Source organism: Podarcis gaigeae (genome assembly GCF_964106915.1).
Source record: "Podarcis gaigeae genome assembly, chromosome: 6".
Lineage (NCBI taxonomy): Eukaryota > Metazoa > Chordata > Lepidosauria > Squamata > Lacertidae > Podarcis > Podarcis gaigeae.
This window is the reverse complement of record NC_139682.1, coordinates 75,024,893-75,169,071: the sequence shown is the minus strand read 5'-3', so window position 1 is coordinate 75,169,071 and position 144,179 is coordinate 75,024,893. Positions and strand designations below refer to the sequence as shown.

At 42.7% G+C, this 144,179-nt stretch overlaps 3 protein-coding genes and 1 long non-coding RNA gene across 12 annotated transcripts in view; 3 read left to right on the top strand and 1 right to left on the bottom strand.

The window, feature by feature from the left end:
* The window catches only part of LOC310846660, a 27,711-nt gene extending 25,496 nt beyond the window's left edge, over positions 1-2,215 (bottom strand). The window contains exons 1-4 of one of the 3 annotated variants that reach the window (XR_014565420.1): positions 1,954-2,215; positions 1,592-1,673; positions 1,059-1,131; positions 1-354 (exon numbers count right to left, since the gene is read on the bottom strand). The exon at positions 1-354 is cut by the window's left edge and continues 8,152 nt beyond it. This is a non-coding gene — a long non-coding RNA (uncharacterized lncRNA). The remainder of the gene's footprint in view (positions 355-1,058; positions 1,132-1,591; positions 1,674-1,953) is intronic. The other 2 variants (XR_014565421.1, XR_014565422.1) reach the window with 2 other exon arrangements.
* Positions 2,216-2,397: 182 nt separating this feature from the next.
* On the top strand, positions 2,398-12,706 carry HCCS (holocytochrome c synthase). 3 transcript variants are annotated; one of them, XM_083743575.1, is made up of 7 exons: positions 2,398-2,504; positions 4,862-5,004; positions 6,756-6,898; positions 8,263-8,411; positions 9,553-9,676; positions 10,381-10,463; positions 10,661-12,706. In XM_083743575.1, exons 2-7 carry the CDS (start codon positions 4,899-4,901, stop codon positions 10,857-10,859), a joined length of 804 nt encoding a protein of 267 aa, XP_083599701.1. In that variant the 5' UTR covers positions 2,398-2,504; positions 4,862-4,898; the 3' UTR covers positions 10,860-12,706. The 3 variants fall into 3 exon arrangements, with proteins under 3 accessions (XP_083599701.1, XP_083599700.1, XP_083599702.1); XM_083743574.1 differs by having other exon boundaries at positions 2,399-2,504; positions 9,553-9,672; positions 10,377-10,463; XM_083743576.1 differs by lacking the exon at positions 2,398-2,504 and adding an exon at positions 2,551-2,928 and having other exon boundaries at positions 9,553-9,672; positions 10,377-10,463.
* Positions 12,707-17,790: 5,084 nt separating this feature from the next.
* Positions 17,791-35,553, top strand: RWDD3 (RWD domain containing 3). 5 transcript variants are annotated; one of them, XM_083743568.1, is made up of 5 exons: positions 17,791-18,046; positions 23,240-23,287; positions 30,198-30,685; positions 32,728-32,825; positions 32,929-35,553. In XM_083743568.1, exons 1-5 carry the CDS (start codon positions 17,962-17,964, stop codon positions 33,041-33,043), a joined length of 834 nt encoding a protein of 277 aa, XP_083599694.1. In that variant the 5' UTR covers positions 17,791-17,961; the 3' UTR covers positions 33,044-35,553. The 5 variants fall into 5 exon arrangements, with proteins under 5 accessions (XP_083599694.1, XP_083599693.1, XP_083599696.1 ...); XM_083743567.1 differs by having other exon boundaries at positions 17,797-18,046; positions 32,710-32,825; positions 32,929-33,383; XM_083743570.1 differs by lacking the exon at positions 23,240-23,287 and having other exon boundaries at positions 17,799-18,046; positions 32,929-33,383.
* Positions 35,554-54,798: 19,245 nt separating this feature from the next.
* Positions 54,799-125,720, top strand: LOC310846654 (uncharacterized protein). Its single transcript, XM_083743626.1, has 6 exons — positions 54,799-54,867; positions 57,277-57,375; positions 61,319-61,385; positions 89,553-89,729; positions 113,074-113,157; positions 125,631-125,720. The coding sequence occupies exons 1-5, from the start codon at positions 54,853-54,855 to the stop codon at positions 113,085-113,087; spliced, it is 372 nt and encodes a 123-aa protein (XP_083599752.1). The 5' UTR covers positions 54,799-54,852; the 3' UTR covers positions 113,088-113,157; positions 125,631-125,720.
* The last annotated feature ends 18,459 nt before the right edge of the window (positions 125,721-144,179 follow it).

The window sequence follows — 144,179 nt, the reverse complement described above, 5'->3', positions numbered from 1 at the left end:
TTTTTATATCATTTCTGGTTGTTATGCCACTCCATTATTCTACATCTGTGGATTTCAAATGTTTGCAGAACCTTCTTCCACATTTACTTGTTTGTTGATGAATTGTTGTGTGACTTCCACACAACCCCTGTGCCTCTTGCAATCAGTTCCTGGGAATGCTTGAGCCACATACATTGTTCATGTGGGATGCTAGTCAAGCCTGTTGAGTATCATTAACATACCTTGCATGAACTGAGGATGTAATTCAGTAGGCAGAGCCATTGTTCCCTCTGCAGCTGCTTCTACTTGCAAATTTAGTAGTGGTAGGCAATCTTGTCATTTTGTCTACTCATTTGAACAGTCTTAATAGCAGCACTATAGTTCCATGTGGACATAATAAAGCAATACAATAAATATGACTGTGTAACTACTGGCGTTTGTTTTTCTATGAGCCACTTAGTTCATTCTTTTTCTGTTCTCATTTGCTATTCTAGAATTTAGATCTGTATTAGCAGCACTGAATAAACTGATAGTTCTTTTTCATAGTCTCCAATTGTTAGAAACATTAGGAGAAATGGATAAACGATTTCTACAGATGTTTAAAGCTACTGGACTATAAAGCTTAATTGTTTTGTGAATCTGAGAACTTAACGTGCCAAAGCAATAAGAGATGTGATACAATTAAATATTGCTTTACTGTAGAAAGCAACATTGTAAGTGCTTTTGTAAACAATATTATTGATTATACATATACAGACTAATTTCTGTGCGCTTAATGAAATTCACTGCAGTCTACACAAGCTAATGGCAGTTTTATTACCTGCCATAGTATTAAACTTGTTGCTGCTGCAAACTAACAGAGCACTATTTTACAATGAATAAAGGACACACACACAGAAATAAAATGCTAGTGATACTCTGAATTAAGTAGCTGAATTTTTCAGGGTTGTCAGATAGCTACATTTTTTAACAGTTGGAAAAATAATGTGTTGGGTACCCTATCTGTTCCCCAATTCATTCAGTGCCACTTGTAAAGCTAAGTTCAGATTAAAGGCCTGAGGTGGTGTTTTTTTCTTTACCTGCCAGAATGGTGGTTCTTCCAGAACGGATCATAGTTTTAATTGATATGTCTACAGCACCGGTGTTGAGCTGCTAGTGGAATATTTGACATAAATATGTATTTTTGTCTGTTCAATTTTGCTTTCTTTTTTTTATAAAAAAAGTTAATTACTTTGGTGCAAGGTTCTGCATACTTTACGAAAGGCTTCCTCAACCTCCTCTCTCCAGATGTTTTTGGCCTACAACTCCCATGATCCCTAGCTAGCAGGACCAGTGGTCAGGGATGATGGGAATTGTAGTCTCAAAAAACATCTAGAGGGCCGAGGTTGAAGAAGCCTGCTTTAGAATTTCACAGCCTTTCTATTACTGGTGGAAAAACTTCACAGGTGGGCAACCTGCGGGCACCTGCAAACGACCTGTTGTTGCAAGGAGGATCTGTTCTTCCTGCCTTCCACTGGGCAGGGAGGGAGAAAGAAAGAAAGAAATAAAGGGGGTGGCAACAGAAAGAGCAAAAGGAAGAAAGGAGGTTTTAGAGGGAGAAGGGTGACCTCACCTACTCTCTGTTCTGTCCTTCGCCATCACGGGGAACGCTGGGGTCGAAGGTCCTGGCCGCTTCAGCACCAACAGGTGTCACACTGGAACAAATAAAATAGCCACTCTTTTCGGTTTTGCATTTCTTAGGATTCAGCAGAGCTAAGGCGCAATTTGTTCCACCAGGGACGAGCTGCTGTTTAGATTTCAGCCACGTCTGGGGAAATCTGAAGAAAGGGGTGGGGGTTCGCATGTGTGGATCCAATAAATCCAAGACGTGTGTGCTTGTGATCCAGTATAAATAGGGGACGGCGTGGTTATCCACAGTCAGCATCGACTAGCAAATGAAGAGGACTCTATGGATTAAATGACACGATAAAGCACCTTTTGCCCCATTGGTCACCACCATGCCTTAATTTCCTCACGTAAAAAGGGACAATGATCGAGCTTACTCGCCTTGAACCCTCTTTGACATGGGAAGCTAGGCGCCATTGGCTAAGCTGTGAGGTTTATAGTTACTCCATGGAGAAGGAAAGGCACTCTTAGCATGCTCTGTGCTATTATTTACACTTTCCCCCCCTTTCGAAACGAAGACTGAAGGCGGGAAGAGAAACTGTTCTCCTCACGCCCGGAGCTCCAGACGGGAGAGAAGCGGCCTCTGCGGTTACCGTGGAAACGAGGAACCTAACGTCCCTCGCATTCCCCCCACCCTCGCGCCCTCGCCGTTTTGAATTCGCGGAGCGCTGCGTTCCAGGCCCCGCCCCCTTCCCCACTCCGCCCCACCTCCCGCACGCGCGAACAAACCATTCTCCCCATCCGCTTCTTAGTTCAGTCCCGTTGGCCCTTTGAGCTCCGCCCTGATCTCGCAGCGTCGGCTCTCGCGAGAAGTGGGCCGCATCTCGTGACTGGGGCTCCCGAGGAGGTCGAGGAAACGGGTAAGCGGCAGTTGTCCTCCCCCCCGCCACCGGTGAAATTCGGGTGGGTGTGTAGTGGCGTGTCACGCGCCTTGCGTGACAGGCGTCCGAGCTCCGCTGCGCGTTGTGGGCGGCGAGGCCTTCCCTCTGAGGGAGAAGCGCCCTTCAGGCTTTCCCCACTGAACGCATGAGCTGGTTTTGGTGACCAAGGAGACACCCCCCTACCTTACACAAGTCCAGCTCCCCATCTCATGGCCTCGGCCTTCTCAGGCCGCCCTGATCTGCCCGTGTTATTGTGTGAAGGCTCGGATGTGGCTGGTGATGTGTGTGCTGCCCCATGTCCCTGCGTATACAGCACCCCCTAATGCATTCCATTGGTCTTATAACCGTCAAGGACCCCTGCAAGGTGACCCTGGGCAGATCCTCCTAAAAGCCGGAAATCCAGGTTATCATTCTGCGCTTTCCCTCCTTTCCTAATAAAATACAGAGGTACCTCGGCTTACATACGCTTCAGGTTACAGACTCCGCTAAGCCAGAAATAGTACCTTGGGTTAAGAACTTTGCTTCAGGATGAGAACAGAAATCGTGCAGCGGTGGCGCAGCAGCAGCCGGAGGCCCCATTAGCTAAAGTGGTGCTTCAGGTTAAGAACAGTTTCAGGTTAAGAACAGAACGAATTAAGTACTTAACCTGAGGTACCACTGTACTAAAATTAGCTAAATCATTGATCCTTTGCCTGCCTTCACATGGCATCTCCAAATGCTGTCGGGTTGCCTCATCTTGGGAGCAGCAGGATAGAAAAAAGTCACAGAATCACACAATTGTAGAGTCGGAAGGGACCACGAGGGCCATCTAGTCCAACCCCCTGCAGTTCAGGAATCTTTTGCCCAACGTGGGGCTCAAACCCATGGCCCTGAGATTCAGAGTCTCATGCTCCACTGACTCAGGTATCCCAGGTATGCAGTAGTTGTATTCTGGTTTTGACCTTTTAAACTGCCAGGTGCTGGACTGGATAAAGAACCTTGTTACTTTTTCACCTCCCGTTCTCTATTTAGAGTGAGAAAAAGAAATCCCCTAAGAGGTATCCTGTTTCTCCCCTCCTTTTTGAGGCCTTCAGGTCTGTGGGGTGGCTAGCGCCCACAGGAGATGGAAGCTTGAATGGCAGGGAGAACAACGGTAAGTGGAGCTAGAGCCAATGACAAGTGGAACCAACCAGTTCTAGATTTTTTCCCATCCTCCTTGATAAGTTCAAGGGCAACACAGACTAAGGCGGAGGAAGCTGACAGCCACTGGTTGTAAGAAGGCAGGCAGGTGGGGACAGACTGAGGCTCAGTCAGTGACTACCTGAAAGCGCTTGGACATGGACAGGTGCGCATGTTACCAAATTCCTGTCTGATGTGGAAAATCCAGTCTATGCAGTCACTGCATGAAATGCTCTGAGAGTGTCTTGCCATTGAATCCTTTGGTGAAGCCCCCCTCTGAGTAGGAATATTAGTAAGACTCGAAGTACCTGAGACATTTCACCCCCTGTAAATTTCAAAAAAGGATGTGGGAAGTAGGTGGAAGTGCAGCTGATGGTTCCTAGTTTATATTTACAAGCATCCCTGCACTTAAAGGTACCCCTGCCCATCAGGGCCAGTCGTGGCCGACTCTAGGGTTGCGCGCTCATCTCGCTCAAGAGGCCGGGAGCAGGCGCTGTCCAAAGACACTTCCGGGTCACGTGGCCAGCGTGACTAAGCTGCATCTGGCGAGCCAGCACCGCACACGGAAACGCCGTTTACCTTCCTGCTAGAAAGCGGTCCCTATTTATCTACTTGCACTTTGACGTGCTTTCGAGCTGCTAGGTAGGCAGGAGCTGGGACCGAACGACGGGAGCTCACCCCGCCGCGGGGATTCGAACCACCCACCTTTCGATCGGCAGGTCCTAGGCTCTGTGGTTTAACCCACAGCGCCACCTGTGTCCCGCTGTCCCCGCACTTACACAGGGGTTATGTTCCAGCCCCCCATGTGCATAACTGAAATCACTTAAAATGGGGAGCACCCCACTTTAATAGGGGGGCATGTGGTGAGGAGGAGAGAGAGAGAGACTTATGTGTGCTGCCAAGGCTGCTGCCCAATGCACCTTCCCTTGTTCAGAGCTGCTGCCTGGAAGTCACTCAGGGTCTCTGTCCTATTCTGAGCCTTCTCTCACTTGGGGCCACTGTCCTGAGTCTTCCCTCCAGTATTTAATAACTGTTATGGCCATTCTTCATACCTGACCATAACTATGCACTTTCAGTCTCTGAAATTATTGTTCTTAGAAAGTCACCTTTCTGGTTTTATTTCTTCATTTTTCTAGTAAATAATACACTGTGTTAATATGCTTGACTTTGCATTTCAGATGCCCTGTCAAATCTGGTTTTAAGGACGAGGTTGTCATGGGTTCATCTGCATCTTCTCCATCAATTGCACTCCAAGCAAATGTATCAGAACAGCCTCAGGCTGTGCCTTCACAATGTCCAATGCACCAGAAGAACATGGAAGGTAATTGCTCACTCAACTAAACAAGCTAAGCATGCGAAAAATGATTCTATAATTGCTTCAAAGAGGCTTATTTAACAATAAGAATAGGTTTCCACATTTTTGTTGGCCTGGTAAATATGAGAACTCCCAGCAGCCTTGCTGCTACAGAGGTGGGTGAAGTTTGCAAAGTTTCTATGTAGTTCTCCCCTTCTCCTACACAAAGGTTAGTAGAGTGAAGGGTGGTGATTGTTTAGCCTCTGAGGTGGCTGAAATGCCTCAGCTATACCAGGCCAAATCAGCAAGGCTCTGCCAGTCTTTTCAGCTTGAGTAAGAAAAGGTGGGGTAGACAAGGGTAGTGTCTTTGGAGTCAAGATGTCTGGACCATGCTAGAAGTGTAGGACCAAACCAACAAGCTTGGAGCTGAAAAGGGAAGCAGTGGGGTATCTCTTCCCTTGTATGAGGTTTGCGACAAAGGGAAACGGGGTCGCCGCAATCATCCGTTTGGCTTGGCTTCCAAGGCCAGCCAGTATTTGTGGACCCAGAGCTAATATGGCTGGTTCTTTAAGCCCTAAATGTGTGGATGTTAAAGCAAGAGAGTTTTTTTCCGTTGGGATTTTTGTTTTCTCATTAAGAAGCATCTGAATTCAGGCTAGACACTCTTATTAGCCAACCTTAGAATTCATATTCGATCTTCTCATGATGATAACTTATTTATTTATAAGGTTGCCTACCCACCTCTTCATCTTAAGTTTACAGCATTACAATATGCAATTATAAAACATGCAATACTGTTTCAGATGAAAGCTTCATAATGAAGATGCTAGACACACTTTGTGGGGAGGGAGTTCCACAATTTAGGGGAGAAAGCTCTCTCTTGGACTGCCATTCCTCACAATTCTGAGGGTGAGGCAATTACCAAGAGAGCCCACTCCCAAGACCGAAGAATAGTGATGGAGATGATCCTTCAGATATTTTGGGCCCGATCATTAGGACATTAAACATGTCACCTGGCAACTAGTGCAGCTGTTGTAAAACAGAAGTTATACGAATTCTAAATGGAACCCTAGCTAGTAATCTAATGAGAAAAAACAATCTTCATGAATGACTTTTCCATTGCAGCTACAGAAGAGAAATACAGGACATTTATTTTCATAAATCAAAATGTGAACCAAGGTCCCAATCCTAACTCTGGCTGGGCTTCAGCAGGGCTTAACAGAATAGTGAAACAACCAACACAATCCTACCACTTGTGCTTGATAGGAAAAGGAGCTTGTTTTGGTATATCAGTGGTAGGGGATGTACAGAAACGAGGGCTGGATCTTATGGCTTGTTGAACTGGCTTAGGATCTATTTTGATCCTTCTTCTTTGGCGATCACTCATAGCCGAGTAAGATTGTTTTCCATGGGCTCCCTAGCTCTGGAACACCCTGTTACAGGACTTTACGTTGGCTGCTGCCAGTGGCAACTTCCACCTATTCATGCTTTCAGTAGGTTGGGACCTCTAGCAGAACAGCCTTCCTGCCAGTGAAGCCTGGCATAGCCAGGCAAAGCTGTGCAGAGAGACATGCTTGCTTCATTCACCTGTCCCCGTGCCTCAGGGTATATTGTGCTGCAGTATAAATACTGACTTACAAAATACATTTCCAGTCACACTACATCAAACTGTATAAATTGAAGCATGAATAAAGTTCAAATTAAGGGCACAGTGAACTAGATCATTTGCCATTAAATTCATATTCTGCTGCACAAAATTATGGTTTGTTTTGTTTCAGGTTGTCCAATGAATATGCAGTCAGCTGGCAGTCTTAGTGAGAACCAGAGCTATCCTGTTCCTGCGCATCAAGAAAGAGCATACGAATATGTGGAGTGCCCTGTGAAATCTCAAATGCATGAGAAGATTGATCCTAGCAATATGGTAGCCTCAAAGTCCCCCCCCCCCCCAGTATGCTGCTATCAAATATAAAAGTGATATTTTAACATTATTACGAGGCCAACAAGAATTCTGATATGTTTCTGCTGCAACTTTTAAGAGTGGTGCCTAAAAACTTGGTATTTCATGTTGCAGACATCCATTAATGTAACTGAACTGAGATTACTTTGAGCTGTTTATCCTGTAGTGCAGAGTATCACCCTGTCTTCAGATTGAAAAGGCAGTCACCCTGAATATTGCTTTTTAATATTGCAGTATTGCATTTGGCTGCTCTCAACAGTAGCCATCAAAATATAATTTTCTCTATATCTGCTGTTTATGAAATTGTCAGGCTGATAGCGTTACTTCTGTTCAGTTTATCATTTTTGCAAGCAAGTTAGAACATTTGTGACAGGCGTAGTATTGTCTCTGTATTAATTTAAGGCCGTTCTGACTGTAAATATAGTAATCTTGACTAACACCTGTAGAAAATGAAAGCTTCAGCCTTTCAGATCCTGCCTTCCTTTGTTCTTCCAGTAATATTTATTAAAACTAATATCATCTCTTCTGTTATCGTTCCCCTTTGGACACCCTTTCCTTTCCTACCAGGGACATGTCTGTCAATATCCTTGGAGATTTGATGAGTTGTTTTTAAAATGCTAATCATCTGCTCAGTTTACTTACTTGCATTAACTTAGTATATTTTTAACTTGAAACATACGAATTTTATGCAGGGTGGTATAGAAATGTTTAAAAGAATTTTTTTTAATTAGTAAAGGGCATCCATCCTCCTGGTTTCAGAGCCTTTGAATCTCTGCATCCTAAGGCTTAAAAAAGAAGGTAGTGTGAAAAGCCAACCTCAGACGTATAAAGCATGAATAAAACAATTTATAAATAAATGTATAGGGTGGAATTGAACAATCTTCTCTACCAATTGCTCTGTCTGGGCAACTGTTCCAGACAGAACAACTTGCCCCTTCCCCTTCTCTCCTTTTTGGATAGCAGGTCAGGAAGAGGAAGGAAGCCTGTTGTGCAAGTGGAAGTCGTTGCACAGGGCTTCTGCAGTCAGGGCTGCTTTACTGAATCTTTCCCATAAAGTCTGTTTTTTAACAGTGCAGAATTCTTGCTTTCAAATGTTAAGTAACTCCTGAGTTGAACAGCAAGTAACCAATGTGTTGGGTCATTCAGAGTACTCTGGATAAAACACTCTTCTTTGAAATGTTTGACTAAATGAAACTTGCTCTTGTTAAAGGATGTCTTAAGTAGAGTAGGTGAGAAGCATACCTGGAGTGAGGGAAGTTATCACTGAAGATATGGTTCTTTACCCACAGAATATCCACTGTTCTTATTTCCTGCTCCTTCTTATTTAGATGCCAGCACCTAATCAGCTACCAGCCCCCGATCAACCATTTCCATTGTCTACAGTGAGAGAAGAGTCTACTATTCCTAGAGCGTCTTCTGAACAAAAATGGGTTTATCCCTCAGAGCAGATGTTTTGGAATGCAATGCTTAGAAAAGGGTAAGTGAATTATAAATTAAGTACAGCATCAGTTTGCTGACTAGCCTGAGGATGCAGGTACAACAAAAAGTGCACTGAAATCACCCTGCTCATGCGTCTCATCCTCTCAGATTAACTGTAACCTGTCTCAGCACACCTGGGATTTAAGGTGGATTTATAAACATCCAGGTGTTCATCCATTGCCTCTCCCATTGCTCTTTCATTTTATTCACCACCCACCCCCTGAAATATATTTGAGGCTGTGCTGGCTCATTTATTTATTTGAGTAACCACTTGATGTTGCTATCATTAAATATTAACATACAGGTGTGAACAGGGCCTAGTTAAGTTTACAAAGTCCTATGTACACTTATCTGTGAGTAACCCTGTTGAACACAGGGACATAAGTCTGAGTAAATATACATAGGATTATGCTGTCAATCAGTCTGCCTGGAAGCTATGCTTAAGCTCTAAACTTTCCTTTTTTTAACCATAGTGTATGAGCATTTGATTCTAGACATGACTATAATGCAGACTTTCTAAAATACTGGCAGTTGCGTGATTGAGCAAAAATGTCTTCAAGCTTTTTAGAAGTTAGGCAACTATGGTAAAAGACTAAAATGTGCAAGTGGTATAGCATGCATCTTTCAGCCCCCTGAAAATCTGCTTTGGAGGGTTTTGGGTACCCTTGGGAGCAGTGTGAGTTGGGGCTGTAGGGGAAATCACAACTTCTGCCTGTGGGGATGATGTCCATTTAGCAGAGCAGGAGGTTCCTCTGGATTAGAGGCTGCAAACAGAAGGAGTTGATGGAACCAACCCATTAAACTTATGCTTTTTGACTGTGCTTTGAAGAAAAGGCCCATAATCTGTTATGCAAACACCCAGTTTAGCTGAAAAATGAAGAAGCCTGCAAAGATTTACCATCACAGCAAAAAACAGGCAAGTAGTATATTACTGAAACTTAGTGCTGTTGGCATATTTGAGTTTTGTTCCAGCTTGGTAAATAACATTTCTACTTAGTTATTTCTTTGTTCAGTGGAGGAAGGGCAGAGAGATGGGGAACTTGATTTCAGTCAAGTAGTTCCCCCTGGCACAATAAAATAAAGACTTGGAACTCCACAGTTCCCCTCTGATACCTCATTTTTCAATATTCTTTCTGTAGATGGAGATGGAAAGATGATGACATAAAACCTGAAGATATGAATAATATAATCAAGATTCATAATCAGAATAATGAACAGGCGTGGAAGGAAATTTTAAAATGGGAAGCACTTCATGCAAGGCAAGTACACCAACAATTTATATTCACAGTTTGATACGGTATCTTGTAATAAAAGATATACAGGTGAGTTTTTGTTTTCTCATAGTAATTCTAGGTTTTGTGCATTTTCATGTTGAAAGGAAATACATATGGAAATGAGAAGTTGGTGCAGGTCTTTCACTAACATGATTAGGCTTTTTTTTACTTTCAGAACTAATTTTATCCTTTTTAACTTTCTGAACCATAGAGGTCAAATAACTCACAGAGACTGTTGAAAGGTGCTTTGGGGTTCTGCATTTAGCATCTAAAGGTCACACTAGATGAGGTAGTTTTGTGAGTTCAATTAACGTGACAATTTTTTTGTTACATAAATAGTAGCCATGCAAAGCCTGCCACAGCCCTGACAAAAATTGCTTCTCTGAAGCTGTATACAATTAAAGGGAGAGGGGTGTGTGTGTGTGTGTGTGTGTGTGTGTGTGTGTGTGTATGAGAAGTAAAAAAAAAGGGGGGGGGGGAATCTGCTGCCTTTGACACAGGAAGGTGTGATCTCCACAGAATAAATGTCATTTTATAATTTCATTTTGCTGTTGTGAAATTGAAGTTAAGAAATGTATCTATAGTTGTATGGTGGACAAATTTAAGTCACAAACAAATACTTCTTAGTCCTTTTGACTGCAATTATTTAGCCTTGATTGCTGATTATGTGTTTCTAAAATTGCCTTTAGGGAGTGTCCATGTGGACCAGCACTTATTCGGTTTGGTGGTAAAGCGAAGGAGTACTCGCCAAGAGCCAGAATAAGGTCTTGGATGGGGTAAGCCGTATAGAGCAGATTGCTTTCTATTTTAAAAACAAAAAGTCTTAAAATTTGGAATCTTTGTGTTTAACAGAATGGGACTTGAACGAGGCAGGTCTTTGTTAGGTACCTTAACTTTAATGTTTGCTACATTTGATATACAGTTGGACTACTTTTTAAAATTCAACAACATTAAAACTTTTATTTCTTTCTAGCTATGAACTACCTTTTGATAGACACGATTGGATTGTTGATCGCTGTGGAAAGGAAGTTCGATATGTAATTGACTATTATGATGGAGGAGAAGTAGATAAGAACTATCAGTTCACCATTTTGGATGTCCGTCCGGCTTTTGATTCCCTAACTGCAGTATGGGACAGGATGAAAGTGGCTTGGTGGCGCTGGACTTCATAACTAAATTTGCACGGTATGAACAGTTACACTATTTGGGCAAAGTGGTGCTGCCCTAACTTTGGACTTTAATAAAAGTTTATGGTGACTTAAGTCAACAGCATTCTACTTTCCATTGGAGGACAAATTACATTTATTTAAACAAGCCTCTCATTAAATAATACAGTGTGTGAGTTGTCCAACAGTGTTGACCTTTCAGAAAAACTCTATGGAAACATGCTCAATAAGGAATATGGAAGGTACTCAACTAGTGAATGTATTATATTAGTGCTCTGAAATGGGAGTAGCTGTAATCTTAGTGGACGAGCAATTACAACCTTTTAACAGCGATAACATAAAACCTGAAAGATGAGTGCATAAACTGTTTTGAAATTATACCTTCTGCTGTAAAAAATAAAATGACATTTAGTCTTTTAAAATCCACAAAATCCTTTTTGAGTGACTTACATACTAAAATGTCCATAGAATTTATATTATACTGAGTGTATACACTCTCAAGGTAACCATGATTCATGCACAACCATATGTGTAACTGACTTAGTTTAAAAGCAATCAGAAGTCATCTGAATCAACAGCATTCATATCCTGCTTTTTATATTAAGCTGAAATTAAGGTGGCGCTTGGCTAATTAAGTTGCTCTTCTGAAAAAAAAATGCACTTACGTCGGAGTGTGGTTCTGTATTTACCCTTTTAAGAAGAAAGGTGTCTTAAAACATATCAATGCCAAAGTTAGTTATGCAGTGCAAAAATGTAATGCTATTGGAACCGCCTTTAAAACATTTCATTTAGTTTGATGAATGTAGGCAAAAATATTGCTTTCCAGAGATGACAGCATTTGCCACTAAATCCAAACTTACACATAAATAAGTCTTTCAGCTTGTGTTGGAAATGTAACAACTGCTCCCAGGTTAAAACCTGAGTGTACCATTTCCCTGTTCAGATGGCTGCAGACAAGTCACTTGGCCAATCGTAGGTGCAGTTGAGTTGATAACCATTCTATACCAGTGCTGCTGGTTGTATCTAGGAAAACACAATAAATTTATGAGGATTGCACACTTGGTTTGTCCTTCTCACCTCCACTCCTTTTGGCTTTAAAAGGACAGAGCACAAGGACAAGCAAGGTGAGTGAAGACAGAGTTGGGTGATTCACTCTTGTATAATTGTTTGCAAGGCTGTTGTACCCATCCCTTGCAAGAATATTCTTCAAGAGCCTTTGAATAAAGAAGGAATTATTCGCACAAAAAATAAAGATATAACAATAAGAACATTTGCAAAGAGGAATTGGGGGGGGGATGCTGCTAGGGAGAAAACCATTGATAGAATATTATAATTATTATTGTTATTAATTGAATTTATATACCGCCCTATACATGGGGGGTCTCAGGGTGGTTCACAGAATAAAATCAAGATATAAAACCACAACACACACACACACACACACACACACACACACACACACACACACACTGATTATTAGGATATCAAATAATGTTTTTGTTGAAGGATCTATATACTCAACATTATTCAGAATTGATTTGCTAAATTAAATCATCTTGGAATTGTGTTTGAAAAAGCATACAGGGTAGGTATAAAACAGCAAGGAGTATCTATATAGATATGTAGATGCAATAATTCTACCTCTTGACATGGTGAATGCTGCATCTTAATTGATGATGTTCAAGGAATATTTACATGTCTATTCACTTGCTGTCCAATATTCACTTGCTGTCCAATTATCCATAGTTCTGGTGTGTGTACATTTATCTTCATTGTATATATAGATGAATTCAGTTACATGTCAACTACTTCATAGGTGTGTCTTTGGTTTTAATAAACTATTTTTTACTTTATTGCTTGTCTGATTTTATTTTCTTGGGGTAAACACTTCAGTGATTTGGTGATACCTTAGCAATGCACAAAGCATTCAAAGCCTTGGAGTTCCTTAAATGTTTCCATGCCTGTGGGCTTTTTGACTAAGTCAGTAAGGCTGGAACAAAGCATGATACATCTGTGCAGAAGCCTGCTTTAATTGCACATTGCTCTTGCTGGGTTGGGGAGATTTTGTGCAACCTGAAAAGTCCCCTCCAGGATTGCCAGGGTACAAAACCAAACTGCTCTCAAGGTTATGTGGCTTCCCCCATCATCTGTATGGCAGGCATGGATGTCTTCGAGGACAAAAACCTATATATGGGTTCCAGTATGAAATATATTGGGCCAAATGCACAGACACTTTGAAACTGAAAATACATGCATCTGAATTCATCAGTATGGGCCATTTATGCACAGAAATGTAACATCAAAATTTCCAGGAATGCTTGCTCTATACAGAATATGTATTTACTAAGTACCCATTTGGCAGAGTTCATAAAAAATGCATTAAGCCAAACTTTCAGATTTGCCTCCTTTGCATTTTGTGAGGAGAAGCTGTTTCATGACATGAATATTACCAGGAAAGACATTCTTTCAAATGAAAATAAGTTTCTTAAATTGCATTTTGTTTTGTTTTTAATTCATCATTTTACCCAGAATTTTCTGTGTCTTTTCTGTTCCTTTAAAAGGAGACACATGGATCATACTTTGCTTGCTTGTATTGGAACAAAAAAATGCAGTGTTCTTGTTTTGGGCCTCTAGTCAGGTTTTTTTTTAAACACTTTTAAGTTCATTCAGGAATATGTTAGCACCTGTGAGCCATTTGCTCAGATCTAAATGATTAACTCTACCTTGCAAAAATAAGGGACTTGATTTCCCCCCTCTGAAAATGACAGCTATGTTTCTTTTTGTGATGAAATAAAACCTGTAGTTAAGAATTTATGAAGATGCAGATGGTCTCCACTTAATCTGACCTTTCTCAAATTGTAGGTATGAATTAATTGCACAGGATGATGCTATTGTGACTGCATTAACACCACAAATGTCATGGTAGGCCATCAGATACTTGCAAAGTTGAGGAGTCATAAGAAAAAGATTAAAACTCTGTTTACAATATTTAAATCTGCTCTGACCTTTATAAAGTACAGTTTACTTTCCAAAGAAATATGCTGCCTGACTGTATAATAGCAATTAAGCATTCAAATAAAACTTTTTCTTTAACTGTTTATCTAACATACTTTTGCATAGTTTTTAAATTCCTCAGACAAAACCCTCACAGTTTCAAGTTTCTGTGAAATTCAGAATTTTGTGGTTTTAAAAATGCCTGACTCATTTATTGTACAGCATGCAGGTTAGGGTATACATATTTCAAAAACACCATGTAGGTCATGACTTCTGGGCATACAATATTGAGCTCTTATTACTATCATCTCAGCACTACTGCTCATCTGTTCTTGTTGCAAATAAACCTACCCCTCTGATCCTTTTGATTTCACAAGCAGTTTGGATTGTTTGAGCAGTTAGATAAAGGTCATTTAAAAAGAAAAAAAGTCACTCAAAATGTTCGAAAGGAACTGAAATTCTGGAGGTGTGAAAATTTCTGCGTGTGGAAAGTCTGAGTGATACATTCCCTAGGTGGGAAGGATTAAGTAACAAGTGTGTTATCCTTGCAGCTAAAGTTACGAACACATTATATCTTTACCATATGGTCCCTGACATTGGCCCTGCAGACCCACATTAACATTTTAGATTACATGGTGGTAAAAAGTGAATGTATTAAGTACCCTTCTGCTAAAATTGCTGCCTATGACACAACTATAAACAGTATTATAAAACAGTGGTTCCCCAATTCCACCCAACTGCAAGACAACTTGAGGGTCTTGCAGACTACTTAATTTTTTCCCCTGCCTGCTGTAGCAAATGTGATGCACTGGTGCTAGATGCACTCTCTGCTTTTTAATTGTGCTGTTATTGCTTCTTCTTACTGAATTTATTGTATAGAACTCAAATTATATTGTATTTTATGGCAAGAATTCAAATAATCCATAGAATTCAAATGGCAAGACAACAAAATACAATATAAGAAATAAAAGAAGCAATTCAAATGCAATTCAAAATTAAGAACATTTAATGTGATGGATGGGCCGTCGCCCGTCTTCAACCAGAAATCCATACACACACCACAGACCACCTGAACGAAGCTTGGTTCGCAGAACAGTTTAGGAAGCCCTGTTCTAAAACACAGCCATGTTTGGCAGAAAGTGTTATTCTCTCAGTCTGCAGATGAACTTAATGTCTGCATTTTTATACGCAATGAGTGCAGTGTATTAAATGACTTTGTTCAGTCCTCTCAGAAGTATGGCATCTACAGCTGAGTTGGATACCAGTTAAATACTTGGAAAAGGATGGATTTTTCTCCATCACATATATATATAATGATTGAACAACCAAAGCAGACAATATACATAAAGAGAACAATTACCTATAATAATATAGGTTCAACACAATGAGCTTTATAATAAAGTATAAAAAATCAGGAGTGAATGAAATGGTTACAATTACTGTATTGTAAATGAGGTGTAAAAACACAAGTTGCATACTTCAGTAGGGAATACCTTTTCCTTTCCCCCCTATTGCTGTAATATTAATTTCTGAACCTTGTATTATTCACTAATACGTCTTTAATCAGTCATTCTGACTACTGGGGATTAATATTGTTTCTGTTTGGGTCCTGAGACCTTGCCAACATTGGTGAGTTTTAAAGTGATAAAATTTCTGTAGAAGAAAGCAGAAAAGATAATATAATATATAAATCTATGCTTGAATAGTGCAACTGTGGATATGCAAATATACTCTCCTCCCTAGCTGTGGGACATGTGTGTTTACTGCACCCTTTCAATTAAGCATCAGTACATCCCAACAGTATGACTACAACAAGCCATATTCTGATGGCAGTTCCATTTATCCACACATATCTTTTATATGTGAATTAAATCTGCAAAGGGCTAAGTTACAAGTGTTCGCATACCAGGAATTGGTAGGCCACACTAATTAGCTGGTATGCTAATAATAATAAGAACAGCTATTAATATTAGTTTTTTGTGAGCCATAGAACTGGATTTTTAAAAAAAAATAGACAAGAGTTCCTACACAGTAAAAATGCAACAGAAGGCCAAGAATAGACATTCATCTTGAATTTAAATATTTAGCATTTTCACAAGCCTGTGACTACAAGAGAATGTATTACGTTTAGGTGGGATTTAGATCTTTGACATGAAGCGGATATTTGCATAGTGTGACAAATATCAAACTGACATTATGCTGTCTCATTTGATGGCTTCCAAATGTCAGAGTGCAAGAACTTGTGTGTGGGGACCTCAGTGACTTTAGATAGTGTCAGTTTAAAAGACATTTACATTGACTTATTATTTTTTAAAAAATATTTAAATGTATTAAATGTATTAAACAAAGCATTGTTAAGAAAGGAAGATGGTTGCTGGGGGAGTGGGAAGGGAGGAAAAGATTGTCATAAAAGAAGAAGGTGGTAAGTTTCAGCTAATTTTCACAGACGCCTTTCTGACAGGAGCAAGCAATACTTTGCTGCACTTTTGACAGCCTCTCTTCAACTGTTTCTGGCACCTGCCGCTCATTCCCCTATTAGTTTGTAAATATTTCATACTTACAGGTATGAAATATGTAGACTGCTGAAACATGGCCACACTGCTGTTTTTAATTGTTTTTTTGCCTTAGTGAAGTGAATTTTTTGTGGGCCTGCTGCTTTACGTGCAATTATCTTTGCACAGCAGCAGCAAGGAAACTGGTTTTGTTAAGCACCCTTTCACTTGGGCAGCTGCAGCCATGGTACCTTGGAAAATGCTTGTTTGGATATATTCCCCACCTGACCCTAAGACCTCATGGCCCGCCACAGCGACTATGAAGGCGACGTGGGCCTGTGTATTTTTAAGCACCCACAATAAATTACAAATATGTTTTGAGGGAGCCTCGGGAGAAGGTGCCTCTGGTAGTTCCCTCCTTTGCTGGCGGACCCTGGCTGTGAGCTTATCCTGGCAGGTGGCTGTGTATAACCACCCATTTATTTTCCCACAATGCTCCAGGATGACACTAGCTGAAAGCAGCGGTGGTTGTGAGGATTTTGCGCTGCCTTCAACCGGACTGCCATACAAACAGAAAGTGTGTCCCCCTGCCCACACTCTTGCCAATAAGGCACAATCCTGGGCCCTGCCCTGCCCACATATAAATCATGGGTGCAGCATATCTTGGAGCACCTAATTCCCCATGAACTCTCCTAGCTATGAATAACTTAACAGGAAGCCTTGTCTCTATTTAGCTGACAGAGGCTTTTGGTGGAGACTTTCGAGATACATTCCATATAAGGCTTTTTCTTTTGTAGGTAATTGTTTTGAGCCACCTCACATGATGTTACTACATGGGTTGGGTTGCCCTGTCTATTTTTGCCATGGATTGCTTTTTACATTTTTTTTTAGTTGCCACCTTTTATTTCTCTTTTTATCCAGCCTTTTGTCAAAGGAGCTCAAACAGCTCTTTTCACAACAACCTTGTGAGGTAGCTTAGGCTGATACAAGATGACCGGGCCCAAACACTACACCATTTGAACTCTGTAATGGAGGTGGGGGCAGGATTCGGACTCAGGTCTCACCCTGCTTTACGTGCAGTGCTCTAACCACTATGCCATGCATAGGACTGAACTACTTTTAGCATTTATTGGAATTGTACAAGATTACTTATCTGTGAATTAAAGATTGCCTATTCAACGGCATGCAGTGCTGACAGCGGGCCAGGAAGGTTTCAGATACCTGAGAAGAGTTACAAAGTACTATATAACCATAATTTTCCAATTTGCGCACTTTCAGTTTATGTTGTTTCCCATGCACAGGTTTTGTTTAAAGGTCCTTTGTCTAAAAAAACAATTCTGAAAGCAATCAAACTTCACACTTTAGGAATGCAGAGCCTCTGGCTGTTCTTATTGTTAGATTTACAGTGCTTTTTCCCGAAGAAACGGGCTTCTTTTCATCACAATGTACACAACGTTGGTTATTGAGGTAACCAGGAATCAGCTGTCAGCGCCAGAAGCCGCATCCTTTGCCTTCGCCTTAAGGAGCGAAGGAGGCGGAGCGCCCCCTTGTGGACACGGGACTCCTTTTCAAGCCCGTCCCCGTTTTCAATCCGGGCGGAAGGGGCGGCGCGTCTCTCTGCCATGTCGGACTTGGCTTTAGAGGAGCTCTCTGCGATTGCCGCGATTTACTGCGGGGAAGATGAATGCGAAGTGCTGGAGGTGTCAGGTGACTGTTTCTCAATCCTAGCACCGCTGGCTTAGTGACCCATAACCGGGAGGTTTTGCTGAGAACCTCCTAATCACGACAGATGGGAGCAGCTTTTAGCACACCTGCTTTCAACAACAACAACAACACGGGGAGGGAAAAAGACCCGTTTGAAAAGCAGGGGTTCCCATAAAAATGAGGAGGGGGAAATTCTGTGCGGCTCCTGGAGGGCAGAGAAGAAGCTATGAAGGCCACAAAAGCAGCAAGCGGTAGATGAATTTCAGCTTTATCAGCCCATCAAAATCAGAATTACTTTTGATTCTCATTAGCGAAGATGAACTTCCCCCTTTCAGCAACCCCCTAGTTTCCCCTCCCCTTTGAAATTGTTGCGCAGTTTTTAAGATAACAATAACAATAATAATAATAATAATAATAATGCTTAATCTGTTGTCCAGGTGCCTGCTTCATCAGTTTTTATCCCTACTCTTTCCCTTAAAGAATATCCTTAAGCATCTGCAAAGCGCCATTGTGTGGTTGCTGATTTTTCCTGCTGTTTTGTACTCAGCCATGGATCAAGGGGGAACGGGTTGCATTTGAGAAGGGGGTGAGCATAATTGAGAGAAAACCCTGGCGAGCAGCTTCCTATGTTCCAACAAGCGGGAGATGCAGGCTAGCTTGAGACTTTCTGGCCCATGGTCATCCTGTGAGTTTCATGGCTGAGTTGGGGTTTGAGCCCTGGTCTCCCAGGTCCAAATTCGATAAGTCAAGCTACTGCATTACGGGGCCTAAGTTCTTGAGTGCATGGTGGTTTTTACTGGCATAAATAAGCACCAATGCAAAAAAATAAATAAATCCAGGAGTAGATACACTAGGTAACTCTTGTTCCTGCTTGCTTACGGTTCTTCTTTTTTTAAAGAAAGAATAAAATCAGTGGTTTGATTTCAGCTAGGGCACCTGAAACATTCACGGCCTAGGACCCTCGTACCTACGGGACCGCCTCTCCTGGTATGCCCCACGGAGGACCTAAGGCCCATAAATAACAACACCCTAGTGGTCCCAGGCCCTAAGGAAGTTAGATTGGCTTCAACCAGAGCCAGGGCCTTTTCAACACTGGCTCCGGTCTGGTGGAACGCTCTGTCTCATGAGACCAGGACCCTGCAGGATCTGATTTCTTTCTGCAGGGCCTGTAAGACAGAGTTGTTCCGCCTGGCCTTTGGCTTGGAGCCAATTTGATTCCCTCCCCTTCTTTCTTTTTCCTTTCTCCTCCTGTGATAAGGCTGCATTTTAATATTTTAATGCTTCAACATTTTAATGTTGTATTTTAATCTTGTTTTTAAGTTGTATTCATTCAACTTGTTTTTATTATTGCTTGTTAGCCGCCCTGAGCCCGGCCTTGGCTGGGAAGGGCGGGGTATAAATAAAAATTATTATTATTATTACAAGAACTTTTTTTTCCTGATTCACTGCCACTTTCCTGAATAGGCCCACAAACAAGATGTAGTGCGAAACAGAGGTTCAAAAACAGGCAAAACTAAGTTTGTTGTTTGTTGTGTGTGTTATGTGTGTGCAGGCGCTGCCCTTTGCCTTCAAGTTATGCAGTGTTTCTAAAAACATTTTAAGCAACGTGCTGAGACATTCCCTTGCCTTTCTCTCCCTCCATATAAGTTCCTATTCCTTCTGAGAAACACCCCTTTAAATAACAGACAGCAGCTGCAGAGAAGCAGCAAGTGGACTGACTGCTCATGTAGGCAACATACATGATCCCAGAACTCCAGTTTTCAGAGCCAAGCGGATGTTGCCTTCCTGTGTGTTTTATTGACTGTGAGTGGCTTGATGGTGATATATTTTCGCTTAGATGTGTGCAGTGAGATGTAAGCTGATGCCCACATCCAAAATAAAATACCCGTGAGACTTCTCTTGCATTCCTTTATCTGTACTTTCTTGTACAAAAGGGTGATTGTCCGGGATCAATCGGGTGTTCAGGAAAGATCATTCGCTTTCTGAGTGAGCCCATTAAAAAATGGCGCTGAGCAGCTAACTAACTTGAGCTGTGTACGCACCATACATTTAAAACGCCTTCCCCCAAAATCCTGAGAGCTGTAGTCCCCAGCATCTTTAAACTACAACTTCCAGGATTGTTGTGGGGTTTTTTGCCAGGAAGCGGTGAATGTGCTTTACATGTACGGTGGATACACAGCCCTGTGGATGATATTTGAGAGTCCCTTCCCTCTCTGTCATCCTTTTTCCCCCTCTCCATCAACTGATACCTCCTTCCTTTTATGTCAAGTGGGGGCGGGGGAAGGAAATCCCAATTTCCTACTGGATATGTTTTCTCTCAGGCGTTTTTTGAATCTTAGCATGGGGGGAAAAATTAAAATGATGTAAGTTTTATTTATTTTATTTTTCTCCTCCCAGCTCAAATGTCTGTAAACATGCAAAGGGTTCCCATTCTGTTCCCATCTCTCTTGTAAGCATTGCCCTTGTACCTTGCTTTTCTGTCAACACCTGCTGGCAAGCTGAACCAAACGTTCTCCGCTGCTGCCAGTCGCCTCCGAAGACCCCAAGGCTGCTTTGCACGAGGTTACTGTCGGACTGCTAAACATCACCAATGCACATTAAATATGCATCTGAGTATGTTCCAAAAACAGTTCAGCTGTTTCCCCCACTGCGGTGTGTTACAAATGTGTGGCAATTTCTCTGTTAAAACTCAGCGTCCCCTGCCCGCTCCCCGCAGCACTGTAGCTTTTCAAACAGCGTTCCAGGGGACGTTGAGTTCTGCGAGGCATTTTTGAATGAGATCAGTAATTTTAGGCAGACTTTTCCTTTAAAAAAGAGCTGGCCCATCTTTGCCATCTCTGTCTCCAATGGGCAGCCATAGGAAAGTGTGTTTGGTGGGTGCATTCTGTGCTGGTCTGTGCTTTGCATGAACTGAGCTTAGAAACCTCTGCAACAGACAGAGGGTTCCTTGGGAGAAAAGCGCATATGAAGGAAGGGATCCCTGGAGATCAAAAATTTGAAAACCTCTGCTCTCAGATAACTGAGCCAGATTGGATGCTCATACCTCAAATGGTCATTGGATCAATCCACACAGAACACTTTCACCCATCCCTTCATTCAAACTGTGGTTAAGCCAGGAATCTCCTGATTAACCATAGTTTCCCATTACATCCAGTTTGAGAAACTATGGTTAACTAGAGACTTCCTGGTTTGTTTACTTACACCAAGAAGTGGCTGCACATGCCCTCTAAAGAACTTGTTCATATTTTGACTTAATAAGCCACTATATCACCATCTGAATGTGGCCCATTGTGACAGTTTATTTTTCCTTGCTTCTCCATTACATGCATACCTAAAAGTTACCCTAAATAATTAATCCTAGACTCTCTTATAATTAATGATAGCAAATCCAGCTTGGCTTCTTTTTTCTCCTTGTCAGATTTTTGTTATAAAAAAGTTACACATCTTTACTGTTTCTAACTTTTGACATAGCAGAGAGTCTAATGGGTGTCAATTTTCTGTCACATTTTTTTAAATATATTGTATATATATATATATATATAACACAAATTGTGATGAGTAAATGAATGACACTAGCCAGAATTTGCTTGACTTGCTAAAGGGAATAGAAGAAACTGGAGATTTTTGTTCTGTTTTCCAAGAGTAAGTTCTCCAGGTTTAAAGAGGGGATGGGGAGCTGCCTTTGTCTGGCGGGTTAGATTCTTATCTCTCCTTATCTCCTTATCTCTCCTTGTCAGCCATTTTGACAGGTGATCTGGGCCACAGTGTAGCCATCTCTGCTCAAAGAACAGGAGAAGCTTGCTGTCTTTCTCAAAACGATTGTCATAGGCTGCAAACAAATGCACATTTGATTTATTAACACATTAATCAGTGAAGGTTTTGTTAATCAGGTGTCAAACCCTATCTTTGGTCTGGTAAGAATATATATTTTTAAAACTCTATAAATAACTGTCAAAAGAGGATTCTAAAAATTAGAAGATAATATGTTTTGGGAATGCAGGCAAGACATTTTATTTCCAGAATCAAGCTGGAGATCTTTTGTGCCTCCCAGTTCTGCAAAATGTTCCACTATGAGATATGTATCAGTTTTGCAAAACAAAACTAGTTTTGCTGCTGTGGATCCCAGGAGTGTCTTTGTAGCATCCAAATTAGATTGAATAATTTATGAAAATGCTTGCTGTTAAAATACAAATCGGCTTTAATCTTGCTTACCCATGTTTAGGGTTGGAAAAAAATCCCATATGCCTGATCACTGAGGCACTAGGCCTGGGCGATATATCAATATATCTCCCAGGACTGGTATGAGGAGCGGACCGCGATGTCGGCTTCGCTCAGCGGTATATCACTGGTGAAACCGCCACCGCTCCTGAGTCCCTCTGCTAGTGACTTTCTAAAGTGAGTGCTGCACGAGCATCTAATAATTGTTTGCTAACAGGCATATCTTTCTATCTAGGTTTTCTCTGACTCTTAAGATTGGACCCTGCTATTGCTCGATTGTTTGCTTTTATCTCCATTTTGTATTTTGCACACTGCCTAGATGTTTCAAATATATTCAGCAGTTTGGAAATGCTAATCAACTGAAAACAAATTATGCCCGTTATTAGAGATGGTTGCGTTAAAATCAAGGGACATGAATGGGTCAGAGTAGAGATTTCTTGAGTTTTGGTGGGTATGGGGTGTTCTCCCTCCACTCGGTCTGAGTTTTCTGAAGCTTAGGAGTGACCCGCTCAACATGCAGCAGGCGTTTTATTGAAAATGATGTGTGAATGAATTTAAATCAGCTAATTAACAAAGGTCTGCTTTACTTTTTCTTGTCTGGCCTCAAAGATTAGTGTTGCCGATAGACCGACATAATTTACTTGTTAATCCACTCTCTCGTCCTCCTCTACGGTTTGCTCAGCTATCTTGCCATAAAACATATATTTGTTCATCAAAACTTGGATTTCTGCAGGTAACGCTCAGAAATGCACAATGAGTGGGTGACACAGAAAGCCGGCAAAAAGGGAAAAAAGGAGGGGTAGAGAGGGAGTCCTTTCTAGCTGACACCAAACACAGAAAACAATTTGAAGTATGCCAGCACTAAATTTACTGATGATAAGCATGCAGCTGGGGGAAATGAGTGAGAATGTGCTGGGTTTCGAACTTATTAGCACAATAAATGTCAACAGAATGGTAATTTACTGCTCTCTATTTCAGATAGCACCTCTTGTGAAAGAGTCAGGCAAATAGAAGGTGCTATTACAGGTAGGTAGGGAGACTTATTGTAATCCACCAACTTCAGCTGCCAGCGGCCCTTCTGAGTCAGGGCTGTTATCATGTTCAGCCTGATATGTCAGTATTATTTTGAAATGTGCAAGAAAAATAACCCCAAAGCAAACTCGAGGCACAAAGGGGGCCGGCTGGTTTTGCATTGCAGGCCGGGGCGCATGAGGCAGGACAAGGAAGATAATAAGATAAAGGACATTGGTTTTGGGTTAAAATAGGCCTCCACTTTATTGATTGCAGGTGTAAGTAGGCTTTGGCGAAGGCATTGGGTATGTATCTCCTTTCTTTTTTTTTAATTTGCATTTTATTTATTTGTTAACATTCTTATATTACATCAGTAAATGTTGTCATATTACATTACAGGACTTACCATAATTTCTAACATGTATACAAAAATTATATGCAAATTTTATATACCTAGAAAGAAAATGAAGAAGAAAAAGAACAAAGAGAAAAAACAAAAACAAAGTCATCTCCTCCTAATGGATTAATTGGCCGGGTTGACCCTGGATTTTGGCGTACATTGAATCAATCCTACCAGGAGTGTCATATTGGAAGGTTGCTGTAGCCTAACAGCCCCTGTGTGGGTTCCTGGACATATACACCCCCTCGCGGACCCCTTTAGCGGGGTACCCAAAAGGCTAAGAATCCAGCCCAATGCCTTATCCGCCATCAAGTTATGATTGCTGGCAAAAACCTCCCAACTGGCCCAATTTGCAGGAAAAAATATCCTTCCCTGGCTTCCAATACAGCAACTCTACAATTCTGTGCTTCAGTGAGTATTCCATGTGGACTGCCCTGAAATCTGGACAGGACCAAATCTGATGCTCAGGGCGAAGGATCCAGTGCCAAACCTAAATGGATGGCTCGGGTGGCCTCTTTATATAAGAAATAGGTGGACCTTACCTGGAACCTGGGTCAGTCAGGTCCGCCGCTGCTGCCATGCCTTCCCCCAGCCAACTTGAAACTGGTCTGTTCAAATGGGGGATGCCCTGTCAGTTTGCATTTCTTAGTACAGAAAGTATTGATCTGATGTGTGGAGATCTTTCCTATTCTACTTAGTTCAAGAGTGTTCTGAAGGTTTCTTCCTGCGTGAAAGAAACAGGCAGAAGGTTTCGGAAGTTTGGGTTATTCCTTCTGGGAAGCTGAGTACAGCTGGTTTAAACTGGTTCTGTTATCCTTTCTGTCAAGGTCATGCTGACTATAATAGTCAGGCCAGGAGGATCCTGGGTTTCACACTTTCTCTTTCTGTCACTTTGTTCTCGTGTGGTGTTCTGTTCTGTATGCTATAGTGTTAAGGTTCAGTCTTATTATAAGTTATAAGTAAGTTTAAGTTAAGTCTGCTGCAGCTAGATTGCTTATGGACTGTGCCTATCCTGAATGTATTGGATTTGTGACCATTATGCTCATTTGCCTTCAGTAGCGGTAAAGGTCTGCTGGGTGAAGTACAATTGCCTCTGGTCTATTTTTTGGGAACTCTGCAATGTGTTTAAGTTTCTTCCTCCGCACATGATGTGCCCAGCACTCTGTGCGGCCGTGGGGGGAGGCGCTGACATCTCCCAGTGGCTGCATGGGGTGGGAAAATGGCATCAGCAAGTGAAATGGGAGACTAGGGTTGCAGTTTGATATGCTGTAGGCCAGGGTTGGGAAATCTCTTGACAGCAGTCCAGATCATGAGACCTTGAGGCCTCATGATTTAGACAATGGTAGTCTCTCCAAGATCAAACCGATCCATTCTTAAGGAAATCAGCCCTGAGTGCTCACTCAAAAGGCAGATCCTGAAGCTGAGGCTCCAATACTTTGGTCACCTCATGAGAAGAGAAGACTCCCTGGAAAAGACCCTGGTGCTGGGAAAGATGGAGGGCACAAGGAGAAAGGGACGACAGAGGACGAGATGGTTGGACAGTGTTCTCAAAGCTACCAGCATGAGTTTGACCGGTGGAAGACAGGAGTGCCTTGCGTGCTCTGGTCCATGGGCTTACGATGAATTGGACACGACTAAAGAACAACAACAAAAGTCTCTCCAAGCTGTTTCCCCTTCCTGATGCTGCTCTGTGGTTGGCTTTTCTGTATTTGTCTTTCAGTCAGTGCCTCTGTGTCCCTCTTGTTTCCTTGAGAGTGCCCATGGAAGACAGGAGCAATGTCTTCCTCTTAGGGCAACAGTCTACTGAGAAGGAGACTCCATTTCTCGGCATGCTGTTCATAGTGCTCAGTGTTGTCGGAACCATTTCAGCTCATGTCACTCACTAAACTGTCTTCGTCTGTTGTTTGGCAGAGGGCACTGAAGCTTGCGAAGCCGTGTCAGCCGTGAGGAAGGGGCGGGAGGCAGGAATCAGACATAGCTCCATTGCCCATCCCATGAAGCCAAGGTAGATCTTGGGAGGTAGGGAAGAGACAAGCCACTTCAAAAGAACTCATCTGAAACTTGGGACTGCTTCGCTGCGTCTTTCAGATCTGTCTCTCCCAACCCCTTCAGAATGAATCAAGTTGACATTTTAGCAACATTTTGAAGGAATGGGGTGAAGTGGTTGGAACACATCAAAGAAACGATGTAGTGAAGATCTGAAAAAAGAGCACCTTTCATCTTACACCCTAACTTTTTTCTGTTTTAGTAGAAACAGATGAGATCCTTGTCCCCTCTTAATTTAGCAAAAGGGCCGCTATTGTTTCACGCTGGCTGCATTGCTGTTGGAAAACAGCACAGTACAAAAAAACCACGTGCCGTTCTACTCCTTTTTCCCATTGCCTTTGATTCAGGCGATTAGTCTGATGACAATAATGAAACTCAGCATTTTTATAGCACGTTCCGAGTGTTCAAAGCCTTTCGTGTTGCAGTAATTCTTTCAGCAGCTCTCTAGAAAATAGGGCTGTAATGGCAGCGTTGCCAGTTTAGTGGCTATGGCTGAGGGAAGATTTCAACCGGGAGCTTCCTGGCTCACAGTTTTAGTCATACAGTACCATATACACTTAAAATAGAAGAAAAAATTATGGTACTTTGAGGAACCGCTTGCAGGTCGGTCGTTTCTGTTGGCTTGGAAGTAACGTATTTTCAAGCAAGTTTTGTGCATAACTAGGGTTTCAGTGGATAGTCTGGGATCTTGTGGCCTGGGATCTCTCCGACTTTATTCTGTACTGCCAAAATGCCTGTTGTTATGACAAATGTGGAAGGTGTAAAGCAAAGGTTCATAAATTGCAGGGGTCTCCTATAAAGGGTACTGTGAACTCTAAAGACATAACTTAGCTGGGATAGCTCAGTTAGTAGAGCATGAGACTCTGAATCTCAGAGTCATGGGGTTCGAGCCCCCCATTGGGCAAAAGATTCCTGCATTGCAGGGGGTTGGACTAGACCCTCACAGTCCCCTCCAACTCTTATGATTCTATGATTCTCTAAGAAGAACTGTGCTAGACCATATCCAGAGTTCATCTAGGCCAGTTAGATGGTTCAGAAAGGTCCACAAATAAGTCATGAAGTCAACGGTGCTTCCTTGTAGTATATTTGTACCCATAGCAACTGGTAATCAATTAGGGGTATCCTTTCTCGCAACAGTATTATTCATTTATTTTATTTTATTTTTTTTTAAATATGCTGGTCTACTTCCCAGTTGGGAAACCAGAGTGATACACAATATAATGAAAACCACCAATGCAAAATAGTTTACACCATCATTATCATTACCATCTTTTTTTTTTTTAAAAAAAACACACCCTCACAATCTTCTAATAGCCATTGAAAGACAAATTTGTGGGGCTAGGCTTAAAACCATTCACATTTGGTAGCAGTCAGTTCCATAAGCTGATTATGGGTGTTTGTGTTCTGGCTTGAATCTCTTGCCAGTTAGTTTCATTTGATGACCCCCAAGTGGTCTCTGTCTCTGTCACTCTCGCTCTCTCTCTGGATATTAGAAACTTCATCTTCGTTTATTTTCGCCAGCATCCAGGCCGGTTGGCAGGTGTTGGCTCTGCTTTTGCAAAGGCAAAAATTCAATTCCAAACACCCACACCAAATACCTGGCTTCTGAGGGAGAAAATTGGGGACACTCCCAAAGGGGGAAAACACCTCACCCTCTTGAAGCAGGCGACTAGTTAGGGGATACGTTTTATTTCACTCCTGTCCCAAATCCACAACTCATAAACAGTCAGCCGGTATCTGCCATTTGCCTACCCTTGGTTGTGTTTCATGGCTGGAAACTGGCTCTTATATAAATATAATATCAGATAATTCTCCATCAAACCAAACCTTACAATCTTCTAAGTGAGAGTCATTTTAATTGATTTTTCGTTGTCTCCTGAAAATCTGTCTTCCTGTAATGTCTGAACACTAGGTGTAAGTTTTTCTTCTTCTGTGGGACTGGGTTTTATCTTGCCAAAGACTTGTGAACTTTCCCCCTTTCTGAAGCATTAACAAGAATTGTGCAGCATTTGACAACGTTTAAAGCAAAAATTAAACGTTATTGTAAAGCCACCATTTTTGCTCAAACTGCAAGTTAATGTTAAGCATGCACTTGAAATTGCCCTCTTACCATTCTTTTTTTGTTTTGCAGAAAGCAACTTCAGGCAACAGTAATCTAGATATAGGGAGATTAATACCCCCAACATAGGAAGTTGGGGGTATTAATCCTTCTTTCTCTGCACTGTTTTCTCTTGAAAAATCGTCCTGCCCTATCTGTGCCATGAGGGTCTATTTGCTGTAAATATTGTAGTTTGACACTTAAGCAACATGACTTTACTTGCATGAGAAAAAAAAATCAAAGTCTTGCTAATTCACCCTCAAAGAGTCCTGGTTTATCTTAACTAATAGTTCTTGATTAGATGGAATCCATATTTGTATTCCCAAGACTTATATTGAATTTCACCAACACTTCAACAGACCCTTCCACATTGCTTTCCATTCAAGATCTATTGCTATGAATTCAGGTCTTGGATTAAATTCTTACAGGTGTGTTAAAGCATTAATCTCTTCTTTAATTCCTAAACTAAAATGCTTAGGGTAACAATTGGCTGTACGACTTCCCTGTTAAGCACAAAGGACAGAGAAGTATCAAAGGCAGAATTCAGGAACCTTAGTAAGCGTAATATCATTTAGACACTCTTTTCCCCCTTTCCTTTCTTAAAGCTGTTTTGAGCACTCTCCAGTGTGACTTGAAAATGATAGGCTTGGCCTGATTACTGATTTTCCTTCGCCTATTTTGGGAAGTAGCCTAGCCAATTCATAATTCACATAACAACATGCCACAATACTTTACCATTTATATATTGGTTTTTGAATGTCCAAAATGCTTCACTTAATGTTTTATTTACATAACTTATAACTTGTATCTTCAGCATATTTCAGGTTGGGAAACCATGCTAAGAAATATTTGTTTTATTTGTTCCATTTATATATCATCTTTTCCTGCAAGGAGCTGAAGGCAATACAGTGGTACCTCGGGTTACATACGCTTTAGGTTACATACGCTTCAGGTTACAGATTCCGCTAACCCAGAAATAGGACCTCGGATAAAGAACTTTGCTTCAGGATGAGAACAGAAATCGTGCTCCGGCGGCACTGTGGTAGCGGGAGGCCCCATTAGCTAAAGTGGTGCTTCAGGTTAAGATCAGTTTCAGGTTAAGAACGGACCTCCAGAATGAATTAAGTACTTAACCCGAGGTACCACTGTACTCATGGTTCTCCCTTCCCCATTTTAGAGACAGTGATTGGCCCAAGGGCACTCAGTGAACTTCATAGCCAAGTGGGGGTTTGAACCCTGCTCTCCCAGGTTACACCACCCAACAAATTCATGGTGGATGCAATATCTTAGTTTCTCAAAAACAGCTCAGTGTGCAATCTCATACTTGTTTTGTTGTTTTTGTTTTAACTATCTATTTGTGCCTTTGCCTTGTATTTTTATCCTGTGAACCTTAAGATCTTATGATGAAGGGCGGTATTGTCAGTCTAATAAATAAAATAAGTAATGGAAACGAAGAAGTAAATCCTATTGATTTAATATGGATTACTCCCAGGTAAGTAGATGCTGGATTACAATCTTAGTATTTTAGCCACTGCATCAAGGGTGGTAAACCTCAGGCCCAGGATCTAAATGTGGCCCTCCAGGCCATTTTACCTGGCCCTCAGGCTTCTACCCAAATCCTTCCCTCTCAGGTTGCACTGCTAACTGGCCCTGATATTTCCGCTGGTGATATTTCCTGGTTGGACTATGTTCATGAACCGGGATTATATATTCATGAACTGGGATTATTCGAGTGGTATCTGACCACATCTACTTTAGCTGTACAAGGTTGTCCACAAATGAATGTGACCCTCAGGCGGAAGCAGGTTATCCACCTTTGTGCTGCATGGTACACTTCACATTTGATGTGTGGATTTTGTACTTGGTGGCGCTGTGGGTTAAACCGCAGTGCCTAGGACTTGCAGATCAGAAGGTCAGCGGTTTGAATCACCGCTACGGGGTGAGCTCCTGTTGCTCGGTCCCTGCTCCTACCAACCTAGCAGTTCGAAAGCACGTCAAAGTGTAAGTAGATAAATAGGTACCGCTCTGGCGGGAAGGTAAACGGCGTTTCTGTGCGCTGCTCTGGTTTGCCAGAAGTGGCTTAGACATGCTGGCCACATGACCCGGAAGCTGTACGCTGGCTCCCTTGGCCGCAACCCCAGAGTCACCCACGATTGGACCTAATGGTCAGGGGTCCCTTTACCTTTATCCCTCTGCAGTACAGAAATAATCTCACACCAGACATTTTATAGTTATATGAAATATTAATAGATCATTCAGGTTCCCCCCGCCCCCGAGAGTGAGTAAAGCTTTTTTCTGAGGGTAAAAACAAACCAACAAACAACTGTTGCAAATATGTTAATTGACTCTCAGTTGATCATTGCTTTTGGCTGCTTTTTCAGAGACGGAAGGAATCTCGTTTAGGATTCAGACCAGCGCAAAAGGACCTTTGGGCACAGATATATTATTGAAGCTGTTGTTTCATTTGCCGATTGGTTACCCATCAAGCCTGCCGAATATCTCTGTTAGCTCTGAGCAGCTTACAAGGACGCAGTGTGCGTCCGTGAAAGGGAGATTACTCGAGGAAGCAAAGAGGCATTTTTCACAGCCCATGGTACATGAGTTGATTCTCTGGATACAGCAGAATCTTAAGCATGCTGTCGAGCAAGCTGAAACCTCAGTCTGCGGCGGGGAAAGTACTCTATCAACAGACGGACCTGAGGAGGATGGTGTCTGGATTGCCCTTCTGCGTTTAGATCATATGAGAGCGAAGGGAAAATATGTCAAAACAGTGGAAAAATGGTGTGCAGATCTAAAGCTGACTGGAAGACTGATGTTCATGGGCAAGATGATTCTGATTCTTCTTCAAGGAGACAGAGCGAGCATTAAGGTGCAGACATTGCTCTGATTTGCCGGTTCGGTTGCTGATAGCTCAGAGAACTATGTCAGTTCAAATACATTCAGGTTTTTTTTGTATGTTTGTTAGACGTTTTGTGAAACTGGTTGTTTTATTAACAGCAATGTCTTTTTAAAGTTTAAGCTCTGTGTCCCGCCCCACGCCACCCCGCGTGCACTTTGTATTTAGAGCAGGGTTTCCCGAACTTGTGTCTCCCGCTGTTTTTGGACTACAACTCCCATCATCCGTAGCTAGCAGGACCAGTCGTCAGGGATAATGGGAATCGTAGTCCACAACTATCTGGAAACCCAGGTTTGGGGAATCCTGATTTATAACTAGATTTAGCATTGGGTTAAGAGGGTCTGGTCAGCTGCTAACCTCAACAGGGGGCTTATTTCTGAATTGAAGAAGAGCCAGCAATATTAGCTCTACCCATTGACCCCCCCCCCCGGGCAAAGGGATCTTTTAATCCTCATTTCTCCAGAGGAAACAGCAACACTGGGTTAGCCAAGAGCTGTATCTCGGCTGGCATTTGCTTGCATTTTCCTAACACATGGAAGAAATCGGCTGAAGTCCATGTTGGGAAAACTTTGTGCCAAACTTCTGTGGCAATTTACACAGGATCTTTGCTTGGGAGGAAAAAAGCTGGTTTTCAGACAGGAAGCTGGTGGGAGTCTGAGGCCTACTGTGGCCTATTCATATTCTGGGAACAGATGGAACCAAATGCTAACCAAACAGACTTCTGGTAAATAGTGACCGTTGTACTGCCACATCCCTCAAAGACTAATGCATGTGATTATGGCTGTACTATGGAGAATATGGTGTTCTGTCTTCTTGCAACAAGATTCTTCATAGTCAGTGTAGCAGAATTGTAGTGGAAGCCTGGTTTCTAAGATAGATTACATAATTTGGATTAGGACCAGCCAACTGCAAACCTAGACATAACTAGGATTTTTTTTTTTTAAAGGGATAAGTACATGTAACATAACCATAGAGGTAGGAAGGTTGAATGACCCTGTAGACTACTCATAAATGTTTGCTCTTTCAAAATGTAACTTCCTATATGTCTTATTCATTTAGGGATTTCTATACCACCATTTAGGGACATGGGTGGCGCTGTGGGTTAAACCACAGAGCCTAGGACTTGCCGATCTGAAGGTCGGTGGTTCAAATCCCCGCGACGGGGTGAGCTCCCGTTGTTCGGTCCCTGCTCCTGCCAACCTAGCAGTTCGAAAGCATGTCAAAGTGCAAGTAGATGAATAGGTACCGCTCCGGCGGGAAGGTAAAACGGCGGGAAGGCGTTTCCGTGCGCTGCTCTGGTTCGCCAGAAGCGGCTTAGTCATGCTGGCCACATGACCCAGAAGCTGTACACCGGCTCCCTCGTCCAGTAAAGCGAGATGAGCGCTGCAACCCCAGAGTTGGTCACGACTGGACCTAATGGTCAGGGGTCCCTTTACCTTTACCTTTACCTTTATACCACCATTTACCAAATGGTCACAGGTTGGTTTGTAAGTTATGAAGATTGTAAGTGCAGAATGTGAAACACTAAAACAGCAAACTAAAATAATAGCAACAATGGGTTGTTATCCAAAGTAGCGCTAATTACATCCCTGATGGTTTTAAGAAGTTTGTGGGTAGGTCCAGTTAAGAACACTGGAAGACTTGGTGCATCAAATAATAATAATAATAATAATAATAATAATAATAATAATAATAATAGGCCAGCACAACTGAAGCATGTCACCAGCGTTCCCTCATGTATCCCATCATGGGTGTATATTTTCCATGCTTTACATGGAAACACAAGTGTAATGCTGGTCTTGCAACTTCAAACTTCACCTGGTCTTTCACCTTTAGTCTTAAGAACCTTGAGATTTTGACCAGGGCAATGCTAAGGACGGGCCTCCTTCCCCTTTTTATTTTTATTTTTCAGCAATAAAGTTTAATCAACAGGCTCTTACAGTTGACGTTTCATGTTCTGATGTTGTGTGGGTTTTTTGTGTGTGTGTGTGATTTAGGAATATCTTCTTCTTCAGAAAACCAGCAAGGTGGATGTGGATTCGAGCGGAAAGAAGTGTAAAGAGAAAATGATTAGCGTTCTTTCAGAAACAAAAGCCCAGGCAGCACACAGAAGGTATAATTTAGCACTGTTTCGGCTAGAAAAGCAGCTTTGAATTGATAATTACATTCTGACACGGAAGCAGGCATATTCATGAAGTCTTTCTTGTACAACATAGGTTTCAGGCATTTGAAGTCAAAGAGTACTCAACGCTGGGTGAGCTGCAAAATGAATTCAAGGCTGCGGGCCTGGCAGAACTGTTCAGTGAGTTTGTGCTGGCTCGCTTGAAGTAATTCTGAAGCAGACACATGTGGCTGAGACTAAAACTGTCATTGAACGTATCAAATGGATGCCGAGAGAAGGTAAAATGAAAGGTTTTGGTGGAGGACAGCTCTGAAGTCTCTCTTGCAAAATGTCAGGAAAAAGCTGTCTCCTTGGGAAGTTCTCCTCACACTCAGAACGGGTGATGTTTTTGATTGTGACAACTCTTTGCTAGAACACTTTGCGTATTAATGATATTTAAGAACTGTAGGTCAGATGGGAAGCATGGGCGGCACAGAAATCACCCTATTCTTTGGGATCAGGGTAGATTGTTCCTCCTTTCTCCTATAATTAAATGATCTTTTAGAATAATTTGTTTCCAGTGTGACAGTTTTTGGGTATGTTTATGTTACTTGGAAAGCTGTACAAGAACCACCCCCCTTTCTTTCCACCATATTTTAAATGAACTTTGTTGGGAATAAAGAAAAATGGCAATTGTTTATACCTCATCTCTAGCCTGCTTTTCTGCTCTAGGAGTTCCCAAAGCAGGTTAGGCTGCAGCCCTGTGCACAAACTCCTGGAAATAAGTCGGACTGAACTCAACAGGACGTTTTTTCTGAATAGACATGTGTAGGATAGCACTGTTAATTTGTGAATAAGATGTTACGTATCTAAGACAGCAGCCGTTTTAAGTTTTATTTGCTCTTGTTTAGATTTGGAGAAATGAGGGAAAATAACTTCGCAGAGATGACTTCTTGGACGAAGCCTTTCACGCTCATGTTTTCATCTACCACCATTTTAATTTTGATTTTTTTTTTTAATAAGCCTGTATTTCCCCAACAACTTATTAGCTCAGAGGTGGGGAACCTGTAGCCCTCTGAATGTTGTTGGACTCCAACTCCCATGAGTCCTCTGATCAGCAGACAGGGATGCTAGGAGTTGTAGTCTTGCATTCTCTGGAGGGCCATTTTATAGCTAGTCAGAGCCTTATAGATGACTGTGGCATTCCTATGTCAGATGTATCACCACCTCCCACAACATCTGGAAGGCTACACATTGACTTCCTTTCTCTAGAAACATGCATCTGGCTGTGGGTAGCCCTTAACAAATTGGGGTGCATCTCTCCCCCACCCTCTGCTTTCGTGATACAGAACGGTGCTCAAACACATACAGAAGGTGGTTGACCTTCTTTGGAGTTCATCAAGCTGTAATGAGCTTTGTGATTTTTTTTCTTCATTTCAAAGCATATGGTTGATGTCATTTCAATCCACACTTGCTTATTTACTGCGACAATAGTAAAAAAGAGAGGGGGGAAAAGAATGGGAGGGGGGAACCTCTTTCAGTTTTCTGTGGCAGATACTTAAGCATTTCATCTACAGATGAAATGGGTTTGAAATGGCTCTTCAACATCAGATTTATAGCTCGTGTGTTTCAGATGGCAGCATCTGCCTTTGTGACATTTAGGAAAGAACCATAAAACATGGATGTTTAAAAGAAAGAGGGGTTGAACATAGCACAACCTTGGCTGGTTCAGACCAAGGCAGTGTTTCTAAAACCTTTGATACAAGGGGCCCATTACACCTCTGACTATGTGGTATGCTTCGCCTTCACACTTTAGCTGCTATCCTAATACTTTCATCCCTCCATCTCTCTGGTCTCATCTAAAACCCATTATCAGCCAGTACAAGTTAAATGTATCTAAGGCTTTTAAAAGATGTCCTTTCAAGAGATACCATGAAGGTGCCACTGTAATTGCAGGTGAGATGTCTGGTACATGACACCAGTTGAAGATGTGCGAGGGAATCTTTGACCCTCCGGGTATTGTTGAATGACAACTTCCATCATCCTTGGCCAGGCATGATGGCGCTGATAGGAGTTGAAGTTCGGCAACATTGGAGGGCTGCGGGTTCCCCGTACCTGGTCCAAGGAACTACTTTTCATCCCCAATGTTTCCAGATGAAGAACTGTGAGGGGAGAGAGACTTTCTTCTGGCCATCAGGCAATGGCTTTTTCCACTCACTTTGCCCCACCCTCTAGCCCTAGGAACCCTTCTTCCCAGACCATGACTTTGAGAGCAGCAGAAGCTGCTGGGAAGAGAGGAGAGGAGTTCAGGAATATTCCATTTTAAAAAATATATAAATTGTGCACCCTTGTTTCTTAACTTGGCCCTTTTACATGGGTTTGTATGGTTTTTTTGGTATTTTATTCATTGTGACTTGCTGTTATTTTTATTGATTACAGTTTAGGAATTCTTTATTGTAAATGGTTAAATGTAAACTGTTTAATTATTATTTGCTGATATTTTATTATACTGTTTACTATTCTAATGGATTATTGACTATTGCTTTATTTTATATAAGTTGATTATTCTAAAGATGTTTTCGTTATGACTTTTTTTTGTATGGGATTAGATTGTTATTAGGTGTGCGATCTTTGCTGTCAATTTGGTTGTTCCTTCACCTTGTCACCTGCCTTTCGTATAGTAATATAGAAAGGCGGTATGCAAATTCAAAGTGAAATGAAATTAAATGTTGCCAAACGAGCTGCTTCTGTGCTCCACGTGAATCAAGCCCTTTTATTTACGTACACCTATGTGATCTACCTCTTTCCATGGCAAACTCTTCTAACAATACTGTTTAACCAGTGTACAATTTGTTTGCTCCATGGTGATAGTGAGCTTTAACATGGGTGATGCCTAAACACTGTTATCATTGTTCCACTACATCGCTAGTAGTAAGAGGCAATATCTGTCAGTGCCATCTCTCCAACCTAGTGAATTCAGCATTTGGTGGCGGCTAGGGAACATAGTCAATGCTTTAATCATCATTCCTCCCCGCCATGTTTTGCTATAAACACAGTGTGCATGTGAGTTCATTCTTTCTCTCTCACACAGTTATGCACGTGCTACAAATTCAGGGACAACACATGCAACCATTTGGTGTATCTAGGGAAATGTGTCCTTGCAATTCTCTGACGAAGCTCTTGACTAGTGGCAGGTTCCTGCACTGTTATTTCAGGCTTATTGAGTGGAAGTCATGATGATTAAACCTATTTAGCTTTGCAGTGTTCACATTCTGCCTATTTTAATAAGCATCCTTATGGTCATAAAGCTTTTGCGCATACATGCATGTGGGTCCACAGACGCTGCACAGTTCGTTACTTTACTAGACAGAGGTTGTCGCCTCCCACTTATGTTTGTTCCATATGTGCAGATGTTATTGCAAAGTTTGTGGGTTTACGAAAAGAACCCGAAGAAGCTAGCATTGAGTGACTTCCATGGCCACTCGTGCCGGGAAATATCCTGTGGCAGAATGGATTGCTCAGATCCTTGCTCCGAAAACTTTGCTGTCACATTTCAGGAAAGCTTTAGCCTCTGCGAAAAGCTGACAATGACCCAAGTCCGCTCATTCAAATGCTTTGCATTAAAAGCAGCAATTGCATATGGTAGTTAAAAGAAAAATATAAACTCTGTTGCCAAAGCTGATGATATAGTAAGTCACCTAGGCAGCGCTGAAGCCTCATTCATATTCAAACTCTATCGCTATAAATGGTGTTCTTGATGGTGATCCTTGCTGACTTGCTCTATTATTAAGGCTGGAGATGGAAATGCAGCTTAAACTCTTCAGCACATTTGGTGCAGCATTTGTACATTCAGAAATGAGCCACAATGCAATGATCCTGGGATCCTGTTGCAACCACCTTAAAACATCTCCTCATTCACCAGGCAAGAAGGGTTGATTACCTGTTCAACAGAGCTTGATTATCTGTCAGGTCCAGAGATAATAACAGATGCTTTGTGCATCGATCTTCTATCACCTGCTTAATTTGTTACTCACTGTTCTTAAATTGTCTAAATCGACATATCAGTTCAGCATAAGAAATGACTTGAGTTTTTCTGCTTAATTTGACATACTTTAAAAGAACATGCTGCTGCACAGGCACCTGGAGAACATCAAAGTAGACGTCAACCTGATTCCATCAAAGCAAATACTCTTGCTTCCTCATCTATCAGCCATTGACAGTAAAGAGCATGCCGGTATCTTGCGTTCAGGCAAGTAACTGGCATCTTTAAGGGGGTGGTGGTCCCCTGTTGAAGGCTAATTTGCATGTGATACAGGCATCTTCCTAAAAGAAGAGTTTGGATTTGATATCCCGCTTTATCACTGCGCTAAGGAGTCTCAAAGTGGCTAACAATCTCCTTTCCCTTCCTCCCCCACAACAAACAGCGCGGAAGCGAACCCGGTTCACCAGATTACGAGTCCACTGCTCTTAACCACTACACCACACTGGAGAAATGGGTATGGTCCATTGGCATCATGGGGCAGAAGAACTGAGAAACAATGTACCAAGGTATCAAGCATTTCTTACCCAAATTGAGCAGATGGAAAGGGCCAGTTTCCCATCTTCCTTCACCATTAGCCAAGTTGCCTGAGGTTTATGGGAGTTATAGTTCAAAATGTTTGGAGGGCACCAATTCCAGGAAGGCTGGTGTAGGCTACTTTTTCGTTTTGAAAGGTAGGAGGAAGCAGTTGGTGTTAGGCGCAGCTTATTATCAATGCCCCAGTGAAACCTGTGTGGGAGAAGACGAAGGTGATTGTTTGGAAGACAGGAAGAAGTTGTGTGGATTCCAGATGTATGAGGTAAACTGCACCTCAGTTTTTAAAGGGCTCCCTAATTTAGTCCTGAATGGTGCTTGGGTAACAGTGTTATCAGTTTGTAGGGCTAGGATTCAATGGGATGGTGAAACTGCAATGGAAGCTTTGTGGTTTTTTTTAAAAAATGGATATACTGATAGAGAATATGCCAGTGAAGTGCTTAGTCATAGATTATACCCCCAATAAGCTAAATAATGTAGAAACATTGCTGCTTTAACATTATTGTTTATATTTGAACTGGACAACATTATAAAAGAGGCTACAGGGCGCCCTAATACTGAGATAAATCAGATTTTGAAACTAATCATTTGTAAATTTGAAGAGTAAAGTTTTCTGAAGAACAGAAAACTTAAAACAATATAAAAGCAAAAAAATCACTACCCTCGGGGTGGGTGTGGGTGAGGAATGTTGTTTATAAGAAGCCGTTTCTTGGGACACTTGGGTAAATTAAAATAATACAACAATGCTGATGTTCATGAGATTGATAGATTGTTGTAAGTTCTATGTTTGTCTTTGAACTTAAGCCGGTAATTGTCTTTATGACAATAAACTGTAATTATTGGAATAATCTCATACATTTTGTAGTATTGGGATGTATTTTATATCTTTTTAATGTTTCACATTAGTTGCATTGTTGCCAATTTGCAGTCCGTATATTTATGCTTAATTTTGTGTTATCTTACTCGGGAAATATGTATTGTGTAACTTAATTATGGGATTTATAGACGTAAATGGAACTTGAAATGAAAATATGCTAATAGCATTTTAGAGTTATTGTTCTGAGCTGTTCTCAGATATGTGCTCTTGAATCAATATTAGTTTGGCTGTCTAGCCTCGTTCATGGCAATATCCTCCAGCAAGAAAATGTGTGTTTTTTTCAGAGAGAGAAGGAAAGGAGAGGGAGGGGGGAACTAAACAATTTGCCTGTAAAATAAGGCAGCATTGCATATTAATTTCTTTGTACTTTAAGAATAAAATCCTTTAATACTTTGGGTGTGGAACAATTATGTATTCATTGGCTTTAACCTTATGCTAATAAGGGAACAAAGCTTTAATTTCTTTCCTTTTTCTTGTTTTGTATTTCTTGTGCATAATTTAATGCAAACAATCAGTTCATACATGGCATTAGCGTTCTGGTGATCAGTTCCACCGATCATGGTTCGTAAGCATTTCTGTTGCAAACCTTGATTATCTATGGTTTATAATTCAGAGGACGAAAATGAATTGTGGGACCTGATTAAATATACATTGAAGGTGTGTTAATGGCTCCTTCTTTGCCCACTTCCCCCTCTTAATACATACTGTGTTTATGGTGGGAAAACCAAGGTTTGCACAAATCCAGAATTTCACGTGTAGACCTTTCCATTCATTTGAATGTGTGCTAATTGTCCATTCAGCTGAATAGGAAATCAAAGCGTTTCCTACCATGCATAGGAAATAATGCATTACAGGTTTGGTGGGGAGGATAGCAAAGGTACAGTGGTACCTTGGTTCTCAAACTTAATCCGTTCTGGAAGTCCGTTCCAAAACCAAAGGCATGCTTTCCCATAGAAAGCAGTGCAAAATGGATTAATTCGTTTCAGACTTTTAAAAACAACGCCATAAACAGCAATTTAACAAGGATTTTACTATCTAACAAGACCATTGATCCATAAAATGAAAGCAATAAACAATTTGCTGCAGTCACTCACACAATCAATCAATCAATCAGGAACTGAACTGGGTTCCACACAGTCACAAAAAACAAACAAAAAAGAGCCGCAAAAACAAAAACGCAAAATAAATAGCAAAAACAGACAGACTTCAGCGTAACACTCAAAACGGAAGTGTGGCACTCAAATCGGAAGCGTAACACTCAAAACGGAGTATGTTCGGCTTCTGAAAAACGTTCGCAAACCAGAACAATTATTTTCGGTTTGCAGTGTTTGGGTTCCAAGTTGTTTGAGAACCAAGGCATTTGAGAACCAAGGTTGACGTTCTGCCTCTAGCCTGTAAAATAATCTGTGGTAGCAGGTGCCTAATTTGCTAGGTTGTGTTGAAAAAAGAAGAATTTCAGATGGAGCCGTAGTGAGACGTTGGCTTTTTTCCCCTTCATTAAGGTGGCCAAGTTTGGAATCTGAAGCACATTTCATAGGTAGATAAGTCCCATGTAACTCACTTCTTAATGAAGTTGCTTAGGATCGCCCTGTAAACTGTGCTATTCTTGTGCCAGGCTATAGCTTAGCAGTAGAGCACATGCAGAAGACCCCTGGCATCTCCAGTTAAAAAAAAGTTCAGGTGGCAGATGACCACTGTCTGTTAGGGTAGACAAGACTAGATGGATGAATAGACCTCATATAGGGCGGCTTTCTGCATTTCCTTTCCTTTCCATAAAACGTGTATCTACCCATTATCCAGCATGTTTATCTGCTTTTCTGAAAGTGCAGTAAAGAAAGAATGCTTGTCAATTCATTTGCTGAACAGAGCAAAGCAAAAAACTTGGAAGCACGCTGAAGAAAATGGGATGCTTATTAATGTGAATTTAGTCCGAACCAGAAGAGGCAAATATCACAACTCTTCTGAGGTCACAAGGGAAGAAGTCAGAAGGTAAAACTTTTGGATAAACGTTCTCACCTGCTAATGTATTCAGATCAATCTGGTGCTTAAAGCATAGCTGCAGATGCCATTTGAGAAGTTGGCACCTGCCAGGAGCATGGGAAAAATCCACAACAATTATAGCAGTCTCTTATTTCATGGAAACAAAACAGAGTGTGGAGACTTCATCTGAGCAGCTGGAAGAAGAGGACAGAGGGTGAAAAAGAGCTGTGAGTGGAGGGGAGGAGGCTTTCCTCATCCTATGGACCCCCTGGGAAGCTCAACAAACCTGCTCCACCTTGAACTGGGTGTGGAGAGTGAATGGGACACAGCTGTGGGCACCTTTGGGGAAGCGCCATCTTCCTTGGGCCTGCCCATCGAAAAGAAGTCTAGAGTGAGAGACAAGGGTGATGTCTGCTGTTTCCAGCAACTCTTCTCATTGTAAGACTTCTGTGGGTGAGCTGAACATTTGTTTGGACCCTGGGTGAGAACCGGGAGGAAAATGAATTGATATCGATTTGTTTATATTAGTAACATTAATTGATAAGTGTGTATTTCTGCAATAATTTAAGTCGTCTGTTGCTTCAGATTTCTGTTCACCGCTTAGAGGTATCTTTAATATTCAATATATTTGAATATTTAAATATTCAAAAGAGAGCCAGTGTGGTGTAGAGGTTAAGAGTGGTAGACTAGTAATCTGGTGAACCGGGTTCGATTCCCCGCTCCTCCACATGCAGCTGCTGGGTGACCTTGGGCCAGTCACACTTCTCTGAAGTCTCTCAGCCCCACTCACCTCACAGGGTATTTGTTGTGGGGGACAAAGGGAAAGGAGAATGTTAGCCGCTTTGAGACTCCTTCGGGTAGTGATAAAGCGGGATATCAAATCCAAACTCTTCTTCTTCTTCAAATCCAAAAATTAAAAACATATGGGACTAGCTTGTACTGCTGGTGAATGCAGTTGTTTTCTCTTTCTCTCTCTCTCTGATAGAGGAGACATTTCTGCACCGGGTCTGTTGATCCACTGAAGAATTTTGTTTCTATACATGAATTTTGTTTGCAAGACTGAAGGGTTAGGCTAAAAGCCCGAGGCATCTCATTTAATCCCTGTTACAGATATACTGTAGTCTTGGAGTGGGTATTAGGGGCCATCTAACCTCACCTCTCCTCATCCCCTATCCACAGGAGCAGATTTTAGAGGAACGGGAGGTGGAGAAACTCTTGCTCTGAGAAGCCCTGTTTATGGAAATTTGTGCCATTTTTCTGAGGCAGGAAATAATAGCACTATAGACTATACCATTGTAAGTATGACGGCTTTCCTTAGATCAGCAATCAGATGAGAACGCCATGAGTGGCAAAAGAGAAAGGAAAAGCTGAAAGGATGGTTAAAATATCCTTATCAACCAAGATGATAAAAGTTGGAAGGCAAGTTTTGTGATGAAAGGCTTGAAGGTGTTAAATATGTTCATCCTGGGTTAATATGGAGACACCTTTCAAATATCTTTACAAGCATCAGGAGGAGGACAGAAGGATGTCAGAAGTGTTCATTGTGTCCTGTGCTATCGGGACAGGATGGAAAGCAGTGGTTTTAAATTAAAGAAATCAGACATTGGGGCGTGGGGGCGTGCATTTTCTTTTGAAAAACCGGAATGTATTTTTATTAATACATCACCCAGCCAACATTAGTCTTCTGTCTGCTTTATAAAACATTAAAAAACCTTAAAAGGGGTAATAATAGATCTAAAAGCATATCACCACTAATGACAGATACTTATGCTATTACTTGCAGATTTAAGACAAATAAATGGGTGATATTAGTATAACTGCATTTACTGGGTGCTGTTAGAAAGATGTGATACCATTAAAACAGCCCAAGCCTCAGGAAGGTCTAGAATTTTAGAATAGCTAAGTTTGATCCTACAAAGACAAATATCTTTTTAATGGTGCGAAGCTCTTCTGTTCTGGCAATTGAATTATCTGGCAAAATTCTGGTTGATTTAGAGTGGGGAATGGCACCTTCTCTGCTAATGTGCAACAGCTGTATCCCCAATTCAAGTTGAAATATACCTTGTGTTCCATCGGCATATGGGTGTGTGTTTGTGTTTAGGAGTGATCCTGCCCTGCCCAATAAGCAAAGCATGAGGACAGGATATCTCCATTAGATGTGTTTAACTTCAGTTGCCAGGGAAACCTAGTATGAATTTAGCTTGCTTTAGCGCTTGTGATCTGTACATCTGCAGTCTTTCAGAAAGGTTGACATCACAGCTATAAAAGCCTATTTTCAATAAATGTTTGAAGGATGAGTCATTATTGGAAAGTGCACGTTGGCTAGGAACAAGCATCTCATGTTCTCCGTTACAGACAGATCCAGCACCTATAAGAGACATCAGTGCCAGCAGTCTTTCAGTGGGTGATATTTATGTATATGGCAAATTCTCTCTCTCTCTTTCTCTTTCTCTCTTTCACCACCCACCCCTTGTAATGTAAAATTCACAACATGCTTAATAATGTCAACATTTTCATTCTTTTGAGCTTTTTATTAAAAAACAGAATTTCTCGATATTCTAATAACACTTGCTTGAAACGTATTTGATACCCCTTTTTGTTGTTAAAAGGGCAGCATATTTCAAAATTGCCATGGTGCTCAGAATAATACATACAACCACTGGCCGAGTCAGGAGTGGGGTACCAGATGTTTTTGGACTGCAACTCCCATCAGCCAGTATGGCCGATGGTCAAGGATGAGAGCCGTAGTCCGATAACAGCAGGAGGGCCACAGGCTCTTCATAAACTATATGGAGAAGAGAATTTCAGAAGTCTCTTGCTTTCTGTAATTCTGACATAGTAAAATAAAAAAACTAAAAATCTTCCTTGGTTCTCAGGATCCTAGGGACAACTGACCAACCCATAGTTGTGCATATCATGCCTGCAAGTAATTGCAGCTCTCAATTCCCCTTTCTAGCTAGTGAGTCTGGCTTTTCTGCGAGTGAGCTGAGACACATTAGTGGTGGCGGCTTAAGGGGAGTGAAGACAGGAGCAGCCTCTGTGGTTTTGCCTTTGTGGAGGCAAAACCGAGGCAATTTGCAAGGTCTTCTTCAAGGTAGAAGAGTCCCTTGGTGATGCAGAGCTGTGCATCCAGGAAGGAGGTATTGGGGAGGATAAAGTAATAAGAAACATTCCATTCAGATTCAAGAAGACCGCATGCCAGTGGTATCAGCAGATAAATGTTTAGGCATGGGGAAGTCTCCACCACTAGTTTCGGCAGTGTTATGCCATCGCTCAAATATATAGTTACCAGAAGCTCAGGCAAGCTTGTGAGCTGTTCAGGGCCACCTGGTTCACCACTGCTGAAGAAAATGTTCAGAGTTTCCCATACTTGGGTCTCCAGCTGTTTTTGGACTACAACTCCCATAAGCCCCAGCTAGCAGGACCAGTGATGATGGGAATTGTAGTCCAAAAGCAGCTGGAGACCCAAGTTTGGGAAACACTGGGCTAGATGCACCAGTTGGTCAGATGTGCTAGTGTAGGTACTTTGTAGGCAATGGGTGAAATTAGATGGAGCTAGGCTGAAGATGACTCAACTAAGGACCACTCTGAAGCCATCTGATGTAATGTGCGTATGTCTACATCTTGTGGGGAGGAACCTGATAGCCACATTCACAACTAGGCAACCTTTCAGGGGCCGTATTCCAGTAGTGGGCAGAAGCAAAAGCAAAACTGGGCCAAGTAATGAAAGGAAGTTTTAACTTTTTGCGGGAGGTGTCTCTTCATATTTGCAGGTGCTTTCTTTATTCTCCAAGCAAAGGAGCATTATCTGAGATCAAGGACACATTGCAGCCAGGGGAAAACACCCAAGGAGGATGCAAAGCCGAGCTGGTGCAGGGGTGGTGTGGCCTCAACAGTGTGGGGTGTGACTTGGAGAGGGGGGGCACTGAAAGCCTGAGGTTCCCTTCTCTTGATCTACATTGACAAAACCGTTGGGTCTGAGACACGGTTTTCAGGGCTTTCTGGAGTAGAAGTGACTCACAGCGGTTAGCCTGTTTGCTTCTTTTATATTGTCCGCAAGTGGTGTGCAAACACTGAAAACTGATGGGTGACGAGGGACGCAGGAGGGTAGACGTTTGTCTTGACAAAAGCGGCGGAATGGACAGATTGGAAGCTTGCACCCTGAAAGGAGCAAAGGAGATCAAGGAGAAACGAACATTCACACATCACAAAACCGGCATGGAGAATGCCGGGGACAGTTTTGTGATGTATGAAAGCAATGCACGTGAGACAACTGCGGTATCAGATAGCCTCGGGATGACAAGCGTTGTTCTCTCCTGTTCCTTTCTTCTCTTTTATCTGTTGCTAGGACCTGTTCCCAGCCTCCCAAGTGAACCTTCATTAATTTTGCTGTTGCTCTGATAAGGCCCGAATCCCCCGCTGTTTGGGAAGACATCTTTTATGGTACAAAAAGATCTATAGGAAGATGATATTCATTGTCTTTAATTAAACTGGGAATTTCCGCTTGCTGCGAGTACTCTGGTGATATATATATTTGTGGCATTATTTCCCCTCAACGCTTTCAAATTTACAACAGAGAAATGGATAAATAACTTTTAGTGGGTTGCCATAAACAGTGTGTTTCAAAACAGCGGGATGCTCCCTTTCCCTGCCTCCTTTCAGTGGAATGAAAACAGCAATAATTTTTAACTAGAGTTGGCAGATCTGAATTAAATCCACTAATGATCATTTTCTAAACAAGCATTATTAGTGCACACAAAATGTGAAGCTTTGGTTTCATTAGCTTGTTTACAGAATATTACAAAACTATTGGCAAGGTGAATTATTAATTGAAATGTCTACTGTGTACTTAAGGAGCACAAATCTATTTGCCAACATTACCAAGGGGTGCATTCTAACATGGTTTTTATCTGTCGGGCGTGTTTTAAGTATCTGCTTGTGTGTGTCCCTAATCACAAATGACAACAGTTCCTACAGAGCCAACTCAACGCTAAGCATTTCATAATGCAGAAAACAATCATTGTGATCAGGCTGGACTTCTGTAGCCTTAGCATCTTGTCTTTTACCTTTGTTAAGTCTTTTGGCTTGCTGGGGAACATTCAGATTCTATAGATCATGGGTAAGGAGCCTGTGTTCCACTAGATGTTGGATTGCAACTCTCATCAGCCCTGGCTCAGTCATTGTGAGAGAGTGGGACCCACATCATTATATGAAGTTATATTGCTATTCTGATTCTAAAACTGCTCTCTGCCGATGCTTACAAGATATCACAATACAGATAAGTGTGGCTGCAAACATGGCTCATCACTGAGTTTGAGAAGGGGCTATCTGGTGGTGAGCAAGAGGTCTGGGAAAATACCCCGAAGATGATTAATAGCGGAGATTGCAATAATTCTTGTATATTTGTGTGAATGTGTTCAAAAAAGCAGGATGGGAACATGGATGTTCAAAGAAGAATGGTGAACTTTTCCAAGCAATTGGAGACTGCGCTTGTATCAGTCAACCTGTCCTCCGCCCTCTTCATGCCTCTCCCGGTTCTGAGTGACAAAGAGGGGAGGAGAGCTTGTCTCAGCAGGAGGGGGAACACCAGTGATTCTTCACCAGCCTGACTCATCTCTGCCTCTTGGCCTCCCTCCTCCCACCCTCCTGCTCCAGCCTCCGCCTCTGATTTTGAACTTCTCTCTGCCACCAACTCTCCCAGCTCACTAAGCCCTGTTTCCTCTTCAGCTTCTGACACCTCCTCCTCCTAGTCTTCTCCCTCTTCTCCCTGACCACTCATCATTGTCCCACCACCACTCCCTGGGCTCTGAGTCTCTGTTCCTTGGTGGTGGTTCCCCAGCTGGTTCCTCCCACCATTTCTCTGTGTCCAACCAGTCCATCTCTGTGTCACTCTGTGTCTGTCTGTCTGCCTGTCTGTCTGTCTGCCTGTCTGTCTGTCTGTCTGTCTGTCTGTCTGTCTGTCTCTCTCTCTCTCTCTCTCTCTCTCTCTCTCTCTCTCTCTCACCCACCCACCCAACATCAACCTGTTCTCTCCAGTCCTTCTGCTGCTTAATGTGATATATATATATATATATATATATATATATATATATGCAGGTTTTGGTGTCCTCGGGTGTCTTCCCGTGTAAAAGTTGGGGTGTCTAGGCGACCCCAACTTTTACACGGGAAGACACCCGAGGACACCAAAACCTGCATTCCTGTACCCGTGAAAATCTACGAAAGCATATATATATATATATATACACACACACACATTTACCCACTATATAATTATGCAGAAATTAAAGTTTCTTTAGCCACTGTTCAATAGTATTTTAATTGGGCTGACAAAATTGCTTTTGGCTTGCATTAAAAGACATTAGTATCTTATTTCTAGTAACAAAATAGTAATCAATGCTAAATTCTAAAATGTAACCAAAGAAGGCTGTATTTTTTATTAACTGCAGAAAGATAATGAATCTGCCCTATATAAAGATTTGGAATAAATCTTCTGAGATGCTGGGGATGGTGTTTTAATTAAAGTAATCCTTATTTGCATCTAACAAACACTATTGCTACTTAGAAATCTAAGACCTCAGTGATGCATATTAGTGCATTACCTAAACAAATCTAATAGTGACTTAATACTTGTATTTGAAGTAGCAATCTGTCATAAATTAAGAGCATTTGCATAGTAAATTTACAGGTTGTTATTCCTTGTAGAGTTTTATATAATTAAGGGACACGATAAGCCTTAACATTAATAATTTTTAATGGTGCAAGGGAGCTGGGTTTTGATGTTAAAGTGGTCCTCACTTCAATCAGAACCAATTCTCCAGTCTTTGAGAATTATAATGATTGCAGACTCTGGGTGCTTCCCCGAAAGAACCAGGCAGGAGGAGGAGGAGGAGGAGGGAAAAATGCTTCCCTATAACTTGGTGCTGCCACAATTTTAATTTTTCTCTAAGCATCTTGGCTCCAATCTCCATTCTGCTTGGGAAGGGTACACTGACATGAGGCTTTGTCTCCAATGGGAAGAAAGCAGCAACCATGCTTTCCTGGCTGTCCCTGATTAAAATAGACCGCAGGAGTCCCCCATCCCACATTTCTGTTTGGTGGGTCTAAGACTCCTGGACTGGGCATATGTCCTCCTTCCCACTGGGAAGCAATCAAATCATGCAGAAATGCATTCGCACCCATTAATATTTAGAGCTTCTACCCAATGGATGCACTGACAACCTCGGCAAATAGCTTGCAGACTTATTTCACTTTCCTTTCCAAACACACAGCTCTTTTGGTCCCCAAGCATGGTTGCAAGGTACTTAGAAAAAATATTGACAGGTCAGTATGCTTTGTGCTCTACAATTTGATACAAATATGTAGTTTTTGTCCAGCAGTTCATCTCTACTTGGTTGTCATGATATTAATCCACAAATTGCAATATTCAGAGTGTTGACTACTTTCTGGGTTGACTGCTTTCTTCTTCCCGTCTAGTAATTTGGGGGAGGATTCTGAATGGAGGTGGAAATTAAAAGTTTGATCCCCTCCCCTGTGCTTGCTCGTGGGGAGACCTCAGCTACCAAGGTCAACAATTTGCAAACTTTGTGGAATTACGTGACAATTTCTTCTCATGATCCCCAGTTGAGAGAACTCGAAACAAGAGTTGTGAGTCTAATAGTGTGAGTCATAGGGTTAGGTCTTGGGGTCTACAGAGAATTTGTTTGAACTCTTGGCTTAATGCATTGACGATTTTCCATTAGCAATGAATTACAGTAGTAATTTCATTAATTTCTTCACCTCTATAAGGGTATGTTAGTATGAGTTGCTTAGCCAAGCATCAAAGGAAACATTGCATTTAACCTTTAGCCCTTTGCAGTGTAACCAGGGCCAGTTAAGAAGTAAATTAGTGTAACATCCCTTTAAAAAAATTTACTTTAGATAAGCAGTGAACATAATTTTTGTGTGTCTTTAATTTAATAGGGGTTTATAGTTTTATGCAAAACCATTCACATTACATATGACCCTCTGGGAACTCTCCCCCCGCCACTCCCAGTCTGTATAATTTGGTGTCTAATAATCTGCTGTCTGTTAAATCCAGCACAGTCTTGATTAATGAATTGTGATGAACCAATGCATTCATTTACAGGTTTGGTCTAATACTCTGAAAGCCTATATCAGTGCTTGCCGTTATTCATGCAAATAAACTCTGGGGAGAAAGCACTGTGAGCAAGAGGGCTGAGGGAACAGACAGACACATTTGCCTTCCTTAGAGCCAAAGGGTTGAGGTACAACCCAGACACCCTGGCTGAATCTGCAAATGAACGTCAGTCTTTCTTGTAGAATAAGGTCCAAAGTACATGTTACAGAAAAATGCATGTAACAGTAGCCCCAAGGCTCATTTAGATCACTGGAAGCAGAGAATCACCCGGAGGAAGAGATACTTGATTGGCTCTCTGCCTAATGTATATGTATTTAAAGCTCTGTGATACAGAGAGCAGCCTTGGGGAGTGGCCAATTTGGAATGTGAAAATAGTGGGTAGGGAAAGTTCTAAGCTTACCATCTCCTCATGGCTTCTCTGCTCCACTGGAAGCAGAGCCGGTTCTACTGTTAGATGATGTGAGGTAATCACCATAGAGAGAAGATGTTGGGGACAACAGCAGCGTGTCCCTGGCTGTTCCTCCTGTGTGCGCCATGTGACCTTCCCTTTGCTCTTTCGGCTACTTGTCTGCCCACAAGTGCAGTGAACAGTCCTGTCAACAGTGTTCAGCTGCCAGTCCAACCAGTTTCTGCACACGGAATGAGGCAACGGGGCCGCCATCTTTTCCTTTGTCTCAGGCAGCAACATGTCTTCGATTGGAAGTGTCACTTCCTGTTTTAAATGGGCCATTGGGCTACCGTTATACAGGCAACTCTGTTTGCATGGGGGTCTCGTTCCGGGTCACTGTGCACATCAGCAGTGCACACATAAGCCCGCCATGCCACACACCCCTCCTGGGCCCCCAAAATAGTGTGTGGGTCGGCAGCCACATGCCAGTTGAACACACACAAAATGTCCCCTGCCTGTTCACACTAGCATGTGACATGTAGGCCTGAAGTATCAATAGAACTGTAAAGCTGAACTGTGAAGCAAAATATATTCCATCCATCAGCCATGAAGCTGCTCTGTTGTATGTTCTTGTATGTTCAGTGCTCCCCACAATTTCCTGTGGTGTCAAATGTCACTGGAGCTGGAGCTGACCATTGGCACACGGATTACCAGTGGCTTCTACTCATTATGCCTTGGTGCTACTTCCAGGATCAGAGACATGAATGTTAGTTGCCTGGGAATAACTGTAGGAGAGGGCTATTGCCCTCATGTTATGCTTTTGGGCATAACAGGTTGGTCACTGTGGGAAATGGAATGCTGGACTAGAGAGGCCATTGATCTGATCCAGCCAAGCTGTTCACATGTTTCTTAAGTCAGCACCATTACCTGGTGTGCCTCTCAAGATAGGTACCTTGAGAGGAAGTGCTGATGTGGAGTCAGGTGACCTGGAACAAGCTACTGTGATTTTATGACCTTCCCACACGCATGCCCTTGTCTGTCTGAACAACTGAGCCTCAAGTTCAACACTGCCTGCAGTCTTAGATTGCTGTCCAGGGCTTCCTGTCTCTCTGCATCCACCTCACCACACCCTTTATTGCTACTTGGTTCCCATGCCCTTCACTTTGGATTGATTCACACATGCATATACATAAGTTGAGCTGGTTTTTTTAAAAAAAACAACAACGATGATGCTCTAATGCCTGCATATTGCATGGGAAAATCCGTAGTGATGGGCAAACTGTCTTGTTCATTATTATCATCCTAATTGAGAAATAAGCTTCCAAGCAACCTCAGGGTTTCCCAAGTGCGATTTGCAAATCATCGGAGTACCATGATCTCCATTGTGATTTAGGATGAGTGAAATTCCACTCCAATTGCACTATACAACATCAGTTTCCTTTACTTTTGGAGCAAGATTAATTTATGCTGCTGTGTCTTCCGTTAGCTTTGATAACATACAGAGCAGATGATCCCAAAAGATATCGAACCCGAGGCAATGTCTTTTTAGATTTGTAATAATTACATGCAAAAGTTATTCAAGAGTGTGGCAATTAATGTTGATGAACTTTTATTAAATTCTGTTGTCGATTTGCAGAGATTAGTGGTGACATTTTTAAAGAAATACTTCCAAACTTGCAGTTCTTTGAAATCCCTTTATGATTTTTCCTGTACTAAATTTTTATCTAGCGGAGAATAACTGGGCTATTGAAAATTTGTTGGATTAAGACTTGACAATAACATTTTCTAAAACTGATGCGAGTCACAGTGTAATGTCATAAACGAGCATACCTATCAAATTCCTTCAGATGATGCACTTTTACTATGGAAAATACAAGAGGGCAATCCTTGTAATGTACAGATCTGCTCAGTCTTTGTCCATGCACAAAAATATGTCTCTCTTTGTCTGTATACTTTGTTCTGTTGGTTTTGTGTCTGCATGCAGCAATGAGCCACTGTGTGGGGGAAGGAAACCTGAACCACGTATTTAGGGAAACTCCTACCAATTCTGTATAAAAAGGTAAAGGTAAAGGACCCCTGGACGGTGAAGTCCAGTCAAAAGTGACTAAGGAGTTGCGGCGCTCATCTCGCTTTCAGGCCAAGGGAGCCGGTGTTTGTCCACAGACAGCTTTCCGGGTTATGTGACCAGCATGACTAAACCACTTCTGGCACAATGGAACACTGTGATAGAAACCAGAGTACACAGAAACACTGTTTACCTTCCTGCCACAGCAGTACCTATTTATCTACTTGCATTGGCGTACTTTCGAACTGCTAGGTTGGCAGGAGTTGGGACAGTGCAACGGGAACTCACTCAGTTGTGGGGATTCAAACCGCTGACCTTCTGATCGGCAAGCCCAAGAGGCTCAGTAGTTTAGACCACAGCGCCACCCACCAATTCTGTATAACTCTGGATGTGTAGGGGTGGGCAAGGAAGATCCAGGTACCCTCATGCCTCTGAGCATGTCAGAGTTGACAGTTCTGGGCATTCGCCAGGGAAAAAGAGAAGTGCTATGTGATAATCTCTCTGGTCTGGGACCCAAAAGTTACCGTATTTTTTGCTCTATAAGACTCACTTTTTCCCTCCTAAAAAGTAAGGGGAAATGTGTGTGTGTCTTATGGAGTGAATGCAGGCTGCGCAGCTATCCCAGAAGCCAGAACAGCAAGAGGGATCGCTGCTTTTGCTGCACAACGATCCCTCTTGCCGTTCTGGCTTCTGGGATTCAGAATATTTTTTTCTTGTTTTCCTCCTCCAAAAACTAGGTGCGTCTTGTGGTCTGGTGCGTCTTATAGAGCAAAAAATACGGTACTTTAGGTAGGCCAATGAGATTTTTGGCATCATTGAAAGATACAGAAACCAACATGCACACTATGGGTATCCAGAAAAATATAATGAACTACCCATCATTTCTGCTTCTTCTTGTTTTGGGGTTGCCATATTTTGAAGAGCAAAAAAGAGGACATATTTGCCGACTCCTACTTTTAACTATGGATCGCTATGACGACTCTACCCATGAAAAGGAGGATGTGTCCTGGAAAACGAGGACCTATTATAAAAGGCTTGAAAAGGAATCAGGAAGCGCCTTCCCTAGATTGTGGGTGTGTCACTCTAGTCGTCTCCTTGTCTGCCTAGCTAGATCTGCTTCTCTAAATGTCAAATCATTTCTATGACATATTCATTGGCTAAAACCACAGGAAGGTAGAGCAGGCTGGTTGCCGACAAAATAAATAACGAGAAGAATGCAGGCACTTCTTGCCACACAATTCAGGTTCCACAAGGGCTAGAGATTTACGTAAACAGAAGAAAAGATAGAAAGCTGGGAATCCAGGGAATATGCCTCCCTGTGGATGTCCATCTCTCTCTCTCTCATACACACAGTGTTACGTCACAAACTTCTTTCAACACGCTCCTTAGGTTGGCCTTCAGGCATAGTGGGCTGCCATTCAAGAAACCCAAATCCAAACCTGACTCAGGCATGCAGAGCTAAGTTGTGAGATTCTTTAGATTCTTGCCTTAATCCACAGGTGCATGGCAAGTTTGTTAAATTAACATTAATTATTTTCTATGTGAACCAAACTTCTGTTTTTATGCTAAAATTTCATTCATTTTTGCCTACCTCCCTGCACCACTGCAGCATTCCCCCTGCCTGAAAAGAAATTATGTTTGGGCTCAAATGGGCAAATTTCAGTAATTGATCAACAGATTTGGAGGTTTGGAGTTCCCTCCTGGGACTTTCTCGCTGTTATCAGTGCTGGAGCAAGAAAGTATTCAAATAGTGGAAGGACTGAAGAATAACATGAATGAACGAAGAGATCACAAATAATTGCTTTGCTTCAAATTGTCCGTGATGGATGCTATGATACTAAGTGAGACTTTAACAGTTTTGATACTTTAGCCAGTTGAAGAAAAATGATGTTTGAAATTCTGACTATGGAACTTAGCCTTTTTAGTTGTCTGTTTAGCTTACATTCAGCAACTCCATTCCCCTCCACCCTCATTCATCTAATCCCCAGGTAACACAAGCTTTAGATGGTGTTATTAGGAGCACTACAATCCAGCTACTTTTCCTTCCCCCAGTGTTGATGTAGCAGAACTATCCAGACATTTATAACTTCAGATATTGAATCCCATCGAGTTCTCTTACATATCTCTTTGCTTTCACCCCCTGTGCATTTCTTTTATATTGAATGCATATGAAAATTAGATTGTTTCCCTCCTTCTTCAGCTGTAGCTATATAGGGAAATGTTTAATGTTCATTCCCCCCCCAAATAACATAGCTTTTGTAACATCGCTATTACTATTTAGCTCCAGCTGAGCACTGGTGATGTCCTAAGCATTCCACACAGAACCAGAGGTGGGGAAAACATTCAATTCATTTCACATTTAAAGGCGAACCTACATAATTCACAATTTCCGAAACAATGTGTGAACCGAAATACATTCATCCTTTGCAGAAATGGATATACTAGGGTAAAATTTGCATAAAATCCATATATTTATGAAAGCAACGTACAAAAATTTGTTGCACTAGGCAAAATTGCTTTGTTAAAATATGTACACCAGAGAAATGTGTATATACAGAGAAATGTGGATGAGTTTTCACAAATACTTTTTAAAAAATCCGAGAAGATGTGGAAATGTGGAGAACTGAATTTAAGACTGGAAAAATGAGAAACTGAGAGAAACCGAAATAGACACCTGTCAGGGGTTCAGAAGGAGAGACACAGGAGGGGGAGCAAATGGAGAGTGAGGAGGAGGAGTACGAGGGGGGCGCAGGCAGTGACAGTGGCCAGAGTTATTCCACAAGCCTCTCTAGCGAATCGGAGGACTCACAGAAGGGAGCGCCGGTGGCCAGAGCAAGGGAGATTCCAAGGGAGAAACCTCAAGAGGGAGGGGCCAGCGGGGAGTCCCTGAGCAGCAGCTGGAGATCAGGACCAGCGTCTCCACCAGAGCGCAGTGGGGAGGGGGAGTCCCAGGAGTCGGGACCAGTGTCCTCACCACCAGAGGGAGGAGAGGAGTCAGGTTTGGCAACACCCACATCAGGAAGCGGGGAGACGGTCAGAAGGAAAGTCACCGGCTGGGCGCGCGCGCCAAGTTCAAATGTACAGGAGCGCGGCACAGCGGGGAGCCCGGGAAGGGAGCCAGGTCCTAAAGCCCGCCGGAGGGAGGGGCAAGACTCAGGAGGCTCCGCATCAGAGGAGTCCAGGAAGGAGGGAACCCCAGAGGGCAGAAGGACCCAACGCAGGAAAGAGCAGCGCAAGAGGTGGAGCCGGGCTAGAATCTTAAACTGGTGTGGGTGGAGCAGTGAGTCAGAGGGGACTTAGCCGGTCTAGCGTTAAGACGTGGGTCTGTGCGCCCAGAGCTTGGAAATGGAAACTAAACTTCAATAAAGACTTTTGTATATAATATCCACTGGGCGTTGGTCCTCTGTGAGCTGGGACCTAGCGGCAGTCCTGACAACACCCATCCCTACACAGAACATACATGTAATGTGGCAGTGCTTCTCGGACAACTCACAGCTTGTATTTGGCAGAGAAGACTGAGGTAGTTCCAGGACAGGACAAATACATTTTGCAGCCTGAAGTGAAGGACAAACAAGATGGCTGCCCCCCATTCCATGTACAGAAACCAACTGGACTGTAAACTAATTCTTCAGTGCTTGCACTCACACCTCTGTCATCCAGCAGAGGGCTCTGGAGGATGCAGCCCAGAATTTGCCACCTGAGACAGTCACCACATTATGCTTAATGGTAGGGCCGGGCTGGAGTAGTTCTTACTGAGGTGTTAAACCTTTGCAGGTTTTGTCACTTCAGTCTTAAACTGAGGGATTACTTGACTGAATGGATTGGTTCCTATTCTTTAGTTCCATGCCAAAGTGTTTATTGGGGGTGGGAATAAAAGTATAAGTGTTCTTGTCAAAGAGCGGTAGACTTGTATCTTCACCAGTGGCACCATATTTCCTTTTCCTCCATTGGGAAGAGTCCAGAGAGGACCCAAAACCAAGGAGAATGCAGGCAGAAATTCAAAGACTTGCATCTACCAGATGCCATTAAACAAGGTTTACGGTTACTACTTTATCATCTACAGTGGTACCTCGGGTTACAAACACCTCGGGTTACAAACACTTCGGGTTACAGACTCCGCTAACCCGGAAGTAGTTCCTCAGGTTAAGAACTTTACCTCAGGATGAGAACAGAAATTGTGCGGTGGCGGCAGCAGCAGTGGGAGGCCCCATTAGCTAAAGTGGTACCTCAGGTTAAGAACGGTTTCAGGTTAAGAATGGACCTCCGGAACAAATTAAGTTCGTAACCGGAGATACCACTGTATATCTGTCTGTCTGTCTGTCTGTCTGTCTGTCTGTCTGTCTTTCTGTTTATGATTTATTTTTAAAAGACCTTTGACTAAAAGCAATAGGTGCAACCTCATTCATGTACAAAAATAAGCACATTTCATAACTCTGGATAGAGACATTATTTTGTTGCCACCCACCAGCCCTTACGTTGAAAAACCAAGTGGACTTGTGAAGACAAGAAGCAGTAACTGCCAAAGAAGTCAATTCCCCCCTCACCCCCCCTAAAATGGACTCTAGGCTTGCCATATTTTGAAGAGCAAAAAGGAGGACACATTTGCAGACTACTGCTTTTAACTATGGATCGCTATGACGGCTCTCATTTTACATACCGATGCAAAAGAGGACGTGTCCTGGGAAAAGAGGACACATGGCACCTTCCAAAAAGTTATAACACTGTTTTTGCCAGTAGAGCATATATAGTTACTATGGTGTCTTAATGAACAATATGGAATTGCAGTCAGTTAACCGGAACTGGCGAGGATTTTTTTCCTCCATCTATGGGACCTTTAAAAATATATAAATGGCTGCAATGTAAGTAGCGAAGGAGTTAGGGTAACTTCTGCTGCCACAGCTCTCGTAGCATTTGAACGCTGCTGTGACCTGCCGTTCAGGGGTGTGAGAGGCTCAAACAAACTTCCCCCGTCCACACAAGGGTTGTTTTGTGTCTTCCGTTTGCGGGAATGTAAGGCAGAACTCATCATAATAATAGGTGTGCAGCAAAGGTTCATAATAGGCTCATGCTTTTGCTGTTTCTTGCTTTGACTTAAGCCACGCTGAACATTATTCCGAAGTGCTTCCCTCCCTGCCCCCCCCACCTCCACCCCCTGGTATTATTCAGTGGGTAATTATTAGACTTCATGCATAAAATGAATGTGACAGTCCAGACAGATGTATATTGTTGGCTGTGTCTCTCTCCTACTCCCCCCTCGGAGTGACAGCGGCTGAAATTTGCAATGATTACCATGACAAAGGCCAGCGTTTTCAATGTCCTGGAGGTCGCATTCTGACTGTGACATGCCAGCAGCAGCGGTTCATGCAGGCCACAGCGAGCGCACAAGCAGAATTTGCCTTTTTAATACAGTCTCTCTAGGGTACTTGGTTTCACAATTGCCATTGGTTTTTGCAAGCTGCCAGGGTCTGTGGGGTGGGTTTGTATTGAAAAGGAGCAGACCAGCAGTACTCCTAGCTTCCACTAGGGGCTGCTGTTGAACTTCCGAAGCAAGCACCTTTAAAAATAATAATAATATATATTTAAAAAAAATTAGAAGAACAAACTGACAGATCATTCTGGTGTCGATCAAGCCTTTCTGATGCAATACATGAAATCTTTTGGATGTACCAGTAATAAATACTTCCTTCAGAAATCTTCATACCCTGTATAGCTGTATGTCATACCCCAAGGAAAAGGAATACTAAGATATTACCGGCAGTGTCTAATTTTTGCTTGAAAACTATGGCGGGCAGGGAAGTGTGTCAGGGTTATTTCCCCATGAATAAAGTTTATCTTTCCCAAACAAATGAATGCAGGCTTTTAATTAATTTCAAAGTGCCTCCCATGACGTCTTTTTAAAAAGTCTAAGGCACTAATACTGTGACTTAAACTTGCATGATAAAGCCGACAAGCTGTTTTTAAAGGCTTAGCCCATGTTCGGTCTTATCTATAATCTGCACCTTATTGTGTTTACAGGAGAAAAATAACGCCAGTCCTTATTCTTCCCCCCTTCTTTATTTATTTCTTAAAAAGCCTCCCTCAATATGATTTAATCTTGAGTATATATTAAAGATTGCTACCTGGCTTGTGAAGGTGTTTTTTTGTGTGTGACTTTACTGCTGCTTACTTATAAAAGGCATGCAATGGCTTTGACTTTGGCGTGTGTGTGTGTGTGCGTTTTAAAGTTTGGGCTTTCAAAACGCCACTGTGAAATTAATTATAATGACACTACTGAAGACAGCTTGCACTTTGTAATTCGAAGTGAATAGAAAGTGCCTGTACGCTGGTGAACAATGTAATACAGTAATATTAAAGATAACTTGACACCAATTATTTTTGACTGCTTCTTCTTCTTCTTCTTCCTCCAGCTCCTCCTCTTCCTCCTCTTCTTCTTCTTCCTTCAGCTCTGCATCCAGGGCTTTATAACGTATGAAGAATATTTTACAAATCCGAGAGATCTGAGCCCATTGGATAAGGTTAACTGCCAGCAAGGAAAAAACATGGTGCGTATTTCATTCGAATGACTATAGAAAATCAATCTGTAGCAACTCAAAATACCGTTTCGTTTTATTGAAAATAAAGCCGCGCTCATTACCAAGTGTGACTTGGATATATTTAATACAGAGGTGTTTTTTAAAAGAACAACAAACACGTAATAGTTAATATTATTGCCACAGCTGCTACTAGCAAGCAACACACACGCATACAGAATATCTGAGTAATGGCACTCTACAAACTGTGCGACTTTCCCTTTTCTTAAGCTTTGTTATTTCCTCGGAGCGGTTGCAAAGAGGTCAGTTAATTGTAAGCTCTGACAATGTTTGGGCTCATGACAAGAGCTATCTCTTAATTGTATACCAAGCTGCTGGAGCACTGCAAAGGCTCTCTTTAAAGAATCTTAATAATGAGAGTGTTAATGGGCTGCAGCATTTAATTTACAATACTGGCGGGGAACCTCTGGGCCCTGAGCCTCATTAGACTCAGAAGACTCCCAAGGGTGGCTTTTTTTTGGGGGGGGGGGTGAGCCACATTCACCTGATGTAAATTTTTACAGGAGCCATTTGTAGTGAAGGGATTGTTTACCTTCTCAATTTTGGAAACGTACGGAATATGGTCCTTTCTCCCCACCCTGCTGATTTATTGATTGCATCTGCAGGTTGGGAATCCCCTCAAATCTGCTAAATACGTAGCGATCTGGGAATTTCACTCCCACAAATACGGAATCCCCTTTGAGGAAGAAGTATGTGTATCCACATGGGATTCGTCATTTTGCTTAGGAAGCTACAGAGTAGGCCCCACTCAGGCAGTATCGATGGTGGCGTGATCTAGGTGTGAAGAACAAACCCACTTAGATGCTGCTGCCTGTCATTTTTCATATCTGTGGCTTCTCAGAATACAGAAATTCTCCCCTCAGCACTGGATTTAGGGTGGTGCCAAATTTTGTCCTTGCTGAGGGCACCCCTGATCCCCTCATAAGAAGTTAAGGGTACATATGGTACCTCAGAAGATTGTGTGTTCACAGGGAACCCCAGTAGAGGGGTCTAGATGGAAGTCTGTCGAAAAGCCAAGGTGTATAGCTGCCTTCAGTGGCCTGGGAGCGCGATCCGAGTGGGATGCAGATGACTAATTATCCTAGGCTTGACCCTGTTCATTCCAGGGAGGCTGAGAGGAATTTACATGCAATGCCAAGCCAAATCCTACCTACATCTGGAATTAATGAAGTTGTGGCCAATTTTAAAACCCCAGAACATTGTCTTGTCCAGTTTGTTGCTAGAAGAGCCTTGCTCCTTGGGTAGGGGTCTCTGTGGGTGTAAAATATGGATATGTTCAGCACTTCCTCAGATGTGGGGGGACCTGCGGCTCCCCGGATATTGGTGGACTCCACCAGCCCCAACCAGAAGGGCCAAAAGTCAAGGATGATGGGAGCTGGGAACCCAGAAACAGTTCCAGAATCCAGAAGTAGGAATGAAGAGGACTGTTTGTGCAGCGCTAAAAAGGTAAAGGTAAAGGACCCCTGACAGTTAAGTCCAGTCGCGAACGACTCTGGGGTTGTGGTGCTCATCTCCCTTTACTGGCTGAGGGAGCTGACATTTGTCCACAGACAGTTTTTCCGGGTCATGTGGCCAGCATGACTAAGCCACTTCTGGCGAACCAGAGCAGTGCACAGAAACAACATTTACCTTCCTACCAGAGTGGTCCCTATTTATCTACTTGCACTTTGACGTTCTTTCGAACTGCTAGGTTGGCAGAAGCAGGGAGTGAGCAACAGGAGCTCACCCCGTCGCGGGGATTTGAACCGCTGACCTTCTGATTGGCAAGCCCAAGAAGCTCAGTGGTTTACACCACAGTGCCACCCGCATCCCATTTTTAATTTGCATCTGAGTGATGATGTATCAACAGTTCAGTGGTACCTCGGGTTACAGATGCTTCAGGTTACAGATGCTTCAGGTTACAGACTCCGTTAACCCAGAAATAGTACCTCAGGTTAAGAACTTTGCTTCAGGATGAGAACAGAAATCGCACGACGGCAGCATGGTGGCAGCAGGAGGTACCATTAGCTAAAGTGGTACCTCAGGTTAAGAACAGTTTCAGGTTAAGAATGGACCCCCAGGACGAATTAAGTTCTTAACCCGAGGTACCACTGTATGCATATTCTTTGCTTTGAAATAATTACTCCACTTAGTCTTCCTTTGTGCTTTCTTTCTTAGCACCTCAAATGCTTTAGTCCAAATCTGATGGAGGGCTGGTTTGCACATGCATGCTTATCAACTTGTGCTCCTCATATGTGGATGAGTCACCCCAAATGGGCTAGCCTTTCCCAACATGGCACCTCTGAGGAAAATCTGGAGGTGGCGATGAGAGAAAGGGCCTTCTCTGTAGCGGCTCCCCCATTATGGAATGCACTCCCAAGGGAGGCCAGCCTGACCCAAACCTTGTTATCATTTTGGTGCCAGGAAAACACATTTTGGTTTTCCTGGGCATTTGGGTGCTACAAGTGGTATGATATTATATTGTTAAATGTGTTCTGCATACGCTTCCGTGATTTTATCACAATATTTTCTCTTCTTGGTAATAAATGACTTTGGGATTTTAAAAGTGAGAAGTGAAACATAAATTTTATAACCCTAAAGCAGACTTTGCATTGCAGGGAGAACGGTCAGATCTTCTCGTGGCACCTCAAACCTCAGTGCTTTTCAAGCGGAGTCAGTTTGCAGCTGCAAGTCATGAGCTGTTCAGTAATCAAACCATGTATCACACGTGAAACTGACCATTATAGTAAAGCAATGAAGACATCTAGAAAGCTAGATGCTGCTAGATCAGCAACACTAAGAGGAGAGTCAAGTAACCAGTGTGCAGTTGTCAGGCTCTAAAGAACTTTGCTGCACAATAGACAATTTATCTGAATTCGCAACATTAAATGGGAAGTATACCCAAGGTTAAGTGTTTGTGCTGACATTGCCATTAAACCTCATTTTGCCTTCAAACAAGAAATCTCTGCTTTTTTGTGCTTTCATAGGGTTGAACAAACTTTGCAGATTTTTTATTTTATTTTTAAAAAAACCATTCTGCTCTTCTGCTACTTCTCTTCATGCAATTAGCACAGCCTCAAACAAGAAACTAAACTTTGGCTCGGTTAGAGGGAAGGTTAAACACAGAAAATTGATAACAAAAATAGCGTAAAAGTTTCCTTTTCCAATGATGATCAGCAGGCAACAACTGGAGTTGTTATGATAGATTTTGAGGAGGAAAAAAACGTGAATTATTTTTAGAACTCATTTGGAGAACGAAATGTTGTATAACAGCTTCTGTAACAGGCCAGGAGTGCTGCTGCCTGAAGACAGAGGTATGCTGATCCCACACATCATAAACAACATTATAGTGGTGTGCGGTTTGTAGGGAAGGAACGAGTTAGGTGGGTAGGGATAAACTGGCAAGGCTGTGGATTTAGGTTTACTTCTCAGTTCCTACCTCACTTGTAACTTTGCAATGAAAGATTCAGAAATTGGAGCCAATTACCATAATATGTGGTGGTTTGGTGGGAGCATGTTCAACATCAGACAGTTAAAAGGTTTTATTGCTATTAGGAGGTTGTTAATGCTCTTGATAATGTCTCCGGTTGCTTTGTAATGTCTCTTGTTGAAGTATAGAATTCTTTTTATCTTATTACATTATGCAGAAACTTAAATTCAAAAGATATTTGCAGGAACATTTAAAAGAGTGCATCAATCAGTTTCAAAGAAGGGAAAATGTTCTTAGAATAGCTTATAAAAGGATAACTGTCAGTTTCCTTTTGGATGAACAAAGGAACCAACGTTAAAAAAAGGGAGAGAGCACTTTATTGTAAAAGCACAGTGTGCAATTCAATCAATATTCCATATAAATATAAAGGAGAAGAAAGTTCATAATTATCCAATGACTTAAATGTAATTTATGTAATTCTTGCAGAAACAGCAAGGCAGAAAGGAAGAAATCTTCTTACCAACTGTATTCTTTGCCCTTGATGGAATTGGCAGTAAGCGATAACTTATATCTTTCTAATAATGACTTGAATAAATAACACACAGTTATGATTTGTAATAATATCAGTGACGAATGTAACAGTCTTCGCCAAACTATGACGGAACCCCCCCCCATCTTCATCACCATCTCCTTATTCCACCATTAAAACTTACTCTCTCTTTCATTTTCCCAGCTGTTACCTTCTGACAGTGCAAGTGTGTATTTAATCCCTGGAATACGAGGGCCTAAATCCATGACAAAATTAGGGCCAAACCACAATTTGTTGTTGCATTTAATGGGCAGTTGCTGTTTTTTAAATGCAAATAGCATCTGGGTTGGGGTGGCTGAAAACGATTAAAATTGCAGTGGGCACAGAGTGGAATTTTAACCCTTTTCTCCCCCTGCTACATTCCTCAAGGGGTATATTTGTTTTGGGATAGTGTGGGTGAAGAATCCACATTTGGCTTCATTTTTTGCACTAGGGCATCAGATCACTAGAATCTGCTCCAGTTGCACAAACCTAAAAGTCTGGGACGTGCTGAGATCCCTTCTGCAAAATACTAAAAGTCTGGAGTGCCGATACTGCTTTTTAAAGCCCATCAGCTTCAAAAGAATATATCTGAGCACAGCAAGGGAAGCTGTGTAAAGAAACCAAGCCCAGAACCCTTTTGGGGTATGGACCTAATTTCCAAGATCTTTAGCTCCCAATCTAGGTGCTTGAATTAAGGTTGTCTGCTTGACTCCAGTCTATGATGGACTGGGAAGCTACCAAAAATCTAGCCTTTGAGAGTACATTGGTAGCAGTCTCTGTCCCTCTTCATGAAAGCACTTCCATGTCCACACAATGCGAGGACAACATTTCCATCCAGTGGCTCATGGGGTGCCACTCTAGAAGTCCTGACCCAGAAGTGTGGCGTTTCAGGGTGAGAGGCTTCTCCTTGAATACTTGCATGTACAAGTAGAATTTGCTATATTGATTTGACCCTGCAGCAACTCAAATGTATTGCGTGAATAAGGGGAAATTGATGCTCTGAACTAACCCTCAAAACATTATATGATGGGGAAGTTACTGCTGGTGTCAAATTTCTTTTGAGTTGCATAGACAGCCAACATAAACACAGTGAAGTGAAGATTGCACACTAGTGTTTGGTGGAATGTGTCCAGAGTATTTTGGTTTTTTTTTTTGTTTAAATGCATTCTGCTACAAAATATTTTGCTACTTTTCTTTAAAAAACACACACATTTTGGGCACACTTCCACCAAGTTATGCACTTTAGAATCCCATGAGTTTCCACAGGAAAGAACAAAGCATGTAGTTTAATTTGCTATAAAAACCAATGGGACTTTTAAAAAAGTCTTTAACTTTGCAGGATTGTGTTTGGAGGCTGTATGCATGTGTTTTTTTAAAGCCCTGCAAAAGCAAATTATACGTTTTGACATTTCCCCACCAACTTAATTTTGGTGCAGATTTTTACTGCATATCTGTGATTTCCATCTATTTATACACTGTAATAATTTCTTTTCCTAAGCCTAGATTTCCATTAAACCTAATGGGATATTTGCTGAAACGAGCATTCAAATATTCACATGTGGATTTTAGACTCTCTCTCTCTCTCTCACACACACACACACACACACACGCGCGTGCGCGCACACACCCACACACCCACACACACACCAAAACAAATTCTACACTCCCTTCCCCTTAAGCGCAGGTAGAACATGTAGTTGAAATACCAAGGGATTTCCTTTAAAATGTTTTACTTTTTTTTTTGCAAACAATGTCACAAAATGCACCAAGGGCCTGATCCAGCTATATATAAACACTTTAAATGAAAGAGTTAAGCACACACTTAAAGATCTCCCTGTGGGATTTTAATAGGCTTAACCTGGCTGAGTTCTGCCCTCAATCAATGTGTAATTGTGTGTGTGTGTGTGCATTTAAAAAAACAATATTTTTTCCTAACAGGTTTTGCACATTTTAAAAACAAAAATCACTAGCTAATGTTTCTGCTGCAAATAGCATTTTATGTGACATGACTCTGATGGTTAGCTTTCTTACAACAAATGCGTTTGTTCGTGTTTAAAGTATAGTTCTTTCATGTTTGTTTTTCTATTTTTTCCAGTAGGATGACCAACAGTCCTATGAAATGTAATAGAATGCAGGCAGCCCAATCCTATACATGTCTACTCGGAAGTAATTCGCACTGAATTCCCTGGCACTTACTCCAGGTGTGCGCAGAATTGCAGCTGCGGTAATTTTACTTAACTATCTTCATTTCACTTTCTCCTCTGCAGCCTGCATGCAGATTTCTGATCTCTGTTGTCTTTAAACAGGTACAATTGCCCCACACCCCTCAGAGGAATCTTGAAGTGATTTCCTAAAAAAAAAAAAAAAAAGCTTCATAAGTTATTGATACTCTGCTCCCCCCCAGAAAGCAATAATTCACAGGCCGTAAGTTCATGAATTGTACACATCTGTACAGATTCAGAAAATAAAGGTAGTTACCATAGCAACGGCCACATAGTATGGAACATGCTTGTGAAATTCAGAGCTTCATATTAAGGGCACCCGTCTGTTACATGCCCTCTCTTGCTCACATTACATGAATTTGTGCCTTGCTACAGTGTTTTTCTATGCAGTGTTTTTAGCATTTGTGTGTATCTTTAATTATAGCTTTTCCTCTGCCTTCCTTTGTTCTAAATTACACTCCTATCGCTTGGATTTTGTATTGTGTAATTTTAAAATCAAAAGCATATAATCACAGAGCTTTAATGATGATGAAAGAATGCAGACAGCCCTGGAAAGACCTTGCACTCTTGCAACTGGAATCTGACTGAGCTCCCCCTGTGAAAAGCATCCGTTCCTCTCTGCTCCTCTCATCTGATTGAAAGCTTTCATTCCCAGCTATGTCCTGGCTTCCTGTCCTGCCCTGTACTTCTCGTTGAAAAGGGGCAGGAGAAGCGGCGGGGATAAACAGCTTGGCCGTTCTCAGCAAATGCACATCTCTTGGGGGAACAGATGCCATTGCATAAAGGACTGAGAACTGATCATTGTTCCTTTCTCGTTAATACTTGTGGCATTTGCTGCATAATGATGACAATAGAATCATGGAATCTTAGAGTTGGAAGGGACCCCAAGGCGCATCTAGTCCAACCCCCTGCAATACAGGAACCTCAGCTAAAACATCCATGACAGATGGCCTCTGTTTAAAAACCTCCATGGAAGGAGAGTCCACCACCTCTCATGGGAGTCTGTTCCACTGCTGAACAGCTCTTACTGTTAGAAAGTTTTTCCGAATGTTTAGTCGGAATCTCCTTTCTTCCATTGGTTCGAGTCCTATCCTCCAGAGCAGGAGAAAACAAGCACGCGCCCTCCTCCATGTGACAGTCCTTGAGATATTTGAAGATGGCTATCCTATCTCCTCTCAGTCTCCTCTTTTCCAGGCTAAACATACCCAGCTCCTTCAAATGCTCCTCATAAAGTTTTGTTTCCAAACCCTTGATCATCTTGGTTGCCCTCCTTTGCACATGTTCCAGCTTGTCAACATCCTTCTTAAATTGTGGTGCCCAGAACTGGACATAGTATTCCAAGTGTGGCCTGACTTAGACAGAATAGAGTGGTACTATTACTTCCCTTGATCTGGATACTCTACTTCTGTTGTTGCAGCCTAGAAAAGCATTAGCTTTTTTGTTGTTGCTGCATTACACTGTTGACTCATGTGAAGCTTGTGGTCCACCAAGACCTCTTGATCCTTTTCACTTGTACTGCTTGTAAGACAAATGTCCCTCACCCTATATTTGGGCATCTGGTTCTTCCAGCCTAAGTGCAGAACCTTACATTTGTCCCTAGCGAAATACATTTTGTTAGCTTGCACCCAGTTCTCCAATCTGTTAAGGTTATTTTGAATTCTGATTCTGTTTTCTGCAGCATTAGCTACCCCTCCCAGTTTGGTGTCATCTGCAAATTGGATAAGTATCCCCTCAATTCCTTCATCCAAGTCATTTATAAAGATGTTGAACAACAACGGGCCCAGGACAGAACTCTGTGGCACCCCATTTTTTTCCAGGATGATGAGGAACCAATAATGGGTGCTCTTTGGGTTTGGTCAGTCAACCAGCCACAATCCACCTACCTCATTCAACCCACATTTTACCAGCTTCCTCGCAAGAGTATAATAGGGTACTTTGTCAAAAGCCTTACTGAAATCAAGATACACTATGTCCACAGCATTTCTCTGATCCACCAAGTTTGTAACTCCATCAAAAAAATAAGTTAGATTGGTCTGGCATGACTTATTTTTGAGAAACCCATGCTGGGTCTTAGTAATCATGCATGCTTTTCTAAATGTTCACAGACCGACTGTTGAATTATCTGTTCTAGGACCTTCCCTGGCATCGATGTCAAGCTCACCAGTCGGTAGTTATCTGGGTCTTCCTTTTTCCCATTTTTGGAGAGGGGGACAATATTTGCCTGCCTCTAGTCTGTAGAGACCTCACCTGTTCTCCAAGAATTCTCAAAGATAACAGACAAAGGCTCTGAAATTACACCAACAAGCTCCTTTAGTACCCTTGGATATTGCTCATCAGGCTTTGGAGATTTGAATTCATTTAAAGTAGCTGGGTGTTCCCTTACTACCTCTTTTCCTATCTTGGGCTGCAGATCCCTCCTTACATCAATTAATCTCTTATCACCAGGTTGGGTATCACTTTCTTTTTGGGTGAAGACAGAGGCAAAGTAGGTGTTGAGTAGTTCCGCCTTTTCTCTGTCACCCAAGAGCATTTCTCCATGTTCACCATACAGAGAACATACCACTTGCTTATTCTTCCTCTTACTTCGAACATAGCCGAAGAAACCCCATTCATTATTGTTCATTGGTTCTAGTTACTTTCCTCCCAGATCCGGTTATGCCACTAGCCTTGAGGGAAAGGAGCACAAGTCTCCCATATATTTAACCATTTTATAAAAGAGGGAATTTCTAGCAGGTTCTGTTTGCCATGGAATCCATGCTGGCTGGGTCTCTGCCATTGTTTGCTAGTAAAGTTAATATTCTCCATCTAAAGATTCCTACCACCTGAAGAAGAACTCTAAAGATTAGTCCTAAATGGCACTCAGAGCCTGTCAGAGATTAAAAAGGTCAAAGAAGGAGTTCTAGAAAATAATGAAGTGTTTACATGGAGTCTCCTAGTTTTACATGCAGCAGGGTGACACAGAAAGCAGGAAATGCTTGTAATTGGCCTACAGAAAAGACTCTCCTGTTCCCTCTGACCTGTAACATCATCTTTTTTCATAGCTCTTCTCACCTCTAAATTAATATCTGCCACAATAGACTGATCCTCTCATATGGCTTTCTCTCGTTTTGTATTTTGCTAAACTAATCTCCCTGCCCCATGATGAACTTAAAAGCCAAGGCCAGATTTTGTGTGACAATACCATACCCTACAACATTCCTCTGATGAAAATAGGGACGTCCTATTCAATAATAATAATAATAATAATAATAATAATTAGTAATTTTATTTTTTATATCCCACCCATCTGACTGGGTTCCCCAGCCACCGTGGTGGCTCCCAACATATATAAAAACACAACAAAACATTAAAAAACCTTCCCTATATGGGGCTGCCTTCAGATGTCATCTATAGGTTGTATAGTTACTTATCTCCTTGGCTCAGAGGTTTCATAACTCCATACCCTCCAACAGTCCTCCAATGAAAATGGGGATATCCTAAGGAAAAGCGGGACATTCCGGGATCAAATCAGAAACCAGAACGGCTTCTGTAAATCCAGGACTGTCCTTCAAAATAGGGACACTTGGAGGGTCTGCAATACAGGTTTCAATGCTGAGAGGGGCCTATATTGTTGTGTCTCAGAGAGCTGTAGGGAAAATCTTTGAGTTCAAAGGCATAATTTCTAGAAATGGAGAGCAGATGGCAGTCCCCAAGTCTATCTGGAAATGTCATCTGTCTCTAGTTGTCGGCAGTGCATATAAATAGTGCTTTTTTTGCAATTTTGCCCCCAAACCTCAACAACTTTGGATTTTATGTCAGTGGGTAGAATGGGACAATATAGCTTAGATGCGTCTCTGACCAAACCTTGTACTCCACTTAGGAATAGGGACGTTGCGGGGGGATTTTCATTCTGCTTCCAATAAAACCTATATTATTTGTCTCACTATCCATGGAGGATGAAATCAATACCATTAACTTCAATGCATTTCAATAAAAGGGAAGCATCTAAAGCCATGCAGAAAATTCGGTAACAACTATTTCGGTAACGTTTGTGGATTAAAAAAGAAGAAGAAGCATGATTTCAACTACTGCTTATATTCACTTACGTAATTTCTATTCCTGGCCCTGAAAACACATGCAAATTGTGGCAATTTCTGCTCCCATTTCCATTTCTGACAGAATTCTCCGGCACCCTTAGTTAATAATGGGTGCATCAGCCAATTTTTGATCTGTGTTGCTTTCACGGTATTGTTCCACAAGTCTATCCTCCCCCTTTTCCAAATCAATCTGCATTTTTTTAAAAAATCAGCATAAAAAAAATCACATTTCAGCATGCATTTTAAACATCTTTTCTCTCAAAACACGCAGCCCTTGAAAAAACAGTAATCAGTATTTCAAGTAACCAACTAAACAAAACTCTGAGATTGCCAACTGCTTCCAGATGCGGCAAAAGAGATAGTGACTCAAAAGCATGTTGTCTGTGAATAAATTTAAATGTAGAAAATTTCAGAAAGATTCTCAACTTCCCGAAATCCAAAGAAATAATTTTGCTGCCCTTCCATAAAACAATCAGAACAGTGTTCAAGAAAATATAAATAAGTCAGGTCCATTAATTTCAATGCGCCTGAGTAAAGCTTAGTTGAACACCACCCATGTGCATGCTCAGCATTTGATGGCTCCCAAACCAATACAGTGGAACCTCTACTTATGGACGTACAGTCATACCTCATGTTACGTCCGCTTCATGTTATGTTCTTTCAGGTTACGTCCCGTGATGACCCGGAAGTACTGGAAAGGGTTGCTTCCAGGTTTCGTCACTCATGCATGCACAGAAGCGCAAAATTACGTCACGCGCATGCGCAGAAGCAGTGAATCACAACCCACACGTGCGCAGATGTGTCGCTGTGGGTTCCGCTCTTTTCATGTTGTGATCGGGCCTCCGGAACGGATCCCATTTGCAACCAGAGGTACCACTGTAATCAGTTCCGGAGGCCCGTCTGTAAGTCGATCTGGGTTTGCTGGTAGAAGCGCAGGCTCATTCGGCGGCAGCGTGCTTCTGAGCATGTGCAGACACCGGCAGCCACTTCTGCACATGCACAAATGGCAGAAGCCGCATCTGTGTGTGCGTGAATCGCGGCAAACCCGGTATTCACTTCCGCAACTTGGATCGGGCCCAAGTAGAGGCAGTCGTAAGTAGAGGTTCTACTGTAGATCTAGAAAATCAGTTTTCTCCAAGAGTGCCTGGCTCTGGTCTGCAACCACCAGCTCAAGAACCTTTCCCAAGAAGCTGCAATTAGCAACTGGCCAGTCATTACTTAGATTTTCCAAATCCAGAGAATTTCTTGAGGAGGTTTTTTATTGTATTTTAACCATTGCCTCCTTCAAGCAGACAGGGACCCCCTGCTCCGGCAAAGGAGGCATTAATCACCTCTTTGGCCTCAAGCCTTACTAACTGAAACTCATCCAACATAACAGATTCTTTTTCAGAGACCACTGGAATCAAGAGTATGAGTGTCCTTTGGGGCTTTGAATCAGACTCTTCCTTATATACTGGTTTTGACAGTGCTATAAGAAAATCAGAGAGGGAAAAGAAGACTATGAAGAGAAGTATGTGTAGAAGAGAACATGGAATTGGCAGGAGATGAATAGTAAGGAAGCCCATTGCTGTGTTGGAGGTCTCAGTAGCATAGAAACTGGGCGATCATTTATTTTCTTTTCAAAACTCCTGAGGAATATATAGGACCTGAAATTGCAGGGAGATTATTGCCCATACAAATGAGATTCTCATCTGAGGTATCGTAGAAGTGGGTGGGTGGCGGGTAGGAAAACCACCCTTAACAATTGTACTTCTCAACCTTTTTTGTTGTTGTTGGGGCGCTTTGATAGCATTAGCAAAAATTTTAAGAGCTCCTCATTTTCAGCTTCTATTCACATCCAGCACATACTGGATTTTTAAAATGTAATTTGAACAAAAAAAGAGAAGTGTTGCTAAGCAACAGCCTCTTTCAAGTTGGTATCTCAGTCAGAATTTGGGGGCCATCTTGAGGAACTTGTCTCTCTCTCTATATATATAAAAGTTGGGGAGGAGGAAAGGATTGCAGTTCATCGAAATGGGGCATTTGCAAAAAGCGGAATAGTTCAGATGAGCCAGAGGCACTTCATGTGGTATTTGATCCAGGATTGATTTAAATATCAGGTTCGATTTGTAAATTCAGCACAGCTCAAGGGTTGGGTTTTTTTGAAGTGAAGGTGTTACGCAGAATGGATGGTGTCCTTTTTGTTCTTTACAAAGAAATCTGAAGAATTTCTGTAGCAAAGTGCGTACGCTGAATTTCCTTCAAAGTGCAATAGCTCTGTGGCGAAATTGAAGCGTTACTCAGCAACAACTAGAAAGTATGGAACGTTTAAACAGGTGTAGCTCTTATCTGAAGTTTCAGGTAGGGTTGCCATATTTCCCGGACATAGCCAGAATATTGGGGTTTGCAGCAGTGTCTGGGCAGAAATTGGCCCAAATGTCTAGGGAAATCCGGATGAATGGTTTTGCCGATTTTTCATTAAAATAGCTCAAAAACGTCATTTTGTAATGGGATTTTGCACAATAGAAAAAGCTTTGGGCAAAACTAAACAACTTTGCCAATATGGCAACCCTATTTCAGGGATGATCATCGACTGGGATGGTGGAAATATCAAAACCTGCTCTTTTGTTAAACTTTCTTCCCTAAAATAGTACTACCTTTTAGGGAGCCCTCCCCAGAAAAAGAAAAACATGGTCAAAGGAAAATTATAACTACCAAATTGTAGGTGGTTTATTTTTTATTTTAGGAAGTATATGAGTATGCTTAGTTGTATAGGAGAAAGGGGGAAGTTCTGTGTGTAAAAGAGAGAAAGTAATTTGTTTCATAATGAAAGTGGCTGATTTAACCTTACATTAAATTTTACAAAGTATATAGTGATTTCCTTTTTACTCAGTGAACTATCAAGGATCTTATGCCTTCCTTCAGAAGCTTCTGGGAATGTTGTGGCCATTGTTGGAGTAGCAAACTCTTGCATAAATTTGGCTAATGTATAAAAATACATTTATAGATGGGATTTTTGGGGGTTTCTTAACCACTAAGCAACCTGTTTGGACACACATACGTGCACACTGTTACTGAAGGAGTCCAAAGCATGTCATTCCACGCCGTCATCCCCATAGTTGAAGAATAGCAGCAGGGAGCCTGGGGAACAATACATCAGAAACACAATATGAAATGTTATCTGTGATATGAAATGTCACAGAGAAAACATGAAGGTTAGGCCTTTGTGCCCAAGCTACGTTGTGACTTCGAGTAATTTTCAACTTCATTTAAGCCCTGTTGCTCTTTCCAGCAATGGTCACCGCCTGTGCCTGATCAAAGATGTGGAGAAAATAATCCAATCCTTAATTGGTTGGGCATCCACCTCCCCCCCCCTCTTTTTAGGCATTTCCTGCAGAATAGCCTGGTGCTTCTCAAGAACAGAACCCAGAATAGAATAGTACAAGTGTAATAGGCTAGGGGGAATGACCCTTGTACACAACAGTGTTCTTTCCTGGGAAGAAGTGTCAACAGGACCACAAGGCCAGGCTTCCTTTTGATGCCACCTCCACCCTCATCTGGTCCATCTCCTAGCAGGAAGGTCAGGAGAAGGAGGGCCTTGGAAACTGAGAGTCACAGCATATGCACAGTCTCAGTCCTACTGACTCTGCTCCCCCTCCGACCCCTCACTCCAGGAGGTTCCTGCACGATGCTGAGCAACGTGCCAGACAGGCCCAGAGGAGGAGCTCACTCCTCGATGCAGTCTTCCAGAATGAGAGGCTAAAGGGGAGGGACATGCATAGAGCTTAGTTTCAGCAACACCTTCGTTGAGTTAGGACGAACCAGGGACATTGCTGTATTGTTGTTTTTCTGCTAATAAAAAAGAAGGCATTCATAGAATCATAGAATCATAGAGTTGGAAGGAGACCACAAGGGCCATCGAGTCCAACCCCCTGCCAAGCAGGAAACACCATCAGAGCACTCATGACATTTAGTTGTCAAGCCTCTGCTTAAAGACCTCCAAAGAAGGAGACTCCACCACACTCCTTGGCAGCAAATTCCACTGTCGAACAGCTCTTACTGTCAGGAAGTTCTTCCTAATGTTTAGGTGGAATCTTCTTTCTTGTAGTTTGGATCCATTGCTCCGTGTCCGCTTCTTTGGAGCAGCAGAAAACAACCTTTCTCCCTCCTCTATGTGACATCCTTTTATATATTTGAACATGGCTATCATATCACCCCTTAACCTCCTCTTCTCCAGGCTAAACATGCCCAGCTCCCTTAGCCGTTCCTCATAAGGCATCGTTTCCAGGCCTTTGACCATTTTGGTTGCCCTCCTCTGGACACGTTCCAGTTTGAACTGTGGTGCCCAGAACTGGACACAGTACTCCAGGTGAGGTCTGACCAGAGCAGAATACAGTGGCACTATTACTTCCCTTGATCTAGATGCAATACTCCTATTGATGCAGCCCAGAATTGCATTGGCTTTTTTAGCTGCTGCGTCACACTGTTGGCTCATGTCAAGTTTGTGGTCAACCAAGACTCCTAGATCCTTTTCACATGTACTGCTCTCAAGCCAGGTGTCCCCCATCTTGTATTTGTGCCTCTCATTTTTTTTGCCCAAGTGCAATACTTTACATTTCTCCCTATTAAAATTCATCTTGTTTGTTTTGGCCCAGTTCTCTAACCTGTCAAGGTCGTTGGCTCATGCCAAATTTGTGGTCAACCAAGACTCCTAGTCTTGGGACGCAGGTGGCGCTGTGGGTTAAAGCCTCAGCGCCTAGGACTTGCCGATCGAAAGGTCGGCGGTTCGAATCCCTGCGGCGGGGTGCGCTCCCGCTGCTCGGTCCCAGCGCTTGCCAACCTAGCAGTTCGAAAGCACCTCCGGGTGCAAGTAGATAAATAGGGACCGCTTACCAGCGGGAAGGTAAACGGCGTTTCCGTGTGCGGCTCTGGCTTGCCAGAGCAGCGATGTCACGCTGGCCACGTGACCCGGAAGTGTCTCCGGACAGCGCTGGCCCCTGGCCTCTTAAGTGAGATGGGCGCACAACCCCAGAGTCTGTCAAGACTGGCCCGTACGGGCAGGGGTACCTTTACCTTTACCTTTAAGACTCCTAGATCCTTTTCACATGTACTGCTCTCAAGCCAGGTGTCACCCATCTTGTATTTGTGCCTCTCATTTTTTTTGCCCAAGTGCAATACTTTATATTTCTCCCTGTTAAAATTCATCTTGTTTGTTTTGGCCCAGTTCTCTAATCTGTCAAGGTCATTTTGAAGTGTGATCCTGTCCTCTGGGGTGTTAGCCACCCCTCCCAGTTTGGTGTCATCTGCAAATTTGATCAGGATGCCCTTGAGTCCATCATCCAAGTCATTGATAAAGATGTTGAAGAAGACCGGGCCCAAGACAGAACCCTGTGGCACCCCACTAGTCACTCTTCTCCAGGATGAAGAGGAACCATTGATGAGCACCCTTTGGGTTCGGTCAGTCAGCCAGTTACAAATCCACTGAGTGGTAGCATAGTCAAGACCACATTTTACCAGCTTCTTTACAAGAATATCATGGGGCACCTTGTCAAATGCCTTGCTGAAATCAAGGTAGGCTACATCCACTGCGTTCCCTTCATCTACCAGGCTTGTAATTCTGTCAAAAAACGAGATCAGGTTAGTCTGACATGACTTATTTTTCAGAAATCCATGCTAACTATTGGTGATCACAGCATTCCTTTCTAGGTGCTCACAGACTGTTTGCTTAATGATCTGCTCCAGAATCTTCCCTGGTATTGATGTCAGACTGACTGGGCGGTAATTATTTGGGTCCTCTCTTTCCCCCTTTTTGAAAATAGGGACAACATTTGCCCTCCTCCAGTCTGCCAGGACTTCGCCTGTTCTCCAGGAATTCTCAAAGATGACTGCCAGTGGTTCTGAGATCACATCTGCCAGTTCTTTTAATACTCTTGGATGCAGTTCATCTGGCCCTGGAGACCTGAATACATCTAAACTAGCCAAGTATTCTTGTACTATCTCCTTAGTTATTCTGGGCTGTGTTTCCTCTGCTGAATCATTTGCTCCAAATTCTTCAGGTCGGGCATTGTTTTCTTTATCGGAGAAGACTGAGGCAAAGAAGGCATTGAGGAATTCAGCCCTTTCTGTGTCCCCTGTTTGCATTTCACCATCTTCTCCTCTGAGTGACCCCACTGTTTCTTTGTTCTTCCTTTTGCTACGAACATATCCATAAAAGCCTTTTTTGTTGCTTTTAACCTCTCTAGCAAGCCTGAGTTCATTCTGTGCTTTAGCTTTTCTGACTTTGTGTCTACATGTGCTGGCTATTTGTTTGAATTCCTCTTTGGTGGTTTCCCCCCTTTTCCATTTTTTGTCCACATCCTTTTTTAATCTTAACTCAATTAAAAGTTCTTTAGATAGCCACCCTGACTTCTTTAGGCACCTTCCATGTTTCCGTCTCATTGGTATTGCCTGAAGTTGTGCTTTTACTATCTCCCTCTTAACAAACTCCCAGCCATCATGAACTCCCTTTCCTTTTAGTATTACTGCCCATGGGATCTCACCCAGCACTTCCCTAAGTTTTATGAAGTCAGCTTTCTTAAAGTCAAGAAATTGGGTCCTAGTATGCTTGGCTCCGGGGACGCAGGTGGCGCTGTGGGTTAAAGCCTCAGCGCCTAGGACTTGCTGATCGAAAGGTCGGTGGTTCGAATCCCTGCGGCGGGGTGCGCTCCCGCTGCTCGGTCCCAGCGCCTGCCAACCTAGCAGTTCGAAAGCACCTCCGGGTGCAAGTAGATAAATAGGGACCGCTTACCAGCGGGAAGGTAAACGGCGTTTCCGTGTGCGGCTCTGGCTTGCCAGAGCAGCGATGTCACGCTGGCCACGTGACCCGGAAGTGTCTCCGGACAGCGCTGGCCCCTGGCCTCTTGAGTGAGATGGGCGCACAACCCCAGAGTCTGTCAAGACTGGCCCGTACGGGCAGGGGTACCTTTACCTTTACCTTTATGCTTGGCTCCTCCTTTCCGCTGTATAGTAAACTTCAGAAGAGCATGATTACTCGCGCCTAATGATCCTTCCACTTCTACCCCACTAACCAGGTTATCAACATTGGTTAGGACCAGATCTAAAATGGCTGTTCCTCTTGTTGCTTCTCCCACTTTCTGGACAATGAAGTTGTCTGCAAGGCCAGTGAGGAATCTGTTTGACCTTATGCTCTTGGCTGAGTTTGACATCCAACAAATATCCGGGTAATTGAAGTCCCCCATTACTACTATCTCCCTTCCTTTTGCATGCTTGGCCATCTGTTCCAGGAAGGCATCATCTATGTCCTCCGTTTGGCTTGGGGATCTATAGTAAACTCCCACAATGAGGTCACTGTTATTCTTCTCTCCCTTAATTTTGACCCAAATGCTCTCACTTTGGCTTTGAGGTTCTAAATCTTGGATCTCTTCACAGGTATACACATCCCTGACATATAACGCCACTCCTCCTCCTTTCTTGTCTAGTCTGTTTCTCTGAAATAGATTGTTTCCCTCCATTATTACATTCCAATCGTGGGACTTATCCCACCAGGTTTCAGTGATGCCTATTATGTCATATTTAGTTTGCTGTACCAAGAGCTCAAGCTCATCTTGTTTATTTCCCATGCTTTGCGCATTAGTGTACAGACATTGAAGTCCATTAATCATTCCCCCGTGTCTCTTATTTAAGGATTTCCCCCCCCCCACTAGGTCTGCGTGCTGTTTGCTCCATTTGGTCTATGACATTTGGATGATCATCTTCATCAATTGATAGACTCTTACCTTCAGGAGCACTGTCTCCCTCACCCACATTAGTCAGTTTAAAGCCCTCCTGATGAGGTTTCTGAGATTTTTGGCAAAAACATTCCTCCCAACCGTTGTGAGGTGCAGTCCATCGGTTGCCAGAAGTTCATCTTCAAGAAACTGCAGTCTGTGATCTAAGAATCCAAACCGTTCCTGTTTACACCATTTGCAAAGCCAGCTGTTCACTTCCACTATTTTTCCCTCTCTCCCTGGGCCACGTCGTTCAACTGGGAGGACAGATGAGATGACAATTTGTGCATTTAATTGCTTCAATTTCCTGCCCAGACCCTCGTAGTCTCTTTTGATCTTCTGGAGGCTATTGCTTGCAGTGTCATTGGTTCCCACATGAACCAAGAGGAAGGGGTATTTGTCAGTGGGTTTTATGATTCCTTGCAGTCGTTCAGTTACATCTTGGATTTTAGCCCCGGGGAGACAGCACACTTCCCGAGACATCTTGTCAGGCCCACAGATCACTGCTTCTGTTCCCCTCAGTAGAGAATCCCCTATCACCACTACACACCTCCTCTTAGGTTTGGTCGGGGTTCTTCCGTGAGCTGTCCGTTCCAAGGTTGCCTGCACATTCCCTGAGGACTGACTTTGCTGCTCGTCTTCATATACCTGATCGACTATAATGAGGGAGAGATCCTCAAATGGAGTCTGCTCTTCGTCTTCCATGCTAGGGGAGAGGACTTCAAAGCAATTGTGTAATTCTAAACAATCAGAGCGAACCCTGGGCCTCCTACTTCTTTGAGTCACGTTTCTCCATATATCTGGCTCCTGTGTTGGTGAACTAGCCTCCTTCTCGGGGAAGTCTCCTGTCTCCTCCTTGGTGGAGACGGTGTGCTTCCAAGAAGAGCTCCACAGCTAATCACCTGCCTCAACAGAAACCTGCCCCCTCTGACCTTTGCACAGGGAGAGCAGCTAATCAGCCACAAAGAAACACACACACAAGAAAACCCTTTTTGCTCCTTCTTCAGCTGCTGCCCTGCAAGCTCTGTGCATTATGTGCCTTCCGTGTGTGTGCCTGCCCTGTGGATGACCTGGTTCGTTGGCAGCTCCTTGACAATGAGGCAGTTGCAGTATCAGTGAGTCCCTGCCTCCAACTTCATCTTATGTATCTCTTCCACGTGAGCTGTGTGGAAGCAGGTGAAGACTACATGTAGCCTGTTTCTGCTCCTCTCTCTTCAATCCTCTCCTGGACCTGGGAGACAATGGAGCAGGAGAGATGGGGACAGGTGGTGGTGGTGGTGTGGAAGCCGTTGACTCTACACTAGCCTGACCTACCTCTTCCTTCTCCTGCACCTGTTCTTCACTCTCCAATCTTGCAGCTTCTCCTGCTTGTGACTCTCATCTCCTGGCTGTTGCAGGCTCCCCCAGATCACCGATCCTTTCTTCCAAGACCCCCCTTTTCATCTCCCCCCTCCCATGTTCTGTGCTGTCCCTGAACCTGCTCTGGAGGGTCAGGGGAATCCCAGAACAGATTTAGGGGCCTCATAGAAGAGGGGGGAGAAGGGGAGAGCATTCCATTGTGCACAGAGAGATCCTTGAGTCCAAAGAATGGTCTCATCAGTGCTAGGTGGAATTCAACCCTTAGTAAATTTTAGAAAGGCTTCGCGGTTAATGTAATTTCATAACCTTTGAGGAATGCTGGTTTAGAGTGTGCTCTTTCTTTTTAATGTTAGTATCGCTAAGCCAAGCTATAGCACAGTAAAGGAAGCCTGCCCTCTTTCTGGCAGCCTCTGGCCATTGAAAGCACAACTTTAATGAAGCTCAGATAGTTTGATACAAGGGATCCAATTTTATTGCCCTCTCGCTCAAGAACTCTCACCGAACTCAGCCTCTTTCAAACAATAACACATTACAGCACATTATAGGCTGCACAATGCATTACATAAATACAAACAAAATTGCAACTCACGCCATAAAACTGTCACCGAGGCCCCCCTTTTTCCTTCTTCCTCCTCACCCCCCCCATTTTTGGCTAACTAACAGGTATTCATTGGGTTGGGAAGATTTATAAAAACGGGTAATCACATTCAACAGAGAGGCAGCCTTGAAAGAAAAGTTAATCTTTGCAATACAGTGGTTAAAAAAGAAAGAAAGGAAAAAGTGACCAGACCTCGCAGATGCTTAGAAAGAAACCAATTAAAATTCTGCAGCGTCTCTGCTTTGTAATGGGGGTGGTGCAGGGATAGGGGGAAAAGAGTAACATCCTTGTGTGGTTTGGCTTGCCAATTCATTTGCTGAAACAATTATACAATGCAAATATTTATGAAGCACTGTATAGGTTGTAATCTTTATTTCAAAACAAACATTGCCTTTCACTGTAGCTCCTTAATGCTATATGAGGTTTTTTTTTGGGGGGGGGCGGGCGGGTCTGGTGTGTGTGTGTGTGTGTGTGTGTGTGTGTGTGTGATCTCATTTCAAACGATGAGCTTCCAGGGATGAATGCTGAGGCTCTGAAAATTACATCAGCTGCTAAATCTCTGGATGCATTCATGCAGGCTGGTGGCTCCCATCCAACAATGCACTGCATCATTGGACTTTGCTTTTAAATCAGCAACTATGGCTGCCTAGGGGGCAGACTTTGGCCTTTCAGATTTCAGTGGCACCCTGTGCGAGGCCACAATTTGGCACCTCCCGCCTTCCGTTCTGCTCAATTCGCTATGTCATAGTTGCACCCCCTGCTTTGGCTCAGCGCCCAGTGTGGACAGAAATGGTCACGCTGCCTTAGATCTACCTCTGTCTTCGATGACCACTGAAGTCCAATGACAAAACCCACTTTAATGGAGCTGGGTGGTCTCCTATATCTCATTTCCATTCTGCCTCTTTGTTGTAGCTCCAGTGCAACCTGCATTAGGCTTGTGATGGATTTCTCAGTGGTTTGTGTCTGAATGCTGAGATGTTACTTCTCAAGTCTTCTTGCTATCCCTAAACACAGTGCTGAAAGAGAGGCTGTTTTTATATGGTCAGGAGCATGTTTGTTTGTTAGTTTTCTGGAATGACCGCTCCCCGCTTAAAATGGGGGGCGCCCTTTGCGTGGACGTGTGCAGCCCCTATATCTGGAGCGGCTCCAACAGCATAGGCTTGGCTTTGCCTTCCCTCAGGTGGGATACCTGGAGGTCTCCGCCTACCTCAGTCAGTTGTCCAATCCCACCTGGGAGAAGCGTTGCCAAGGAGACCAGGCCAGGTAGGGGAGGGATTACCTGCCCACACAATAGAGGGAGGATCTTACCTGGGAATCCTCACTTCGGTCTCGGGTGGCGGTATCAGGCCTTGGGCGGAATCCTTTAGTCCATTTTCCTCTTTGTGGCGGCGATACCAGGGTTCCCCGTTAAAGGGGTTTTCTGAAGGGAGGCTTTGACCGTACGCCGGAAGGTCGTCATTGCTCTCCCCTGCAGCGGCGGCGTAACGGTGGCGGCTACCTCTGCTTGAACATATGTTCTCCGGAGCCGGTCCATCCCCCCCCCACTGGATAACCCTGATGCTCCCTAGGTCCCCGGCTGGGGACTGAGGAGGGAGAACGCCCAATGCCTGAGCCAAGGTCTACCCACATTTGAAATTTAATAAAGTTGTGGCCAATTTAATCCCATAGCACGTTGTCTTGAGTTGTTATTCCACATGACGGGGGGACCACGCGGGATCTGGGGACTCCGCCTGTCCACGCAATGAGTCCTGGCATCTGCAGCAATTCAAGACTGCTGTCTTGCTGAGGCTGCATTCTGACAATAAACATTTCAGACACTTGAAGATGGTGTGATAGAGTCATTATGATCTCCTTTAAAGCAAGCTTTGCAAGGGTTTGGCCTTTGTTTAGGAACCAGTTGGGTTTGCCTGCCAAGAGAGACCTTTACTGGAGAGGGAAAGATCCTGTGAGTTCCGGAGAGTTCCAGAACGCCATTCCAGAGAGTTCCAGCTGAAAGAAAGCCCACGGCAGATCTACTATGAAACTAATGAAGTTTAAGCTTGAGGGCCCCTAATCCCAGAGGGGCTCCAGAAGCAACTTTAGTCTAATTTTCTTAAAAACTTTGGGTCTAGTAGACCCAATTTGAGTCACACAGCTCAAATTGATTAATGTTGTTGTTGTAGTATGTATTTCAACAATCCCAAAGTTTGAGAGTCAGTAGCACAGATACTGCAAAGGTGGAGTGTCGCAGTAAGTTATCAGTTCAAAGAATATTTGCGCCTTAGGAAATCCAAAAACACAGAAGAAAACGCACCATCTAAAATTCAATGTGCAGAAGTTCTTCGGTTTATTGGTGAGCAACTTTAATTAGGTTACATTAGATAATATCAAATGAGAAGGTGAGCTGTTGTGAACAGCAGACTGAGGTGCTTTTGGGAGCCAAGGATCTCCTGAAGGGAAGAGTTTTGAGAGCCAAGGATAGCTGTTGAAAAGTGTTTCCAACAGACCTAGCTTTTCTTAAAGGCAGCATCTTGTTCACGTTAATCTGAATATATTTAATTTGCCTTCCCTTCTTTCCCCCAGGGTGCTATTGATAATATCTTAGTGTGCAAGGATCTCTTTTGTATGCCATCCCTTTGTGTTTGCAGAGAGCATTTCTTCCCCTCAGCTGTATTGTGGAATGGACAAAAACTATTATAGTGCTGACTGGTTCTTTCCCCCCTTTTACTTCATTTTCACTGAGTCAGGCAGTTTTCTTGGTTTCTTCTTTCCCTATTCATAGGATTGCTCCTGTGATACTTTTTTGTCTGTTGTGATATCTTGAAAAAGCCAATTTATGATGCAATGCTTAATATATACATTGATACGCTTAGAATATGGAAAAAACAACAACCCAACCTATCAGCAATATGCTGTAACTACTAATTAATAGGTTATCAGATAACATGTTAAGTTGCAAACGTGGCAAACGTGGCATTATCTCCATTATCCATAGAGATATTACACTTTAATGACCATAAATCTATTTGACTACCATGTGCATGTAACATACACGTTGTGTCCGAACCCTTGAAAACTTATTCAGACAGCATTACCTTACTTGTTGCATTATTGCCCTACCATCTTTTTAAAAATCCTCAGAAACAATGAAACAACAAATATGGCTTTGCTAAATCAAAGGCTCTTTCACAGTATTAGCTAAGTCCTGCTAACAGCAGACCCCCTTTGTTCCTGATGTAGATCTTCACCTATCCCTTCTTTCCTGTTGGGAGGGCATTTTGGGGTTTGCCTCAGGTGCCAAAATGTCTTGGGCAGGCCTTAAAGACCTACATTGGCTCCCAGTATGTTTCCGAGCACAATTCAAAGTGTTGGTGCTGACCTTTAAAGCCCCAAACCGCCTCAGCCCACTATACCTGAAGGAGCATCTCCACCCCCATCGTTCAGCCCAGACACTGAGGTTCAGCGCCAGGGGCCTTCTGGCAGTTCCCTCACTGTGAGAAGCAAAGTTGCAGGGAACCAGGCAGTGGCGCCCGCCCTGTGGAATGCCCTCCCATCAGATGTCAAGGAATTAAACAACTATTTGACTTTTAGAAGACATCTGAAGGCAGCCCTGTTTAGGGAAGTTTTTAATGGTTTATGTTTTATCATGTTTTTAAAATTCTGTTGGTAGCTGCCCAGATGGGCATGGGGTATAAATAATAAGAATAAGAATAAGAATAAGAATTCAATGAAATATGTTGCAACTGCCTACCCTTACCCCTGCATCGCATGGGGTCAGCTGTCCAAAGAGCAGATTAAAATAAAAAAATACAGGCTAGCACAAGGCTTTTATTTGGCCCAAGCAGGCCTTCAGATCCCAGCTTCTGTGGCAAACACAGTGCTTTAAGCCTTAAGGCTGCTTTGCCTTCTGTTAAGACCATACTCCAGTGGCACAATGGGTCAGTGCATGTAAGCTGTTAACCACAAGGTTGGTGGTTTGAGCCCAGCCAGAGATGAATGTGGGCAAGATTCCTGCATTGCAGGGGGTTGGGTTAAATGGATGATTCTCAAAGGTCCCTTCCAAGTCTACCATTCTATGATTCATTTATATTCAGGTATCTAATATACATGAGAATAACTGATACTACACTAACAGAGACTAGCATGCCCTATGTACACTGGAATCTGAAAGAAGCCAAAATAAGGTACCTCTCTTGTGCATTTTCATTACACTGCACTCGTATTGGGTGATTATCAGGCAGCATTTCCATCCCCGCTGCTAAATGCCTGCTTTTATCCAGCATATTTGTTCTGCACAAACTATATTACTTTAATCTTTTTCTTCTTTTAGTGAAGTAATCAAAGAGCACAGATGGAAAACAAAGTGGTGGTAATCGGCTATCACTTCCCGTAGGTACAGAACAAATAGGGTCAAGTAGGATGATTAATAGTTTCTGAAACATAACATTATTAACAGAGCTTGTAAAGATTCCACATGCAATGTTTTGTTTTTAAAATAAGCACCCTATTATACCACAGCACAAGTTCGTCACAGTATTCGGTGACGACAAGCTGGATAATGAGGGAAGCCAGGAACAAAGGTTGAAATTCAGAAGTCAAATGGATATTTTTGAATAGACTCTGGTGGGGATGAAGATTTCATTCATTTTTTTTGCAGGACTAAAAAGAAAACAAAAGACAAAGCTTTGCACTGAGGGAACACTGTGTGCTTGTGTATGGTGAAACTATATGCCCCTTTAAATGTCCCTCACTGGAAGTGCCATGAGATATTTGGTGTTGCTCCTTTGGGTTCCAAAATGGTCAGAGAGATTTAAGGGCAGTTCAACACACACACACACACACACACACACACACACACACGTAGTGCAGATATTAATATTGTGTAGCTTGAAGCAGCTGGATGCATAAAAACTGATTCCTTTTGGAATAAAGCATTGTCCAGACCTATTAGATATTATTCCAAACTTTACTTGCAGAACTTCCTTCAAAACACAACAAAAACATCAAAGATATATCCAAATGGTTGTACAATATCTTGTGTATGTCCAGCATAGGCTCAGCATCTTGTAAGAAATAAAATAACTTATAATCAGGAGCTGACAAATAATTATAATAGCTGTTCTCTGTTCTACCATGAGAAACATTTCCTTGGTTTTCAAAAGGCTTTCTAAAAGCACCTGAAGCTGAAAAAGTAACTGGAACAACATGCTAGCTAATAATAAACCCTTCTTTCATAACGTTAACATTTAAATAGATCAAAGCTTCTATGCCAATTAAATGAACAATTTGAAAGTGCACACTCTTTCATCCTCTCAACAGCATGATGAATAAGGAAGGCCATCAATTGTATTGCAATACATATATAGGATTCAGGCCTAAAACCTTTAAGGTTTCTCCATTGCTGCTGCTCAGTGAGAGCTTGATTTATTTTCACATCCTCCTGAATCTGCAGGTCTCTTATTATTAATTCTTCTGACTATTTTAGTGGCATGTGCATACCCTCCAACATTTATCGGATGAAAATAGGGATGTCCTAAGGAACAGCAGGACATTCTGGAATCAAATCAGAACCCGGGATGGCTTCTGTAAATCTGGGACTGTCCCTGGAAGGTTCCACTTGTGTACAAAGCCAGGCTTAAAAATTGCAAGTTATGTAATGTGGAAAATGGACCAGTCAAAAGCTCCTCCTCTTTGTTCCCCAGGTGGTGTGTTGTTGTTGTTGTTGTAGCCCTAACATCGTTTTCCATTGACTCATCAGTTTTTGTCATAATGGAAATAACATGGTGGAGAAGAATTTGCAAAGCCTTACTAATTAGGCCTACTTGTGATTTCATTTTTATTTTAAAGAAATTGCAGCCCCACTTTCCCTTTAAAACCAGCACAGTTCGCACAAGGGGAAATGACAAAAGTTTTATCATTTATTTAAATGAATTTCTAATTGTTTTTTTTTATAATAGTCTCTAACCTAGTCAAAGATACAATGTGATGAAAGGAAGGTGGCTTTGTGGGTAGAGAAATATTTGGGATTCTATAAGCTATTAGGATGTGTTCCTCTGACACATTGATGGTTGCATCCAGCAAAGTCATCCTATTAGTGCAAGTGCCTTCTCCTGCACAAGAGAACTTCTTCTCTCTTAGCTCTCTCTGTGCCCACTACACTTTCCCCAAATCCACTCTGAAGGATTGAGGAACCCCCAAAATTGTAGGGGGACCTGTGGAGAGGAGAACAAAAGGAAGTCCTTATGCTAATGGGACAACTTCATTGGATGTAACCTGTTGCTTCAAAACGGCATGCTTTTCTGCATATAGAAAACTTTCGCTTCTCAAATATAGATTCTTGATTGTATCCCAATTCAACCTCTGGATTAGCAAGCCTTGGTGTGGTTCAGAGCAGACATGGGGAATTTTCACTTTGTGGGTTGCCATTTCTGACCCACTCCCCGAGGCAAGAGCCTGGCTTTTTAAAAGCTAGGTTTTATTTAAAATCTAATTGCTGTATGACATTTTTTAAGGGGAGGGTCACAGCAAGGGAGAGAATGATTAACACTTCCCTCCCTGTGCACTGTGAGCTCCCTTAACCCCCCTCCTGCTACACAGCTTTCATTGATATATATTTGGAGGCACATTTGGGAGGGTTGCAGCTGGGGAGGGAATGGTTAACTTTGGAGCTTTCACATATTCTCTCCTTGCCAGGAAAAGGTTAAAAGCCGCCTTGCTTCTGCTTGGCAGCCTTCCTTCCTTTCATTACAAAAGCTGTCTAAGACACCTTCTGTTTCTAAGCCTGCTATTTTCCCCTGATCGCTTCAGGGAACTGGTTTTTACCATGATTTTATTTATTTGACTTATTTGATTTCTTCAATAGATGTTTAGACTGCTCTTTGGGCAAAACCCCCCCTCAGGTGATGTAGAATATAAACCCATAAAATCTAACAAGAATATCATTCAAAAAGAAGAAGAGTTCAGCTGGCTGAAAACCCCTCCTAATATTTATAGAGGTTAATTGGCCCCCAAGGGCTATGATGAAAACTAAGGTTTTAAGAGCTGTTTAAAATTAACAAGGGGTGGGGTGTGCCTGATCTTATTTGGAACTGAATGCCAATTGGGGAGGGGGCACCACAGAAAAGGCCCTGTGTATCTACCAATCTGTTTTTAAAGGTAGGTATCTCAATAGAGCCTCCAAAGTACAGTGGTAAATTGGGTTAAGTACTTAATTCATTCTGGAGGTCCGTACTTAACCTGAAACTGTTCTTAACCTGAAGCACAACTTTAGCTAATGGAGCCCCCTGCTGCTGCTGTTGCGGCACTGGAGCACGATTTCTGTTCTCATCCTGAAGCAAAGTTCTTAACCCGAGGTATTATTTCTGGGTTAGCGGAGTCTGTAACCTGAAGCGTATGTAACCTGAAGTACCACTGTAGATCTTAAGATATGGGGCAGATTGATATGGGTGAAGGCCATCCTTAAGATAACTCGCACCCAAATTATTTAGGGCTTTGAAGATCATCAAAAGCACTTTGATTTGAACCCTGTACTCCAGTTTAATTAATCTGGTATTGGTGTGACAGCTTCCCAGGAATTAAAGCTGATGTGGTGAACTTCAGCAACAAATATGTTTCTCCCCCAAACCAGACTTTTTGCAGTAAAGAAAGTGAGGGGAAAACAAAAAGTATGGGATAGCACCTGCTTGACACAACATTCCTGCAAAGTGTGGAATGCCATATGCTTGGCACAACATCACACAACCTCCTGGCAAACCATTCATAATGAACACTCAATAAATAGTTGACATGGTCTAACCTGCTTCGTGCAAACAAATCAGGTCAGTAAACAGGTAATCTGGAAGTCCTAGTGTCCTTCCACATGGTGACTAGAAAATAAGAAAATGTGGAGGTTTTCAAAGAAAAACTAACCGGAATAATGGTCATCAGTGGTGGGTGGGGTGTGTTGTGGAGAGGTTTACGAGCCACTAGTGTCGAGTATTCCTCTGCAATGGTTTTCAAGCTGTATTCTGGGGAGCAAAGAGGCTTATCAGGAGTTCCTTAATGAAAAGATCAATAATGGGAGAAAGCTTTCCTGAAAGACAGCTTGCCCATCAGTACCAATCATACCTTGTGTTTAGTGGCCCAGGAGAGTGTTGATTGCACACTCAGTTCATCAGGTATGTGACGATGCCTTTCCAATAGACTTGGCCAGAGCTGCAGACATGCAGAGGGATTCACTGTAGGCTAGTTTGATGTGGAATGGGTTCCTTGAAGGTGCAAAATCTGAAAAACGCTGGAGTACTTTGTGGAACAGAGGCCACAGGAGAAGCAATTTGTTCTCAGGATAAATGGCATATTTGAAATACGTAATGCAAGAGTGTGTACAGGAAATAAATAATCACCTACACTGTTGGTCTTGCAACTTTCTGAGAACGTATTGTGATACCTTAAATTACTGAAAATTGGCATGTTTTTAACAGACACTGGATAACGTGTGGCATGTGGATTTTGTAAAAATTGGCTAGATGTTTAAATATCCATGACAACGACTGTAACAAAGGTTTTACCCAATTAATCTGATTTTCCATAGCTGTATAGATATGTATAGAAATACATTGCAATGAATTAATGGTATTGTTAGTATGCAGATATCATTGTACTGGACTGGCATATAAGAATTTGAATTCATAACTTTTGTTGGCGATTCGATTGGTTTTTGAATGCACATTTCACCCTTATTGCCAAAGTCTGCTGCTATCACAACTCCACTGGAACCAGCACTGTTTGTACACTGGGAATATGGGATGTACATTGAGTTTTTGTTTATGAAAATTTACCCAAGTGGCATGGCATAGGCATTCCATATTATTTGAAAGTGTAGTTTTGGTGTTTAGCAGATTTTAGGTGCCAGTTATTGACAGTAATAATTCCCCCCCCCACCTTCAGCAAATGCTCAGAAGCTTAAAAATGACTCAACATGGGGGGGGATGGTGAAAGGAAATCTCAAGGGGGGCAACAGAAGTCAAAACCTGTCAGGGGGCTGGAAAAAAGTAATAACCAGAATCTCAGAGTGCTAGAGTAGTCCTGTGTTTAGTTTGAAAACCAGACAGATAAGCTGTTTGGAGACTGACCATCAAAGAGACTTAAGGGTAGACAGGAAATATCCCAAACCCATTTTGAGCAGTGACAGAAAAATGCCCTTCATTCATTTATCATCTTTAAAATGTCCAGCTACAAAACACAAACTAATTCCAAAGAGACAGCAAAAGAGATAGCTGCCATATCAGTGTTGAGTAACTGTAGCGTTTCACTGGTCTACAGATGGCATTTTGCAAGGTTATTTCAAAATGGTGCCCCTCCCCACTCCTATATAGTGCTTTTCAGAAGCTCCTGGGGAGGCGTGGAGAATCTCCTAAATAGCCCTCCTTAATGACATGTTTACCAGTGTATAACTAGAGCTGGGGCATGGGGCTCTACCGTGTCCTACACAGAAATATGGTCTAGAAAGTGTGCTTTGGCAAGAAGGAAGCTCTGACCTACATGAACCAGATGGGCGGGGTATAAAGAATAAATTATTATTATTATGTACGAGGGTCTGAAAACAGAGTTATTGTAGCCTGTACTGGAGCTGAAATTGTTCTTACATATGAAAATTACCAAGAGTGTGGAAGGAAAAAGAGCAGGAGAGTGAAACTGATGGTCAGAAACAGTGGCGTAGCGTGGGTTGTCAGCACCCGGGGCAAGGCAAGTAATTTGCGCACCCTAACCCGTGGATTTGCGCCCCCTAACCCGTGGATTTGCGCCCCCTAACCCTAACCCCCAGATGTTGCGCCCGGTGCGGCTGGCCCCCTGCACCCCCACGCTACGCCACTGGTCAGAAAGCCCAGAGGGTTGGTAGGAGGTTGCCTGCTGGGATGTGGTCTTGGGTCCAACAATGTTAGGTTGTTCCTGATTCTTCCTCCTTCCTCCTTTGTGCTTCAGAGCAGGGGTGGGGGAACCTGTGGCCCTCCAAACCTTGTTGGATGCCAAGTCCTATCAGTCCCATTCAGCATGGGCCTAGGTCAGAAATTGTCAAGCTTCAGGGAATCTGATCCCCTTCCCTCATGGCTGGCAGCCAGAAATGGGAAAACAAGAAGTTCTTACCATGTCATTTTATTCAATATTCACGGAGATAGGCGGATGATGCCACCTTTCAGATAATGGTGTTGCTCTGAGTAAAGTCCCACCCCCTCCGTCTCTCCTATCATACGTCATCCCTGCACTGGCTGAACTGTGCTGTGATGGCCTGGGATTCGGACTCGAATGCTGAACCTGAGGGATCCCAGCCTGCACAGGAGTCCCTGCCTCCAGAACCAGCTGAGCCAGGGCTGGGGCATGAGCCTGAAGGGTCCTCACCTGTGCTGGATCCTCAGGTGCAGGCATCAGCTGAGTCTGCTCTGGCTCCTGAGGTGATGGAGGACCCATTGCCTGCAGGTGCTCCACTCTCAGCCCTGTCAGAGGAAGCTGAGTTTGCCTCTGGGTCCGGTAACCCTCCAGCCTCTCCTGAGCTGCAGAGGCTCAGGGCAGAGAGGCGGAGGAAACTAAGTTCCCGCAGGAGGAGTGCTCGCCTCCAGGCCAGGAGAGGCGAGTCACCAGAGGATCGGGGCTGCCCTATGCCTCGGGGCAGATAAAAGCCGGTCAGCCCCAGTCCCAAGTTGCGGGAGCAACATTGTTGGATGCTAGTTCCTGAACCCTGTCCTGCTTACCTGCCTGAGCTCCTGATCTGCCCTGGCTCCCTGCTTGCATCCCTGTCCCTGACTTCACCCGACTCCCTGCCCTGCACCCAGCTTCAGCTGCTACGGACTGCTTTCACGTTGCACCTTTGACCACGGACCGGACTTGGACCTTGCCTCTTGAGTAACCCACGGGACCAGCTCATGTGCTTTCTGCCTCTGAGCTTTCTGTTCTACTACTCTCAATGCTTGCTGGGACCTGGGAGGGGTGTGGTCTGGCATGCTTTCCAAAGACACTGAGTCTGTCAGCTGTCCCTCCCCTGGTGCTTCTTCTCCCTGCTGTTCCTCTCCCAATATTCCCCAGCTTCTCCCCTCTGCAGCCTCCAAACTATGGCCTCTATACTGTCCTCCTGTTCTCGGGAGAATTCATGAGGTGGGGGGCAGTCCTCACCATTCCTCCTCAGTCCTGTCCCTGACATCAATGAAGAGATCTATAGTTTAGCACAGTCTGTCTAGAGGAACACTCGTTCGCCATCTCTGCTCAGAAGCATTCTCACAGAGCCCTTGAATTCCCCCAAACCTATTTACGGAGAGGACGGAATAATTAATATGAAGTCAGACAACACTGTCAATAGTGCTGACACTCTTCTCTGTGTTTGGTTTTGTTTGTAACTGTACATACAGCCCGCAAAATTTCCTCTTTCAGGTGTGTGACACACCCCTGTTGAAATGTGGGATTGAGTACATGCTCAGTAAGCCACATCTGAAGTTCTCCATGCAGTTTGATCCAATACAGTCTCACTCCTGTTCCAATCCGAATGAGTTCAATGGGACCTACTGCCATGAGTGAGCGCATACGATGGTAGCACTAGTCTAATTTTCTCTAGGTGGGGTTTGTTAAAGCAGCTTTAGTTTCTCACCCTGGAGCTTTAGGGCTTATTGAACTTTATCCAAGATCTTATTATTTGATAGAGTTGGGATCTCATATAGTGGGAAAATACACCCTAGATAATGAAAAAGATCATCCACATCCCCCCTCCCTCTCATACCCTAGCCCAACCAAGTAAATACATGAAAGAGAATCTCCATTACTAGTGAAAAATGGAAGCCCCCTTCCAAGTCTCTCTCAGAGCTCGCTATCACAGGAGTGAATTAAAATAACAACAGGTGCTATTCAGAAACTGTATTACCGCTAAAATGGGAAGAACTGGGGGCTTTGCCACATGGGAATCTGAATACAGATACATAAAGAACTAGAGTTCAGGAACAGACGTAATGAATAGATTTTCTAATCTGTATCAGAATGTCTCTGGATCATTAGTGTTAGCTTCATGTCTATCTATGCAGTGCCCAGAGCCCTTCACAAGTCCTTGGATACTTCATTCAATAGGTGGAATCTCTTCTACATCCTTACAATTCATTTTTGCAACAGCCTCTGCACTATTTTCTCTTCCATGTACCTTATTTTTTATTAATTAGACGACAGAAAGGAGCTGGTCAACCAGGGGAAGCTGGGGACACCCTCCAGGTGTTGTTTGGCTCCATCTCCCATCAGTCCCAGCCAGCATGGCCAACAGTCAGAGATGAGGGGACCTGTAATCTGCAGGGCCACAGCTTCCCCATCACTGCGGTCCACAATGGGACGAGAAAATAAAGGTATGCATGACCTATATTAATAATTACCTGGTTTTCATGACACAGTGTGGAAGTGTAGATTGGAACAGAAAACCAACGGTTGCACATGCCAACGCCCGAGCTAAAAAACAAACAACATGTGTTTGCTTCCTAATCCATTAGTAGTATGGCGCCACTAATACGTGCAACTCTACTTGCCAGGTGATGCGTCGACAGGAAATTAATAGACGCGAAGGCAGAAGCTGAAGCTCAGAAAGTTCATAAAATGTTGTCTCCTTCTGGAAGAGCGACAGACAAATGATTAATTTAGATAGAAAAGAGAAAACGGTTCTTGAAGATACAGTGATACCTTTAGAAGCCTGAAATTAAAAACAGGTTGGTGGTCTTCCCGTGCACCCCTGCTTTAAGCCATTCTAGTCATCATTCTCCTAACTCATATCAGGGATGAGTTGATTGTTTTGGGAGGAATGTCCTTTAAGGGGGGGGGGGAAAGCACAGTTACACCAATGGTGAAGATGGATTCAATTGAAATTAATTCTGTATGCTGGGAGGCATGGGAGGTAGCTCAGAAGGGGACAGAGATACATTTGCTGACTGCCAAAAAGAAAAAAGAGTTTGGGGGGATTTCAAGATACCTTTTGACATATGTCAGTCCTAGAAAAATGAGCCATCTAGGGGTGGAGTTAATCTGCAGTGGTGTATCAGAAAATGTCCTGTTATTACCAGCCCTGGTGAGGGGAGAATGCAACGAGAGAGAGAGAGAGAAAAAACTTTTTGAAAACTCATCAGAAAAGTACTGAGATGACAGCTACATTTTAATCAGCCTGTGTGACCTGGGCTGGCTTAAAGAAAAGTTAATTACACAACGAAAGGAGAATTCGAAGACTGGCTATATGACAGTAGCTAAATGAACATTCAGCGGCCAGGTCAGGATCAATAGTAACAAGCGAGTGGTTTATTTTCTTAATTTTGAACATTTTATTTCTGCTTCTTCCTTTGTGCGCAGGGTGGCTATCAACCATTGCGAATAAACAGGACCAGATAATTCCCTTCCATCTCACTTTGCAGTCTATTTTATAACTTCTCCTGTACTTTGTACTGTCTTTTCCCTGCTCTTTTTATTCAGCTCTCCACTCGCCCACGCTGCCCACAACACAAGAAGGAGCCAATGACTAGTGCCCAACCTTTGTCAACTACCTCGTCTCCTGCCTTGTCAAATAGATGCCAGACTGTCCTCCCTTTTGACATCCCACTCGCTTGCGATTACTTGCAATTAGGGTTTGACATGTGTTGCTTGATTTACAATCAAACCAGTATAACCAAACTTTAGGACTAGTTCTCACCAACAGAAGGTGAGGGGACAACCCTGTAACTCTTCAGACTCCCACATGACTGAATGGTCATATCATACACCCCCACCCTCTATGTACCACATCCCTGTACATAACATTGGAATGCCAGTATAGTAGACTTCCTCTAGCTGTGGGTCCAGGGGGTGGAGTATTTGCTTGAGTTTCCATGCCCACACAGCAGAAAGAGCTAGATTTAGAAATAGTTTCCTTGTCACTAGGAAGAACATAAATAAACCAAGAACTGATCTTCTAAGATTGTGTTTCTCAAACTTTCTTCCTCTGTGCCATACTTTCAGAATGAGAATTTGCACACACCAACAAAGGGGGTGTCTACGGCCCCCATGATATTCCCCAGATATACACTGAAGAGGCAGCTCAAATATAGCCAGCTGCTGGCGAGTTTATGAAACCATCAATGTTTTCTTTAAAACGCTCAGGTATTGATTCTCTTGAGTAAAGATGGTAAATATTCACCGTTCCTATTGCATAATGAATTTAACTTGATATTACTTCTCGCTTCCAAAATGGCTTTGGCCGCAACCCAGCACACTGTTAAACGGATTACATCCCAAAGTCAGCTGGATTTAAGTTGCCTTATGCATAAGTTCAGAGCTCTTTGCTGAAATGTTTCTTATTCTCTTCTCTAGTCCATCAGTAGGAAAGAACTTTAAGCATATCTGCTGTTGACTGAGCAACACAACAAATTTTTAAAATTAGTTCCCCCCCCTTGCCCTTTGGCATTGCAGGCTCCATTTGAATGCTTGATTGGATACTCAGGTAGTGGTGATGAAAAAGAGGGCCTTTCACCACCTTGGGCTGGTTCCAACTTTTTCTGAAGACTTGAAAGGCTGCCTATCCATTATATACCCAATAGGCCACTGTGGTCTGTGGGAGAATTTAACCTTAGACGTTCCAGAAATATCAGAAGCTCACTCCACAGTCACTCAGAGCAGGTCTTTTAGTGTGGCTGTCCTGTTGAGTTATGACAGGTGCTCTCTATTTGCACTTTCCAGAAACAATTGAAGACATTTTTTGTTCTCACAAGATTTCTCAGACAGGTGAATAGGTCTCTGCCATGGATAACTCCTTTTATGGTTTTTCAGTTAATTTGCTGTGCCATTTTTAATTATGCTATGCACTATTGCGTTTTTATACTGTAAACCATCTTGTGATTCTCGGATGAAGGGTGGTATATAATTTTAATAAACAAAAAATAATTGTTTTTAGCTGTTTTTATTACGTTGTGTCCATCACCTTGAGACACATATAAAGATGATGAAGATGATCATCACGATACAAACCTGCCCCCAGTTATCCCTTAATTATTTTCAGGTGAGATTATTCCTATATGAGGCTGGTTTTAAAGACAGGTGAAGTTCCTGGACTAGACCAAATGAGATTTGTCTGGATCCATGGAGGTGAAGGTTAATTCTATGTCCAGGGCGGCTGTCTACCAGCTCTTCTGGTATGCCGGCTGAAATCCTACCTGCCTGGGCACTGTCTCGCCAGAGTGGTGCATGCTCTGGTTATCTCCCACTTGGACTACTGCAATGCACTGTATGCCACCTTTGAAGGTGACCTGGAAACTACAGCTAATCCAGAATGCGGTTGCCAGACTGCAGACCGGGAGTAGCCACCAGGAACCATATAACACCAGTCTTAAAAGATCTACATTGTCTCCCAGTATGTTTCTGAGCCCAATTCAAAGTGTTGGTGTTGACCTTTAAAGCCCTAAACGGCTGAGACCCTGTATACCTGAAGGAGCAGCTCTACCTCCATTGCCCGAACATTGAGGTGTCCAGCTTTGAGGGCCTTCTGGCGGTTCCCTCACCGCAAGATGTGAAGCTACAGGGAACCAGGTAGAGGGCCTTCTTGGTAGTGTCACCTGTCCAGTGGAATGCCCTCCCATCAAAAGTTAAGGAGACAAACAACTATTTGAGTTTTAGAAGACATCTGAAGGCAGCCCTGTTCAGGGAAGTTTTTAATGGTTGATGTTCTTTTACTGAGCTTTTAATATTTTGTAGGGAGAGTGGCATATAAATATAAATATTAATTAATATCTATCTATCATCTATCATATTTGCAGTTAATATGATCATTTATGATGCTAACTCTGAACATGACTTTGCAAAACTATCACAGCACTCTAAGTTGCGAAGCACATGTTTGAGGCTTCAAGTTTTATCATGGGACTGGGCTGCCTATCTTTGAGCCATGCTCCAACAAATGCTCAGCTGAAGGAAAAAATATATACGGGTGATTGAATCTAAGCTATCAGAGTATAGGACGAAAGTATTGTAAAGGTTGGATAGTGAGTCAAGCTCTTCCCCAGGAGAACCAGTAGCATGTTGAAGATTTATAAGGTGGTTCAATTCCTATCAGATCAAAACTGAAACCAGAAGCTAAATTGCTTCATTTTTATTATCGTCTTGATGCTCTATGGCTAGAAGCTGCAGAAATTCAGGAAGAGCCTCATAATACATCACCTGACAAAGAAACTTCCCTATAGAAATGCCTGAGCTTCCCAATATAATATTTTAGGCATTATTCTCTTCCCAATCAGTACTGCTTTTATTAAATACTCACAACTCCTGGCTAGGATCTCTCTTTTAAATCACATTTATTTTCCTCTGAATACAGAGGTAATCAGAATTCAGTCAAGTGGGCTGACTCTGTGAGTCCTGACATCAAAGGGCAGTACGGTTTGATTGATATCACTCAGATGGCAATATTGTTTGAAGAAATGTAGTCAGAAGGCTGGCAATTTAAAGGCTGTAAAAAGTTACAGGAGTGCAGTGTTCCATACTGATTTCCAGTGTACAAGGCTATGTCTTACAGGATTGGCAATAACATGGCAATCTTGCCTCTCCAACATATTTGTTGTTCGAAAGGACAGCAAGAAAGAAAATTCAGCAGCTGGTTTCCAAGGATGGCACATTAACACTACGGTAGTAAATGATTCCTTGTAATCCACGAGATTTGTGTGTGTGCCTTATTTGCATTTGTGCTTGTGTGAACTTAGTATATATAAGAAATGTTTGAATGTTGTGGGCAGAGGCAGACAATAGCTTTTATTTCCCAGACAGTTGCAAGTTATTCATGGCATGTTCTTTTTCCTCTCTCTCAGATCTTGATCCTAACAGGTTTTGCAGCATTTGGTAATAGCTCAAAACCTGCAAAGCCCATTTAACTAGAGGCGTTAGTGGCAGTGGAACAAAAGAAATGATCATGTACACCGCAAATGTGTCTATATCTCTGGACTGCTCTGTTCATTGATGACTCCATACATAAATAAAACTTTTCTTCTCCCCCCCCCCTTTCCAGAACAGTTATCCTCTCTGTAGAAAAGACTGCTATGGTTGCTCTGCCTAAATATGTTCTACTTTGATGCACTGTGCTCAGAGAAACAGGGGGGTGAATGTTGCTGTATTACAGCTTTTTTTTTATTGAACAAACCCTGATTGAGTAATCCGCCCCCACAGGCAGAAAAGAATTTTAACTTCATGAAAACTCCATGATGGAAAGTGCATGAATTACAGAGAAATAAGCAGAGATTGGCAAAACATTAAAAATAATAGAACATACTCATAAAAGTTGGTAGGTCAAGGTATTACCCTATTGCAAGGCGAGGAACATCAGGTTAAGATGTGTGTGTGTGTATCATGAATATAGGGGTAGCTTACATGAGTAAGGAATGTAAATCTAAACCTCTGGCTGCAAATGCTGACTTTAATAGTACAGATTCAGGAAGGAGCAGAACAGCAATTACTGAAGAAATTCACATTTCAAGGTGTTCTTGCTACTTAAATAATGGAGATAGCTAATAAAAGCATGGTACTAAGGTAGTTTAACAAAGAAAGAGACTTGGTTAATAAGCTTCCATCTCCTTGCCCTCATATCTCTCCCTGTAATTATATATATTTGATAACAGCACGTCGTGTTCTATTTTAGCAGGAGGGCTGCGAGGCAGTTGAATGGATTCATAGTCCAAAAATCCCCAGACAGAAATATGTTCATTTTTTTTATTTAAAAAATACTTGTATGTATTTTGTTAAGGAAAAAGCCCACCACTTTTGATCCCTCACCCAAAGCATTGTATTTATTTTTTCTTGCGATGCAGTGTTTTAAAGAAATCGCTCCTTCAGGGGAAGAACTTGAAAAAGAGACAGCGATCTCACCTAACGCGTTCCCTTTTCTCTGATGTGTCTCCTTTTATTGCAGTGGAAAGAGCTTGTATTACAAGGCTGCAATCCTAAATTTGCTTACTAGGGAGTGAGTTGTACTGAAATTAGTGGGGCTTACTTCTGAATAGACACATACGAGATTCCACTGCATCTCTCTTAGCTCTGTCTTTGCACATACCTTGTTGTAAGACTTTGGCTGCAGCGATGCTTGCAGGTACATGTTTGTTCGTTTATTTAAAGCATTTCCCCTTCAGTGCAAAAACTCCCAAGGCGACTTACGTATCAATTACTCAGGTTGACAATCTAAAAGATGTGGCACTGAAGGGGAAAGGGATGGGGAGGCGGGAGGAAGGAAGCAAACCCAGGGACCAGTTCTTAAAGTTACAGTTCCATACCAATGAGATAGCCTAGTGGACCAGCTGCTGCTAGGTGACAACTGAGGAAGGGCCAAATGTCGCTGGTTTCTCAGCACAGCCAGTGGAATTGCCCCCTTCCCCTTCTCTCCCGCTTTTGCAGTATGATAGGACTGCCTAATTCTCACATGCTTGATGATCGTTTGGTGCTGTGAAGAACTTTTTAGTTTAAGGGTGTGTGTGTGTATTACTGTCAGAGTTTAGAACAGAGGTGGGTAACTTTCAGCTGTCCATATGTTGGTGTACTCCAACTTCCATCAACTTCAGCCAGTATGGCCATGGACAATGGGAGTTATAGTCCAACATCGTCTACAGGGTTTCCCAAACTTGGGCCTCAAGCTGTTTTTGGACTACAACTCCCATCATTCCTAGCTATCAGGACCAGTGTTCAGTCCAAAAGCAGCTGGAGCGACCCAAGTTTGGGAAACCCTGGAAGGATGCAACATCCACCCACCGTGCCTGCTTTAGAAATAGGGTGGCAGTAAATGAAGGGAAATTAATTTATTAATGGAAATTATAGGATCTGTCTACCATCCAGTGAAATGGGAAGGCTCTGGGTTTAAGTTAAAATTGATGAAATGGCGCTTCACATAATGTTGACCTGAATTATAGAACTCGCAAGGGGCACCTAAAACAAAATGTTGTGCATTGTCGCCTCCTAACAGAAGTGTGATCACTGCAGATGGTGACAGCAGCCACGAAATTAAAAGACGCTTGCTTCTTGGGAGAAAAGCAATGACAAACCTAGACAGCATCTTAAAAAGCAGAGACATCACCTTGCCAACAAAGGTCCATATAGTTAAAGCTATGGTTTTCCCAGTAGTGATGTATGGAAGTGAGAGCTGGACCATAAAGAAGGCTGATCGCTGAAGAATTGATGCTTTTGAATTATGGTGCTGGAGGAGACTCTTGAGAGTCCCATGGGGATGACAGGAGAAGGGGATGTCAGAGAAGGGGATGGTTGGACAGTGTTCTCAAGGCTACCAGCATGAGTTTGACCAAACTGCGGGAGGCAGTGGAAGACAGGAGTGCCTGGCGTGCTCTGGTCCATGGGGTCACAAAGAGTCGGACACGACTAAATGACTAAACAACAACAACAACAACAACAGAAGTGTTCCTGTTCAGGGAGCCATCCATTCTTTTCTTTGCATGATACTAAGCAGCTCTTTGGATCCTGGCCCTGTTGAGAGGTGATTCTGAGGCTGAGGGTGATACGCAACAGCAGATGCCTGGCTTGTGAACCTTTTGAAGCTTCCGACTGACCGCAGCCAGAGGCAGAGCGCTTGGAGTACTCTGGGAGTACTCTGGGTCTCAACACACTATGTTTATTTTATTTCGTTTTCTGGCAAAATGGCTGAAGTCTCCATAACAGTGCCCAAAGCCTATTAGCATGAATCTGATTAGAGTTCCCATTCAGTGCCAATTAATGCAGGTAAACTTGTTAACCTGAAGTATTATTATTGCTGTTTTGTTTTTGTTTTTGCTTTGTTTGTCTTCAACTGAATTGAACCGAAAGAAGTAAAGAGTTTGGAAACTCCTTTAGATGTCGGAGTGAATGTTTTGTTGCCCACAAACTAAGGAAGAGAGGCTAGCATGCAGCTTGTTTCTAATAGCTCCCTCGCGCACACTGTTTCTTTATTTAGAGTTTCTTTACCAGTATCAATTAAACCCCCGTTAAATCTGACACATCTTAACCTTGCGTTGGATCCAATTCATTGCTACAGCAGAACCCATATGGCACCAAGACAGTTTCAGGCATCAGTTCATTGCTTATGTAGAGTTACTGGCTGAAAGCCAAGCAGTAATCACTGCTTTTCTGTTAATAGACATGTTTGCTTTTGCAGTCGTTTCTATACACAGTGCTCTAGATTAATTAGAACAAAATCTGTCATCCAGTTAAGAAACAACTAAAACTAACCCCCCCCTCCCCGACCTTGCGCTTCACAACTAAAAGGGGAAAAATGAGTTGGCCATAATGAAGTTTCATCATGCGGTAGTCTGGTTCCCCTTTGTTTGGAAATGTACATGAATATGGTTCACTTCTAATAACTATAGGGAAAGAAAAGGCGGGCAAAGGAGTTCTGGCCATCATCACAAATGTACAGTGTGCTAACGCAAATTAAAGGTCAACAGTGAACGTATGGTATGTGGGAAATAAGACCGCTTCTCAAGAACCCAACTTCTTTTCATTGCTTGTGTAATGTGCCTTTAGGAGACTATGGATGGAGCACGAGATGGGCCACACACAAGTCTATAGGGTGGTGAACAGGTTTTGCAGTCACCACCAAGTTCTTCCTCAAGGCTATTTTTTATTTTTTTTTGTTTTTGTTTTTAAACAAATGCAAATGCAAATGCAAATGTAAGAACCATTAAACACTTACCCAGCAGTACATCTAATGGTGTTTGTTTCATCCATTGACATAAACTTACACATTCAACATTCAAACATATCACTTAATATAACCTTTCCACTGAGAACGTTAAGCTGTAGGTATAATGAGGTCTTGATTTTTGGCCCTTGACACAGTTAAGGAAAGGGCTCCATGTTTCTTGGAGGGTGTCTCTATGTGTTATGCCTTTAATTCCACTCCTGTGTCTGGTGAGACACTCAGATATTGCTGCATCCCAGATATTATTTTCCCATATGATTGGTGTCTTTCTGATTCTTCCATTGTCGAGCAATTGCTAATTGTGGTGCAGTTAGTAAGAAGCCTACCAGTTCTCTGGGTAGTAGGGCTAAGGCAGGATTTGGAGAAAGGGATTGGCCTGTAATTGTGGATATAATGGAGGAGGCTCCAAATACTTCCAAAGGTTTTAACATGTGGGCATTCCCACCAAATATGAATAAATAGACCAAAATCTCTACAGCACTTCCAGTGCCATCAGAGGATGAGGCCTCCTGTAAGTGAGCAGAGATCTCATTTGTGATCTTCAACTTGGTGGCCTAAATCCAATTCTCAAGGCTATTGTCTTATGTCCCCCTACAATTCACAAGATTCTTTGAACAGGAAGGGATTTAGTAAATAAATCAAATCAATTTAGTGAGAAGGGACAATATAACAACAGGAATCAACTTTTGACTCTAACAGGAACTGATTTGTTTTGACGTGGACTGTCTCGATTTCTAACCTTAGCTTCCACTTGATATTTCTGTGAGTAGGTTGGCAGTAAAAAAGGCCAGAAAAAGAACTAAGGAACAATAAGGACAAGAAACAAAGGGCTGTGTTTCTTCTGCCTCAAAATAAAGGTAGCGTTCTCATGTGGCATATTTAGTGAAGAAAAGACGGCTTCTAACCAGTCCAATTGAGCTATCTAACACACAGCCTTCAAAATTTGGAACTGAAATGCCCAGTGGATGGATCAGAACTGAACAATGTAAAATGTACTCTTTAGGGGGGACGCAGAAGGAGGAGAGAGGGAGAAAGTCCAGTTGTGAATTTCAATAGGGACAAATGTAATGTTCTGCACTTAGACAGCAGGAACCAGATGCACAAATCTAAGATGGGTGGCACCTGCCTTGTCAGTAGTATATGTGGAAAGGATCTAGGGGTCTTAGTAGGCCACAAATTTAACATAAGTCAAACAGTGGGATGAAACTGCAAAAAAAAACCCACTAATGCTATTCTAGGCTGCATCAATAGAAGTCAAGTGGCTAGGCCAAAGCAAGTAATAATCCCTCTGTATTCTGCCTTGCTCAGACCACACCTGGAATACCGTGTCCAGTTCTGGGTGCCACAATTTAAGAAGAATATTGAGAAGTTGGAACGCGTGCAGAGGATTGCAACCAAGATGATCAAGGGTCTGGAAACCAAGCCTTATGAGGAATGGTTGAAGGAGTTGGGTATGTTTAGTCTGAAAGAGGGGAGACTGAGAGGAGATATGATAGCCATCTTCAAATATCTCATGGGCTATCATATGGAAGAAGGAACAAGCTTGCTTTTTTCAGCATCGGAGGGTAATAACTGAAACAATGGCTTCAAGTGACAAGAAATCTCAAGTAACTAACAAGAGATTCTGACTAAACACCAGGAAGAACTTTCTGACAGTAAGAGCTGTTTGACAGTGGAACGGACTCCCTTGGAAGGTGGTGGGCTCTTCTTCCTTGCAGGTTTTAAAGCAGAGGTTGGGTGGCCATCTGTCATGGATGCTTTAGTTGAGATTCTTGCATTGCAGGGGGTTGGGCTAGGATCCAGAGTTCCTGAGCTGTCTATAAAACCTGGACTGGAACTCCTCCAGAACCTGTTGAACTGCAACACATAAGAACACAGACATTTCCCCTTTTTGCTTCTGTGAGAGCCGGTTCTCTTTTTCCATCTCAAAGTTGTGTGCAGGCACTGGAAACCCTGACTGCTGTACTTTTAGCTTTCATGCAAACTTAGCCAGAGCCAAGGTTCCCAATCAATTGCAAATGATGCTGGCAGAGAAACTGATGATGTATGCAGACTACAGCAGCCTGGGCCTCCCTCCCATTGTCGTCTGCCCAACTGTGCCGCTGCAGAAGGCCTTCGATTTCCGTGACTGTTTGCCATTAACCTAATTAGCCACAGGAAAGGAAGAAATCAAGGCAGCAGTTAATGCCCTTGCTTTTCATAATGTTGTGCTGCGTTTCTGTGTGACCTGTATAAAGCTATGAGCTCAGTAGTCAAAAGGAGGTCGAAGGAGGAGAGGGGAATATGGAGCAGGCTTCCTTTTTTAGAGAAGCTTCTGTGAAAAACGAAATGCAAAGCAGTTAAGAGTGAAACTGGCTATGGCTGAAACAGAGAAGCACCATCTTATTTCAGCAATGGCAGTAGGACAGAGGTTCTTGTTCCTGGGTTGTGTGGTGTCTATAACGTAAAGGTAAAGGGACCCCTGACCTTTAGGTCCAGTCGTGGCCGACTCTGGGGTTGCAGCGCTCATCTCGCTTTATTGTCCAAGGGAGCTGGCATACAGCTTCCGGGTCATGTAGCCAGCATGACTAAGCCGCTTCTGGCGAACCAGAGCAGTGCACGGAAATACCATTTACCTTCCCACTGGAGTGGTACCTATTTATCTACTTGCACTTTGACGTGCTTTCGAACTGCTAGGTTGGCAGGAGCAGGGACCGAGCAACGGGAGCTCACCCCGTCACGGGGATTCAAACCACTGACCTTCTGATCAGCAAGTCCTAGGCTCTGTGGTTTAACCCACAGTGCCACCCGCATCCCTTGTGGTATCTATAGAAGTTACTTAAACACAAAGCCCTGCCCTCTTTTTTTCAATGCAGTAATACATTCAAGGAGACACAAATATTTACTTTGGTACTCAGGGCTTTGCAATAAATAAATAAATAAATAAATAAATAAATAAATAAATAAATAATAATAAAATAGACTTGCAACATTTGCAACATTTCTGCAAGCAAATCTTAAGCCAGTTTTTGCTAAAATTGGTCTACAATGCATTTGTTGCATTGTATACTTTATGTTTCTCTTCTGAGAAAAGAAAAATGCTCAATGCTGTGCCATCGGTCAACCATTTCACTTGTAAGTTTAGATGGCTGTATATTTATGGCTCATTCTGTCCTGCATTAACAACATTCATTCATTGCACAAGTACTAAGAAAGAGAGGATAAAAAATGTGCTGGTGTGGAGGTCACTGGGCCAACCAGTGGTGACCACTGCATCTTGGACTATATGTTGGATGTGGCAGAAAACAGCGCAAGTAGACCAGAAACTTCTATAACACAGCCCCCTCACTTGCAGCACAGGAATAACCCAAACAGAAAGGCAGCTTTTTTGTTAACTAGTTGTGTTGACTTCATCTTAAGAGCCAACTTCTCAACGTGTGTGTTGGGTGTCACTTCTGCACACTGGTGAAGTGGAGGCAGGCTGTCATCTCGGTGGGCTTCTGTGCCATAGCTCAGGTGGTCCTGGGATCCCAGAATCCAATGGGTAGTCCATGCTGGTTCCTGGGGTGTGGGGCTTGTGTAGAAGACCTTCTCCTTCCATTCCCATGTTCAGTCTCTGGGCTTCTCCATGGACCCTGCCTGGGTCGCAGTAATCCTTGCTGTGGAAAGTGTCAACTGCTGCTTAATGGGGACAAGAAGGTATTTTACTCATGGTCTTTATTGGTCGATTGACCAGGAGGCTTTGTGCCTTCCCCGCAGCAAGGTTCTGAGTAAGTATATATTTGTTGGCTATGTTAGTCTGTCACAACTTCTCCATTAGCAGGAGAGAGCATTGTGTTGGATCCACAGCTTACATAAGGGGTCTTGGAGTCACCCCAAAAAGCTTCTATGTCATGAACTGGGGAGAAGGAAGAGGAGGAAGAGGATCCTGGCAAGGGGTACAGCCAGGACTGGGACACACCAGGGCAAGCAGGAAATGAGGAAGGAAGTATGCACAGGGTGATGGAGGATGGCGTGGAGATGGAGGTACAGGAACCAGAGCAGCAGGACCCATCATCAGAGCCAGAGGGGTCCCTGTCCCCTTTAACACAGCAGGCTCTGAGGCATAAGGAGAAGCAGGAGGGGTGCTCTAGGAGGCTGAGGCAGGCAAGGGCCCACAGCCCAGCCCCATAGCTGGCCAGGTGGGGCTCACTAGCTCTGGGAAGGTGTGTGTGACTCCTCATCTGGTGTAGGCTTAGAACTGGTGAGGGTCACCTGCCTCATCAAGCCCAGATGCTGCAATCCGCATACAAAGTATAAAAGGGCAGCAGAGTTGAGGTGCTGTTCAACTGGCCATGTTTTGATGGATCTTGGCTTGGATGCTCCTGGGCCTCAGTGGGACTATACTTTGGGTTTGACTCTGCACTGCTGGACTTCAGACTTGGTTCCTTGAATTGACCCTGGACTACATTTCCTCACCTTTGGACATTGGACATTTGGACTTGACATACTGACTTGCTGCCAGTTAGGCCAGGGGTTCAGGACATTCTGTCCCAGCTGGGTGGGGAGGAGGCCGGTGATCATGCTCCCCAGTTTGTGGACCCACATGTTTGGCATGTTCTATGGTGGTACCTACCTGTTTGTCAGCTTCTCTGGTTCAACCCAGTGAGCAGGCTGGGTGGTGATATTGGCCAGTAGGCAAGCTACCCAATGGATGCACTTTGCTGCACCAAATTAGGCAATGATGTGGCCGATAAAGTTATGACCCAGTAGTTTCTGGTTCATTATTGCTTTGAGACCTTACTTCACATGAATGTGCCTGGCACACAAATATTTTACATGAGGTTTTCTGCCATAGACTGCCTTCTACATTTCAGAAGGAGGTACATCAGTAGAGTACAAACTGTCAAAATGATCAAGCCTCATTTGTCTTTTAAGGAAGAGTGACTGGTCAATACTTTGCCGGCATGATTCTGCTTGATTTTTATCAAGTTTGACTATTGTGGCGAGTCCCTTGTCTCTGAAGCTAATATAATTAAATCCTATTAACACATCAGGAATAAAATCCTGTAATAGGCACACATGGCTTTGAAAAGCAGCTCATTCCTGAGCAGATTTAATATCCTTAAATTAAGCAAGTGTGAATAGGAGGATGAATCTTATTAAAACCTTAAATCTGATTATATTTGAAAATTATTGGTTTCTTAATGCAATAATTTATCCAATACAGACTAGAGCAAATAATATATCTTAGCCTTACAGAACTCCACTCTGTAACAAACGACAAATGAAATTAAGTGTTTTCAGAAGGGCAGAAAGAAAGGTCTTTTAAGAGTCTTTGTGCATAATGAAATAGCTAAATAATTTTAAACAAACACTTTGGGAACTAAATGTACATGCAGATGACAACATAGTTTGGGTGGGTGTAGTTCCTTCTCTACAGAACAGGGAGTCTGAGAGAGCGAAGCTTTTTTCCCTTTCTTTTTTTGTAATGCCATTCTGACCATTTCCTTGTAAACTTGAAAAGAAAAACTTGCAGCTTATGTTGGTAGAAGCGGATTCCTTTTCCAGAAGGCGAATGCAAATGCAAACCATCTGCCACACATTCTGCTGGTAAAGCTGTGGTACCACACAATGAAGCAGCAGTCCTGGAATATTAAAACATAAATCTGAACATATGAAATATTAGCACTGAACTGATTTTAATCTTTTTTTAAAAACCAAATATAAGGTCCCCCCTGAAATCTATCGCGTTCCATATTTCTAAGTCTGCTTTCCCACCTTCTCAGGGTAAGCAAGTGGGAGTCACAAGATGAGGATGCTTTGGCCACCTGTGTCCTGCTACCACTTGTGGGGAAAAAGATCCTTACAGGTGCAGGAAACAGCAATGCCATCTTTCTATGCAGGCTTCGTGAGATTAGCTGCTGCTTCATCTGTCTCTTCCTTCTCCTAACACCAGTCTGAATATATATACGGGATTATCTGGCTCAGTATTATGTACACTGACAGGTAGTGGTCCTCCAGGTTTTCGGATGGTCGATTTCCTTAGTCATACCTCTGGAGTTGCAAGAGGATGATCTCGAGAACTTCTGCATGCAGAGCATGTGTTCTGCTATGGAGCTATGGTCCGAAGCTCGTGTCATTAGCCACAACTAGTTTTGCTCTAGGGTTTGATTTAAATTTAAATTTGGGGGCCAAGTCTTTTTCATGCCTCTGTGTACATCTACGAAAGAGGAAAGGATGCATCAGGTTTTGGGACTAGTCAAGTCCCACCTTGTGATCCTGGTTTCAGTCGAGACTGAAAACACTGCCACCTTTCTAATCAGGGTTCCTTGCATTGACAGGATTTGATTCTGCAGCACATCTATGCTACAGCGAGATCAAACAGATGGAGAAATGTATCTTTAAAAAACAACAACCCCCAAAGTTTTAGCATTAAGCTTGTCAAGTGGAATGTTTGCATTCAAAAAGCAAAAAATAATGCCCTTAAATTTCTGTGGAAATGGGGGAAAGTTAGTCTCCTAAACATAGTTTTATGACTTATTAAAAAGCATTCTAAACTACAGGTTGGAGGCAGAATGCAAGACTTGCTCAGTGTCATTTTGTCCCCCAAGGATGCTTTTATTATCACATTTCAGATTTGAAGACAAGACATCTGCTTCCATTCTTTCAGCATCAATATACACCTGGGATCCCTGGAATTTAAGCAAGCTTTATGCCTCTCTCTCCCTCCTCCTATCCTCGATTGCAAAGAGTTCAGGTTCATGGTACAAACAGACATAGCTCTTTCAGGGCTTCAGAAGGAGGTTCACTTCATATACTGGAGAGGGGGAAGAAATACGTTTCCCACCACAATGAAGGAAATCAAACACCCCGCAGGATACGGAAGCCTTAGACCATTTCCAAATCCCTCCATCCCTATGATGAACAAGGACTTCCAATGTTTTCAGGCTGGGTTCCTCTGTCGTTTTCCATGGGTGAATCTACACACAGTCTTGCCCTTTGGGAAGGGAGGAAGAGGGTGCCTTTGATTAATTCCCACAGTGATGAGCTGCAAAGAGAGTGCATATTTGGGCAGAAACTTTTAATCAAAAGCTGTGTGAAACAGCTAGTTGTACTTTGCAGAGGAGGTGTATAGAAAAACAAACGTAACAAGCATGGAGAGAAAGAAAGTTGTTCAGAATAAAATTTGTGGACCCAGGTGCACGGGAGCCAACGGGGATGTGCCATAAACACAATAAAGACCCAGGACAGCACTATTGGGATTCAATCAGGACACAACTTTTATTGATGACAGATGTCGGCAGATTTTGGCGCAGGCATTGGGTGCGTATCCTGAAACCAGCCAAACTGCTGGTTGCTGGTAGGTAGAGGCTGACCAAGCTCACCACCATGGTCAGTGGTAGGGGGCACTAAGGCCTGTCAGCCCCAGAGCTGGGTGTCTGGACATGAAGCACCCCCCAGGCTCCCTTAAGGGAATACCCCATGACAGCAGGGTGGGGGAGCCACTTCCATGCTTCCTGGACTAAGGATCCAACCCAATCCCTTATCTGCCAGTAAGCTGTGATGATTGCTATGAGGCAGGTAAAACCGTGCAGACAGGCCCAACTACAGTCATACCTCGGGTTGAAGTAGCTTCGGGATGAATAATTTCGGGTTGCGCTCTGCGGCGACCCGTAAGTAACAGAGTGCGTTACTTCCGGGTTTCGCCGCTCGCGCATGCCCAGACGCTCAAAATGATGTCACACGCATGCGCGGAAGTAGTGAATCGCAGCCCGTGGAAACGCAGACGCGGGTTGCATTCTCTTCAGCATGCGAACAGGGCTCCGGAATGGATCTCATTCGCATCCAGAGGTACCACTGTAGTCTGCATGGATGATTCCTCCCTGACCCTGAATACAGCAACTGATGTACTCCCAGCCTGTGAACTTAACCGACAGTAACAAGGGAGGGAAAGGGGAGGGGATCCAATGTCAACTGAGGTCTGAGCCCCGGAACAACTGGCTTTTATAGCTGGGGGAGCGGACCAGAGAGAGGAAGCTCTCTCTCCAGTTCACTCCTCAGCTGCGTCCCCTCATTTACCCATGAAATAGCTCAGTTAGAGCATGGTGTTGATAATTCCAAGGCTGCAGGTTCGATCCCCGTATGGGACAGCTGCATATTCCTGCATTGCAGGAGGTTGGACTAGAGGATCCTCAGCTCTACAATTCTACGATTGGCTGCTGAGCCTTGTGAGCAGTTGGCGCAGTAAGAGGAGCCGGAAGTGTGCCTCTCCTGCTGCTTCAAAGCTGAGGAGAGGGAGCCCTGCCCCAACATGGCCTCCTTTCAGACGTTCTTCTTGGTTTGATGTTAGTTCTTGTGTCCTGACCCAGACTACACTTTAATAACTAACCCTTTCGAAGCTGGAGGATGCTTCCCACGCCCACAGGCTAAGCTATACTGAGCGGCCAATTGCAATATTCCCCTCACTTTTCACCAAATCATTTGATACAGGATGCTGCCAGGCATTTGCCAGACTTCCTCCCCCGTCTCCCAATTCAGTAATGCTTATGCCTTGGAATCCAGTCCTTAGTGTGTTGCTATCATTTGATTGATTAGTTGATGTTCGTACGGCAATTTGAACATGCAAAGTACCCACCGAGTGCTAACTATTATTATTGATTGTGTATCGGGAGTTTCATTGTATTGTATAATGTGGGTCGAGCAGGAGGTGACAAACAACATAATGATATCCAATTTTCGTCAAGTTTATTTATGTTAATAGGCTGTTTTATGGCCATCATTGACATTTCAGTATTCGGCTTGCATCAGGTACGATGTATCCTTTGTTGCTGTTTATCCTCAAACTTAACATTAAGAGGCAGCAGTATCCTTTATCAGCGTTATTCCATTAACTCATGGGTGGCCTGTGGCAGTCCTGATCCAGCCCCCTAAAGTGGGCCAATCAGCTCTCCAGTGACCCTATCTCATTTTTATTTAGGGACAGTTGTTTATGCCCTTATTACATTGACACCCTACCTTTCCACCATGGAGCCCAAAGCTGCATGCGTGGTGCTCCCCATTTTATCCCCACAATGATCCTGCGAGGTAGGAAAGCCTGAGTGTGTGTGTGTGTGTGTGTGTGTGTGTGACTGGTGCAAGATCATTCTGTGAGCTTCATGGCAGAAAAGGAATTTGAACCCGGGTCTCTCATGCCCTAGTTCAACACTGTACAGTCCTGGTTTCCTCAGTTATATAACAAAAATGAGCAATGAACCTGTGTTTATTTTGTATTACTATTTTTTCTGCGTTCCAGAAAAGCATAGGAATACAGTGGTATTACGAACTTAATTCGTTCTGGAGGTCCGTTTTGAACCTGAAACTGTTCTCTAACCTGAGGCACCACTTTAGCTAATGGGGCCTCCCGCTGCCACCGCGCCACCACCACTCGATTTCTGTTCTCATCCTGAAGCAAAGTTCTTAACCCGGGGTACAATTTCTGGGTTAGCGGAGCCTGTAACCTGAAGCGTCTGTAACCCGAGGTACCACTGTATAGGAATTTAGGAACGTAGGAAGCTGTCTTACATTGAGTTGGACCACCGATTCATATACAGTGGTACCTCAGGTTACAGAACTTTGCTTCAGGATAAGAACAGAAATTGTGCTCCGGCAGCGCAGCGGCAGCAGGAGGCCCCATTAGCTAAAGTGGTGCTTCAGGTTAAGAACAGTTTCAGGTTAAGAATGGACCTCCAGAACGAATTAAGTTCTTAACCTGAGGTACCACTGTAGCTTACTATTATCTATGCTCCCTGACAGTGGCTCTCCAGGGTTTCAGACCAGGTTGTCTCCCAGCCCTACCTGAAGTTGCTAGGGATTGAACCTGGGACCTTCTCCATTCAAAACAGATGTTCTGCCACAGAATTATGGCCCTCCCCTTATGAGGGAGTCAGATTGTCTCATGGATTAGCATCTGAAGAATATAATAGCCCCCCACAAACTCACAGGTTGTGGGCCATCCCTGCAGTAGTTCAAGAACTTGCAGAAGCAGCAGGCAACACCCCCCCCCATTTTAATCACCACACTGTTTGAAAAATCTGAAGATCAGCACAATGACGAGACAAAGGCTTAAGAACAAGGAGCGACTCTCTTAACTGTGTATCCATTAAGCAAGGAATTTAAATCTCCGGAGGCGATGCAGAAAAGCAATCTGTTTTCTGAGTTTGGACCACATCTAATTGCACGACATCTCAAGCGTGAAATTCCACTTGACCCAACTAATGTTTTCGCAGCATCAGATATGTATGCCGTGGCAGAAATAATGTTCACAGTTCATCGTAGATGTAGAACACCCATGGGCCGTGTCATGTGAAATCCAGTCTGCTCCGTTACAACTGGAGCTGTGAAGGCAAGGTGGCAACCTGTAACACCTGCCTGGCATTCTGTTCAGAATTTCTAGCCAGCAGGTGTGGAACCTGTACATCACTGCCGGAGATTATATGGGGCAGGTTTATCTGCATGTTAGGTGTTATGGAGCTTTTCAAAGGCATTGTTCCTGGGTACAATGTGCAGTTCATGTGCACAATGATGGCTTCACAATACTGGACCATCAACATCCACACACCCTTTCCTTCATTAACAGCTTGATAACTTGTTTTGTCATGTTCCTCCAGTGTTGCTAATGCCACAGAATGCGATAGCTCTGGCAGATTTACCCATTACTTGATCGTAGAGGGAGCACAAAAATGGAAACGGATAAGGCAGAATGCTCTGAATTGCCCTCTCTTTTGTGCGGTTGGAGGTATCTAGGGCTGTAATTTTTAGGGAGTTTTGTGCGTCTAGGGGAATCTGAATTCTCTAGAGTGAGAACTGAGCAGTTTGTGTTTGAGGCCGTGCCGTTTGAATTATCTTGTGCAGATGGTGTTTGTGGGAAAGAATTGGATTTATCTAGAGTGAAAAATGCTTGTTCTCCGAAGCCGTGTGTGTCTCTGGTGTTTTTGTTTTGAATTCTTATTTAAATAATTCAGAGGCTTGGCGCATAGACAGAGCTTGAGGTGAAGGAACTCGATGGTTTGTGCTTTTGTAGGCCTAGCCAGGCCTCAGTTGCAAGCTTCCACACTCTGGAAGAATTCTGGGTTGCAGCAGATTTCTCTGCCAAGGGTTCATCCACATGTTTGATCGTCTGAAGGTCAAATCAGACATGGATCTAGGCAGCTGCATTTGTGACTGATCCAACCAAGCGTAAACCGAGAGCGGAGTACATGTGAATTGATAATCGAAATGGGTGCACAAGTGAGAGAGCTGAACTGCCCAGTCTTACTCCATGTGTCCTTCGCCTAAAACTCTTTTCTCCGGATTTATTTATTTGTTCTGTACTGCCCTTCCTCTGGAGGAGCCCACAGAGGTGTACAAAGATAGCAAAGTGAAAACATCTAAAAAGAGAAGCAAAGCTGCACTGTGGGGTGAAATGGGGAAGACATATGGAGATAGATTGTTGCAGATGTGGGGAATCTATGCTGTCCCTGTTGTTTGATTCTCAACAGCCCGTGCCAGGAATGATGGCAGTTGAAATCCAATGATATTTGGAAGGTTGAATGTTCCCCATCTCTGAACTATACGCTTGTAGCTTTTGATGTTAAAATCAGACCCCCAGCCTCCAATACCTGGGGCAGATATATTCTTAAATACAGTAAATATGGTGGTTGCATCTCGTTTTACCCTGAAATGCTCAGCCTTTTAGTTACCCCTACCTATAAGGATGTAGAGAGATAATATAATCGAGTTGTTAAAGCAGCAATCTAGTGGTGGTCATGACCTTTGAGTCCCTGGTTCATTTTTATTGCTAGGTGACCTGTGAGTTCAGTAGGTCTCCTGCCTATTTAATATGACGGTTCAGCATAACCAATGTATGCATGACAGCCACATCCATCACTCCAGAAGCCCTTATCCTCACTGAGCCTACATTTCTTGCATTTTTGATTCTGAACGTAATTATTTTTGTACCATTTCCCATGCGGAAGCATAGGTCTATTGCCAAATAGATACTTCCAATTTACTTCTTCTATGTAATTTATTTTTAGAAGTATGTAACTTTTGAACTGATTAATTTGTTACCTTTGGAACCGACAGTTTCTAGCTTGTTGGGTCAAGAAGGTCGGTGAAATTTGGCTCGGCCTATAGGCAGCTGAATTGCGTTAATTAATCTGCACAACTTCCTTTTTCTTATGACAGCTTTCTAGTCCACATGAGGTCCTGTGGCAGGCACAGGCAAACTCAGTCCTCCAGATGTTTTGAGACTACAGTTCCCATCATCCCTGACCACTGGTCCTGTTAGCTAGGGATGATGAGAGTTGTAGTCCCAAGACATCTGGAGGGCCGTGTTTGCCCATGCCTGTCTTATGGTGTGTATCATGTGAACAGTGGCGTAGCGTGGGGGGTGCAGGGGGGGCTGGCCACACCGGGCGCAACATTTGGGGGTTAGGGTTAGGGGGCGCAAATCCACGGGTTAGGGGGCGCAAATTACTTGCCTTGCCCCGGGTGCTGACAACCCACGCTACGCCACTGCATGTGAATCAGGAAGTGGTTTTCCCAGAGTTCCTCCTGTCTTCAGCTACTACAATGAAAAGCCTCTATAAGCATCTCTTGTGTTTCAAAATGAACCTATTTTGGGGCCTGTAAGTTGTCTGGTAATGGGTTAATACTAGCAGGTTTTTAAAAACAACAAGAATTCTGTTATTGTTCTTTTTCGTTTGCATGTTTTTCTATCTGCAGCATAAGTATTATTTTTTAAAAAAACCCAACAACATACAATATTATTAGAAAGAGATGCACTGTCACTAAATCAGTAGTGGCAGTTACTTGGAGCCAAGGCAACAATTTGCAAATGGTTTTATTGAAAATCAATATACCTTTGTAAAGAATGACTTGTTTTTTAGGTCCTTTTATGTACATTGTTAGTTGTAGAATGCTTCTTAAAGTTCTGTTTCTAGGCCTGGCTCCTATAGAAGAAAATCATCTCCTCTAGTTCACAATTCAGAGGAAGAAAGGGGGAAAAATCTAAAGGAACAGAAATAAACTTTCTTGGGCAACCAGATAACTGGCGTGCCTTAAAGCATCATCTGCTGTCCATATAAGATGGCTACCTAAGATCGGATGGTTCTGCTGCTGACTAGACAGGACTGTCAATGGCCAATATAAATAAAACATTATATTGAACCACAGGAGACCCACTAGAGGTCATACTTAATAATCTGAAACTTCGCCAATGGAAAAAAAAAAGGAGGCAGAACATGGTAGGAATCCTACTTTGGTCATAATTGGATCACTGGGTTGTCCCATGTCTTGTCTGACTTGTAAGCATTGCTGGGAGAAATTTCTGGCTCATCAGCAGGTTTTGTCAAATTCAGTCTGCCGTCATGCCCCATGGTTTGCTCTCTGCATCACCAAACAGGGGCAGACCTGCACCCGTGTGTAGAATGGGGCAGGTGGCTTACAGAGACTGATAACCTCTCACTACCACTTAATTCCTTTCTTCTCCAATTCTGCAGTCTATATGGATTGGCAAGGTATCTCAAGTTCTGCACGCAGCACTTTCTTCATAGCCATAGGCTGGCCAGTTTCCCCTGATCCTTTCAAGACTGTATGTAGCGCTGTTTGGCCAGGCTTCCTTGGCACACACATTTTGGACACTTGTCTCCTCTGTTCCTGCTCAAGGCAGACCAAGTCAGCATAATCTGGACAAATCTCGTGGTTGTGATCTCCCACAATGCATTCTGTAAACTTGGATGGTGGTCACGTCACCCATCTTCCTTCTTCCCCCTCCTTTGCTACAGAACAAAATCTTTTTCACCCAAGCTTTCTTTTCATATTCTCTGCCAAACACACAGGAGTTTTGACTCTCAGGAGGCCTTTTGTCTTCTCTGTACTGTTGAGAACTACATGTGTGTGTGTGTGTGGGGGGGCTTTGCCATTACTGACACATAAAGGTAGATATAATCTGTCTTGGCCAAGCAAATGGGTGTTTAGAAACAGCAATTGCAGGTGGCTGCTTTTGACTGGAAGGAGCACATTGCACTTGTGGGGTAGATGATAATTTCTAACAGTGGCTGGATCTACACTCAGGAAAATAAATGCTATAAATAAGTCATAAAATAGATCATCGTAACAAAAGGGAAAAAAACTCTATGTAAAATCACATATACAAAGTTTTTTGCTCTACAGAGCCACCTGGTGTTTACAATGGAGTTACAATGATATAACTAAGTGTAGCTGAGTCCTCTGGAGCATAGAACTAATCTGTTGGTAAGTTGCTTTCTCCACACACATTTGAACCCTCCAAGGTGGGTGAAGCTATCATTACACTTCTGTTTATCAGCAGAGGCAGCCTCTGTGATGAGGCACGGCAAGGCGACTCCTTCAGCTTGTGGATACTTCCAGGGTAGAGTGGACGAAATCTAGCTATTTTCACATGTTTTTACCCCTAACTGAACGCCATTCCATTTCCGCATTAAACTGTGATTTTTTTTTTTTAAGAATCCTTTCAAAATATGTATCTAAATGCGCATTTTTATATGTCTTTTAAACGACAAAAAACGTCATTGTAATATTTGGAGGTGTGCGAAATGTGGAGGGGCAGCTAAATTCTGATCTGTACAGGAGCCCAAGAGGTCCAGATTAGGTCACTTGCAAATAGAAATTCAGGAAGATCAACTTCTCAAATTAAAGGTAGCAGAGTAAGAGGCGTTCACAGCCTATGAGCTGTGCAAGAGTGGAATCCAGTGCCTCTTGCGCATGGGGCTTGCACCTGAATCCTGCTTAGTTTCAATGGGATCCATGCAAGAAAACAATATGGATTGTGCCCCATGTTAATTATTGTGTGGGGGTGCCATTTTGAGTTCCTACCACTGACACCCAAAGGTCTCAAGCTGGTCCTGATTGTCAGAAGCTGTGGTTCATGTAGCGGAGGTGGTGTGTATTTCATTTTAAAAGGAAATCAATAAAACAACCTAACAAATGCCCACCTTCCTCTGTTTCAAATATTCTTTCCTGGCAGCAGTTATAGCTCCTGCTCCTGTCATCTTTTTGTTTTACAGTTTTGCGAGTGTAAAGGTTATATACACCACCGAGGACTGTTTTTCCTGCAACAAGAATTGCTGGTGTGTCAAATTAAGACAAGGGTGGGTATTTTTTTTTTTTGTTGCTGTTGAAATGTTTGCTATAACCAAAAAGCTGACCTATTACTTTCCATTGCCAAAGGTGCCCTCACTTTCTCAGCCGTTTGCTTATTTATATATAAATAGCTTCATGGTGTACCAAGATGTTGTAGATAAAGGAAGAAGAATCTTGGGTTTAGAATATAAATAATAAAACACACCCCTATAGCCTATGTATACTCTGTTAGTCATCCGAGATCACCTCCTGGCCTATCCATTTATTTATTTATTTATTTATTTATTTATTTATTTATTTATTTATTTATCGAAAGAGGGTTTCTTCCAGTTTTGTGAACTAAATCCTCGTAACAGAGTGGCAAAAAGTAATGCAAAGGGGGAGGGGAGCAGCAAATTTAGAGCAGGCCGTTGAAAATCATATTTCTGAACATAACTCAAACTATCTGTGAAACAAGAACGAGACATTCATGAAGCACTCATTAAATTTGGCTGTGGAATACAGTTGGTATCCCTTTGCACACAAAAAACCTATTACACAGACATCACTGAAGAAAGGTTAGGAGGCACCCTATAGATGGGCATGGTTAGTAAAAGTAATCAGATCAAACATACTGTGTGGTCTTATAATACCTACAAGGTATACCACAACCTTCACAATACACAGTAGTTTTAAATGGAATGACCTTGGCTGCAAAAGTATTTACCTTCTATTTGGAGGCCCTCTTTTTCGTTCACTAAAGTAACTGGGTGTTTAAATCAACTAGATTGATACAACTCTAGCTGAAATCCCCTTGAGTGGCAGGAGTTTGGCTAAAAATAGAGCTTATATCAGAACTATCCATCTGTTTTGGTTTTATAAATTAGCAACTGGAGTAAGAGAGACACCTTCTGTACTTCCACCATCCCTTAAAAATATCTAGTTTTAATTGGGGGAAGCATCAGGTTTCATTGAAGGAGGAGGGCCATAGGACAGTCGCAGAGCATCTGCATTGCATGTCGAAGGTCCCAGTTCAGTCCTCAGCATCTTCAGGTAGGGCTGGGAATGTCTCCTGGCTGAAACCCTGGAGATCTGGTGCCAGTGAAAGGCAATGAAATTGAGCTGGATGGACCGAGGGTCTCAGTTGTTGTAAGGCAGCCTTTTGTGCTTCTGTTGCATGGACTGCCCACCATCTTGATGCTCCAGTTTAGAGGGCTGGTGCTCTCTTTAAAGCAGAAGAAAACCCCAGGAAACAAACCAGGATAGGGGACATCTGGATCCACTGGAGATTCCCGGTAGGGCTGGGAATATGGCCTGGAGAACCACTGTTAGTAGATAATGCTGAGCTAGATAGAAGTGTGAGGACTTGTTGTATGTTCTTCATTGTCCTCTTTCCTGAAAATGGTTGGTTGGTTAGTTAGTTGGCATCCATGTGTCTCAAGAGACAATGGGGTGTGCCTCCAAGGATGAAGTCAAACTGCTTGCATTAGCACCACCACAGTGACCTCCCTGGGGAGTGTGTATGGAGGGTTGCACAGATGGCAATACCCCCCCTCTTGGCCTCATTGATCTGGTCCAAAGGAAAGCAGAGAAATATTTAGCATCAGCTTGGCTGCAGGACTTTCTGGAAGGAGGACTACAAGGCACCATCCAAACCATCTTAGGACCTCACTCTGGATTTGTATAGGGTTTACTCCTTAGTTGCCTTTTCCTCCCAAAGATGTCCCACAAGGCAGTGGAGGTTTAGGATGAAAAATGACAGCATAAGATATTCACCATGCTGTGAATTATATATTTCGAAACACAAATGAAAAAGCAAACTTTCATTTATAACAATGGCAGATGTCACAAAATGTGTAGAATTATAGCTGGGGGGGGGCGGACCACAATGAAACAAGGACCCTGGAGAGCTTCTCAAAGTTAGCAAAAATAACCGTGAGTCTCATAGCACCTTAGACTAACACATCTATTAGGGCTTAAGCTTTTGCAGACTAGAGTGAGCCTCATCTTATGTATGAAGTGTTATCCCAGGTTAGCAAATATTTCACACAATTGTGTATGTGGGAAGTGGGAATATTTGTAAGCCGTGTGGTCAGAGGGAAATGAAATGCATGACCGTGACAACTACATACATTTAGCAGCCCTGCAGCACATCTTGACTGCTGTAGCACCATAAACCACACAATTGCAGCAAGGTTCATACTGATACCTGAAGGGGAACTGCTTTCATCTGATCAAAAAGCAACCCACGGCTACCCTTCTTTCTGTTCTCTTTTTTGGGGGTGGGGTGGGAAGAGTTGGAAGGGGGAGCAGTTTCTTTTAGAACCAAAATCTGTGTGCAAAAAACCCCCCCACCTTATTGGAAATACAGTCTGATGCGAATCAAAATGGGTTCACTTTACACGGGAGTCAATTTATTGGCCTTTGCGCAACTTAATTTTTTTCTTTACCTTAGAATACCTTATCACTAGCGTCCAAATGTTTTGACAATTTGTCTTGAAGGTTAATAATTTTACAACTTTGTAGGTACTTTCTACTTTCCATAAAAATGTACAGTATATGGAAGATTTCTGTCTTTTTTAAAAGTATTTTTCCAAGTACTTTCCCAAGACTACTCATGTTGCACATTCAAAGCTGACACTAATATTTTAGAGAATGGGAAAGTTTGGACACACATGCATGCATCCCTGAAATTCTGTGAACCCTTGGCTCTATAGAGCTGATTAGAGACTCGAAGCGGAGTGGGTGGCGCTGTGGTCTAAACCACTGAAGCCTCTTGGGTTTGCTGATCAGAAGGTCGGCGGTTTGAATCCGCACAACAGCACGAGCTCCCGTTGCTCTGTCCCAGCTCCTGCCAACCTATCAGTTTGAAAGCATACCAACAGGAGTGGATAAATTGGTACTGCTGTGGCGGGAAGGTAAACAGTGTTTCTGTGTGCTCTGGGACTTGTCACGGTGTCCCGTTGCACCTGAAGTGGTTTAGTCATGCTGGGCACATGACCTGGAAAGCTGTCTGAGGACAAACGCTGGCTCCCTCGGCCTGAAGCAAGATGGGCACTGCACCCCATAGACAAGTTTGACTAGACTTAACCATCTATGGGTCCTTCACCTTTTTATAGAAACTCGAGTTCATTCATAAGCTGACTAGATTACCTTGACCAAGCTATTGTGGCCTTAGCCTCTCCACTTGTGGATGAAGATTCCAGCCTACCCTACAGTGCTTTTTGCAAATGTCTAAAACACTTTGCTTAAAACTGAAGCGTACTACATGAATATTGGAGAGCCAGCTGTGTTATAGTGTGTAACAGCAATGAGGGATGTTCTGAACATTCAAATAGGGGCATCTGAAAAAGTGATTGCCTTTGTTTGAATGTGTTTGAGGGAAGCGTTTTGGCTCCACTTCCTCTGCTCCAAGACCCAGTTCCTTACCTGTGGGGAGGGTACAAGTGGTGATAGCGGCTGGTGCTCCAGGCCCAGTGAAGCATCTCTAGTCCCATCATCCCTAATATCCCTAAATCATTCCTTTCTGGCACAAATGATGCTAATAGCAACATTTTCATCCCAGAGTTGAAGGATATGGAAATCCTCAATTCTTTTCCTACCTTAGAAAGATGCTCTGCTGCCCCCACAGGCGTGCTCAAAGCATGGGATGTTTACCCTGGCCCCAAGATTAGTTTCTCAACCTGGAACAAAGAAAGGTACAGTGGTGCCTTGCAAGACGAAATTAATCCGTTCCGCGAGTCTCTTTGTCTTGCGGTTTTTTCATCTTGCGAAGCACGGCTATTAGCGGCTTAGCGGCTATTAACGGCTTAGCGGCTATTAACGGCTTAACGGCTTAGCAGCTATTAATGGCTTAGCGGCTTTGAGAAAAAGGAAACAAACTCGCAAGAACTCGCAAGATGTTTCGTCTTGCAAAGCAAGCCCATAGGGAAATTCGTCTTGCGGAACGACTCAAAAAACGGAAAACTCTTTCGTCTTGTGCGTTTTTTGTCTTGCGAGGCATTCGTCTTGCGAGGTACCACTGTAGTTGGCAAAGTGATGAAGGTGAGTTCTTTGGGCATCCACAAGCCTTTTGTTGGTACTCCAACCAAGTGCTTTCAAAAAACATGAGTGTCCAAATTGGGGGCCTGTAAAAGATGAACCCTTTTCATGTCAAATCTAGGGATGCTTCTACATTGTCCTGCAATGAGAGTATTGTAAGACCAACCAACCTACTATGGTTGAGTCCACTTCATCAGATGTAGAAATAAGCGTGTCACATTTTTAAAAACATCTTGCATTTTGTGCTTTCCTAGTTTTGACCCACACACTATATTTGCTTCTCTGTACCTGTGTGTGTGTGCCAGCTTGCATGATTCCATGCATCTGATGAAGTGGACTCGAGTCCACGAAACCCCATGTCAATATGTTTTAGTCTTCCAGGTGCAACAGGAGTCTCTCTTGTCAATGACTGTTAAATGCTATTGGACCAGTGCCTATGTGTAAACCTGAAATTATTCCACTCTGTGATTAAACTTTGTGCAACACAAGACCTTTTGCACTTGTGTATGCATGAGCTATAATTCCTTCGGGGAGCTTAAAGAAGCGAAGGCGGAATTGATTTGTTTTCCCCCCCCAGCAGGCAGAGCTGAGTTAAGGGAGAGATTGCAAGGCTTCTAACTTGGCTGGAAGGTACTAATTTACTACTTCTGCTTGTCTGCTTTCCATTATTTTGTTCTAGGATTCCAAGTGGAATCTCTGCTAAAGCATGAGCAGCTGACTGTGTAAGCTTGCCTATGGACAGCTTCACATCTGAAGAGCTGCCCTTTTCAAAGAGGCATCTTTTACTTTAAGAGAAGCTTTGCAGTCAATGTCTCACCAGCATGGTCATGTCAGGGAGCCTACAGAGCCAAAGCAGGGATAGGTTGTGGAAGCTGGGCTGCTGGGTTGGTTGTTGATGTCAAGGGTGAAGTCCCTCCTCTCCTGACAGCTTCTGCACACTCTGTACACTGTTCCCAGCTTTCCTTTCTTCTCTTAGATAAGGCAGCTTGGATGCCGCTGGGTCATGGGTAATGTCTTTTCCCTCACTGCATGTTATTTTTGAAGTTATTAGAATGGGAATATCAGCTGAGACTTATGAAACCACTGCAGGGAAGAAAGTACATGTGAACTGTGGTATTTTCAGGGTTGGTGGTCTGATTCTGGGACATGGATGGCGCTGTGGTCTAAACCACTGAGCCTCTTGGGCTTGCTGATCAGAAGATCGGCGGTTTGAATGCCTGCCACAGGGTGAGCTCCCGTTGTTCGGTCCCTGCTCCTGCCAACCTAGCAGTTCAAAAGCACGTCAAAGTGCAAGTAGATAAATAGGTACCGCTCCAGCGGGAAGGTAAATGGCATTTCCGTGCACTGCTCTGGTTTCGCCAGAAGTGGCTTAGTCATACTGTCCACATGACCCGGGAAAACTGTTTGCAGATAAACGTCGGCTCCCTCAGCCAGTAAAGCGAGATGAGTGCCGCAACCCCAGAGTCGTCTGCGACTGGACTTAACTGTCAGGGGTCCTTTACCTTTACCTATACAAAGACAATCAAATCAACAGTATGCAGCAGGAGAAAAGAATGGGTGAAGAACCTGGAAATAAGCAGATCCAGGCACTAAATTCTTCATAAAGTTATATAAATATTTCTCAGACAGGACTGAGGGTTACAATTCTGGAAGAGGAGCTGAGGAGTGGCCAATCTTTTCCATCCAGGTTGATGGAGTGGCCCTGACTAGCTCACCAATCCCTCCGCTGCAGCCTGCTGGAATGGCTGCAGGGGGGCCAACCTGAATAAAATATGGGTGGGGGTAGGTAAGCTCCAACCCATAATCAACCACATGGCACGGTGCCCACATACCATTTGAATGGCAATGCCCATCAACTAGGGGGGTCAGCCCCCTCAATTATTTTATTGGGGAGCTGAAGCTTCCTTGGCCCCTAGGAGTTGGCTCCTATGAATGGCTCTCAATACATCTGGAAGAGAAGGAAAGTGTGTATATGCTTTTAGGACGCACCCTATTCTTTTTGGTTTTTTATTTTATTAATAAACAAAGTAAACGAAAGAGCAAGAGCATAAAGAAATGCTGTTAACAGCAGGTTGAATGCAGCATAAGATTGATACTGTCATTGAATTTGCTGTCCTAAAACATTACCCCCCCCATAGCTGTTTTCTCATTTAAAGAACTCCCACATTCTTTTGATTGTAAATTGTTTTAACTAAATTAACCATTGTATGTTTACATTTTATGGTGAAGGGTGGACAATAGTACCAAATACTTACTAAACAATAGTAAGAAAACCCACATCACATTAGAAAGGCAAGATAGGAGTGAATCACCCTTCTGGATCTTGCACTGGGAAGGAAGAGGAACTCAGGTGAATAAGAAACCAGAGAATTAGATCTTTTCCTATGCTCTGAAGGAGAGAGAGAAAAAAATAGAGGCTAGCATCACAGTTGGCACATATGCTTTCTAGCTCACAGAGCAGAATAGTTGGTGACATAAACTGCATTTTTATGCAGTCAGAATGCATTTCTGTTTTAGCCACTGGTTACTTCTCGAGATCTTAACTTAATACTGTTACTAGGGGCAGCTGCATTATAGCACTGTTTACTTATTTATTCACGGTAGTGACAGCTTTGTATCATACAGCAGCTGCTGAAGCCCAAGCCGCTCAGCAAGGGCAAAATGCGATTTGAAAATGCTCAGTGGAGTTTCTTACGTTTTAATTTTTGTAGTGGGATACTTTTTTTTTTTTTTTTAGTTGTCTGCTATCCTTTCCCCACCTAGGACTTTTGCTTTATGAGTGCAACACTAAAAACAACAACAAACAAATCAGCAAATATTTATGTGCAAGATTATCTTGAAAAATATATCTGTGCAGTGTGTTGTTTCTCAGTATCACACTGGGGGAAAAAACCAATTCAGGAAACGGTCTTCCCATCACAATAACAGATACCATAAATAGTGTGGGACAGATGCAGGCGCTGATTTCCTACTGCATTAACTTCTGGAGGGACAGCTGTTTGGCATGTTGAAGCAAAAACAGACTTGTGGCATCTTAAAGTCTATCACTTTATTATAGACTAAAATTCAAGTATCTGATGCAGTGGACTGAGTCACCACTGCTTGAGCCATAAATGGCTTGAAAGTGCTTTATGTGGGCTGGCTTGTGCCATTTCTGTTTTTACATGAGGAGCAAAACACAAGAAGAGCTTTGTTGAATCTGGCCAGAGACCCGCCCCCAAGTCCAGCATTCTGTTCTCTCATTGGTCAATCAAATGCACATCAGAAGCTTGCAAGCAGAACCTCAGCACAACAGTGAATTGAATTGGATCCTCTTTCACAAGATTGTTGAATGAAAGAGCTGGCCATTCCCCCACCCCTCCCTTTTGTGGCATACTGTTTGATTCTCAAACCCCTTGAGCCTTGTACAAGTAAACAGGTCCAAAACAGTAAGCTGTGCCTCTCCTGCTGGGTTTTCTTTCTCCTCAAGTGAACTCAGACTTGGTAGAAATCACAAATGAGCCTTGGCATTGCTAATGACAGGGAAACAGTTTGGGTGAAAGACACATTGACGGGTTCTAAACTTTGTGTCAGTCAGGAAGTATATATTTTTGCCCTTATTTACAGAAGTAAAACTTTGTAATGAACAGTTGGTGAGAGTGACAGGAACAGCACTGGGTGCCAGTTTTCAAAAGTGCTGACAGGAATTTGTTGGTCCCCAGCTGCAGCCTCCCACCACTCCTCAGCATCTAGCCAGTTCATGACACTGGTTTTAAATAATGCAGATTCATTATTGCTGTATCTGCATCTCATGAGCCACCACCCAACAGCAAGTAAGGTAAGAAGGTAAGAAGGCATTTATACAACAGCTCAGAAGGCCAACTGCCCAACTGTGTACTTTCCAATAACGACTAATAATCATTTTTCCCAGTTGAAGCTGGAAGTTTCTTGGTGTTTTTTCTTTTTTGCAAGGGAACCTTATCCTTCAATTCTTCACCATGAGCAGCCAACTGCAATCTCTGTGAACCTAGACTGGGAATCACTCGTGACCATGAGAGGATAGATGATAAAGCTCCTTCATTAGCTTCTACCTAGAGTCATTTGAAACCTCAAACACTGGAAGGCATATTAACTATTAATGCATAGCATCCTCTTCCCTCCCCATCCTTTTTTCCTTTTGGGTCTTATTTTATTTTATTTTTGAAGATGGTAAGCCAGAGGGCAAGGACTCAGTTGGTTTTATTAATCTGTAAGCCACTGTGGGAGCCTTTTCTGTCTAAAGAGGGGAAGCGTAAATGCTTTTAATACATAAGGAATAAAAGAGAGACCCGAAGTTAAGAATTCACTAAGCAAGAGAGAGAGAGCAATGCATGTGTTTCAATGCCAAAATAAGGCATGTGCATTCTAGTTCAATATAAAGGAGACAGTGGCTTTGTGCAGTTGTAGTGCCAAACCATTGCATGGTTCAGCACTGCATGCTGGAGCAGCTCTGTGCCTTCGGCTCACATGCTTCTTCCTCCCCTCCCCCTTTTGTGCTCCACCATCAGTCAATGAAAAATCATAGTAGTTAGTAGAAAAAACACAAAGACTAAATCTCCCAAACAACCAAGGTTTGTCCTAAAACTACAACGGTGAACAAGGGTCATACCATGGTTTCCAGTCCTGGTCTCCTGACAAATAATGGGTTTTCTGTTAACCGCAGTGAGTGGATTCCAGTCATAGTGTGCAAGAGGAGGAGGCAAGAGAAGAGGAGGCATCATTGCCATTCACACATGTAACACTAAACTGTGGTTAGGTAAACCATCTGAACAGCTCTGTGGCATTAATGGTTTGTGACACCAACTTACTGGTTAGGGAGGAGGTGAACTTGCCACTTTTCCTGCTGTGAAACACAATCAATCCAAATAAGAAGAATACAAATACATGAAAGAAATGTTTAGAACCCAAATGTATGCTGTTAAAATAAACTTTGGGGAATGGCAAAAATCATACGCTGTCTTGATAGTTCCCTTAGCAATGTTTCCTACTAGATTATTGCCTTTCCTACCTTTTGCTCCTTGTGCTGTTTCCTTAACCCCTATGACAATGAGAAAAGACCAGGAACGTCTCTTTAGGGTTTGATTCCTTGATGAAAACGTACTGTCAAAACCAGTGGTTCTATATTTCCCCTGTCTCTGGATTTCTCTTAGTAGCATGAACTTGCCTGCTTTGAAAACCAGGTGGTTTCCTCTTGGGTCCCTTATTTCCACTGTTTCCCCCTCCTACCAGGAAGGGTCTGACTTTGAAACCTGTTTTCTCACTACACTGGAAATATCTGCTACACCCTGGGAATTAGCAGTACTAGTCATAATGTTTTTCTTTATAGCTATTTACAAATGTGTCCAAATAGTGCAATATAATCAGGCATAATAAGATTTAAATGCCTCTTCAGTGTATAGCCCTGCGGTAAGGCCATTTTCGTATCTCTTACTGGATTACATTACATTTATTGAATTTCATTTTAGCTTCTGTTTGCTGGTGTCACACGGTGTCTTGGAATGGGGAATCTGCTGTCGGTATCTGCCCAAATGAATATCTTTTTAATGATACTGTGAGTGTTCAGAAGTTCAAATGTAGCTGAATCCACAGCTAATGGGGTGTTTATTTTTTGTTTTGTTTTGGAAATGTGCTTTTAACAACTTTCAAAACTGGAAAGAAGGTGATGTGGAAAGAGCAACTTCCATTTTGCTGCACGATGTCAGACCAAAAAAGTGGTGGTGTTTCTGTTTACTTGTGAGGGAAATTGTACCTGTATATTAATTTGGTATACTAGTTACCCAGAACAATTAGATGGGAGGTCACACATGCATGCATGCTTGTCTGACTGCAACATCACTGTGAAACAACCAGCATAGATCATAGTTTTCTTTTACAGTGATACCTCTGGTTACTTAATTCGTTCCAGAGGTCCATTCTTAAGCTGAAACCATTTTTATCCTGAGGTGCGCGTTCGTAACCAGAGGTACCACTGTACCTGACAGTAGTACCTCCAAAAACAATATTTTTCAATGGAGAGAACTCAGAGGATTCAGCATTCAGTATTAGGCAGCAAACTGTGTGATGAGTCACTTACCAAGTGATGTATATTTAAATATGGCTTTGATATCCTATGCTATTCAAGGAGTCTGTGCCATTGTGGGGGTATGGAGACAATTTCTCCAAAGACACCAGACATTCAGAATACCAGATACAGCCATAGTCAGTACCAGCCTTGGCTAACCAAATTGCTTGGAGGAAGGTTTTACTGCCACAGTGCCAAACAACACAGACTTTTTCTGAATGGAAAGGAATATGCAATCAGGTGATTGTGATAGATTTCATGCAACTTAGAGGGCTGAAGTGCAATGCAAGCAGGTTGGATCTGAAGAAGCGAGCAGTATCCCATGGAAGCTTATACCACAATACATGTGCTAGTCTTTAAGGTGTCATAGGACATTTTCATGTGAGTTAAAATAAGAGAGGTTTGACCAGGCAGGAGCTGATTTACACATTATGCTTAATGAGGTGATAGTTTTGATGGTACAGTTCTAGATCATACCAGTTTGAATGCGTAGGGGGGATATCGTGCATTTACAAACTCTGCTTCCATAAATTCTTATTTTTATTTTTTTAAAAATCGCATGCTGTAAAATAGCATTAGAGAGATGGCAGGAAGTTTTGCTGAAACCCCTCACTACACCCAGGGAGCTATTTACATGCAGGAATAGCCATAAATACGATGTCCCACTTACACTCCGAATGGTATCATCTAGAATTCTACCACTTTGAGCTGCAATGATGTGTGGAATGGTGCTAACAAACAGACTTTTATAATATGCTCTTTATTCTTTTTTCTGTATTTCATAAAACTAATAAAAAATATTATAAAAAAAACAAAAAAAACAAACAGACTTTGGGGAGTGAGCTACTAGCTATTGATGTTTTCATAGGGCTTGTCCACACTTGCACTTGTCCTGTGTCTACAAAGCATGCGTCCGAGTGATTTTGCCTTTGCTCTGCTGCTCCCCCCAACACTCCCCCACTCAGTGCTAAATCAGAACTATCTGTGTAAAACCTGGCTGTCTTTTGCTCTTATTCAATGCAAAACCATGGGTTTTCCTGGGGGAAAGCTGTGGAGCAAATGAAACTGTGATGAGCCCATAGTTCCATGGTTGTCATTCAAGCTATAATACACCACAGTAGAAATGAGAGAAATTAAATAATAAAATCTCCAAATGTGGGACTTTCCTTTATCTCCAATATGCAGTGTCAGACTTGCGGAGCGCCTTTTCGCCCATGGGTGCAGGGATCTGCCAGGGCTCTGTTTTGGGGTACAAAACACACCTTACAGCTGGCATAACCTACGATTTGAGAACATGAAGTAAAAGAGCCTCTGAACCCCAGTACTTGTGGAGCATTCCCAGACCAGGAAAAGCAACAGAAAAGCTAAAGGAAGATTGCAGCCCCTTTGGTTGTGTGAGCCAAATGACACAAAAGATGAGTTTAGAAAGAATTAAAAATGGACACTTAGGACAGCTGGGAAAGCTGGTCGGGGAAAAAAAAATGTCTTCGGTTGTTTCCAGAAAGTGCAGCTAATGGGTACCTGTCAGATCTAAACAGGAGCGCTGCACCTCAGAACAAGGGCAGCCATCCTTAAAGCCCTGCTCTAAGTTATCAACAATGGGCTTCTCATATCTTTGGAATGTGAAGGAGAAACTGCCCTGCACAATGCAGTGACCTTCTGATTTTTTGGATGGGATTTGGATGCTTTTGTTATAGCACTGTCTGCCTCTGGCGTTTTTGATTCCAGGCTTCCTGCATTAGAATTAGACCCACAGCTGGTCCTGGACCCACAGCTTGTCTCTAAGCCTCGCTGAAACCTGACAGATTGTGACTTACCAATGCCTGTGGACATTTGGCTATATGACCTTTGTTTCTTTTAAGCTTTGCAACCCTTTAAACTGAATCTGCTCTGTATTTATCATGTGTGAACTGCTGGTTTCTTTAAAATCTAGGCACACTGTTTCATATATTAGTTGTGTCACTAACGCACATCATAAAGAGTCGAGAATGCTTTTCTGGGACATATTACTGGCAGTACTTAATAACATACGTTGATGTATGCAGATGATGTATTCAAGTGTCTAAACCAGAAAAGGAGAAGTGATTTAGAGCACGGTTAAGCACACATGTGAATCTACTCCAAATCAAATGATGTACTTCGCTCCGTGTATTTAGGTAGTTGTGCCTCATCTGTAGGCAAGTAAAGTACTTGTCAGTCCAGCAAGTTTTGCTAAAACTGAACTCTTATGAAAGGTCTTTAAAAATCACCCTCCCTTGGAGAAAAAAAATGAAGCATTTAACAGCTAAATTATAGTGCTACGAACATTTTAAAAAATCTTAAGCTTAGCAGCATGGAAGTTTTCATTATGTTTTGTCATATGTTTTTGTTCCCTTTTTTAAGTTAGGGGAGGCGACAAGGAAACCTGTAGAGAGCCCAGTCTGAATTAAGTTCCAGATTGCTAAGAGGAGCTGAAGATAGTCTTGTTAATATGACAGCTAGTGACAAGTAGTCATGCTCATCTATAGTATGAAGGGAGACAGAGTGGGACTCCGGAATGAAAGAATGCCTGTGCAGAGACCTCACGCAACGGTATATTAAAAAGGTGTGTGGAAAACACATTTGTATTGAATGTAATTGCCTGTTACTTAATGCGCCTCCTTTTCTTCTTCCACACTGCTGCATTGTCCTTCATCACCACATATCTGAAAACATCCTGAGTTGAGCCCCTGCCTCGTATCATTCTGTGAACAAATTCTTTCTTGCAAGCTGTCTCTATGTTAATAACACGAATCAATCTTGTTTATGATTAACAAAGTTTAATGCTTTCAAGAGAAATGGTGTTAACTGTTTCTAAGTAACCTACAGCAGGCAGGTTACTTATGTTGTCTTCTGATTTTGACCTTTATAAGCTTTGATACGTTATAAGGAAATCAGCCCTGAGTGCTCACTAGAAGGACAGATCCTGAAGCTGAGGCTCCAATACTTTGGCCACCTCATGAGAAGAGAAGACTCCCTGGAAAAGACCCTGGTGTTGGGAAAGATGGAGGGCACAAGAAGAAGGGGACAACAGAGGATGAGATGGTTGGACAGTGTTCTCGAAGCTACCAACATGAGTCTGACCAAACTGCGGGAGGCAGTGGAAGACAGGAGTGCCTGGCATGCTCTGGTCCATGGGGTCACAAAGAGTCAGACCCAACTAAATGACTAAACAACAACAAATTATCAATTGGTGAGACATGAGATTACCATTAGTAGCGCAGTGGTATATTCTGAAGTTGGCTACATGCAGAGAAGGGTAACTAAGACGACCAACGGTCTGGGCCCCAAGCCTTGTGGCAAATGGTTGAAGGAGCTGAGTATGTTTAGCCTGGAAAAGAGGAGACTGAGAAGAGAGATGAGAGCCATATTCAAATATCTCAAGGGCTGTCACATGGAAGAGGGAACAAGCTTGTTTTCTCCTGCTCTGGAGGTTAGGATTCAAACCAATGGCTTCAAGTTACAAGAAAGGAGATTCCGATTAAACATTTGGAAAATCTTTCTGACAGTAAGAGCTGTTCAATAGTGGAACGGTCTCCCTCAGGAGGTAGTGGACTCTCCTTCCCTTTTTTGGGATTTCCACTGGCTGAGCCAGCATAGCCTTAGCTTGGGAGTAATGCTGGTGTAACCCAGGCTAAACCCTGGCTCAGCTGGAGCCTGGCCCAGGATCTGCCTAATCCAAATGTGTCCATCCTGGCAGTTCTTGGGTTTGGATTAGGCTGTTAATCTTGAAATCTGTCTATGAGCAATATTGAACAATACTGTTAATGGCAAACATCTCCATGCTTGGAATATGGTGATAGTCTACAAAGGGAAGCGAAGGAGTTAAAATTTCATGGAAAACGGCTCTCTTGATGAAACCACGTTGGTGTAGCGTCCCTTACATCTATTAGTTTTGACAACCTCAGTTATTCCGGTGCTTCTCATCATCTGTAAAGTTAACAAGGGCTGATAAGAGATGATGAGGCCCCATACCAGTTTGTATTTCAGAACTCATAAATATTTCACAATGCCACTTTCTTACAATCAGATACATTAGTTTGCTGAGTGTAGATATTGCTGAATATTTCACTCACTTGCTGGGTTTTAACAAAGGCACTGGAAGGATAAAACATTTTTTAAAAAATCAACAGATAGCACCCGCAGGTTCTTCAGCGTTGCTCCGTTGTTGCTTGCTTTCAAATGTGTGTGTGGTAATTTGAATAGTTGATTTATTTTAATCTCTAAAAGTGGTTGTCATCTTCTACAAAAGCACATTGCTTCAATTTGCAGACATACCCTATTTTAAACCATAGTTTATTTTTTGCAGCTCTGCCTACTAATTTCAACTCGAAAGCATCTAGAGGAGAGAGAAAAGACCAACATAACCTGGAGCTTAATTAAACTAATTTTGTACAATATTCAGTTTGGACCCACCAAGCTTATTCTTTTACAGAAGATGTATGATTAGCAATTCCTTTTTCGCAACTGACAGCCTCTTAGCAGCCCTACCCTGTCAATTTGATGCAAAAGATGTTCTGTTTCCAAAAACATAAATATAGCACCTGTATTTTTGAAGCAACACCCCCCTCCCTCCTCACATTGAATAAAGTCTGGGCAAATTGGTCCAAAAGTAACAGCAATAAGGTTTTCTTCTCGCTTCTTTGGCTTTAATAAGATGGAGTGCACAAATATCACTTGATTAACAGCTGCAATATTAATTTCCCTTTTTGGTTGCTTGACTCACAGCGAGAATCATGTCAAGGCAGTGGAGAACCAATTAAATTGATTTTAATCTTTGTCAGGGAAGATAACATGCCTTTTTCTCCTCTTGTTTAAATAATTAAAGTTTCAGTAGGTATTATTTCAGGCTTTAAAGAAATTGGTATCTTAATGTAATGGAATTCTTCTAATTACATACTTAATAATTTTTAATAAGTTAATCATGGTTTTTCATTTAATGTGTATTTTGTTTTATGTATTGAGCTTGTATTTTCCTTTGTGAGACTTTGTAAAAAAAAAAAAAGGGGGGGGGAGGAAATTGGAAAGTTTTTTGAGAAGAAAAGTCTACCCTTTTTCACCCCTCCCCCTGTTTGCCTTTGTTTTTATTTCAAGCAGTACTCTCACATTTCAAGTATTTCCCCTCCTTTGAAAAAAGTTAACTAGAGAAATTTCATTAAAAGTACTTAAACAGCAGAACCTTATGGATATTTACTTGCAGTGAGACTTACTTATGGGAAAGTGTGCATGGGATCAGGCCTGCTGGATCAGGCCAATGGCTCATCAAGCCCATACCCTTCAACATTTCTAATAATAATAATAATAATAATAATAATAATAATAATAATAAATAAGTAAGTAAGTAAGTAAGTAAGTAAATAAATAAATAAATAAATAAATTTTATTTTTTATATCCCAACCATCTGACTGGGTTGCCCCAGCCACTCTGGCTGGCTTACAACATAAATAAGGTAAAAGGTAAAGGACCCCTGGATGGTTAAGTCCAGTCAAAAGTGACTATGGGGTTGAGGCGCTCATCTTGCTTTCAGGCTGAGGGAGCCGGCGTTTGCCCGCAGACAGCTTTCTGGGTCATGTGGCCAGCATGACTAGAGCGCTTCTGGTGCAACAGAACATCGTGATGGAAACCAGAGTGCACGGAAACGCCGTTTACCTTCCTGCCACAGTGGTACCTATTTATATACTTGCACTGGTGTACTTTCGAACATATATAAAAAGCTAATGAAACAGTAAACATTAAAAATACTTCCCTATACCTTCAGGTGTCCTCTAAAGATTGTATCTCCTTAGCTTGGGGGTTGCATAACTCCATACCTCAAATATTTCTTTGCTGAAAATAGAGACGTCCTATCCTTCAAAATTTATCCAGCGAAAATAGGGACTCCCCCTGGAAAATAGGGAGACTTGGGGGATCTGCTAGCCCAGCACCCTGTTCTCAGAGACCAACCAGATGCCTATGGGAAATCTGTAAGCAGGACCGAAGCACAAGAGTACAATCCCTTCCTGTGGTTTCCAGCCAGGCCGTCTTTAGCAGATGCGACGCCGGGGTGCAAATATCCGCTCAGCGCCCCCAAATTACCACGGCTAGTGGGGGGTGGGGTGGTGAAGCTGCGCACTGCCAGCCATGGGTGTGTGCGCGCAACTCTCCCCCATGCTGCTGCGGGAGACCAATCCCCGCAGAGGCGTGGGAGGGAAGCTGCGTGCCCACCAGCCAATTGTTTGATGGGGCACAGCTGGCGGGCATGCAGGGAAAGGGGAGGCCGCCGGCAAAGCCGCGCAGCTCCCCCACTTGCTGGGGTGCTCCTGAGAGGCCGGTGCCCTGGCACAAGGAACCACTAAACCGTATGGGAAAGACAGCTCTGTTTCCAGCAACTGGTATTCGGAGATTTCTACATCTTTTGTTAAACTGTTTGAAAACTATTTCCCCTTTTTTCTCATTTGAAATCCTATTTGATATTGAACCTGGGGAAAATCAAGTCCAACACTCCCGCTGCTCATTATTCTTTCCCAGCATCAGGTGCCTGCTATGATATTTTCATCTGATTCCCCCCCCACCACCACAAAAAAAGCACAAATTTCAGATTACGTTAAGAATGACAAGCAAGAATTAAAGCTGGCTTAATTGACCAGTACAAAATCAATCAGTTGAGAAATGCTTGTGTCCTCCACGGGTGAAAATGAGGTTCAGTTGCCTAGAAAGACCACGCAAAATGAAGCATGAGCAATTTGTGAGAAATATTATGAATAATGCGAGAGTCATTTCTGCGGGAGTCGGCTAGTAAATATTTTATATATTCATTAGCTATGGAAACGGGAATGGTATTGGAACTCATGCAATTACTTTTTAAACAATTCATCAAATAAAACCATCAAATTAACAGTTTATCCACACATGGGGGAGTTGCCTGTTTTGTTTCAGACCTTGTGACTGTTTGGCCTCAATTAACTATGTTACAGCCGGGAGATCATTAGCGAAAATCCTCAGCTGCATTTTATGCATGTTAAAAGTCTGACTTTGCTGTGTGTGTTGAAAAACACTTGTGGATCTTTGGTTTTATAAGAGCAATGCCTTCCTATCACTCCCCCTCCCAAAATGGTTCACTTAAAATAAACATTGGCTTCCCTGCTGGTTCCCTGGAAGAAAAAGAGTGTTAATGGCGAAAGTCTGCGTCTTTGCTGTTCAAAATGTCTACTCTTCATGCATGGGAATTTGGATGACTATAACACCATTCTAATATGTCTTTCCTTGTATGATGATGATGATGAACTTTGCACGCCATATGACAATGGTATAGCCAGTGCTTTTTTCTGGGGGGACACAGGGGTATACATACCCCTAAACTTTTGTGAATCTAACAGTTGTTTAGTTGTGTCCAACTCTTCGTGACCCCATGGACCAGAGCACGCCAGGCACTCCTGTCTTCCACTGCCTCCTGCAGCTTGGTCAAACTCATATTCATAACTTCGAGAACACTGTCCAACCATCTCGTCCTCTGTCGTCCCCTTCTCCTTGTGCCCTCCATCTTTCCCAACATCAGGGTCTTTTCCAAGGAGTCTTCTCTTCTCATGAGGTGGCCAAAGTATTGGAGCCTCAGCTTCAGGATCTGTCCTTCCAGTGAGCACTCAGGGCTGATTTCCTTAAGAATGGATAGGTTTGATCTTCTTGCAGTCCTTGGGACTCTCAAGAGTCTCCTCCAGCACCACAATTCAAAAGCATCAATTCTTCAGCGATGAGCCTTCTTTATGGTCCAGCTCTCACTTCCATACATCCCTACTGGGAAAACCATAGCTTTAACTATACGGACCTTTGTTGGCAAGGTGATACTAGGGTGTTATGGTTTGCAAAATCCTAGATTCCTGTAGAGGGGGAATTGGTAATACAAAGGTGAAAAAAAGTGTGTTTTCACCTTTCCAACTTTCTTTTCTCATGGGAATTTTATAATTATACCATGGGGTTTTTTTTTATGTCAGTCTCCTGTAAATTCAACCAGATTATTTAGCAGGGATAGCAACGTGACAGTGGCGTGTGATGACATTTTTTGGAGGGGAACAGTTAGGGATAGAGGCAGCAGCTTGCGAGGGAGGCGGGTGGGGAACACCCCAATGTCATGCATATGAGCATTGTGCCTCCCTCCCCAAGCTGGGGAGAAGCTTCCCTGGCTTTGGGAAGGAGGCACCAGGCATTAATACTTCACTACTCTAATTTACTGGGAACATTTAGGGGACTGGCCTAGCCCCCCTAGTCCACTGACCACACGCCACTGACAATGCGTTGTTGTTGTATAAAATGTGCTTCTATTTTGAAGAAAAAGTAGTTGTGAGGCCCTGTCTGGACTATGATTCTGATCTGGATGGGGGCCCTACACTATTTTGCTTATGAAACTGTTGTCCTGACTGCTGTTTGCCCCCTAAAGGTGCTGTTTGCAGCATAGAAGAATTTGGGGCCGTATAAGGCAGTGGAAGTCTCTAATCTGGATCAGAAACATGATCTGGATTGAGGCCATGCTCTTTAGGAGGAGTGCTTATTGCACTGTGTAGTTTATCCATCAGAGAGTCAGCCAAACACTTGCACTTGCTAGTTTAACTAATAGTATTCAGTTACCATCACTGGTTTGCCATTGGAAAACTCTGTTTTAAAACTATTTTTGAACTCTTGTTTGTGTGCTTAAAACCAAGTGGAAATTTGCTAAACAACCTATTTTATAAGATTTTTTTTGTATGAACTTGGTTATTAAGTAATATATCAGGGTCAGTGCAAGAACTTTTTTAATTTTCTTGCTGAATTAATCAGTTTGCCATAGGAAAATTTGCCCCTGTTCTCATTTTCTTTTCAGTGAAAAAGCACATAATTAGCTGGCTAATACTGTAAAATTGTTTTCAGATGCATGATACATCTATTTTATCTTATTAAAACAGTTTTATGTATTATCAACTTGTTTAAAAGTTAATATAGTATTTTGAACAAGTATTTATCATATATGCAGATATACGCGAATCAACTTTAATTTTTAAGATCATTTGAATTTATGTTTGTCTCTAGTACTTCATCTTTTTGTAATTCAACTTGGATTTGGTGATGTAGGACTACATTAGTGTAATATCAGTACAGTTGAGTTTTCATTAGAGAGGAACCCCAAGCAACCAAATTTTGAAGTTCTCCTCAGAACTTGTGTATAACTTACAAAGTTTCAACAAAGGCAGAAGTAGAAGGAACCATTTTGCCAGCTGAAACAGTTATGAATTATGGCAGACTAGGGATAGGAGAATCTGTCTGTTTTGGTTTCTCAAGTTTTAAATTCAGTTCTCCACATCAGTTTCCATTAAAAAAAGAAAGAAATTCTCATGATAATTCATTAGCATTTTTGTACAAATTTCTCTTGATATACACGTTTTTAATGCAATGTGCCCAATATATATGTATCCACAAGCAATTCCCCCCAATATAATGCTTTCTCCATGCTATTTTCACAAACAGATACACTTTACCCTAGTATATGCATTTTTGTAAGGATTACCTGGCTGTTGAACTGTATTGCAAAATTTAGGGAAGTGTGGATTTCAGTGGATGGCTGTGCTTTGTAAAGTGCGGATTAGGTAAATTTGCCTTTAAATGAGAAATGAACCAAATTTCTGTCCCATCTCTATGGCATGCTGAAAGACTTGACTCAAGTCTGGCGTCTTGCCCTGAGCAAGTCTTTCTAACGAAGGAGAGGTCCCAGAGGATGACAGAATACATTCACCATGAAGGTTCTGGCCCTGTGCTATCATAATGATGTGACCAAAGCATGCCCTGTCTCCTTTCAGAATGATTGTCCTCCCATTGCTTTTTAGTTTCTTATTCTTCCCCATATTGAAGAAGTTTTCAGCTTGTTAGCATTCATGAAATCATGGAAATCCATCATGGGTGGGTTGCATTGAAGTCACTGTGACTTTGGCATGGTGTTGCCCGTTGCTTCTCAGTTCGCAGCTGTGGCTTGTTTTTATCAGCTTCAGACAATATGCTGAAAAATGCTGTACATTATTCGGTTCAATTATTGAAATTCTGGGGTCTCTGAGATGGTTCTGGAATGTCTGCTGCAGCAAAATGGTGCTTGTCCATTGATGGGCTCAGTTTAACATGCTGGTTCTAATCCCCTGGGTCCTGATGATCTCATGGAATGGTTCCTCACATACGGACAGTGGAGCCTGGCCCATTATGGGAAATGGGGCACTGTCTCATTAGTCTCTGTCATACCCTCCAACATTTCTCTGATGAAACTATGGATGTTCTATTCCATAATAATAACAAACAATGCTTTTATTCTTCATACCCTGCCCGTCTGACTGGGTTGCCCCAGCCACTCTTGGTAGCTTCCAGCATACATAAAAACATAATAAAAAGGCTGCCTTCAGATGTCTTCTAAAGTTTGTATAGTTACTTATCTCCTTGGCTCGGGAGTCACATAACTCCATACTCTCCAGTGTTTCTCTGATGAACACAGGGATAGTCTAAGGAAAACTGGGAATTGATCTGGGATCAATTCAGAAACTGGGATGGCTTCTGTAAATCCAGAACTGACCCTGGAAAAATAAGGACGTTGGCAGGGTCTGCTCAGTCTGTCGTTAGCCAGCCCCCACCTGCCTCCCTTCTTACTTGCATCCAGTCATGGGGTCAGCACCTTCCTTAATATTGCCCCTTGTATTGTGAGGGACAAAACTGGAACTAGTTGACTTTGTGTGTCATTGGTTCTGGCTCCATCTACTGTTGGTTCCACAGCCTTCCACCCCACCAATCCCATGGGGCACCAGCCACCACAGTTATATGAACCTTCTCAGCAGATAAGGTTCACCTTTCAGGTGATGTTAACTGCTGATCCAGAATAGGTTTTTTTCAAATCAGTTCTACTGCTTCTTACCTCCTTGAGAGCCAGTGTGGTGTAGTGGTTAAGAGCGGTGGTGTCGTAATCTGGGGAACCAGGTTCGCGTCTTCGCTCCTCCACATGCAGCCGCTGGGTGACCTTGGGCCAGTCACATTTCTTTGAAGTCTCTCAGCCCCACTCACCTCACAGAGTGTTTGTTGTGGGGGAGGAAGGGAAAGGAGAATGTTAGCTGCTTTGAGACTCCTGAAGGGGAGTGAAAGGCAGGATATCAAATCCAAACTCCTCCTCCTCCTCCTCCTCCTCCTTCCTTGCAATACAACATGATACCACTCCTTCTGACCCTTTATTCTAGGATTTTCCAGGCTAGGTTTAAGCCTACTTTTCCTGCTTCTGTCCATATAACCAGTGGTGTGGTACTATTATAATTCTGGTGGGAGTGGTTTGGATCTAGCAGAACTGCTTGGGCAGCCCTTTCCTAACCTCCTTCTCCCACTCCAAGACCTTACTGTGGATCTGTGGGAAGCAAGTTTTAGCCTCCATTTTATTCTAATTGGCTAATCATTGGTGACATGATATTAATTTGTGTGTGTTTGACGCAACTTATCCATGCACACCTGTGCACCTGTGAAGCTCCAAATACACATTTTTCAACAAATACTGCTGCATCTATTAAATGGATGCAGACTGAACTGCTTGCTCTGCTGGAGGTGGCATGGGATAAAGGATATTTGGCATAAGCATGCAGGGGAGGAAGCAGGGAGAGGAGACAACAGAGAAACACACAATGGGAGGTGGAGAATCAGTGATAGCAGGAGATGTATGAGGAATGGGAAGGTGTCAAAAGCTTTTGATAGCTGGCTGCCTTTGCCATTCTCTCTCTCTCTCTCTCTCTCTCTCTCTCTCTCTCTCTCTCTCTCTCTCACACACACACACACACACACACACACACTTACTTCCCCTCAACTGTATCATGACCATGACCATTTGAGGCTCATTGTGGAAATGGCTTTCTCTAGGAGTTCACGTTGTAGACCTTAGCTGGGATAGTGGGTCCCCCTCTGGGACCACTGGGACTGGAGACAGTTGCCGACAGGTGCTTCTCACTGACTGAGAATGAACAACAATGTTATGTAAGGTAAAAACAGCCCGACTGGCCATTATTATAGAGCTAGCACACCAAGCCTGGATTGAGCGAATGGGACTATAATTATATTTTTGAAACTCAGCCAGCGAGAGAAAATGATGTGGGGGTAACACCCACTGCACATAGCTGTCTCTGCAAGTGCACATATGAACATGCACAGACCTGGGTAAAAAAAGAGAGAGTCAAACATCACATGGGTCCTCCCACTTTGTTGTTATAACCACCCTTTATGTATCTTTCTTTGTCCTACAGTACAAAGTAAAATAGGAAAAAAATGCATCAGAAATATAGTTGCCTACAACATAACTGCAGTGAGAATCTGTCCTGCAATTTACACATCCAAACATTTCTTCTTTTTAGTTTTGTACCTCTAAGCTAGGCAACTGAAACTTTTAAAAAATAAAGATGAAAGATTTATGAATAAAACATTGAAACAGGTGGTGGTTGAAGTCATTTTGTTAAGCACTAGAATATGGGGGAAGTAAGACATAAAGTGTAAAACAGAATGTGCTGTCCTCTTCAAATCTGTGCCTCATGCTATTCTGACAGAGTCCAAGAAACAGGTCATATTAAAAACAAACAAATCTGTGACAAATGGTTGCACAAAACCCAACCCACTGTTTTCCTAATGTGTAGATCCATCTCATTCTTGGATTTTGGGTTTTTTTTTAAAAAAAGACAACAAGTAGCTCACATTGTTTCACCTGCCTCCTTAAAACAGTTTCTCTCATGCTTTCTATTAGGGCTGTGCATCAAACACAAGATCCAGTTCAGACCCTGATTCAGAAAGTATCCCAAACAGACTCAGGTGAATTCAGAATCTTCCACTTCACCTTGGGTCTTAATCAGAAAAACAAAGTTCTGTGTCTCTTCATTCTCTTTTGGGAGGTAATTTTTAAAAATAATGATAACCTCTTTACTTTTTGGCAGAATTGAATAAAATTTCTGGGCATTTGAAGTGGGGTGTATACAGTGGTACCTCAGGTTAAGTACTTAATTCGTTCCGGAGGTCCGTACTTAACCTGAAACTGTTCTTAACCTGAAGCACCACTTTAGCTAATGGGGCCTCCTGCTGCCGCCGCACCGCAGGAGCATGATTTCCCATCCTGAAGCAAAATTCTTAACCTGAAACACCATTTCTGGGTTAGCGGAGTCTGTAGCCTGAAGCGTATGTAACCTGAGGTACCACTGTATTTCAAAAGAATGGGGGCAGGATTTCCCCCGCAAAGATAGCCATAATAAACCTTGGTTCTTTTTCAAGAAATGATTCACTTGATGTCCCTGTTGTTTTGTGTGCAATTTGTTTGAACATGTTGCATCTTAAAGGTGCCCCAAGATAAGAAACCCCCCAAATTTCAAGTTGCAAGTGCAAGGTTTTTGTGCTAGGCATCTTTTAAGATTGCTCTTGTGTGTTTGCGGGGGTAGAACTGAAGAAATTTGCTTTCTCATGTGTGATTTCGGGGGGCAATTTGCATGTGAAACTATCATACAGCAAAGAGGTGCTTCTAACCTGCAAAATTTCAGAAGGAATGGTGCAGGGGCAAAGAAGGTACGATCAATTAAAATACATCTTCTTGGCTCGGGGATCGCAAAACTCCATACCCGCCAACATTTCTCCGATGAAAATACGGACGTCCTTAGGAAAAGTGGGACATTCCAGGATCAAATCAGAAACTGGGATGGCTTCTGTAAATCCAGGACTGTCCCTGGAAAATAGGGCCACTTGGAGGGTCTGCCATGTTAAGCCTCACATCTGACAAGCCCTGGAGTATTTGCCTTGCATTCTGTATCTTGCTAGCAGCTTCTAGTATGTGTGCTAGAATACTTAATTGCATTCCCTTGTGAACCAGCAACATTCACTTGGTCTTTTCGCTGCAGTAGTGGCACCTGCTGATTGTTCTTCCTGAGGACCCAACCCATGGATAGATGGTACTTTGAGTGTTATAGATGTTTTTGAATGTATAAATCTACAGTAGGGGACAACGTGAGAGTCATCAAAGCAGAGGTGTTCTCACTAAACCAGGCCTCTGCCACTTGTGTCTGGCAACTTGTAACTACCAAACACAGCCTAGCAGCTTTGTGATGTGGCCTCCACATGTACAGAACTCCACTAGACCAAACTAATGGTTGTGCTTGGCTTGGGTAAGTCACAACTTCTGCCAGTCTGAGCTAAACTCTCAAAACCATGGCTTTGGACTTCTACCTGTAGTTTTCACTTTCAGCATTGATTGCTGTGTGTTTGTTCTATGCCTCTGTAAATATCACAGACCTCAAAACTTAAAAGGAGGAAAAATATGAACTTAATGAAAGCAGACAGTGACTTTGGTTAGGGACAGTGTATATTTGCATCTTTCCTTCCTTTCATTTTTTTTTTGCCGAGGAAAAAGTCGCTGAAGGCGCCTACCTTTGTTCAAAAGCCAACTGAGACAGAACTGGCATTCAGTAATTACAGCCAGTCGGTTTTCCAGGCGATTTCTCATTCCCCAGCTTTGTCGTTGCGCATCCCCATTTTTAACATTGTTCATTATATTCAACCTGCTGTTGTCACGGCAGAGCTTTAAAAAGGTATTCAGTGGGCTATCATGCTGAAGGACATGGAAAATGAAATACTTAGACGTGACTTGTGTTCTAATTGGCTCACCTTACTTTCATTTGGCTTGAACTGTAGAGGATTTCACAAAAGCAACAGAGATGGGCATTTTGTGTGTGTTTTAATTAGTCTCCTATGATAATTCTTGCTGCTTTTTAATGTATACTTTTACCTAGGGTTTGGTTTGGTGTTTTTTTTTTTTTAAGAGCAATGCTTGTTTTTGCAAAACTACCTTGGTGTAATCAAAGGTCAGTGTTAAAATTTTTGAATTTGAAAAGTCATCATGTCTATTTTATGTGTCTGTGTGTCCACACACACACACACACACACACACACACACACACAAACAAACACACACACACACACACACACACCTTCCACCTATAATTTATCGCTTTTTAGTGAAGATCATTTTCTGGAAAACCTCTCAAATCTCACTGTAATAATTAAACATTTAAAACCTGTTCAGCTTCATGGACCACAAATTGGACTCTAAAGAGATGAAAGGGAAATGAGCAAGATGATCTTATAACAAGAGGCACAAACAGTGCAGACTGAATAATAATAATAATAATAATAATAATAATAATAATAATACTTTGGAAATAACAAAATGTCGCAGATGCATCACCAAGACAAAAAAAAGCTGGAAGTATTTTGATTATGTCTTTCTTTTATTCTTACATCTTCAAAAAGCAAATTTAGCAGCTGATCGTTTAGTTGTACCTTAACACATGTGCAAAGTGAGATACTTGAAGTGGAATGAATAGTGGGAGGGGGGGAAATGAAGACAAGCTGGTGAAGACACACATTTCAAAAATTATATAGCAAATGCCTCCTTTTTGTAGTCGGGCTAAGGGAACATCTGAGTACTAATTCCAAAGAGAGATGGATGTGTATCAAATCTAACACATATAAAGATGAGTGAAATCTGCCCCTCATTTCTGTGGCTGTTTTTGCCTTTCTGCCACGATGCCATTGCATGTTCAGGACACTTATTTGCAAAACTGGCAATATGGTTTTCATGTTGAGATCCAACTTACTGTGGTGTATGTGTATTATTATCCATAATAACTTTAACTACGTTTTATGCTTCCCACTCGAAGGCACAGTTTCCTCTCTAAATGTAGTGCCAATTCAAATGCACAATTAGTTTAACTGTTTATCTTGTGCATCAAATCACTGCTGTCCGCACCTAACTTAATAGAGTTGCTACCCATTTTTAGCTGGCAAATTACAGCACAGCCATTCTGTGTGCAGTGTTGTGAAATACAGTGGACAATTTGAGAAAGTTCCTGTTGAAGGAAATGTGCATGCTTTTGAATGTCTTGTAGCAGAAAATGATGCAATGCAAGTTCTATCCCAAACCAAACATGAACTCCAGCACTTAGCTTTGATTACATTATTTTACACGAAGATGGCAAGCCTGTTGCCCTATTAGAGTGATTAGTTGCCAAATATTTCATGGCTGAAATTATTGATGAGCCTTTTAATGGTTCATTAAGTGGGAGCTAGAATCACTCAGATGTTGTGTTTACTGCTCTGGTGATGTGGGCAAGGCAGTAATTAGACCAGAAGATTTAAGATTGGTGATTGTAGTGAAATGACTCATAGCCTGTCCCCGTAAGAGCTGATTTGCTGGTCATCCAAGTGGACATACTTCACCCTGGTTATAGATTTCCTCAATGAAAGGCTAATTATCCATAGAGATGCCAGTCAACCCCCACACACATATACAGAGAGTGAGTGCAGGAGGGAGCGAGAGATATCGGTCATGGATGATCTTATAGAAGTTTATATTCAAGTGAATAAGGGCCTAACCACATCTCTGATATCTCTAATATATTTTTGAAAGATGGAGAAAGGTTGCCTATTCCAGGCCGAACACAGAGTTTAAACAATGTGATTTTTAATGTTGGCAACTTTTCACTTCCAACGCATATTTAACCCCCTCTTCTTACCATTCTGCTTTCTGTTATCTCCTCTTGAAACCGAATTTCTTGTGTCTTACATTACCATATGCCAATGTGGCCTACCTCACTTACCTGAGGTACCTGGGTATCCCCACCCCAAGCCAACCAACTACATGTAGGATCGCCACTAACCCCGCCCCCCAGGTAAATTGGTAAATTCCACATGACAGATGCTTGCCTCAATGTGGTGATGAGGCAATTGATGGAGGATGAGCTGCTGAAAGTTTTCTTGTTAGGCAGCTGAAAATGAAGTGGCAAGCCTATTCATGTGTCAATCACTTGTGCCATCTGTTGGTGGCTTCTGATGGGATTTGTGGGGTCTAGATCAGGCTTCCTCAACCTTGGCTCTCCACATGTTTTGAGACTACAATTCCCAGCATCCCTGAGCACTGGTCCTGCTAGCTAGGGATCATGGGAGTTGTAGGCCAAAAACATCTGGAGGTCTGAGGTTGAGGAAGCCTGGTCTAGATGAATATTTTCAGAATTGTTTCTGCTTTATCTCATTGTCTGACAAATCTGTTTGCAATTATTTACACTACAGTGGAAGGATTTAAAAGTTACTTTTTAAATGGGATTGTTGCTGCAATCCCCCCCCCCCAGGGCCTCTGTTACCTTTAAGACACACACACACACACACACACACACACACACACTCATCATCATCATCATTTTTGTTGCTTGCATTAGTTACAGCTGATTTTTGTTCATGATGCTAACATTTGCTATCTGGTCATATCTCATTGCACACCCTGTTAAGGAGGGGAACCTGTGACCCTCCAAACATCGTAGGACCACAATGACCAACGGGGTGTATGGGTTGTTAGGGGAAAGGTAGCAACTCTGGTGGGGGACATGCTGTGGGTAGTTTGTCCACCTTTGATCCCCACCCTGCACTCAGCTCTCACCTGTGGCTCCTAAAAGCTGTCAGCATGAGACAACGGCCACAACATGGGAATCACATGCAAAGACAGGCTCCAGCAGATTGAGCAGACAAGACCAATAGTGGGTCCAACGGCCAAGAAGGCGGCTTCTGCATGTGTTGTAGAGGGAAATGAGGGCAGATGGGGCTTGTCAACTTGGGAAGGTAGCCCATCTAGGTGAAGGATCCTAAACCTCTGCTGCCTTGTGGGATATCTCCAGTAGAAGTGAAGATTAAGAAGTGAACCTTTGCATAGACAAATCCGGAGTGGAGTCCCTTAGATGGTTGGATGGTGCCTTGTATGTGTCTTTCCGGCAACTGATGCAGCTAAGCTGCTGCAGACGTATTGCTCTGCTTTCCTTTGGACCATATCAGCAACACCAAGTGGGGTGGGGTCCTTATTGTCTTGGCAGCCCAGGACCTCCATACGCACTGCCCAGGCTTGTGCCCTGGGGAGGTGGGTGAAGGGTAGGTGGCATCTGATGCCAGGTGCGGCTAATTAGGAAGAATTTTGCCCCTGTGTACTTTGTGAACCGTAGTCATATGACTTACAGGGAAGTTGTGAAGGTGGAAGTGGCAAGGGCTGCAATTTACATTGCATCTTATCTACATGTTAACTAATAGGAGATTAGTATATCATGAGGGCCAGATTTAAATGGATCTTCTCAGACGCCAGTTTTATAGCCATGCTGAATTTCTGAAGGACTAGTGGTGAGACTAGATTTGAGTTAATAACAGCAGCTGGGAACACCCTGAGTACATATGTTTCAGAGTCGTTGAGGAAATTATTGAAATCAGAAAGTGAAAAGTCATTTTGGTTCAATAGTTAATTTATGAATAGCCATAAAATAAAGTAATGGCATTTTAAGAGCAAATAAATTATGTATTTTTAAACAGTTAATTTAAAAATAGTTCAATAGTATTTATATGATTAATCATTTCGGACTTAAATCTAATTTCTATTTGTTTTTCATTTTTATAAATGTCACAGCGTAATGTATTATGAACAATGCAGGAAACGGTAGGACAGACTCGTCATCTTGTAATGACTTCCTTGGTCATTTATAATTTACAAATGCTGTCACAAACTCTCCCTGATTTTGTTAGACATACATGAATTAATGGCCCAAAGTGGGGAATGATGACTTAAGGCTAGGCAAATATTTTCCATGGAAATAGCAACATTGTGAGTTGCCTTTGTCTTGGGAAAAGTGGAAGTTAATATGTTCTATCATTCTTCCATCATTTCAATATAGGCTACAAATACTGATGATCCTTCCTATTGACACTAAAATGTTGATAGGGATTATTGCATTTTGAAGTTCTTTATTATAGGGAGCTGTGGAAAATGGATCTTATTTTATTTGTTTTATTTTTTGAATCTATCTTGTCTTTACACTTGCGAAACTAACCTGACTATTCTAAGCTTTGCTAGGTACAGCAAATAAATGTTTAAGGTGTAGGCATTTTCTGGTATTGCAGATCTGTTGGGCATGGACTGTGGCACAGCATTAATGATTAAAACGGAACTGTGGAACTTGTGCTTTGCCAAGAATCGACAGCAACTGCACCTATTTGGAAGCCTCAGTAGAGGAAAGGGAATCCTTTTTGACCACCTGTTCCATTTCAAGTTAACCAACTACATCAGAGGGCTGGAAAAAAAAAAAGCAAATGGCCAGATTCTGTCAGAGAAGAGACGCTGTATATCCCAAGCCATCAGGTCCCTCCACCTGACCCTTCCATCTCTAGACAGTCTAAGTCCAAGCATCATTTTTTAGGCCCGGTACAGACTTACAACACATGTACTTATACAGGTCCAGCCTTACTATTAGGCAGACTGAGGCGGTCACCCAGGCAATGGATGCTGTGGAGTCGATAGAGTTGGCGAGGTATTGGGGAACAGAGCCCTGTGTGCCCCTGAATGTGTCCTTTCCCACCTTTAAATGTGGACTGGATCGAATTTCTCTCTAGTCCCTGCTCTCTACACCACACAGCATAGAGGAAACTGTTTAGAATACTGTTTTATGCTAGCCCTGTCTGATTTCTGCTGCAGTACAATTCTATATATGCCCCCACTGAGTTCAGCAGGACTTACTTTCAGGTAAGTATGTATAAGGATTTCAGCTTTAGATATGTTAGAGATGGACATTTCAGGCCTTTTTGTGTGTATGTGTGCAAATACAGATATCCCACATGCTACTTGAGTATGGATTGCCATTCTCAAATTTTATCTATTTACTGCCCTTCACCCAAAGATTACAGGATGCTTTACAGTATAATACAGTCTGTTACTAGAAGCAAGCACAGCCAGTGGATTGCAGCCATGTTTGCACTTTTAAAAACCTCTGCCCATCTCTGTTTCAGAGGTTTTTGACATTCTGGTATCTGTCACATCCTCTGTCTTGCCGTATTTCCACAGCTGTGGGAATTCATTTTTCTCCAGCCACTCCCTTGTTCACTTTCTCTTTTCAGCCGGAAAATGGTTGAGACATTTCTCTAAATGTCAGCACTTATGAAAGACCACTTAAAAAAACAAAACAAAAAAACCCACCCTTTATAAATTAACATCTTCCTTGGTTGGTACTGATGAAAAGTCCTTGCATTGTGCTCAGTTTATTCACTTGGGAGGCCAATTTATTTCACTAACTCTGCACTAACTGTTTGCATTGACATCAGGGTCTGCTCTGAGCAAGCATGACAAATTGTTTATTGAACTGTAAATGGGCATTGTCTGATTTTGAACAATAGCATTATCTAATTATGAAACTCTGAGCATCACTGTGGACTCATTTAGTTGGCTATAGAAACCCAGCTTACCAAACCTAAACACGCTTTCAGTCTTTTCTCTCTCCCCATCTCAAATGTTCTATCATGCATGGAAGAATAGCCCTTGTTATCATAGACTATAATTCTATAGACTGGTCTGTTGCACAGAAAAGGAACTAATATGGTACTAATCAAGACCTGTCAAATAACTCTAGGGTAGCTGAAAGGGGGGAAAGTGTGTGTGTGTGTGTGGGGGGGGAGAGGAAATAATACATACAGAGGAAGATTCAGAAATGAGATGGAAAAGAAGGCACATTCCGTATAAAGATGCTGCGATGACATTGTTGGCAGGCGTGTTCCAGTTGAAATGCAAGCATGGTTCCCAAGGTTGGCAGAACAAGTGAGTTGTACTCATTGTGATTCCTGCGCAATCTTTGAAAGGGGAAACAATCACACATTCCTCTGCATGTGCGTTCCTGAAGTGGAGTCAGGTCACATTTCTCTCCATGCGAGAAATTCAAGAATAAGTGGTTCTCACTTACACATCCTCCGTTGCTGTATCATAGGAAGCTGCCCTTAATAGTTTATATATTTCTTCAAATTTATTTCTCTTTTCTCCTCTCAGCTGAAAAGTCAGAGTAAAATACAGCTATGCGTTGAGTATA

Coding starts and splice junctions, on each gene's coding strand:
- HCCS (XM_083743575.1), top strand. CDS start 4,899: ATGGGTTCATCTGCATCTTCTCCATCAATTGCACTCCAAGCAAATGTA. Junction 5,005..6,755: donor GCACCAGAAGAACATGGAAG/GTAATTGCTCAC, acceptor GTTTTGTTTCAG/GTTGTCCAATGAATATGCAG. Junction 10,464..10,660: donor AGAATAAGGTCTTGGATGGG/GTAAGCCGTATA, acceptor ATTTCTTTCTAG/CTATGAACTACCTTTTGATA.
- LOC310846654 (XM_083743626.1), top strand. Junction 57,376..61,318: donor GCCAGCAAGGAAAAAACATG/GTGCGTATTTCA, acceptor TAATTCTTGCAG/AAACAGCAAGGCAGAAAGGA. Junction 61,386..89,552: donor TGCCCTTGATGGAATTGGCA/GTAAGCGATAAC, acceptor TTTATTAATTAG/ACGACAGAAAGGAGCTGGTC.
- RWDD3 (XM_083743567.1), top strand. CDS start 17,962: ATGTCGGACTTGGCTTTAGAGGAGCTCTCTGCGATTGCCGCGATTTAC. Junction 18,047..23,239: donor CGAAGTGCTGGAGGTGTCAG/GTGACTGTTTCT, acceptor TCTCTATTTCAG/ATAGCACCTCTTGTGAAAGA. Junction 23,288..30,197: donor AATAGAAGGTGCTATTACAG/GTAGGTAGGGAG, acceptor CTGCTTTTTCAG/AGACGGAAGGAATCTCGTTT.